General features: G+C 56.1%; 9 protein-coding genes and 1 long non-coding RNA gene across 13 annotated transcripts in view; 5 read left to right on the top strand and 5 right to left on the bottom strand.

Moving 5' to 3' along the window:
• The window catches only part of Samd11 (sterile alpha motif domain containing 11), a 15066-nt gene extending 2747 nt beyond the window's left edge, over positions 1-12319 (top strand). The window contains exons 3-14 of the mRNA XM_090336057.1: positions 1656-1837; positions 2353-2403; positions 5805-5929; positions 8333-8422; positions 8592-8726; positions 9944-10109; positions 10544-10662; positions 10766-10844; positions 10923-11398; positions 11545-11666; positions 11841-11951; positions 12073-12319. Coding sequence (XP_090192183.1) covers positions 1656-1837; positions 2353-2403; positions 5805-5929; positions 8333-8422; positions 8592-8726; positions 9944-10109; positions 10544-10662; positions 10766-10844; positions 10923-11398; positions 11545-11666; positions 11841-11951; positions 12073-12297 — 1881 coding nt within the window. The 3' untranslated portion in view covers positions 12298-12319. The remainder of the gene's footprint in view (positions 1-1655; positions 1838-2352; positions 2404-5804; positions 5930-8332; positions 8423-8591; positions 8727-9943; positions 10110-10543; positions 10663-10765; positions 10845-10922; positions 11399-11544; positions 11667-11840; positions 11952-12072) is intronic.
• Positions 12320-12392: 73 nt separating this feature from the next.
• Noc2l (NOC2 like nucleolar associated transcriptional repressor) lies at positions 12393-26772 on the bottom strand. The gene is made up of 19 exons (XM_090336056.1): positions 26722-26772; positions 26446-26619; positions 25089-25263; positions 24881-25003; positions 23032-23152; positions 22862-22952; positions 20645-20723; positions 20093-20203; positions 19599-19712; positions 19214-19402; positions 18888-19027; positions 18109-18220; positions 16360-16473; positions 15967-16068; positions 14740-14883; positions 14504-14617; positions 13734-13872; positions 13094-13183; positions 12393-12843 (listed from the first exon to the last, which is right to left on the bottom strand). Exons 1-19 carry the CDS (start codon positions 26745-26747, stop codon positions 12737-12739), a joined length of 2265 nt encoding a protein of 754 aa, XP_090192182.1. The 5' UTR covers positions 26748-26772; the 3' UTR covers positions 12393-12736.
• Positions 26773-27179: 407 nt separating this feature from the next.
• On the top strand, positions 27180-32948 carry Klhl17 (kelch like family member 17). Its single transcript, XM_090336055.1, has 13 exons — positions 27180-27612; positions 27926-28046; positions 28388-28647; positions 28734-28855; positions 28945-29166; positions 29441-29617; positions 29858-30071; positions 30348-30492; positions 30577-30744; positions 31138-31226; positions 31321-31394; positions 31560-31741; positions 32056-32948. The coding sequence occupies exons 2-13, from the start codon at positions 27943-27945 to the stop codon at positions 32282-32284; spliced, it is 1986 nt and encodes a 661-aa protein (XP_090192181.1). The 5' UTR covers positions 27180-27612; positions 27926-27942; the 3' UTR covers positions 32285-32948.
• A 600-nt stretch (positions 32949-33548) lies between these two features.
• Plekhn1 (pleckstrin homology domain containing N1) lies at positions 33549-42915 on the top strand. Its single transcript, XM_090334046.1, has 16 exons — positions 33549-33809; positions 33898-33997; positions 37050-37196; positions 37280-37360; positions 37440-37512; positions 37609-37736; positions 37896-38027; positions 38115-38195; positions 38772-38847; positions 39008-39156; positions 39357-39436; positions 39531-39735; positions 40141-40281; positions 40394-40609; positions 40839-40887; positions 40976-42915. Exons 1-16 carry the CDS (start codon positions 33727-33729, stop codon positions 41077-41079), a joined length of 1845 nt encoding a protein of 614 aa, XP_090190172.1. The 5' UTR covers positions 33549-33726; the 3' UTR covers positions 41080-42915.
• Positions 42916-42935: 20 nt separating this feature from the next.
• Positions 42936-47641, bottom strand: Perm1 (PPARGC1 and ESRR induced regulator, muscle 1). 2 transcript variants are annotated; one of them, XM_090336054.1, is made up of 4 exons: positions 47562-47641; positions 44320-46176; positions 43601-43726; positions 42936-43353 (listed from the first exon to the last, which is right to left on the bottom strand). In XM_090336054.1, exons 2-4 carry the CDS (start codon positions 46151-46153, stop codon positions 43229-43231), a joined length of 2085 nt encoding a protein of 694 aa, XP_090192180.1. In that variant the 5' UTR covers positions 46154-46176; positions 47562-47641; the 3' UTR covers positions 42936-43228. The 2 variants fall into 2 exon arrangements, with proteins under 2 accessions (XP_090192180.1, XP_090192179.1); XM_090336053.1 differs by lacking the exon at positions 47562-47641 and having other exon boundaries at positions 44320-46612.
• Positions 47642-71450: 23809 nt separating this feature from the next.
• On the top strand, positions 71451-72036 carry Isg15 (ISG15 ubiquitin like modifier). Its single transcript, XM_090333951.1, has one exon. It carries the CDS (start codon positions 71474-71476, stop codon positions 72005-72007), a length of 534 nt encoding a protein of 177 aa, XP_090190077.1. The 5' UTR covers positions 71451-71473; the 3' UTR covers positions 72008-72036.
• Positions 72037-73195: 1159 nt separating this feature from the next.
• Positions 73196-101912, top strand: Agrn (agrin). 3 transcript variants are annotated; one of them, XM_090336051.1, is made up of 39 exons: positions 73196-73411; positions 75041-75302; positions 86211-86258; positions 88329-88544; positions 88624-88848; positions 88928-89152; positions 89264-89470; positions 90393-90611; positions 90683-90877; positions 90961-91161; positions 91240-91388; positions 91461-91566; positions 92061-92177; positions 92258-92422; positions 92566-92709; positions 92794-92918; positions 92996-93101; positions 93190-93510; positions 93588-93725; positions 94141-94268; positions 94449-94563; positions 94644-94763; positions 94900-95247; positions 95348-95540; positions 95704-95919; positions 96199-96428; positions 96513-96647; positions 96841-96934; positions 97023-97187; positions 97359-97470; positions 97677-97688; positions 97901-98017; positions 98152-98344; positions 98425-98512; positions 98696-98719; positions 99448-99480; positions 99703-99927; positions 100212-100315; positions 100601-101912. In XM_090336051.1, the coding sequence occupies exons 1-39, from the start codon at positions 73196-73198 to the stop codon at positions 100756-100758; spliced, it is 6195 nt and encodes a 2064-aa protein (XP_090192177.1). In that variant the 3' UTR covers positions 100759-101912. The 3 variants fall into 3 exon arrangements, with proteins under 3 accessions (XP_090192177.1, XP_090192176.1, XP_090192178.1); XM_090336050.1 differs by lacking the exons at positions 97677-97688; positions 98696-98719; positions 99448-99480; XM_090336052.1 differs by lacking the exons at positions 73196-73411; positions 75041-75302; positions 98696-98719; positions 99448-99480 and adding an exon at positions 84960-85673.
• A 4329-nt stretch (positions 101913-106241) lies between these two features.
• Rnf223 (ring finger protein 223) lies at positions 106242-109003 on the bottom strand. Its single transcript, XM_090333950.1, has 2 exons — positions 108957-109003; positions 106242-107715 (listed from the first exon to the last, which is right to left on the bottom strand). Exon 2 carries the CDS (start codon positions 107704-107706, stop codon positions 106939-106941), a length of 768 nt encoding a protein of 255 aa, XP_090190076.1. The 5' UTR covers positions 107707-107715; positions 108957-109003; the 3' UTR covers positions 106242-106938.
• Positions 109004-112994: 3991 nt separating this feature from the next.
• C6H1orf159 (chromosome 6 C1orf159 homolog) lies at positions 112995-122295 on the bottom strand. Its single transcript, XM_090336048.1, has 9 exons — positions 122219-122295; positions 121880-121988; positions 119554-119620; positions 116608-116703; positions 116247-116312; positions 114838-114972; positions 114006-114031; positions 113883-113913; positions 112995-113466 (listed from the first exon to the last, which is right to left on the bottom strand). The coding sequence occupies exons 2-9, from the start codon at positions 121949-121951 to the stop codon at positions 113369-113371; spliced, it is 591 nt and encodes a 196-aa protein (XP_090192174.1). The 5' UTR covers positions 121952-121988; positions 122219-122295; the 3' UTR covers positions 112995-113368.
• A 4377-nt stretch (positions 122296-126672) lies between these two features.
• LOC150062657 (uncharacterized) lies at positions 126673-132570 on the bottom strand. Its single transcript, XR_016536028.1, has 3 exons — positions 132172-132570; positions 128542-128631; positions 126673-127332 (listed from the first exon to the last, which is right to left on the bottom strand). It is a non-coding gene; the product is annotated as an uncharacterized LOC150062657 (long non-coding RNA).
• Positions 132571-135135: the final 2565 nt, after the last annotated feature.

Below are 135135 nucleotides of genomic sequence, written 5' to 3'. Positions count from 1 at the left end.
ATCCCCTGCCCTGCCTGACCAGGGATCTCCACGCATCAGACAAGTCAGACTTAGGTCCACCTCTCCTGAACCTTGACCCTCCTTACAGAGACGTCTCCACACTTTCCTACCTCCCCAGACCCCATTGTGTGTGTTTACATAGCAGGCACCCTGAGAGAAGAATATGGGTCTGTCTCAGAGATTCTGGAAGAGGGCAACGGGGTATTTCCTGGGCAGGCAGGCAGGGGCTAATGTATTTCTGAGGGCCAGTAAGGTAGTAATCTTTGCTGCAGTGCACAGAATGACACACTGCCTCGCATCTGGAGGCAATGGCAGCTCTGTGTCTGAAGACACACTCTGGCCCCTGATGGTGTACGTCCTATTCTACCCTAGTAAGCTTAGGGGTCCTCCTCCCTCCACCCCAGTTCGTGGGTGGAGGACCATGGAGGACGTATGAGGAGACCCAGAGACCGGGCGAGAAGAAATTAGATATGCTCAAGACCCGAGTGTTCCAGCAGCCACATTCAAATAAGAAAAAGCCCTCTGCCCACCAGAACATAACCAATGACTTTCCCTCTTCCCCTTAGGGAGAAAAGGGACCCAAACACCCAGGAAGACCCAGGAAAGGAGCAGGGTCAGGACACATATTCATGATGCTCTGCAGCGCTAAGCATATGGCTCATGGTGTATGTGTATACACAGCCATGTAGAGTCCCCAGCTTGAGGCCCCCTGTAGCTCGACACACTTGCACTAATAGTGGAGAGTGCAGGTGGGCAGAAGAAAGAGCCTTGTAGGAAACGCTGTCTTATGTGACCTATGTACATCAGACTTGTGTTTTGCAAGGAGGAGAGGCTCACACTGCCACCAGTTTCAGGTAACCCCTGACTTAGACTCCCCTTGAACTGGGCTGTTCATGGTTCGAACAAAATAGAAAAGGATCCCTGAAGTCATAATTTGGTGGCATAGCACTTACCTAACGGGCTTGGGACCCTGGGTTTAACCCCCAACACTGGGAGGAGGGAAAAAAAAGGACTTTTCTCATTGATGTATCAGTTTTGTGTCCATTTTGACAACTGATAGAATGTGACAAGATTTCAGACAGACACAAATACATATTGTGTGCGTGTGCGTGTGTGCGCGCACGCCCATGTGTAGGGGGGCAGTCCTGGGGCTTGAACTCATGGACTTGGGCGCTGTCCCTGAGCTTTTTTTTTTTTTTAAATCAAAGTTAGTACTCTACCGCTTGAACCACAGCTCCATTTCCAGATTTTTTGGTGCTTAATTGGAGATAAGTGTCCCATAAGCTTCCCTGCCTGGCTTCGAACCATAATTCTCAGATCTCAGCCTCCTGAGTAACAAGGATAGCGGATGTGATCCACCAGTGCTCAGCACAACACAGGCTCTTGAAAGTTGACGGTGCGTTCACTAGGACAGGCCTCTGCACACAGACCCCAGCAGAGTCCAGGACCCAAGCAGGGAATGAGGGATGGCGAGATCCTTGGAGCCTGCCACTTGTTAGCCCCCCCTCAAGCTAAGCTTGCAGGGTAGAGCTGGGCAGGAGCCCTCATTACACTTTCTCCTAAGTTTGCCTGCAGCCATGTGGCCCTGTATCCTGGCCCAGACTGGGAAGCTGAGGGCCTGGCCCATCCTAACCCTCCTCTTCCCATCTACCTAGAACCGGGGTCGGCTGGCAGATAAGAGGACAGTTACCCTGCCTTTAGCAAGTACCCTGAAGAAAGAGCGGACCCTCAGCTTCTCCGCCAGTGATGGTGACAGTGACAGAAGTAGTCCAGCCAATGGAAAGCAGCCAGGCTTGAAGCAAAAGGATGACTCACACATCCATATCATGAAGAGAAGGTACTTGAGTTTTGTGGCCAAGTGGGACATCAACACCCACAGGGGGTCTTGTGGAGATGCTGCCGTGGGTCAGAAGGATGCACAGACAGAAGATGCCACCTCCCTGTCTGGTCCTAATGTCCTCCTCCTACAGGAATACCCCAGGGCACATCAGCCTGTACTTAGCTGGGATTATGCTCCACGTCTCCTATGAGTGGCTGTTGTGGAATTTGGTCCCACACCGCCTGAAGCAGCTCTAGCAATTAGGGATTTTGTTTCCTATGAATACTGTATGGAGGAAGCCTCCCAACCCCTAGTGCAGCATCGACTCTCAAAGTGTACCAAAAGAAGCAGGGTCCAGAGCTACTGTCCCTACGGGACCTAACCCTGGCCTGGAAGGTGGGAGGTTTAAAAGGCTGACCTGGCCATGAAGGGTTCAGCAGCCCATCAGGCTCAGCAGCTGGCATCAGTCATGCAACTATGCTGTCTGGGCACAGTAATGGAGACATACTAACCCTCTGCTTCTTTCTCTACAGAGTCCACACCCATTGGGATGTGAACATCTCCTTCCGAGAGACATCCTGCAGGTAGGAGTCCAAGTAAGTTGGGCTTCTGCCCATATGTATGGCAATAAGAAGCTTGTTGCTTTGCTCCCTTTGGACCTACTTCTAGACCCTCAGGCCACCTGTCTGTTCTCTTTCCTGTGACCATGGCCTCCTACCTGTCTACCTGCCGAAATGAGCTAATGTGGGCCAAATGTCTGCCAGGTTTGCTGTGTGCTTCTGACCTGGCCTGGGAAACAGGTGATGGGTATCCATCTTAGACAGGTGCACTTGTATTAGGGTTCAGCACCAACACAAGTAGAAGTTCTGAGCAGGACAACTCTGAAGGCAGAGTGGAACACACACACCACAGAGGACTGCTCATTTAGTCCCATCTGGTCAAAGATGAAACTTCTATAACTTTGGAGATGTAGACATCCACTAGCCAGAAGAGGAAGGTTTCTGAAGGAGAAGTAAGAGAACAGCATGTAAGAAAGATGGAGGCTGATGGTTCTGCAGGTCCAGTCCACTTGAAGGCCTTGTCCTCCAGGAAGGAGAACCAGAGAAGGTTATTGAGCAAGGAATTCAGTGAGTATGTGATTCAAAAGATCCTGCTGGAGGCCTACCTGCCTCACAGATTGGAAAACAATGGACTCAGTCTGCCAGAAGCAGAGTGGTGGTAAAACCACCCAGTACTTAAAAAAAAACCAGTAGTGACAGTGAAGATATATGACAAAGAGCCTGGGGGACCCAGGTTCCTGCCCTGAGGGGTTGGGGTGGTCAATCTGTTATCAGGGCCCAGATGTGGTAGTGGATGGGAATGCTGTAAGAAGGGTCCCATGGGGTGGGGACATGACCTTAGTTAGGGTAGGATTAGCCTCCTGTGGCTACAGCTGTGACCTGATCTTTAACTGCCCAAGATATGTTATTGTCTTTAAGAATGTCTGGATCCTATGGTCGAGTTACAATTAAAAAAAAAAAAACTTTAGATTTATTGCTACCTCATTTTGGAGTTGCTATCTCAACGGATCATTTTTATGAACCATCATGAACATTGATGACATTTTAAGAGCCTTTTACTTCAGATGCTACAGGACAGATTTGTCAGTGATCCAGTAGATGACCCAGTAGATAGCTGTGGCTCCCTGAGCGACCAGCTCTTCCCCACTCCTCATAACCACCCGGTCTTAGGGGAGCAGCCCTTTGCCCAGTTCAGCATCTGTCATACTGCTGACCACTGTAGCCTGATGCCCATAAGAGAGTCCAGGCCTGTGCCAGTGGCCTCTTAGAGGCTGGAGTGACTTTTCGGATTCTACAGCAGTGGAGATCACAGCTCAGGTGTGCCCAGCCTGCTGGGGAGCACTGGCACGTGCCGACACACCTGCTGCACAGGTTCAGTATCTGTCCAGACAGGGAGGCAGGCAGGCTTCCAGGGCCAGCTGCCGCGGGAGTCCCCACCAGGCTTTGTCCCATCCTGCTGGCTGGTTCACCTGGGCTGTCCGCGGACTCCTGTCTCTGCTCATCTCGGTCAGTTGGTCATGTTCCACGTGCGTGCTTTCCTGTCTCATCCACTCATCTTGCCCATCTCAGAATCTCTTACTAGGCTTACAGTGGACCTTCTGGCAGTGACCCTAAATTCTCTTGCTTCCTTCCAAATCTCCTGCTCCCTTAGCAGAATGGTGACTAAACACCCAGGAGCTTCTCTACCTGAGAGAGAGGAGTGAAGGTGACTACACGGTGTCCCTAAGGAGTGGCATAGGAGCCATGGTCTCTGGCCCCATCCCCTTGGCATCCTCAAGAGAAGGGGACAGAGCTGGCTGGCTCTATCCTGCCCCCCCCCCACCCCACCATATCCTCAGATTGTAGCCTTCTGAGTCCTTATGCACCTTTCGCCCTGGCATGGCTCCCACAACCTGTGTTGTGATGTCAAGGACAGAGGGTCCTGGGTTTTCAGTCTAGTGGGGTATGGATCTTAGGAGAAGACCAGTCTAATGTATTCAGTGAGAATTAGGTGACTAGAGTGGGCTTTTAGGCTGGGTCACTTTTTTAGTGCTTAACTGGGGAAAATCTCAGACACTGGATTTGGAGGCCAGTGCGGCAAGCTGTTCCCACCTGGTGTGACCCCTTTCACACAGTCTCATGGCTCCCTAGGGCCCGGAAGAACGGATGTCAGGTCCAGACAGCAGACACACACAGGCAGGGGGGCCTTGCCTTCCTCCTACAGGCTGGAATAGGTTCACAGAGAACAAACTTTTCACTCAACCTTCTAGTCTCTGGATGCCAACTCACCTGGTGTCAGGAGCTCCAGGAACCTAGGAGGGGTTCTTTGCAGGGAGCAACTCTGTGGCTGCTGCAGCCTTTGGACTTGCCAGACCACAGCCCTCTCATGCTGAGGATAGCAGTTCTCTGACACCCCGCATCTGTGAGGATGGTGGGGATGAGCTCTTGCCTATTAATCCCATCAAGTACTTACCCCCCCACCTGCCCTAGCCCCACACAGGGGTGAGGAGAAAGCCACATCTGAGACTCAGAGTCTTGGGGCTCAGGCCCCTTGAAATACCTGCTGCTGCTGCTGCAACTGATCTGCTTAGGGCCAGCCCTGGATTAGCCTAGCTCCAGGCAGCCTGTCTAGGGGCTGGGGGGCTATTTAATGACACTCAGGGCCCGTTCCTGGGTCACTGACTAGAGATGATGTGCTGCTGAAGAGACTACTTCATGACAGGTGGGCCAGGAAGGGTCAGGGTGGGGCTGGAAGCTGGGTACAGCTGCTTCTTCCATGACCTGCCTTTAGCTTCCTGTTGCTCTCTTCTCTGCTGACATGGGGTGCTCACAGAATACAAGGGAAGGGTATCTCACTTTCTTGCCCCCTGTCCATATCTGGGTGAAGGTAGAGCTGATTCAGCAGAAAGGACAGGAACTGAGGGTACAAAGTTAAGGTCCTGGGAATGGGCAGTGCATCAGCCAACCAACTGTTCTTGCTTTTATGTGTGAGCAGTGTGTGTGTGTGTTACCATTCATTACATCCGTATCGCGTGTGTGAGCATGTGCCTTCTGGGTTGCAGAATTTGGGCCAGAACTAGCTTTATTTGAAGAAAGTAGGTAGGGTCTGGAGGTGGTTGCAAGTTTTAACCAAACAGGCTTTGCTACATTCCTACTTCAGGATCTGACATGTGACAACTTGTGCTTCCTGCGCTTGTCCTGCAGCAGACAGGCCACACGACCACCTATGAGGCAGAAAGTAGGGCAGAGGGCGTGCTGGGAGGGATCACCTTGGTTCTGCAGGCAGCTGGGAGCTTCGCTTTGCTGTTTTGCTTGTGCACATGGCATTGGCACGCTCAGGCACTGTTCTTTGGCCATACACCCTGCACTCACACACCCATGCACTTGCTGGGCCAGATTCCTAGCACCTGTTGGTGCTCATGGTTACCTGGCCTGTCTTGCTACAGTCAGGACAACAGTCTTCCTGCCCTCCTATCCAGCGTACATCAAAGCCGTCACCTCGTTATGCCTGAGCATCCCAGCCGCTGTGACTTCCAGAGAGGCAGTGTGGAGATTGGCCTGGGACCCACAGGTGAGGAGCTGGGGTTCCCGAGGGTGAGGGTGAGGGTAAGGCTGCAGAGACATACATAGCAGCTCAGCCCTCCCTCCTTGAGTCTGCTCAGCAGGTCTGGATGCTTTGGCAGGCAGCCAGGAAGGCAGCAAAGGAGATGGGAGGTGTGAGGCCAGCTGTCCCCCTGGGCTCCATGTGATAGTAATTGTGTTAATCCCAGCCAGACTCAGACAGTTAGAGAGGAGGGAGCTTCCCCGTGGCTGTTGGAGAGGCCTTCAGAGTAGTCAAGGCCCACAGGCCCCTCCTCACAGGGACAGAGAGCTCAGAATGCCCAACTCAGAGCCAGAGCACCTTAGAAACAGGAAGGTCACCCCATGTCCAATCCAGGTCTTGCCTCTTTCTGGACCTGGACCTGTTTATAGGGCAGGTAGTGGCCACTGGCCGGGGACTTCCAACACCAAGAAAGCCAGCTCATAGGTGCAGGGAGTAGGGCAGTCCAGGGCCACAGCCGACTCTGAAGAACAGGCAACAGAACTGCATTAGAGGCACAGCGGAGTCTCAGGAGCCTTGGAGGATTTCTGTTGTGTGGAGATTTCCACACTGTGGCTGCAATACTCAGAAGGGCTGGTTGAACAAGCCCCATCAGAACCCCATAAACCTGAAAAGCTCTGAAGGCTGGGATAGGAGCTGCTTCTGCGGGATTGGAGGCACTAAACAGGCAGCTGATAAAATCGAATTGCCCTATTGATCACAGAATGAGGAAGTCCCACAATGATGGAGATCTTCTGAGATATAGAGATCTCTATGACACAAGCACTCCTGTGAGGGTGCAGGCAAAATGTTGCATACTGAGGCTCACAGCCACCCCACACGTGCACAGCCCCATCTGGTGCTCCCTTACCTGGCCAGACATTTGTTCCTCTTCACAATGTCTGCAGGGGTCACCCAGTAATGCAACGTGTGTGCTGTTATCTGGGCTTCAGACCTCAGCATCTTACCCCTGTGAGGGCTTCCTGGGGTGGGTGGGGCAGGGGGCGGGTCTTTATCTACCATGGACACTTTGGGCAAGGCATTCTACCACTGGGATCCTGGGCAAGAAGGGTCTAAAGAAGACAAAGCTTCAGACACAAGGGGCTCAGAGTCTATCCTGCGATCTGCGCATCTGGCCTTGGGTACACTTGACTGCTTCTTGTGGCATCTGAAGTGAATGGGGCTCAGCAAGGTGGACATGAGGCTGGGTTTCAGGAGGTGCCCTCACCCTAGGATGACCTTCCCAGACTGATTCAAACTTTCCAGGAGTACAGATGAGTCACAGAAGAGGAGCATGAAATTCCCACAGCTGAAGTGGGGACAGTCTGCTCTAGTAAGGGACGCTTGCCTAACCCTAAAGGGCATGTGGGGCCAGGGCAGCAGGTGTGCAGCGGGACCCATCTCCTTACCAGCTCAGTGCCACCTCTGGCACCTGCTAGGCTCAGACATGTTGCCTACTCCCCCAAGTGGCCCCTGAGGAGCACGGCCACGATCCATCCTTTGGGCGCATCCACTCTAATCCACCCGGAATGGGGATGAACCTGGCTTAGGACTGAGCCTGGGCTGGCTGCTCACACGAGTAGCAGCAAGGTGGCTTGGATCAATAAGTTATTAGCACCATTCTGTCAGTTGTAATGTGGAGATTGATCGCAGCTCTTGCCACACACTTCCCCCAGCCTGATAAAAATGACAGATTAAAGGAGTAAGAAAAGGGATTAGGCTCTGGAGCCAGCTTTGGGGACCATAGTTTTGGAAGCCCCGTTTGCCAGTGTCATGGAGAGTTTGGGTCATTCAGGGGGCAGCCTCGCACTGCCCTCTCAGTGAAAATGAAGCTGATTAAGGAGCAGGGGCAGCCACATTCAGCAGACCCTAGCCTTAGGGGCGGGAGCTCAGGAGAGGTGGACCTGGGCTAGAGATGGGTCAACACCTGTGTTGTGGGTAGTTTGGGATGTGAAAACATGGCCTGTGGGCGCTAGGGAGGACATGTGGGGAGCTGGGTCTGCTCTAGAGATAGGATGTTAAGGCTGTGTATAGCAGGAGGCCTGCTTAGGGAAGCCATCAGATTCTCAGAACCTGGCGGGGCAGGTGTGTCAGCCAAGGCTAAGTGTAGGAGAGTGAGGGACTCTGGTGCTGGGGCTAGGAGGACCCAAGAGTGGAGGGAGTTGGCATGAAATGTGCCTTGACCATGTGCCCTCCCATGTCCTTGGCCAGCTGGATTTACCAGCAAAAGGCCTGGAGCTCCAGGGTGGGGAAGGCCTTAACTACGTCAAGTAAGAGCACTACTGAGTGGTGATGCTGAGCTAACGCAGGAGGCTTTAGCTCTCTACCACCTTCCCCACATCCCACCCCTCTAAGACTCAAGCTGCCCAGGGACACTCGCGTCATCCTTTACAGGTCATCTGTTGGGCAAAAGGCTAGGTTGCTCCTCCCTTATCACCAGCGACAGCTCTTCAGAGAAGAAGGCCCGAAGTGAGTCCCCCCAAGGTGGGAGCCTGATCTAGGACAGGAGGCAGGGAACTGGAAGAGGGAGGGGGACACCATAGTTCCAGATGGCTCCTTAGAGCCTGGATAGGGGTTGGAGAAGGCCTTGCCTCCCCTCCTAGCAGTTCTGAAGGAGAATCTCCACACAGCTCACTGTGCTCCTCCAAAACAGAGACTCTACGGCTCTCGGACCTGGGGCCCAGCATGGCCCCCGAGGACCACTACCGCCGACTTGTGTCAGCCCTGAGTGAGGCTAGCACCTTCGAGGACCCTCAGCGTCTCTACCACCTGGGTCTCCCCAGTCATGGTATGTGTCCCCTCAGTCCCCTCTCTACCCCATGCCCTGGGCTATCCTCAGAGGCCCTGGTTGTTTGGGGGTGGAAACCAGGACCAGCACTGGATTTATCCATGGGCTCCCAGACCCTGTGGGCAGGTGATGAGGTTCTTTCAGAGCCCCCCTGCCCTCATCCACCAGGTAGGTGAAAGTGGGAGGTTGCAACTTGAACAGGACCCCCCCCCCCGCCCCTTGTCCTGGAACCATGCTCTGCAGTTCTATGGCCTGTGTCTAGCCCTCCTCACCACCACAGTAGTGCAGGACCTGAGTCCCTGGACACTGACTTGGTCAGGAGACTGGAGTGTGGGGGGTCAGGGTTAAGGCAGCTCAGAAAGGCAGGCTACATGGCAGCTGGAATGTGGCTACCAGAGCCACTGGTTGCTTGGGACATGGTGTTCCTTCCCTGGCTCCTTCCCCACTCTCTACCTAGTGAGCAGTTCTGTCCATCTGGTAGTTACCCCCCCCCCTCAACCCCACCCCTGGCAGAGCCACACTCTGGCCTCGGGCCCACCCAGCTCTGCTAGGGAAGCTTGGGTTTTCTGGCTTGAGGGTACCAGGAACAGAGTACGATTTCCTCTCCTTGCACAAGGCAAGGTCCCTAAGGGTAGCTCAGGCACCAAGAGCCTGAATAATTCACCAAATGTTAATAATTTAAAGATCTTCCTTTTTAATTGCTTTCCCTGCTCTGCCTGGGGCGGGCTCTGCTGGCCTGTCAGGGGAGGACCAGGCAAGGCAGAGGCAGCGAGCTGTCAATCACCGCTGCTCAGAGCCAGGGCTGCCAAGTCGGCAGGCCCGCTGGGATCAGCGAGGGCGGGCAGCTGTGCTGGCTGGGCTCTTCTGGCTGGCTCCTGGCCCCAGGCAGGCCCACCTCTGCTTTTCGAGTAATTAATTTATAAACAGGCTGCAGCAGAGCGGCAGAGCCTGAGTGAGGGGAGCTGCGGGGAGGCTGGGGGCAGAGGTCCCGCGCCACCCACCACTAGAGGCCGGCATCTGCTCACAGGACTAGGTGTTCTCCGCTGCACTCCCTACCACTTGGGCAGCCTCAGGCTCGAGACCCACCCCCAACTTCCGGACTCATTCCACCGACCTCCCGACCGGGGTGGCCAATCCCCTGTCCCAGCTCTCCCCCCCTCCTCCTTGGCCCCCGGCAGAGGCGGCCCCCGACTCACTCGGCTGCCTTTCTGCCCCAGACCTCCTGCGGGTCGGTCAGGAGGTGGCAGCTGCCGCCCTGAGGGGCCCCAGTGCCCTGGAGGTGCACCTGCCCCCATCCCTGGGTCAGCGCCGGAAGCAGGTCCCGTCCCAGCCCCGGGATTGCACCGCTCCCTCGGCTGCGCCGCCGGCCTTCTCCTCCGACAGGTACGGGGCGGCCGGCCCGGCCCTGCCTGCAACCCCCGCCCCGGGCACCTCCGAGGGCCGGGGCTGCAGCCGCCCCCCTTCCCCCCCTTCCTCCCCCCCCCCCCCCCCCCCGCGCCCAGGCAGCCGTCTGGCCGCCGCCGCCGCCGCCCCCGGGGCTCAGCTAATTGCGCCCCGCCCCCGGCGCGCGGCCCGCGGTAATTACGGCGGCGGCGGCCGCCAGCCGGGTCAGCGCCACCGCCAAGATTAATTGGCGCCGTCGGCTGGGGCGGGGGTGAGGGCAGCCGGCCGAGCCCGGCGGAGCCGCGCATCGACCGCCCGCGGCGCGCGGGGAGGCGGTTCCGGGAACGCGGGGGGGCGGGGGGGAGGGAGGGAGGCCGGGCCGCCCGCGCTCACCTCCCCTCCCCTCCCCTCCCCGCCCCGCCCGGCGCCTGCAGGGAGCTGTCGCAGCCGCCCCCCCTGCTGTCACCCCAGCATGGCCCCCACCTCGCCCTGGGCCCCCACCTCGGCAGGCCCCCCTTCTTGGGAGTGCCCCCGGGCCTCTGCCAGACCCCAGGTGAGGAGCGAGCCCAGGCTCGGGGGAGGGGGCCCAGCCCAGGCCAGGCCAGGCCGCTGAAATCTCCCAGCCTCCGTCCGGCCTTCCCCCCCCCCCCCCCCAGGCTACGGATTCCTGCCGCCCGCGCAGGCGGAGATGCTGGCCCGGCAGCAGGAGCTCCTGCGGAAGCAAAGCTTGGCTCGGTAGGTGCCCCTGGAAGGCCGGCGGGAAGGAGGCGCGGCTGGCGCGTCCCCGCTGACCTCGACCCCCCCCCCCCCCAGACTGGAGATATCGGCAGAGCTGCACCGGCAGAAGGAGCTGGATGGCCCGCCAGGGCCACCGCTGCTGGCGTCCGAGAGCAGCCTGCTCGCCCTCGACGGCGGCGCCGCCGAGGAGCTGCAGAGGCACAGGGCCATGCTGGTGCTGAAACACAGCGCAGCGCCCCTGCTGGCCAGGCCTCCCCAGGGCCCCCCGGGGCCAGGCCCTCCCGCTGCTCCCCGCGAGCCTGTCCTCCGCACATCCCGGAAGGGGGCAACTCAGTCCAGTGAGTCCAAAGAGACCAGAGAGACGGAGGGCTGGGCTCGAGATGGCTCTGAGGAGGAACACTCCAAGGACTCGGATGGAGAGGTCCAAGAGATGGCAGTTGCTGCAGAGGTGGGACCCGGTCCTGGCCAAGCCCCAGGTGGAAGCGCCAGCGCAGAGGGGAAGGGACTCCTCCCAGGGCCCACTTTGCCTCTGGGCTTCCCTTATTACACAGGTGTGTTTGCCACAAGCTGATGGAGAGGGAGAGCCCCCCCCCCCCCCCCCCCCCCCCCCCCCGTGTTTGACCTAAGGCGTATAAGCAGTAACAAGGTCACAGCAGGAACCTACTGACAACACTTTCTGGTCCTGACAAACCCCTAGGTGCTATGCGAGAGCTTTTCACTGAAGGAGAGGCTCCAGCTCCTGAGGATATCAGCAAGTGGAATGTGGAGGATGTCTGCAACTTTGTGGGGGGCCTACCTGGCTGTGGAGAATATGCTAGGGTGAGAAGAAATGCAGGTCTCTGGGGCTTGGAGGGGGGGGGCATTCAGTACCCAGGGCTGCCCTCACCCATATCCACCACAAGGATTTTTCCTTTCTTTGGGCATTGTTCCCTGCAAATGGTACAAACCAAGCCCTGTGGGCCCTGACTGGGTCGGATCCTACCCTGCCTCCAGGTATTCAGAGAACAAGGGATTGATGGAGAAACCTTACCGCTGCTGACAGAAGAGCATCTACTGACCACCATGGGGCTAAAGCTGGGGCCTGCCCTTAAGATCCGGGCCCAAGTGAGTATGGCTTTTGGTAATGAGGGGAAGAGACAAAAGCTCTTCATACTACAGACAAAACAGTCCCACCAGGATCTCTTCCCTGGCAGACACCCACCCATTCAAGCTCATCTCTTTGTAGGTGGCCAAACGTCTGGGCAGAATCTTCTACATGGCTAGTTTTCCAGTAGCCCTGCCACTCCAACCAAGCCTCCAGGGCACTGAGCAGCTCAGCCCAGGACAACCCCTGTCCCCAGCAACAACCACTACTTCTTATGTAGGCCATGCCTCCCCTAAACAGGAGAGTGGTACTGGAACAGTGGCTCTGCTCCCAGGGGCTTCAGACCCCTCCCAGTCTCTGTGCTGAGCTGGCAGGTGTCATCATACTATGGCACCCATGTGACAGACACATATCCCAGGGCTTTTTTTTTCTTCTTTCCATTTTGGCTTCAGACAAGGTGGTAAGGGAGAGAAGCACCAATAATTTTTTTTAAAGGAAAACATGTGACTTGAAACAAGTGTTAAAGTGCAGAGGTCTGCAGACAAACCAAAGACAAAGGAAGTAGTAGAAGAAGCCACTGGAGCCTCCCTCTTCCCTCGCAACAGGGACTGCTCTGTGCCCTGGCATCAGATGGCAGCCAACCTCCTCCACCTGCAACGGCAGACTCTATATGCTGGCTCACCTTCCCAGGTCAGCACAGCTCTTGGTACATTGGGCCGGTGGTGTTGTAACAATAAAGCCCTGTCCACTGTCTACTGGCCTCCAGCTGCATAGACGTCAGCTTCTGGGACACTGCAGGAGGCCCTCAGTCCTCCTCAGAAAGCTGCAGATCCTCCAGCTCATCCTGTGGCCCCTGAGTCAGCTGCCACAACTCCCCGGGGTCCAGCCCAGCCTCTGCATCTGGGCATTCATCTGCAGGTAGAGACCAGGCTACATAAATTCTTGTGTATCAGAAAGCCAGTCTTAGAGGTTACTCAATCATCATTAATTAATCACAACACTAATTAATTTATCAGTGCCTGGATGGCCGGCTGCCAGAACCCATGAGAACAGAGCAGCTGGCATGGCACAACCAGGGATGTAAAACCTGGCTCAAAGCCACCCTCCCGTGACCTCACTGGCAGATGGGACTCCCAGGCCAGGTTCCGCAGAAACCACTCACCTTCTGAGTCACAATCTTCCTTGTCCTCTTCATCTTCCTGGTCCTCGTCAGCTTCCACTCCTTTTGGAACTCTTAGGAACCCAGGCACCCCTGGGGATCAAGAAGGGCCAAGTGCATGATTACCACCAGGGGTCAGCAGCAAGGCAGTCAACCCCACAGGAGAGTGGGTCAGACCTACAGCCAAAAATCTAGGGGACGCCAGGTGCTTGCTGGTGGCTCACAACTGTCATCCTAGCTACTCAGAAGGCTGAGATCTGAGGACCACAGTTCAAAGGCAGCCCAGGCACCAATTATCTCCAATTAACCACCAGAAAACCAGAAGTAGTGTGGTGGTTCAAGTGGTAGAGTGCTAGCCTTGAGCTGAAGAGCTCAGAGACAGGGCCCAGGACCAGGATTCCAGCCCCATTACCGGCCAAAAAAAAAAAGTCTAGGGGATCACTTGCTTTTCCCTCACTTCTAAAGGAGGTCCAATCTAAAACTGGAGGAAGGAGAAACATGGGGGGGGGGGGGAACGGCGTTCAAAAGCACAGCTCTACCCACCAGCCAGACATGTATGAGGTATAAGAAAACACACCCTCCCCCATGTCCGTCTGTCCCCACCAACCAAATAATAGCTTTACCAAGGCGGCACATGCCTCACCTCTCTCTGCAAAGTCTGGGCTCTCCTCTTCCTCCTCAGCACTGTCCAGCTCAAAGAGGTCTTTAAATTCCTTCCTGTCTTCATCCTTCCTGTTTTCTACCTTTCTCCGTTTGATCTCTGGGAAGTTCAAGTCTTCCAGCTAATGGGACCAGAACCAGATTAAGTGGGGTGAACAGAACCAAGTTCTACCTCTTCACAAAAATCACACAGGAGCCAAGTCACTGCAGCAGATACCTTAGAAGGAGACAATGGTTGCCAAGCTTCATCCAACCTTGTGTCCTGTTCTTTCCTCTTCCCTCAGGTCACCCATCTAGTCCTACATCACAGCCCCTATAAACCACTGTTGGCCATTCTCAACACTTTTCTCCTTCTACTGTACCCTGCTCCTAAAGCTTCAAGCTTCTGTTACTAGATCTGTGTCATGATACACATCATAAACCTGTCCACAAGTCATCCAATACCAGGGACAGGCAGAAGTAAAAGACAAAACACATGGCTGCCCTTCTTGTACTCTCAGGCTGACCTGAATGATCTGCCACTCTAGCCAACCTGGCTGGATCTGCAGACAACCGACCCTTTCTGCTCACTGGTAACTCACTGTGCCCTGTCTAAACAGTCATACAGTCCAACGAGCATCATCCCCAAGTCGCAAACAGTAGGGTGCATGAGTATTCCCTGCTAGTCTTAGAAGTCATGCCAATGTGCAACATCTGAATTCAGCGATGAATTCAGTAATTTGCCCACACCCAGTTTACAGCCCAAAGCCATACCCGTTCTTTGCCACTAATCTCCAGCTGGATCTCACGGTCCCTCAGCTTCCGCCAGTGGCTGTAGTACCTGGTGAGTGGGGTACCCTCTTTCCGGGCCTGCTTCTCCCAAGTATCCTGGGGATTAGAGCAGTTCAGAGCCATATCTCATCTTGGGGTAATTCCCAAACCCTGACACACCTTGACTGGTGCCCTGAGTAAACATCAACCCAGAACCCAGATGCCAGTTCCTAACTGACCACTGCCAGCCGGTCAGACACACTGAAGGATATTCGCTGTCGGCAGCTACAAATGTGCTCTGCATTCTCTTGCACCTTCTCCAGCAGCTGTCGAACTTGCCGGCAGTAGTTGGCCACCTTGCATTCCCGGAGGAAGGATTTCAGCTGCAGAAGGGACTCGGTTCAGTGCAACTACATACACAACAGGCCTGTTCCACACCCCACAGGTGGCCCCAAGGGCCTGCTGTCATGTCAATCTATAAGTCTAGCGGGCACACAGTGTTGTTAAGACTGCTCATGCACTTCTATGGCTGCTTCTACAGAGATCAAGGGCAAGCAGCTGAACAACCAAGAGAACTCATATTCAACAGGTGCTATTTGACTCTTTACTGAAAAACACGGGAAAAACAAGAACCTGTGGAACCATACTCTAGGATCTTGCACCCAGCAGATAAGAGAGGTATTGTGACAACCACGTATTGACTACCAGACTATGGGATGAACAGAGGCCACTATTACACATTGTGCCCGAGTGACTGTACACTTATGCATAGCTGTGTATATAACTGTTGCCGTGAACACACACATATACCTGTTATCTGGGCCTGAGCCAGGTTACAGGTCAGGTATGAGCAGTGGCCTGTGATTAACAGAACTGATCCATGCTCCAGGATCAGAGGAAGACAGCACTGGGCCCCTACTATGACAAGTGCCTGGATAAAAACAGTCTAGTTAAGAGCAGACCCTCATGGAAACCAAAGAAGGAGCTTCTGAGTAAAGGGAGAAGCTCAACCCATAGAAAAAGCAGTGAGTCAGGGGACCAGCTCAACCCAAGCTTCTAGTTTCCATGGGTGGAGGTTCTAGTCCCAGGGTCATGGCTGGCTCTGTCCAGTCTAGAAAGGGGCCAACATGTTCCTGCAATCCCAAGTCAACCAACCAGGCCCACCTTTTCCCTGTGAATCTGTGGATGGCTGATAATCCCTAAGACCCAACTCCATAGCATCCAGAAAAAACACCTTCACGTTCCCACACCACAGTGATCCGATCTATTACAGCCCCCTCCCCCGACCAGTACCCACAGTACCAGCATGGAACCCAGACACAGTCCACTCTGCTACTAGTGGTATGTGGCAACACACACACCCTGCACTTCCTGTATAAGGGGAGGTGAGCCCATTAAGTGACATCCAAATTAGCCATAAAGCAGACTCCAAGGGACCTAGGTAGAGAGAGGAAGCAGATACATACCTGCAAGATGGCAGGAAGTGCCAGTTCAGGAAAGGCGATGCTGTGTGCTTGGCTGTGCAGGTACTCCAAAATGAGATCGTACAACTGCTCCACCAGGCCATCCTAAGGCAGACGGGAGAATGGGACAAGGCAGGGGATGGAAGAGAACACCGAAGGTCTTCCTGAGAATCTACTCAAACTCTATCCAGGGCGGGAGCCAGAAGGCAGCATTACCGATGGAGAGGTTAGGACAAAGGGATCCCTTGTTCCCAACCCAGGAGGCTTTGAGGTCCAAACCAGAAAACTTCAAAATGGCACACAGTCTTGTCCACCTCAAGCCCTCTAATTGCCTGACATGACCCCAGGAAAGCATTGTCCTGTACCTTCTCCACAAGGCCCACAGGCCAGACTCACCCGGTATGCCTTTTCCTGCAGATTGGCACTAGACAGCTTCAGGATCACAGAGAAGTTGATAGGCCTGGAGCTCATTCGACCTGGCCGCTTGTTGAAATCTACCTGCTGGAAAATCTGTCCACAAGATCTATCAGCCCAGACCTCAGGCTTGGGCAGAGAGATTCTTTAAGACCAGGAGCCAAACACAGCATCCTTTGGACCACGGATTCTTTGCCTTTCCAGATTTAATTCATCTTCCAGAGCTCTGATTCTGCTTGATAAAGCCATAAGGACCAAAACCGCCTGTGCAAAGAAGGCTACCATGTGGCCTCCTTTGTGACAGTGAGGCACGGAGGCCACTGTACAGCATCATCCCAGGCACTGGTGATATCAAACAACCAACAGGGCAACACAGGGCTTCCCACGTACTACAGACAACCCAGCCCCTGTACACAGGCCTTCTCAAGAAGACTGTCTTGACCTAGTGACTCCCCACACGGGGTAGGTGAACCAGGGAGATTGAAGCACAAAAGAGGCCTGTTAGAAAAAGAGATCTGACAGAGCAGGATACACTAACTGAGCCTGACTCCAGAAGGCAGAGTGATTAATGATAGGGTTCTCTCAACACCTCCTTCCTGCCCACAAACCAAAGGGTGGAAATGCCCTATGTGAGCCAGGTGCGGTGGCTCACGCCTGTAATCCTAGTTACTCAGGAGGCTGAGATCTGAGGATCATGGTTCAGAACCAGCCTGGGCACTAAAAAGACTGTGAAACTCCTCAAGTAACCACCAGAAAACCAGAAGTGGTGCTGTGGCTCAAGGGCTAGGGTGGTAGGCTTTAGCTGGAGCTCAGGGACAATGACCAGCCCCGAGTCCAAGTCCCATGATGGATGAATGGAAGGAAGGAATGAAGGAAGGAAGGAACGAAGGAACGAAGGAAGGAACGAAGGAAGGAAGGAATGAAGGAAGGAAGGGCGAGCCAGCACCGTGGCTCATGCCTGTAATCCTAGCTACCTAGCTACCTTGATCTGAGGACCAAGGTTCAAAGCCAACCTGGGCACAAAAGGACCTGAGACTCTTACCTCCAATTAACCTCTAGAAAACAGGAAGTGGGGCTTGGCTCGAGGGTAGGGTGGTAGCCTTGAACTGAAGAGCTCAGGGACAACGTCTAGGCCGAGTATAAGCCCCATGACCCACAAAGAAAAAAAGGAAGGAAGAAAGGAAGGAAAGAAGGAAGGAAGGAAGGAAGGCAGGCAGGCAGGCTGGCTGGCTCTATGTGCAGAAAGCTTTGCTTTAGCCCTTGTGGCTTGCCTTCTTTTTTGTTGAGAGGAGGGGGTGGGGAAGGGATCATGAGGCTTGAACTCTAGGGTCCCTGAGCTCTTCAGCTCAAGGCTACAGCCCTAACCTTGAACCCCACTTCCCATTTTTTTTTAGAGATTAATTGGAGACAAGAGTCTTCCAGCTTTGTAGTGCTCGGCTGGCTTTGAACTATGATCCTCAGATCTATCTAGGATTACAGGCATGAGCTACCACGCGCAGCTATGGCTTGCCTTCTTAAGGTCCTACAGGACTAGATGTAGCAAGCCAAGGCAAGTCAATAAGAAGTCCATACAGGGCAAAGAAAAAGAAAGATGCTCCAGAACAGTACAAAAGAACTGGCAAAACTGAGGACAGAAATGCCTCAGCAGAATGGCAAGACGCCTACCACAGAGAGACATAGTTTACACAGGGTGCTTACAAACCCCTCTCCCAGTTGTGAATAGCCACTCACCTCAAGAATGAAGGGCAGTATGGGAATAAAGACACCAGTGCTCTCAGAGAGCAATATCAGGGCACGCACACAATGCATTCTCAATGGGTAAAATCGAGCAGTGGGCACTAGCCTACAGGAAAGGTAAGAAATGGTTAGCACGGGGTCAGGGCCACATAGCCTAATCTCAACAGCTGCCTTTGTCCACCTACTGTCTGTGACTTCTCCCTACTACCAGGCTAGGGACTTGCTGCTCCTGCATGGTGAGCAGCCACAATGCCTACAAGGCGCTATCATATTTCCCCAAACATGAGATAAAAGAAAATGCCTATGTTGTGGTCCTGCCTTCTCGCTTAGATGTGGGATGCCCTTCGGCCATATTTCTAACAATTTCAGTGTAGAGGTGGGAGCTGTCCGTTCCTACTTCCCTTTCTTCTACACTTCCTGCTCTTAGGGCTTCCCTTACAACTGCTGCCTCCATGCACAGCTCAGGTTGGATAAAAATGCCCCCTCCTGGCCAGAGTGGCACACAACACCTTCATACAGATGCTGTTAGTTCTAGATACTAGCTCTAAATGGCCTTCAGACTGCACTGAGAGAAGCAGGCTCAGAACACAAATGATATACCCTGGGCAGTGCTAACTACATCATTCCTTCTACAACTTCTCAGAAGTCCACTCTATCTTCCCGTCTCCTTCTGCGAAGCCAAACCCAAAGGCTACTGGTCACATCCTGATGAACTTGCTGTCCCTGCCCTCCAGGACGACTTACTCTGTATACCCTGTCCTTTTAACACTTACTTGATGCAGCCGATGACAACCTGTGAGAGGGGGTAGAGCAGGGGCTGCAGGGCCTCACTGGAGCTGAGGGAACTCAGGACACGGCACCACAGGTAGAGGCAGTGCACATACTGCCAGTTGTACACGGACTGGTGTGCCTCCTGGTCAGAAGGGAGTCCACCTCTAAGTCCCTGCCAGACAACTGGCAGAGCAGTTATTCTGTGCCTGCCACCCACCACCCGCCCAAGGCTTCCACGAAGGTGCTGAGCTGTCTCCTTCAACAGACAAGGGTTTTAAAGAAGTCTGAACCCTCTGCTAGGCCTGGACAGACCTGACCGTGTACGTACCTTCTTGCCAGTGGTCATGGCACTGCGCAGGTGGATGGCAAGCTGGCGGATATAGAGGAAGGCATGCTGGTAGGACACGCTGGGATCCAAGGCAAGGAGCTCAGTCAGTGTCCTCTGCATGAAGCTGATGAGAGGCAGGGTGCTGGGGGAGGTGAACTTGCAGTTCTTCACATACGTGATGTACATTTGCTGTCAAAGAGGACCTCATCAGGGCAGAACAGAGGCCAAGAACAAAGGCGACGTGGGTTCCTGTCACTGGGTCACCACCCCAACTTCTTGAGGAGTATCACTTACAGACCTTGGTGCCAGAGCCCACCAAGAGACACTGACCATGCCCTCAGGCTGAGACTGACCCCGAGGGGACAGATTAAGGGGCCCATGCTACCTTCAGGATAGGGCTCAGGAGGGTATCCTTTTTGTGTCGGCAGACTTTGATAATGACCAGGAAGGCCAGCACCCGCAAGGACTCTTCACCTGTGCTCCACAGGACCACCATCCTCTGAGAAAAGGAGACATCACTCTCTGCCCCAGCCCCTCACCTGGGACCTTCTCCCTGTGCCAATCAAATACTTGACGGGGAAACCATTAAGTACTCAAGTTAGACACCAAAACACAAAACAGAGCATTTCATGACTAGTAAAGGTAGACTGATAATTTACCTCCACTGTTGTGTGCCTATCAAGAACCACCAAATCACATCATGGCTGTTGTCAAACAAGCCATGAGAGAGGCTGCCTGAGACAGAAAACCATGCAGGTGGAAGGTGTAGAGGAACTGGGAACATCGATAAGGACCCTTTCTGCCCTGGCCAGGGGTGGGACAAACAGGAGAGCCATATGCAGCCCTAGCAACACTGACATGGTAGAATGGGCTTCTCACCTTCAGTAACATGCGGCACTGCTTGGGAAAGGTCAAATAGTAGGGTACCAAGCTGCTAACATGGTGTAGGACAGCAGCTAACACTGTAGCTTCAGTCAGACAGGCCACCAGCTGGGAAAAAAGAGGGAACAGTGAGGCCCAAACTCATTCAACTCTGGGGTACAAAAAATAAAACAAGACGGGAGGAAGGTAGGAAGAGGAGCAGGGAGGGAAGGAGGCAGGGAGGGGGAGGCAGGCACTAAGGCTGGGTGCAGGTGGCTCAGGTCTGCAATCCTAGCTATTCAGGAGGCTAAGCTCTAAGGATCTGTTTGAAGCCAGCCAAGGCAGGAAAGTCCGTGAGACTATTACCATCAATTACCCACCCAAATAAAGCCAAACATGGAGCTGTGGCTCAAATGGCAGAACACTAGAACATTAACATTGAGTAAAAAAGCTCAAGGACAACACGCACTCTCCAAGTTTAAGCCCCAGGACCAGCACCAAATAAAAAAGTAGTTCTCAACCACCAGACATGGCCAGGGCCCATGATTATTCCCCCGACCAGAACAGTACCTGTATGACTGAGCTCAAGTAGGCCTTGATGTCCACACGGAGCTTTCCCCAGAACGGGCTGCTGGACAGCTGCAGCACCCTGCAGGGACCAAACCCACCAAATCCATACAGTTCAGATAAGTCTGCCCAGACACAGCATACACATCACCAGGGATATGACCTAGTGGTCCACGCTACAAAAAGTTGGGGCAGGATGGGGTGTTCCTTACATCTGGCATATACAGAGCACATATACATGTGCCCTTATCAGGACATGCTAAAGCATGGCCTGGACTGATACCTACTATAAAGTATCAGTACCTCCTCCTACAGGCTACCAGCTTGGCCAGAGCACAGACCAAGAGTTCTCTAAGATCCTGAATTCCTGTCCTCTTCAGGGCACCCAGTCCTAGTTGCCTTCCTCACACGACCCTTGTCTGAGATCCTGGGCTCCCGGCCCCATCATATCTCTGTAGCTGGCCTGAGGCCTAACCCAGCAGGGTGTCTTCGTCCTGGATATGCCAAGAAGCGCCCAAATCATGCACATGTTATACTCAAGTTTTACCTAAACTACAACCCTTAACCTAATAAATAACCAGGTGCCCAGAAATAGCTGTTGAAATACATGGGTTTCTCAAAGTTTATTCCTAAACACAGGACTTAAGTCAGGAGCAGTGGCTCATGCCTGTAATTATACCTACTTGGGAGGCTGAGATCTGAGGATCCCATTTCAAAGCCAGCCAAGACACTAAAGTCTGTGAGACTCTTATCTCTAATTTACCCCCAGGAAACCAGAAGTGGTGCTATGGCTCAAGGGGTAGGGCAGTAACCTTGAGCTGAAGAGCTCAGGGTCAACACCCAGGCCCAGAGTTCAAGTCCCACAACTGACAAAAAGATTAAAATTTTTTTTTAATTAAAACAACTAAAAAATACGGGGCTGGGAGTTTGGCCTAGTGGTAGAGTGCTTATCTAGCATCCACTAAGACCAAGGTTCGATTCCTCAGTACCACATACATAGAAAAAAGCTGGAAATGGTGCTGTGTCTCAAGTGGTGGAGCTCTAGCCTTCAGAAAGCCCAAGGACAGTGCTCAGGCCCTGAGTTCAAGCCCCAGGACTGGCAAAAAAAAAAAATCAAAACACAAATAAGTACTTAGTGCATATTAGGTGCTCAACAAAATCCACTGAGCTACACCTAAGGCAGGGCCCCATAAGCCTCCCCATTAGCCAACCCTCGTAAAATAAGCTGACATCCGCCACTGCCAGTATACCATTCTGCCCATCAGCTCATGGCTTGTCTTCTACCCAAACCAACCAGTGGATTCCCTACTCCCAGGTAGTAACACTTTCACAGGAAAAAGTGTCTTGCTAATTCACCCAGCCCAGTCCCTCTCTGAGTCTCTGCTTCCCTGGAAAGTTTCCTGAGCTGATGGCAAGCTGATAGCCTGGCCAATAGCTCATGCCTGCCCAGACAAAGAAGTCAGTGAGACTATATCTCCAAAATAACCAGCAACGACTAGGACCAGGCCAGGGACCCATGGCTGATGCCTACAATCCTAACTATTCAGGATGCTGAGATCTGAGGACTGCAGTTCTAAGCCAGCCTGGGCAGGAAAAGTCCATGAGACCACCAAAAAAGCCAGAAGTACAGCTAGCTAGTGGTGGCTTCAGTGGTAGAATGCTAGCCTTAAGCAAAAAAAGCTCAGTACCCAGGCCCCCAAAAAGAAAAAAGAAAAAAAAAGTAGGCTTAAGGAATGGCTCAAGTAGCAGATAAGAGCAAAGCAAGCTAAGCAGTGATAAGCCATGAGTTCAAACACTAATGCCACCACACACACTGTGTGTTGAATTTGACTCTCCATACCCTTAGTACTTCAAAAATAGGGGCTGCTCGCATTCCCTGTCCCATCACGACTATCTCCAAGACCTTCCCTTTCCCATTTCCTCCTCTATCCCATTATGAACAAGGCCCTTGCCTGCAGGAATACATTCCTCTTGCAACCACTCATGGATGGGACTCTTATATCCAGAGAGGAAAGAAAGAGAAGACCCAGGAAAACTCCAAGAGCAAAACCAAGCATATACACTCCATGTTCCCAAGAAATTCTGGGCAGAAAATTTCTTGCCAGGAAGGAAAAGTGGAGCTACCCCCACTGTCTAAATGCCTTTCCCAAGAATGCCTCATGCTTCAAAGTCTGTGCCCACTCCTACAAAGTAGAGCTCAGAACATACCCATTCTCTCACCTGCTACTGTCCTTCCGTGCCTTTCCAAACAATAGCTTCTGAAGGCAACCAATGAGATCTCTGATGCAAAAGGTAACCAGGGCATTGAACACTGAAAGGAAGGGACACCGATATCACTCACAAAGGACACAGCAACTGAGTCTAGACCATGTCCTCTGATCCCAGCTTACCAGTGCTGTCTGTGACCTGGAACCTGCAAGTCTCAGCATCTTCTTGATCTCCTTGAGTGGTGAGTACAGCTGCTCGAAATGCCTGCACAACTTCATGGAATAGCTTGGGAGTGAGGTGCTCCTGAAAGGGTAAGAGACCAAGACTGCTAAGGAAGCACTGAGCTTCATTTCATTTCATTTCTTTGTGAGAAAGAGGCACCCCTACCTCACAACCTCCTACATAAGGCAAAGGTGAGTGCCAGATCACCGACCCATCTGATGGAAACAAACATGGAGATGTGGACTAGAGGTATAGCTCAAGTGGTAGAGTGCCATGCTTGATCGAGCTAAGCCAGAAGCTGGGAGCCAGTGGCTCATCTAAACACTAAAGAGGCTGTGAGATCTGAGGATCATGGATTGAAGCAAGACAAGGCCAGTGGGGCAGACTCTTATCTCCAAAGAAAAGGCCGGAAGTGGTGCTGTGGTTCAAACGGTAGAGTGCTAGCCTGGAGCAAAATTAGCTCAGGGACAGTGTCCAGGTCTCTGCAGAGTTTAAGCCCAAGGACTGGCCAAAAAAAAGAAAAAAAAAAAATGGGAAGGGCAGGGGGGCAGGAGTTTGGCCTGGTGGTAGAATGCTTGCCTAGCACGCATGAAGACCTGGGTTTGATTCCTCAGTACCACATACATAGAAAAGAGTCAGAAGTGGTGCTGTAGGCTCAAGTGGTAGAGTTCTAGCCTTGAGAAATCCCAAACCCAAGAACAGTGCTCAGGCCCTGAGCACAAGGCTTAAGACTGGCTAAAAAAGAAAAGGAAAAAGAAAAATAAAAAGAAAGCTAAGCAAGAATAGAAGGCCATGAATTAAAGCCCCAGTGTTGAAATATACATACACACACAAAGACACAGGTCTAAAGGTCTCATGGATGGTCAGGAAATCTGGCTCAGGAGGTAAGAAAGGGACGAATAGCACTAAATCACAGACTATGAGCCACTACACATGATATATAATTCTCCCTTTCTACTCTTTTCCATGCATAAGTAAAAGGGAAGTACATAGAACATAGCTTCCACCACAAATCAATAAAAGTTGCTAAGGTTTAAATGTCACCAGAAGCTCTCATGCCAGAGACCTAATGCCCAATTTCTTCTGTTGAGATTTGGATGCTGAGATTCCCCCCCCCCCAGGCCTGGGCTTGGGCTCAGGGCTTGAACACTGTCCTTGGACTTTCTCAAGGCTAGCACTCTACCACTTGAGCCTCAGCACCACTTCTGGCTTTTTGCTATGTATGTGGTACCAAGGAATCTAACCCGGGTCTTCATGCATGCTAGGCAAGCACTCTACCACTAGGCCAAACTCCCGGCCTTCTGTTGAGATTTGGAAGAGGGGCCTGTGGGAAGTCATAGGATTAGATGAAGTCAGGATGAGGGGCCCCCATGATGGCATCAGCAACTTTATGAGACAGAATCAGGTATAGCTCAGTGATAAAGCATTGGCCTAGCAAGTGCACAGCATGTGGGTGAGAGACAGGGAGGGAGGGGTGAGATCTAAACTAACAGACTTTCTATATCTACATGTAAAAACACAACATGAGGCTCACTCTATGGCACCATAACATCTATTACCTTCCAGCCTCCAGAAACAGAACCCAAATAGATACCTTTTCTTCACAAATTACCTGGAGTATAGGAGCTGGAAATGCACTAAAACAGATATTATACCCCGTGAGATGGAGACAGAGGATTGAGTACAAAGAACCTGGACTTTGATTAGGATACAGAGAAGTCTCTTAATATTCGACGACAATCTCAAAGTAAGCAAAGGCAGTCTCCTGTCTGTGGGGAATACAGCTACCTAGCCCAAGCTGGCTCTCACCCTTGCTGCTTGCTTCCATTTCTCCACCATGGCAAGTGTCACTGGAGTAGGTTCATTCTCCTGTAGTCCTCTGGGGGCTCGGTCACCATCTTCCCCTCCATCTTCTTCTTCTTCACTTGCTTCCTGCAGTATTAGACACAAAAGGGCCATGTTGGAGCAGAGGCCATAGCTACAGTTACCCTACTGTCCAGGTCTGCTCAGGACTTACCTCCAGTGTGTCTGGCAGAGAGTGGAATTGCTCTTCTCCATCACTGGAGCTGTCTGAGTCACTGAAGTCCAGCAAGCTCTGGTCATTCTCTTGTAGAAATTTGTAGAACTCAGGGTCCCTGTCCTTCAGTCGAGAGAGCTGGTCTTTGTGCTCAGAAGCATGGCCTTTATGCCGGCTGAGAAAGGGAAAAGTGACATTAAGCTCTCAGGAAACTACCTGAGAACTGAGAAAGCTGTCTCCCCTCACTGTCCATTTGCTGTTCTTTGCACAGCTCTAACGATGACTGAACAGGAGGGCTCTCAGAAGGTTAAGTTTCTCCTCCAGACTATTATACCCAACAGCCTGTGACACTGTTTCAACTTAAGATATCTCAAATCCAATTATGCCCAGCCTGGGCACTTCTGGAATCTAAGGTGCCCCACTGAGCTCACTCCTGTTGGAACCTATCATTAGCTCTCAGAAACAGCACTTTCAAATCTATGTAAAATACCTCCTCTTTCACCCATAATCACAACCCCTCAGTACAGCAACCTTTACCTTTTCTCAAGTCACCTCAGGTCACTTCACTATCACTATTCAAGCACTGAAGTGTTTTTTTTTTTCTTTCCTTTTGGTGCTGGTCCTGGAGGTTTAACTCGGGACCTGGGCTCTGTCCCTGAGCTTTGTCCTCAAGGCTAATGTCCTATACTTGAACCACAGCTCCACTTCAGCGGCTTATTTATTCCTATTTGGAGGGGGGCTAATTGGGGATGAATCTCTTGGACTGCCCTCTGGGCTGGCATTCAACAGCAATCCTCAGATCACAGGTGTGAGCCAGCTGTGCTGGGCTGAAGCAACTTTTTTTGGGGGGGGTGGGGTGGAGGTGGTCACGGGGCTTGAACTCTGACCTGGGCACTGTCCCTGAACTCTTCAGCTCAAGGCTACCACCCTACCCTTGAGCCACAGCCCAACTTCCCGTTTTCTAGTGATCATTTGGAAAAGTCTCTCGGGTTTGTATTGTTGGGGCTGGCTTTGAACCTTGATCCTCAGATCTCAGCCCCCTGAGTAGCCAGGGCACCCGGCTTGAAGCAAGTTTTTAACGTTTTGAGCGGAGCTACAGCGCAGTCCCTCCCGGTCGCTCGGGTCTGATGTGCGGCAGTCACACTTCACCCTCCCTCAACGGCTCCACCTCCAGGGCCTCCGCAGGTCCTGCTGCCTTCCTCCGCTCCCCAGGACCGACGGCAGCGTGCCCTCCGGTGGGCTCTACGCACGCAGGTTCGCCCTAGACGGCCCTCTCGGTGCGGTGGTCAGGAAGACTTGGTGCCGGGCGAGCCGCGGCGAGCACCGCCCGGGCCTGAGGCGAGGAAACGCGGCTTACCTGGACGAAGGGCCCGCGCTCGGGGGGCCGGCGCTCGGGGCCGGCCTGCGCCCGCGCGCCTCCTCCCGCGCCTCCGGGGCCTCGCGCGCCTCCGCGGCGGCCTCCGGCTCCGACTCGGACCCCGAGTCAAAGCCCGAAGCCAGGAACTCGTCCACGGTCAGCTCCGCCAGGCGCCTGCGGGTCATGTCAGCCGGTCAGCGCCGCCCTCGGCCAGCCCCGCCCGCCGAGGAGTGCGGAGGGGCCCGGGGAACCCGACAGCCACCGGCCCCGACTCACCTCCGGCGACTCAGCGCCCCGGCCATGACGCCCAAGGCCCTCGTGAGCCGCACTTCCGGCCCCAGCAGGCCGCGCGCCGCCGCACTTCCGCCGGCCGGCCCCGCCCCGCCGCGCTCGCCCCGCCCCGCCCGCCCCTCCCGCCCCGCCCCGCCGGTGGCTGTAGGGTTCTTGGACTTCGGCGCCGCGGGGCTGGAGGCGGGAGGGCGCGTTCACATCCCGGGTAGGACTCAGTCCAGCGGGCGGTCGCCGACGACTGTCAGTGCGGCTCCGCGGTCCTCTCCATTAAATGCAGCAGTGAACACGAGCCCGGACCACAGCCATCGGCGGTCATGCCGAGCGCCGGCCGGGGTGTGCCCGAGCGGGACGCAAAGACAAAGACAGCACCACAAGCACGGGCTCCAGGAAGGAAATGGAGACGGGCGCACAGGCGGCTGAGCCTCAGGCCGAGCCTGGCGCGCCGAGCGCGCACCAGGACCCGGGCTCCGGTCCTCTGCGCCTCGAACATAGGAAAAGGAAAGCTGAAGGGGTGCCGAGGCGCGGCAGTGGCGCTCCGGCCTTGAGAACGCCAGGGACAGGGCTCGGGCCCTGAGCCCCAAACAAAGCAGACACCCGGGGGAAGAGCCGCGGTGCTCGAGTCAGGGACCAGACTTGTCTCCCTCCATAGCCAGCCAGCGTGTGGACGCGAAGGGTAAACGCCCCGCGGACCGGGCCGGCCCCACCCGGGAGGGTCAGGCGTGGGGGGCAGATATCCCATCCGTGCCCGAGGGAAGCGTGGAGGGCCCAAGCCAGGACGGCCAGGCCCACGGCGACCAGACGAGACTCCAGGACGGGAGCCTGGCCCGGGGCCGCTGGACGGCACGCGGGACAGCCATAGCCGTGACTGACAGCCATGTGAGGGCCCAGGCCGGGCACGCGGGGGCCCCAGGCTGGCACGCGGGGGCCAAGGGCTGGCCTGTGGGACCCAGAGGCTCCCCAGAGGAGCGGGAGGGCCTGGGGCCTCACGTGGGTACCCGGAGGAAGACAGAGGCTGGCCCGCCGGGCTCGGGGGCGGGGTGGACGGCGGGGGGGCGGGGGCGGCGTCTCCCGGCGAGGGGAAGGCGGGCGGGCGGCGCCGACACACAGCGGCCGCCGCGCAGGGCGCACGGGCAGCAGCAGGGCAGCGGCCGCCGGCGGACCTCGGCCCTCCGCGTCTCGTCCACGGCAGGTCGGGCAGCCGAGCTCATGCAGCCCCGAGGCGAGCGCCCGGCCGGGAGGACGCAGAGCCCCGAGCACGGCAGCCCGGGCCCCGGGCCGGAGGCGCCGCCACCGCCGCCACAGCCGCCGGCGTGAGTGGGGCGGGCGGGCGGCGGGCGGCGGGCGGGCGGCGGGCGTCCCTCCCTCCGCCCCCAGGGCTGGGCCGGCGGCCTCGGCGGGGCACCGGCGACCCGACCCCGTCCCACCGCCGGGGCGGAGGGGCGGGCAAGGTCGGCCTGCGGTGCGGGAGCGGAGTCCGCGCTGGCCGGTTCCCAGCCCGGGGGGCGGCCGGGAGGGCGGGAGCCCCTGCTCGTGGGGCCCAGCCCGTGCCCGCCGGCCAGGCGGGAGGAACGGCGGACACCGGAGGGCAGGGGTGAGTGGCAAGGTGGGCGGTGCAGGGCCGCGGGGCTGACCTGGCCCTGCCCGCCCGCAGCCCCGAGGCGGAGCGCGCGCGGCCCCGCCAGGCCAGGCCCGCAGCCCCCATGGACGGCGCCGTGCAGCTGCTGAGCCGCGAGGGCCACAGCGTGGCTCACAACGCCAAGCGGCATTACCACGACGCCTTCGTGGTCATGAGCCGGATGCGGCAGCGCGGCCTCCTGTGCGACATCGTCCTGCACGTGGCCGCCAAGGAGATCCGCGCGCACAAGGTGGTGCTGGCCTCCTGCAGCCCGTACTTCCACGCCATGTTCACGAGCAAGTACCACGATCTGGGGCCACACGGGGGGCTTTCTGCAGATCCCCCGGGGGGGCGCGCACGCCCTGACTTCCTGTCCCCGCAGATGAGATGAGTGAGAGCCGCCAGACCCACGTCACGCTGCATGACATCGACCCTCAGGCCCTGGACCAGCTGGTTCAGTTTGCATACACAGCGGAGATCGTGGTGGGCGAGGGCAATGTGCAGGTGAGGTACCCGCACTCCCGGGCCTGCCTTCCATTCCCGGTCACGCTGCCTCCCTGCCCGACCTGCATCTTCCCGTCTTCATGCCCCAGACTCTGCTTCCCGCCGCTAGCCTCCTGCAGCTGAACGGTGTTCGAGATGCCTGCTGCAAGTTCTTGCTGAGTCAGCTGGATCCCTCCAACTGCCTGGGCATCCGTGGTTTTGCAGACACACACTCATGCGGCGACCTGCTCAAGGCAGCACACAGGTATGTGCTGCAGCACTTCGTGGACGTGGCCAAGACAGAGGAGTTCATGCTGTTGCCACTGAAGCAGGTAACATGCCAACCGAGGCCCTGCCACACCCCCAACCCAGACCCCAGCAGCCAGTGCCCTGCAACCTTCAGCCCCCACTCTAACCCATGATCCCTGTCTCCTAACTCCACCCACGCTGTGACCTTTTGACTCCTGCCCTCACTGTGTCTTCTCTCATGATCCCCAGTCCCTAACATCACAGTCCTGTCACTGCCAACGCCAGCCAGATCCATGGATGCTGATTGTTTGGCCCAACTCCCTGCCCTCTCAGACTCTCCCACCTGGGTACCTTCAGATGCCCTGGTCCTTCAGAACCTCCACCCTCAGATCTCAGATCCGTGCCCTCAACCCCCAGGTGCTGGAACTGGTCTCTAGTGACAGCCTGAATGTGCCTTCTGAGGAAGACGTCTACCGTGCCGTTCTAAGCTGGGTCAAACATGATGTGGACACGCGCAGGCAGCATGTCCCAAGGGTGAGGCCCTGCCCTGGACCTCTCATTGTGTCTGGGAGGGGGGGAAACGAGGTGGCTAAGGCCTAGGCATGCCTTACGGAGGCCCTAGCTTACTTAGGGCCTACTCAGGCACCTCAAGGCAGCAGTGCAGGTACTTGCTTCAAGAACCCGTCAGACATCTGGTCTAGGGACCTGAGCAGACCCTCCGGCCTGGGGCAAATGTGCCAGAGTCTGGCCTGACCGGAGCATCCCCTGCCTCAGCTGATGAAGTGTGTTCGGCTGCCCCTGCTGAGCCGTGACTTCCTGCTGGGCCACGTGGATGCGGAGAGCCTGGTGAGGCACCACCCTGATTGCAAGGACCTGCTCATTGAAGCCCTCAAGTTCCACCTCCTGCCTGAGCAGAGAGGCGTCCTGGGCACCAACCGCACTCGGCCCCGGCGCTGTGAGGGTGCTGGCCCGGTGCTGTTTGCAGTCGGTACGCCAGATCCCTTCCCCTTCCAGTCCCTGCTCTGGACCTTTCTTCTACCCCTGGCCACAGCCTACCACGCCAGCCAGGTCTCACCCTGCTTCTCCCTTCCCCCTTCCATTCAGGGACTATTCAAGGGTCCTGTGGGTTGTGGATTCAGCAGTTTTGTCCCAATCCTGTCCCTTCCTGCCCCTGTAGCTCCCGTACCTTACTCTCAAGCTATACTAGGGCCTCTTCCTCACTACTTCCATGGGCCTCTCCTGCCCTACCACCCCTTCTCCCCAGGTGGTGGGAGCCTCTTCGCCATCCATGGGGACTGTGAGGCGTATGATACTCGCACTGACCGCTGGCATGTGGTGGCTTCCATGTCCACACGCCGGGCCCGTGTAGGAGTCGCTGCTGTTGGGAACCGGTTATATGCTGTGGGCGGGTAAGCAAGGAGCCTGGCCTTGGGTCAGGGTCTTGGTGTGTGCCTGCCGGGCCAGCCTTGACTAGTAGTGGACCCCTCTTGTAGCTATGATGGGACCTCGGATCTGGCTACTGTGGAGTCGTATGACCCTGTGACCAACACGTGGCAGCCGGAGGTGTCCATGGGCACAAGGCGAAGCTGCCTGGGTGTAGCCGCCCTGCACGGGCTTTTGTATGCGGCCGGCGGCTACGATGGGGCCTCTTGCCTCAACAGGTAGTAGCTGGGTTGAGGCCCCATTGGCCTTGCAGGGGTTGGCTCAGCAGTAGGAGGTGAGGTTACGTGGTGACCACTAAGTCATTCCCTAATGGAGAAATAGAGAGAGGCCCCACCTGACCCCGGCCACAGAACAGTGAGGCCTGGGCTCGGTACCACCCACTTTTCTCTCTCTCAGGTCCTCCCTTCAGTTCTAGGTCTGGGCCCAGGGGGACATTTGCCGAGGATACTCATCCAGGCAGCCGGTAGTCTGCCTACCTGGTAGGACTTGGGGGTCGTGGCCTTTGTGGTAACCAACCTGGGATTTCAGCCATTCTACTGGGAAGGGCAGGTCGAGGGGCAAGACCCCCTGACTGTCCTGGCCGATGGTCAGCAGCAGTCTGGTGCCCACAGTGCTGAACGCTATGACCCGTTGACGGGGACGTGGACGTCCATCGCTGCCATGAGCACCCGGAGACGATACGTGCGAGTGGCCACACTCGGTGGGTGACGGGGCCTGCTTTCGTGGTGCCTGCTCTCCCCACCCCCAGCCCTTATAGCCAGCAGGAGCATTATGGGTACATTACCTCTCTGCAGATGGGAACCTGTATGCCGTGGGTGGTTACGACAGCTCATCACACCTGGCTACCGTGGAGAAGTATGAGCCCCAGGTGCATAACGCACCCCGTCGTCATTACCCCTGCAGGGGTGTCACCCCACCCTGTGGTTCCCTGTAACCCCTAACACCTCACTCTGGCGTAGGGTCTGTATTGTGGCAGGGGCAGGAGGCCCGGCTATGTTGGGTCCATTTCCAGCCTCTGCCCTTGCCACCACAGATGAACTCGTGGACTCCCGTGGCCTCCATGCTGAGCCGTCGCAGCTCTGCGGGTGTGGCTGTGCTGGAGGGCGCCCTGTATGTGGCCGGGGGCAATGATGGCACCAGCTGCCTGAACTCGGTGGAGAGATATAGCACCAAGGCTGGTGCCTGGGAGAGCGTGGCACCCATGAACGTGCGCAGGTCTGCGGGCCTGGCGCGGGTGGCGGGTGGCGGGCAGGGGTGGCGGGCAGCGGGCGGCAGACAACCGGCAGCCCTCCCTCCGCCGCAGGGCGTCCCATAGACTGGCCTGGGAGTAGTGCATGGACCCTGGCAGCAGGCCTTTGGACTCCTTCTGCCCTGTGATCCTCGCCTGGCCCCCGTGGCTCCTCTGTGGACCCACCCCAGGAGCGTCCCCTGACTCCGACCCCACCCTAGGTCCTCTCGGCCCTCCTGCCTCCTGTCGCCCCCCCCTTAGCTCCTATTGGCACTCACCCCGCCTGCCCGCCCGTCTCCAGGAGCACACACGACCTGGTGGCCATGGATGGTTGGCTGTACGCTGTGGGGGGCAACGACGGCAGCTCCAGCCTGAACTCCATCGAGAAGTACAACCCCAGGACCAACAAGTGGGTGGCGGCGGCGTGCATGTTCACGAGGCGCAGTAGCGTGGGTGTGGCGGTGCTGGAGCTGCTCAACTTCCCACCCCCGTCCTCGCCGACGCTGTCCGTGTCCTCCACCAGCCTCTGACCGGGGTGGAGACCCCGCAGAGGCCCTCAGCCTCCCACATGCCTTAAGCCTTGTGAGGCGCCCCTGACACCTCACTGTCCGTGGCTGTATGTTGGGGGATATGTTGGCCCCCACCAGGGACTTTCTGTACCATCTGTCCACGTGTCTGCTTTCATTTTTCTGTGTTTGTTTGGGTTTGTGCCGTTTACTTGCTTATTTATTATTTATGGATTATGTACGACGGATGAGCAGTGCTGCAGCTCCGGTTTGAGGGCGGCCTCTCTGCAGGGGACCAGGCAGCCCTCTAGAATGTCTCTGCACAGCCGGCCGGGGAGCAGAGGGGACTGATGAGGTGGAGACCTCGGGAAAGGTCCTCGGCCCCCTTCGGGCTCTGCAGGCAGTGGGCGGAGGCAGAGTGGCAGTCAGGTCAGCGAAGCAGGAATGGGCACTGGGACTTCTTAAGAAGGTGCAAATCCCTCGCCAGCGCTTTGCCCGCCGTACTTACCTGACCCAGCCAGGCACTGCCCTAGGAACGGCAGAAAGCAGATTTTATGTGGATCTGGATAAAGCTTGACGTCTTTTCTGGATCTTGTCTGGAGCTGGGCACACACAATGCACTCAGACCCTACACAGCAATATGAGCCAACTTGAAAATAAACCTGTTTTCTGGGCTCCATGTCCTGAGGCTGAGTGCCATCTCTGGTCCTTTCAGTCCTTGCTGTGTGAGGGGACACAGCACAGCCTCGGGTACTATCTCAATCCCAGGGTCAGGGTAGGTATATAGGTGAATCATCAACCTGGTTCAGATGATGCATTAATTTGGGGGCTGCAGGGTAGATGGGACAGGGTCTGTGGAGTTGTGGACCAGCAAAGGTCCTGAGGGTCCTCATAATCCCGGGCTCTGATTATGACCTGAGTACCTGGAAGACATGCGGCTGCCTTCATTCAGTTAATCCCTGGGGGGTCCTGGCCTGGCCTGGGAGGTAGGGAAGGTTTTCGCTTCCCTTTCTGGATGTTACAAGCTCCTGCTCAAGTGGCTACAAGCGAGCACATGTCACTAATGACTCAAACTGTGTGTTCAGGTTGGGGGGGAGCTTTGGAAGGAGAGAGTCCCTGAGTTCACCAAACTGCAGGGCCAGGACCCCAGCCTGACGACCTCCGTCCTTAGTGTGTCCACACACCAGAGCCTATGGCCCCTTCTCTACCAATGCAAGTCTGAGGTAGGGCCTATCTCCAGGAAAGGAGGTGCCTTCCTTGTTGTGGCTGGTGTGTAAACCCAGGAGAACTCTGACCAGACCTCAGGTAGGAGTGGGGCCCCGCCCACACGAGCACCTCCTCTGGAGCCTCCTGGAGAGGAGCAGCCCCTCCCCCGCCACGCCCCCCACAGGAGGCTGGAGCAGGACGTTCTTGATTGAGGGTTCCAGAACTGCCAGCCGCCTGGCCCAGGCCAGCTACCTCTACCCATGGGGAACAGCCACTGCGTTCCCCAGGCCCCGAGGAGGCTGCGGGCCTCCTTCTCCAGGAAGCCCTCACTGAAAGGAAATAGGTGAGGAGGGCGGTCTGGCAAGGGCACAAGGCCTCCCTCAGCCTGCTGCCCAGAGCCAGGACGTGAGCCCTCTTTCCCTCGCCCCCAGAGAAGACAGCGCGAGGAAGCTGGCCAGCCTGTTTGGCACTGAAGCTTGTCCCGATGGGGACGCGGCAGCAGACAAGATCTTCCATTACATCCCCGGGACGGTGAGCAGAGGGTGTGTCCGCTGGAGTACAGAGGCCCCAGCGAGCGGTCTGTGCATCTGGGCCTTGTATGCGACATCCTCCATGGTGTCCTGGGGGACGGCCCGGGCCTGGGGTCTGAGTGGTGCCCCCGGCACCCTCCTGTAGGGAGTGTGTGTGTGTGAGAGACAGAGAGAGAGAGAGAGAGAGGAAGGGGGGGGGAGGGAGGGAGGGAGAGCACCGTCCTTACACAGCTCAGGGTCTCCCTACTCAACCCAGGGGCTCAGATCAAAGGCGAGGTGAGGAAGTGGACACTGCCCTACCCTGGCAGTTAGCTCATCTGCCGAAAGTCTGGGCCAAGAACGAAACCCAGACGAGCACTGAGTCAGTGGTGAGCTGCACGCCCGGGTGGGGCCTCCCCAGCCGGCTTTGCACCCACACCTGAGGGGGCCGCACCCACCCGCCCACCCCTACAGAGTATGTCTGGGTCACTGAAAGTAAGGAGTTTCTGGTGAGAGGTGAGCTAGAGCCTGCCATCTACTCCAGGCTCCAGTTTCTCCCCGGGTGTCTCACAGGAAGCTGCTCCTTTGTCGGCAGCACACACTACCTGGCCTTTCTGTTCTGACACCGCCCCCCCATGCACCTGTAGGTCAGTTCGCCCAGAGGGCACTGAGGAATACACCCCCATCCCCACCTCCATGGGACTGAGAGCTGGCTAAGGAAAGACCTTGCTGCCCCCTTTTCCCAACTGGGGAAGCCTCGGGTTGGCAGGAGTCTGGACTGCTGGTCTGACAGGCTCTTCCCACTGATTCTTCTGGAAACCACGCCCAGCAGAGTGGATAGAGCAGGGCACTGCTCTGCCAGGAGGCACCATGAGCCCTGGTGCTGGAATAGGGCCTCACTCTGCGGTCATGGGGCAGCTGGTATGCCTTTCCAGAAGTCTGCCTTTCCTGCATGCTGCCACCAGACTGGGAAGCACGTTGGGCTCTGAGGTCTCGGGGCTCCTTGGTGGCAGATGGCAGCTTCAGAAACCACACAACCGCAGAGAAGTGGGCAGGATGAGGGGGTCCAGCATGGCATAAGGTGAGGTCCCTCGATGTGGCCACATCTCAGACTCTTTCATCTAGGTCCAGAAAGACATGTAACCCTACTCTAGGGGTCCTCTCTGGCTAAGACACAGTAACTGGAGGGGAACAGGGGAGCCTCATAAGGTGGACAGGGCTGTGGTCCAGGAATGGAGCAAGCCTCTCTGAGTTCTAAGTGCATTCTGCATCTGTGGCCCTGCCTCAATTCCAAACTGCATCCTCCCCCACGTTCGGAGGCTGAACCCAGGGCCCTGGGGCCAGCTGCATGGCCTATTTTTCACAGGTGCTATGCAGCATCAGTGCCCACACAGGGTGTGGGTGCAGAAGGTCCCACCCAGCGGCAGGGAGGAAGTGAGTTCTGTGTTCCCATTCCTGGGCCTTCCCAAGGGGCAGCTAAGCTTGGAAAGAGATAGCAGTCCACACAGGTGGTCTGGGCAGCATCCCGAAGAGCATGACCTCTGGTCAGCTCACTCCCGAATGGATAGGGAGCTGTGTGTTGCAACTGGCTAAGTGTGCGTGCATGTGGGGCCTCCCTCCTTTTAGCAGATGTGGAGATCCCATCCTAGGTCCTAGCAGAATCTCTGGGACACAACAGTACACAAAATAGGTAATACAACACCCTGCCTTCACTGTCACCATTCCCTTTACAGAGATGATAATGTGAACAATAAAAGAATACAGAAAGGCAGACTAAGTATGCTGGGAAATTTTTGGGGTGGTAAAATAGTATTATTATCATCCCATTTTTATTGTTAAAAAGGTGATGTACTGAGGGCTAGAGTTATGTAAGTCTGGTAAAGAGTGCCCTTCTTTTTGAACATGTCACCCCTTCCCTCTGTCTTGCCCAGTTTTCCCCTCCTGCCCTCATCCAGTTGTGTAGTTCATGACCAACATAGTATGTAGTACCACTGAAGGTTGGAATTGTACCCAGGCAGGAAGAAGGTAAAAATCTGACCATAGCTCTAAAGTGGGTGAGGTGGGAAGTCGAGCTGAGTGGTCTCAGCAGAGGGACAGCAAAGTACAAAGGCTCTGAGACATGCAGGTCCCTAAGGTGAGGTCAAATGGGAGAGCGGACATGGGGCAAGTAACAGAGAATTCCTCAGACCATTTCCAGAAACTGGCGTCTACTGTGACTGAGCCAAGCGTGTGCTTGGTGAGCTGGAGCGGCCAGCAGAGGTTCGTGAGACCTGGCTGTAAGCCTCTTCCCAGGTCTGAGTTCACTCACGGGCATTGTGTTGGGAACTTGAAGTGAACGGTAGGAGGAATATTTATATCAGGGAAATGGTCAAATGTTACACATCAGAGTCTTGGGGCTTTCTTTGTTGTTTTTGTCTGCTTATTTGTTTATAGGATCTGGTATATAACCCTTGTTGGCTTTACAGTGCAGACATGGAAGGACTTTGAGTACTATCTCATCTAGATACCCCAAAATTCCTTGGCCAATTAGGAGAGGCCAGACTGTACAGCCAAGGAGATAATGGGGTTAAGGGTTGAACCCTAGACTAGAGAGGGAATCCCAGACTCCCACTCTACCATAGACCAGGTAGTCTGACTGGGGAACTCGTGTGTGTGTGTGTGTGTGTGTGTGTGTGTGTTCTTTTTTTTTTTTTTTTTTTGCCAGTCCTGGGCTTGAGCTCAGGGCCTGAGCACTGTCCTTGGACTTTCCTCAAGGCTAGAGCTCTACCACTTGAGCCTCAGCACCACTTCTGGCTTTTTCTAAGTATGTGGTACCAAGGAATCGAACCCGGGTCTTCGTGTATGCTAGGCAAGCACTCTACCACTAGGCCAAACTCCAGGCCCCTGTGTGTGTGTCTTCTATTCTCTTGTCACTGTTTCCATGTGAAGGTGTTTTGTAGGATCTATTCATTTGTGGGTTCTTAATATATGTATTCTGGTGCCTGTGCGTGGACAGACCAGGCCTTTGTGCAGTGGCCATATGCATATTGGCATTGCCGGGGGCTCTGGCCCTGCCCCCGATGCTGCTCCCCCAGGATGTCACAGGCTTGGAGAACCAGTCTGAAAACCTGGAGCAGCCGTTCCTGAGTGTGTTCAAGAAGGGGCGGCGGAGGACCCCTGTGAGGAGCCTGGGCCAGGTTGTACACTACGCCAAGGTTCAGCTGCGATTCCAGCACAGCCAGGTGGGGACCATGCCAGGCGGGGACGTGTTGCTCCGAGTCCAACCCCCTGCCAGACCCTGAGACTGGGGCCTGCCCTCTCCTAGGACGTCAGTGACTGCTACCTGGAACTGTTCCCCTCCCACCTCTACTTCCAAGCCCATGGTTCTGAAGGTCTCACGCTCCAGGTAAGGAGCATAGGCAGAAGGAGGAAGGGTCCACACCCCTTGGGAGTTCCTGGAGCCTCTCCTACCTGTGCTCGGACAGGGGCTGTTACCACTGACAGAGCTGACCATCTGCCCGGTGGAGGGGTCCAGAGAGCATGCCTTCCAGATCACAGGTGTGTGGATGCTGTCGCCTGGCGCAGCTCTGGGGTCTGTGGGAAGCCCTTGGAAAGGACTTTCCTCCAGCCCTCTCAGCTCCTCCCCCTCCCCAGGCCCGCTGCCTGCTCCCCTCCTCGTTCTCTGCCACAGTGAGGCTGAGCTCAACCACTGGCTCTACCACCTGGAGAAACAGATGGCCCTTGTTGGGGGGCTGCGACGCTGTCACTCTGCGCCCCCTCAGGTCAGTGCCAGGAACCTAATGGGAGACTGGGAGAGGCAGTGCCTCCCCCCCTCCCCCCTTCTAGCCTGTCCCTGATGACCTCCTCCCCCTCTTTCTCTTCCCCTGCCTCCTCCCCTTCTCCCTCCTCCTCCTCCCCCCCATCCTCCTCCTCATCCTCAGGGATCCCCTGGGGATGAGCTTCCTTGGAGTCTACAGCGCAGACTGACTCGGCTGCAGAGGACATCAGGGCAGGAACCAGTGCACGGTGCCATCTGTGCATCAAGGGTTAAGCTGCAGCACCTTCCCTCCCAGGTAGGTGGAGGAGACAGGGAGAGGCACAAAAGACAGGTGTGGGGGAGCCAGGTACTCAGCTCCACTCTGTTCCTTCACCTCTTGCAGGAGCAGTGGGATCGACTCCTGGTCCTTTACCCTGGATCTCTGGCCATTTTCTCTGAGGAGCTGGATGGACTACGCTTTAAGGTAAATCTCTCTCATGTGCACCCGCCCTAGGGTGGTGCCTGTGTGGAGGGGAGCTGGGCCTTGGAGGAACCTGTATTTCTGGGCCTGTTGGGACACAGCACAGGGCCGTGCCCATATGGGCCCACTATCCTGGTCAGTCTGGTCTCTGTCTGAAGCAGAGGAATCCCCGCCCTGTGCATCCGTCCTGTCCTGGAGGCTCACCAGCCACCATCCAGACCACCACGCTGGGGCATGTGGCATGGGGTGAGGCTGCACCTGGGACTCCCTCATATGTACTTGCCCCAGGGCCCTCTAAGTGCCATCTTCCCAGAGTCTTTACTGCACGTGCGTGTGAATGTGTCTTCTCAGGGGCCCGAGTATGGTGCAGGGTGTCACTGAAAAGTGCGAGTCTTGGATTGCCCTACTGGGGTCCAGTGCCCAAGAGCCTCTGTCTTATCTGCTGTGGGCAGGCAAGGGCCCAGCAGGAGGCAGGGGTGAGGAGGTCCAGTGTAGCTGTAGAGGGCAGGAAGGAGGGGAGACGGCCAGGCAGCGGCTAGGAGTGTCTGATGAAGGCCGACCCCCACTCCACGTCCACAGGGAGAGCTGCCGCTGAGTGCTGTCCACATCAACCTGGAGGAGAAGGAGAAACAGATCCGCTCCTTCCTGATTGAAGGTGGAATCTTGCAACAGACTCTGCCCTGGGCTCGATAGGCTTGGGGGACATGGATAGGATGGGGGGACACGAGCCTGGTGGGTGCCTCAGCTCGTTGCTGGGGGTTCTGTGGGGTTCCGCGTATACCATGCTCCAGGCCCCAATGCATGCACGTTTCCAGGCCACCTCATCAACACCATTCGTGTGGTGTGTGCCAGCTACGAGGACTATAGCCACTGGTTACTCTGCCTCCGCACAGTCTGCCCCAAGGATGGGCGTGCCCTGCTGCCCGGCCCTCCCAGCTCCCCAGGGCTTCGGGGGCCCACACAGGTGAAGTCTTGCTGGTGGTGCTGGCAGGTGGGGGAGGGGTGGGCACAGGCTTGGGCAGGGAGAAGAGACTCAGCCACCTGGCTCACTCCTGGCTGCCCAGGAGTGGTGGTGGTAGCCAAGGTTATCCCCCTCGGATGGACAGATCCACTCTTCCCACACCAGTGGCTCCCTACGTGAGTCCTTAACACCATCCTTTACAGGCTGCCCTGCCCAGCACCTGTGAGCACCTGGCGTGTGGCAGCGCCAGGGACGCACGAAACCATGGGGCTTCCATGCCTGCGTAGCCTAGAGCCCACTGCCCCATCTTGATCCTGGATCCCAGTTCCTCAATGAGGGGCCTCAGACTAACGAAACAAATCTCTGTGCCGCCTCAGAGAACTATGTGGGAGAGAGGTCAAAGGGAACTTTCTAGAAGGTTCACCATCCCGACAGGACCCAGCCAGCGCTGACTGCGCCAGCATTGGCCAACGGAGGCCAGATCTGAGGCGCAGCAGCAGCAGCCGATCACCCAGAAGCAAAGCCAGAGGGGAAGCGCCTGCCAGGGCCACTCCACGGCCCTTGCGCCTCGATCTGACCCAGGTGAGTCCAGCACCTGCCCCTCGTCCAGTCTGCTCCCCTCTTGCCTGCTCCATCTCCCGGCCTGTCTCAGCCCGGGCGGTCCTGAAGCACCCAGAGGTGAATGGCTTAGAAGGCACTGATGGCTCAGAGCTGTCACCTGCTCAGGACACTGACTCTGAAGATCAAGGCTTGAAGCCAGCCCAGGTAGAAAAGTCTTTGAGACCACCCACAAAACTAGAAATTGAACTTTGGCTTAAGTGATAGAGCACTAGTTTTAAGAAAAAGCAAAACCACCTCAGGTACAGTATCCAGGCCCCAAGTTCAAGCTCCAAGACTAGCTCGAAAGGAAAGCGATCTCTTGCTCAGAGGATAAAATACTCGGGCTGCTTTCTAGCCAGAGGGAACTGTGTCTCTCACCTTCCATAGGTCAAAGGGCCAGACCCGGAGAACAGCCTAGAAGCCCCAGATCATGCTTCCGACACTCCACACTCCCCGCTCTACGCCGACCCCTACACGCCACCTGCCACCTCCCACCGCAAGATCACCGATGTTCAAGGCCTGGACGAGGTCGGGGGGCTAGGAGAGGCTGAGGGGGCAGGGGGCAGGTCTCTGGGCTAAGGGGCCCTGAGCTCCACAGTGGTTCGAGCCCTGGGGCTTCTGTTTTCCCAATTTCTGGCAGTTCCTCAGTGCTATGCGAACTTCACCTGGACCAGAGCTCCCTAGCCTGTTCTCTTCAGTGCCTCTCTCTGAGTCTAGCTCCAGACTCCCCAGCACCCCTGGTCTCCTGGGTTCCTATTTGCTCTCCAACAAAAGAGCCCCACAGTTTCGTGCCTCTCAGAAGCAACGGGGCTCTGTCAAAAGCCAGCGGTCACATCCCCCAGACTCTCCACAGCTTGTGAATAACAGCCCCCACCTGGTAAGGAGAGCCCCATGCCCTGAGCTCACAGAAGGGGGAAGAGACTGGGGGCTCCTGAGACTGTAAGGGGGAAAGAGACCAAGGGCAGGGTTAAGGGGGTACAGCAAGATGGGGAGCCTCGGGGCTGGAAGGCAAAGGCAAGAGGAGCCTGGCAGCGTGGGTGGGCTGATCTGCCCAGGCTCTCAGACTTGGACTTCGGTATTCCCAGGTTATCCCTGCAAGGGAAGATTCACCCAGTCCCCCACAACTTCCTCCAGGTGAGTGAAGAAGCTCTGTCTTCAGGGTAAAGTGACAGGTGTTGCTTCTTGCAGGCAGTGCCTGATGCGTCTCTGTCCCGCCCATCAGATAGAGAGTCGCCAGTCTGGGAGAAGGCTTCATCTGCCTCCCATCACAAGTGGCCACAACTTAAGAGGCCGGAGGCAGAAGGGGGACTCATCCAGTGGATTTGATGGCCCCCAGGTAAGCTGCTCCTCAGAACTACTTATCAATGCCAACCTCGAGGGGTGTCTGCAGCCATCCTGCCCCTCTGACCGACCTCAGATCCAAGTTAGCTTGACGCCAAGCGATCAAGGGCTTCCTCAGAACCCTGACAGTGGAAGTACCCCTGCCCGGGTTCTGGGCCTCTCAGCCTCACCAGCAACTACAAAGGCCAGAAGAAGCACCTCATCCTAGCGCTATCATGGCCAGCATCAATGACCGCCCAGGAAGAGACACTGAGGAGGCATGGACACTGGCAAGAGCTGTCCAAAGCTCTGTCCTCAGGGAAGGGAAGAAGAGAGGACTGGCGGCAGGGGTCACTTGGAAGTGGAGTACCATGAATGTGAGTTGAAGAAAGTCAGGTTTTCAGGGCCAGGAGTGTGGCCTAGTGGTAGACTGCTTGCCTAGCCTGCACAAAGTACCACATACATAGAAAAAAGCCAGAAGTGACGCTGTGACTCAAGTGGTGGAGCTCTGGCCTTGAGAAAGCCCAAGGACAGTGCTCAGGCCCTGAGCTCAAGCCCCACGACTGGCAAAAAAGAAAGTCAGGTTTTCACAGTGTCTGAGATCCGAGGGCATGAGGGTAAAAGCTGCACAGGGATCAGAGGTTATCAAAAGCAGATGTGGGGCTGGGAGTTTGGCCTAGTGGTAGAGTGCTTGCCTAGAATGCACCAAGACTGGGGTTTGATTCCTCGGCACCACATACATAGAAAAAAGCTGGAAGTGGTGCTGTGGCTCAAGGGTAAAGCTCTAGCCTTGAGAAAGCCCAAGGACAGTGATCAAGCCCTGAGTTCCAGCCCCACAACTGGAAAAAAAAAAAAAAAAGCAGATGTGGAGCCAGGCACAGTAATCCTGGCTACTCAGGAGGCTGAGATCTGAGGATTGCAGTTCAAAGCCAGCCCAGGCACTAAAGACCGTAAGATTCTTTATCTCCAATTATCCACTAGAAAATGGGAAGTGGGACTGAGGCTCAAGAGGTAGGGTGGTAACCTTGAGCTGAAGAGCTCAGGGACAGTGCCCAGGCCCAGAGTTCAAGCCCCATGGCACATATGTGCACGCACACACATGCGCGCGTGCACGCCCAGACACACACACACACACACACACACACACACACACACACACACACAAAGCAGATATGGAAGAGTACCCAGGAAGCAGGGAGAGATGGTTACTCACTACTGGCAATGTGGGGTAGGGTTGATCAAAGGCATTGACACTGACACTATAAACAAGAAAAAAGAGATTTTATTGGTGGTGTGTCCCGTATTCCTCCTCAGAACAGCCAGGTTTTCATTACCCTATGGACTCTGAACAGGCTGCTTCAGGCAGAGCCTTACCCTGCCCTGCCATCACGCTGCTACCTTAGGCTGCGCTCTCACTTTCCCCTTCTGTGGCTACTTTCAATCTCAGTCCCGTTCAAGCTGCCTCAGAGTTCCATCTGCACCTCCTTCTGACTCCCAGAGAGGAGCCATGTCTGCTCTAGACCAACCCGGCGGAAGCTATAGGAACCTTCAGAGGTACCCTCCCAGGCACTGGCTTACCAACTCAGACCTGGCCCCAGCAAGCTATGGCCATGGTCCCTCTAGGTTCAGGAGTCAGGGGGCCTTAGAGCCCTATGGCCCATCACTCCTGCAAGCAGAGCAGAGCCCCTGCACTTTGCCCATTCCTCAGCTCTGAAGTCACCCAATGTCCTTATCCAGCTTTCGTCTCAGTGTCCTCTCCTGCTGTTCTTCTTACCATGTGAGCAGATGAAATTCAAGTGCACAGCAGTCAGAGTTCAGATAATCCATTTCTTAGTCAACTACATCTGAAATATTTCACATCTGAGAGTCAAATTGAATTGAGTGCCTTGTTTTTTCACTTGCTAATCCAATACCTTCCTTGACAGCTTTCTGCTCGGCAACTATCCGCACAGAATCTTCTTCCCACCAAGTATGGGGAGAGACTTTGGCCCCTGGCTGGACCCCTAGGTGGAGCCCAAGGGAGCTGACAGTGAGGGTGCTGGTTTCCCCAGACACCACAGAAGATAGGTGTCAAAGGGTGAGGAAGAGGGCAGCACCTCGCCCAAGGCCCCTTGGCTCGTCTCAGCGTCCTGCGCCTCCCAGGCCAGCCTGGCTCCTAGCAGCTGGCACTGGAACTTGGGCTGCCGCTGGGGCTGGAGTTTCGGCTAGGGCTACGTCCTCGCCTCACCTGCTGGCGAAAGTAGCGGATGGCAGAGATGGTGCCAATGTTGGCCAGCAAGACTGCAAAAGAAGCATAAGGTCTCCTGGGTGCCAGCCCCAGCTGGTCACCACCTGCCACCCACACGACCCCGTCCGCACAGGGCAAGGCAGGCCCTGTGGGTTGGAGGCATGTCAGCAATGGGAAAAAATAAGGTCAAGGAGGGCCTGAACCTCCTGTGCATCCCTCATCCCTGCTGGTCCAGCGGGTAAGATGGGCATCATAGCCCCTCTTACAGGCCCAGCTCCCTGTGCCCCAGGGCCCTCAAACCTGTTTTCCAAGCGTCTGGGGTATGTAGATCTGAGGTTCTCACAGCCCAGGTGGCAAAAGCTACAAACACCAGGCACATGTCATTCTGGCTAAAGGTAAAAGAGGTGAAAGGACCCCGGAGCTCATCTAGGAGAGAGAAGTACACGCTGAGTTGGTCCTTCTGAGATGTGGTGCACACACACTGTCGTCACCTGCTCCCAGGGGACACACTTGGGCTCAGACACACTTGCCGTGGAATGTGTTGGTAGGCTCTGCCTACCCTGGAACATGCCTGTCTGGGGACACCTGCCCTGGACACACTTGTTTGTGTCATGTCCTCCCTATGGTGTGTCTTCCTCAAGACACTGGGTGGCACGGATCATGATCAGATCAAGGCAGCTTGCGGGGGTTATCTTTGTGGTCTGTCAGATAGTTTCCCATCTTTCCCACAGGGCACGTGGTAGAGAAACCCTACTAGCACTTCAACCCTGACTCAAGGCAGTGGTCAGTGCAGAGACAAACCTGAATGGCTGTTGCCTCACTTGTTCTGCCCCAGTGGGACGGTGTCCTGGTCTGGCTGGAGCTTACCATTTCCTCCAGTCCTGAAGCCCTGTTCCACAGCGCCCCCCACCCTTGGCGAATGACCAAGGTCTTGCGCTGCCCCACGGCCCCCTGGCCTAGCTCCCTGGACAGTGTGTTCCCGGGACTGAGATAGGCCAGGGGGCCTAATTAGCACCTACCTGCTTGCCTGACTGCCAGGCTGAATTGTTCTGCTGTGGCCGGGTCAGGCTCCGGGGGCAACCCAAGCGCTCCTTCCTTCAGTGGCTCCGAGGTCCGCAGCTGGAGAAGGGTAGCTGACGTGTCCTCGAGCCTGTCCTCTCCAAAGAGGTGTTCATAGGCCTCAGGAATGGAGATGGGCACAAGGTCTCCAGGGGGACGTGTGGCTTCCTGCTCAGCTCTTGCGGGTGCTCTTGGTGCTGAGTGCCCTTGGCGCCTCGACCTCTGGGCCCTGAAGTCCCGGAAGAAGAACTCACAAGTGTCTGGCCACTGGATTTCATCCAGGGCCTGACTGTCCACTGCTTCATCCTCCACGGCTTCATCCTCTTCCTCGATGGTGTCACAGAAGAAGAATTCGTAAGCCTCGGGAAGGGTCACTTCAAAGCGGCTTCCAGGCTCAGGCCCCACTGAGGAGGCAGTGGCGGGTGGAGGTGGCAGATGCTTGAGGATTCGAGGCTGCGGGGCGCGGGGCCCGACAGCCACAGCATCCCAGGTTGATGACCTCCCACGGGTCTGGGGGGCTCTGGAATGGGGTGTAGCTGATGACGGTGAGCCCGTGGCCTCACCTAACCCTGGTTCCTCAGGGCTGGGCAGAGCCATAGAAAATCGAACTTTCTTCTTCTTGGTGGCTTGGACAGGGCCCTGGGGTCCCTCCCCAGTGGAGTGTCCAGGGGCCCCTGCTAAGGGCTCTCTTCCAGGCTTCTCTTGGGATCCCCCTTGAAGCACGGACACTTCAGTGTCTGCAGGAGCAGGCTCAGTCCAGGAAACAGGAATTGAGGAGGGGGCAGCAGGTATAGACACGCCTACTTCAGACACGGCCTTGGCAGATGAGTAAGGCAGGACGTCTTGCAGCTCCGCCACTGAATCAGGTGTAATCAGATCCCCCTCTGGCTTCACCCCTGGACCTGCTACGGGAGAGTCCCCGTGTAGTCTGTGAGGGGAGGCAGATACAGACATAGCCCTGTCACACTGAGGAGTGGAGGCCGGTGTGGATATCAAAATGTCAGCCTCAGAGGCAGATGTAGACAGACCGTTGTTGGGTTGAGGCTTATTGGCAGGAGTAGATGAAGCATTGTCAAGTTGAGGATTGGTGGCAGGTGTGGAAAAAGTCACATCAGGCTTACAGGCGGGTATACATAAAGCTAGGTTAGGTTGAAGCTTACACGTAGGTGAAGATAAAATGGTGTCAGGTGGAGGCTTACAGGTAGATACAGAAGCCATGTCAGGTTGAAGTTTGGTGGCAGGTGTAGACAAAGCTGTGTCTGGTTGAGGCTTGAAGACTGGTGTAGACAGAGCCACATCTGGCTTGGCTTTGGAGACATCTGGGCAAATCTCCTGGACAGAGGTGGATACTGTGTGTAGCTCAGCTCTGGGTGCCGGTGTGATCTGGTCTGTCCCTTGCGCAGTGGTGGGGACAGGCCTAGATAAATCCAAGCACAACCCTTGTCTGGCAACCTCTTCAGAAGGACGAGAACCTGGCTCCAGAGCACCTGCAGAGTCTGCAGGATCTGGCTTGTCCTTCAAGGCTTGTGCTGTCAGCTTTGCTGTCCCAGCCACGAGGGCCTCCTCAAGCCGGGCCTCACGAGTGAGGGACTGCGCAGCAGAAGGACCTGGGACTCCTGCGCGCTGGCCACCTTTGGCACCCACACCACGCCTCTTCTTGCGGCCAGGGCTCCGCCGGGAAACTTCAGGGCTGTCCGGGAGCTTCTGGGAAGGACCACCGCAGCCCGGGGAATCAGGACTTCCAGAGGCATCCCCAGCAGGGCTTGAGGCAGGGCCCTGGAGAAGCCTCTGCATCTCACCTCTAGAAGCTGCTGAGTCTGGGAGGAAGGAACATTGGCTGACAGGGGCAGCACCCAAGCTGGGGGACGGCAGAGCTTCTGGCTCTGTGGACGTGCCGGCTTCCTGCTGCCTAGCCCCTGGAGCCAGGACGGGCTCACACCGAAGCCTGCTGGCCAGCTGCTGGGCAGCCGTGTCCTCCTTGCGGCCCCAAGAGCCCCTCCCCCTGGAAGCCAGTTGCCCAGTGAGGAGTGGCGGGGGCCCAGGGGGGCTACTGCCACTGCTGTCCCCTTGGTCAATGTCACTGGACAAGAGCTCATCTCCAGAGGCCAGGTCAGCCTGCAAGAGGCCACATTCATCAGTGGTGGCTGAGAACTCGGCCCAGTCCTGCTCACTGAGCTGGACGCTGTACTGGAAGTTGTCCATCGCAGATCAGCAGAGGTGCTGGAGCAACGGCAGGACTTGGGGCCAGGTGAGGCCTTCACACATCCAGGCCCCACAGGCTGAGCAGAACACACTGGCACCCTGCCCACCCCAAGGGCCCTTGCCCCCGCCCTGGCATTTCATCTCCACCTGGGGGAGGGGTCTCAGAGGACAGGCTCTGCTGCTTTCCAATCTAGTCCATTCTTCTGAATTACAAGGTCCTAACTCCAACTTTCCCTATTTCCAACTCAACTCCAAAGGTAACTACCATAACACATTGTCACAGTCCTAAAATCAAATAGATTCCACATTAGCACAGTACAAACTCAGTGGCCGTGTTTGAATGGTGCTCCGACACAGCTCCGAGTGGCTCAATGGCTGACCTCCCTTTTGCACCTCCCTCCACAGCAGGTGCATCAAAGACCACCAGGGCTCCCGGTCCCTCCCCCAGCCTGTCCCAGTGCCACCTGGATGGCAGCAGGCCATAGAAGAGGGGCCTCAGTGCCCAGCAGGTGACCAGCCTTCAAGGTGATGACCTTCTACCAGCTTTGGCTGGGACAGGCTTCCTCCAAGTCCACCAAGGTCAACCGCTGGTGCTAGTCAGAGCTGGCTCCAAGATCAGCAGGAATCGGCTGATAATGGAGCAGTGATGAGCCCTGTGACCCCCAGGGCCCCTCAAGTTAGCCTCAAGGTCTGCACCTCCCCACTGAGTCTTACCCAACTACCCAAGGCCTCATTCTCCCCTACCTCCGTCAATCAAGCTGACCCAAGCTAGCTACTCTCCATCCTCTGACCCCTACAGGGGCTGCTCTAGGGCCCCCTCTCAGCTACTGCTAGACCTCGTCAGACAGAACAGTCTGAGGGGGAGATGCTGGGAGGCTAAGGCACTGTGGCTTTTTACCCATTGACCCTTGTCCCACTCTCTGGGCCCTGGAGAGCACTTGGTGGGAACTTCCTGCCACTGGGACCCCTAGACAGGAATGAGGGTCAGACTGTGGCCTACCTGGGTCTCGGCAGCCAGCCGGTGTCGTGGATCAGGGCATCTAGCAGCCGGCCCCCCAGCAGCATGGTTGTTGGCCTTGCCCTGCAAGCTCCACCCCCCATGGCCCAAAATACCACACTCCTGGCTCACATGTGACTTGTGCCAGTCTCAGGGCCAAGCCACAAATAGATGGCATTTGAGGAGCCTCCAGCTATGTGAGAGGCATCTTGGGGGTGTAGGTCAAGTGAGACTCGGGCCAGAGAATGTTACTCAGCAATCGGCACTGTACCTCCTTCCTCAAGCACAAGGACACCTGCACTCTGTCCCTCCGTGAAATCCATACCTGCCCCACTTGCCGCCCCAATGTCTCCAGCCGGCTTTGCAGATGCTCCTGATGACCTGACCCTACCTGGGTTGGCCTCCTGAGAACGCTGAGCCTGCTGATGCGGCTGGAGGAGAAGTGGGGACATGAAGCACTTTGGGTGGAAGGTTCCCAGCAGGTGAGCTGGGACATGGTGACAGAATGGTTTCACTCCTGACTTTGATCTCTGTGAACAGGCCCAGTACTGGGTGGCCACTCTGTCTGCAGGAGTGGGCAAGGTCATCAGCATCTGCTGGGCCCTTGCCAGGCAGCCCAGGCTTCTTTCAATACTCTCTACCCTGAGCCAGGCACCTAGAGCACCTGTCTTTCTGAAGAGTCTGAAGCACAGAGAAGGGGCATGACGTGCACAAAGCCACACAGCCAGCAAGTGAGGGAGGCTTTCTGTTCGCTGTACACAGGTGCAGAGTGAGAGGTTATTCTGCCCAGGGGGATCCCGGTAAGCATCCCAGCTGGATCTTCAGCGCAGGGACAAAAGGATGGGTGTAGCCAGGTACTGTGGGGCATACCTGTAATCCCAGCACTGTGTGTGAGAGAGAGAGAGAGGAAAAGAATTAGGAGTTTGAATCTAGCTGTGTTTTTTCTTTTGTTCCAGTACTGAGGTTTGAACTGAGGACCTGAGCGCTGTCTCTTTTCTTTTTTACCACAGTTCTACTTCCAACTTTTAGGTGAATAACTAGAGATAGGGGTCTCATGAACTTCTCTTTCTGGGCTGGCTTCAGACCCAAATCTTTAGATCTTCAGTCTCCTGAGTCAATAGAATTACAGGCTTGAGCCACTGGCACCAGGATAGATAGGAGTCTTGCTTTGTTTTGCTGGTCCTGGGTCTTGAACTCAGGACCTAGGCACTATCCCTGAACTTTTGTGCTCAAAGCTATCTCTTTACCACTCAAACCACAGCTCCACTTCCAGCTATTTCAGTACTTTATTGGAAATAAGAGTCTCACAGATTTTCATGCCCAGTTTTTCTTCAAACCCTATTTATCATAATCTCAGCTTTCTGAGTAGCTAGGGTTACAGGCATGAGCCACTGGTGCTTAGCTAAGAGTTTTTTTTTTAATTGAATATCTGTCCCTTTATAGTGAATTTTGATAAAGAAAAGTTCTAAATTATGACAGTTCAGGGTAACAATTTCTTGTTGTAGTTATAATTAGCATCCTTTCTGTCGTGTGTGTGTGTGTGTGTGTGTGTGTGTGTGTGCGCGCGCGCGCGTGCGCACGCCGTGATGAGTCTTGAACTAAGGGCCTAGGCACTATCCCTAAGCCTTTTACTTAAGGCTAGCGCTAACTAGTACTCTACCATTTTCATGCCACCTCCTCAATCCCCAGAGCAAGCTTGCTTGCTTTTCTCTTTTCTTTCTTTCTTTCCTTCTTTCTTTCTTTCCTTCTTTCTTTCTTTCTTCCGGTCTTATCGGTTGTAGGGGCTTGAACTTAGGGCTTTTTTTTGCCAGTTCTGGGGCTTGAACTCAGGGCCTCGGCACTGTCCTTCAACACTTTTTGTTCAAGGCTAGCACTCTGCCATTTGTGCCACGGTACCCTTCCAGCTTTTTCTGTGCATGTGGTATCAAGGAATCAAACCCAGGGGTTTGTGCATGCGAGGTGAGCACTCTACCACTAGGCTATGCTCCTGGCCCTTAATTTTTGAGTAATACTCCATAATAAGGTTTGATGGGGTTTTTTTAATCCGCTTATCAGTTGGTGGACAATTGAGAGAGAGAGGTTGCTTAAAGTCTAAGGTCCTTGGGTCCTCATCCCCTAGACATGTGACCATCTGAGAAAGGCCCCAGCTTTAAGATAATTGTGCTCTGAGTCCATCTCTGGCATGTCCCTTTTGGGCCAGTTCTCCAATGCCCCAGCTCTGCCCACCTGTGAAGAATCCTCTGTGCACCCAGCTAGAGATGCCTCCATGTGCGAATGTGGAAAATAACACCTTCTGCTGACCTGGGGGAGGCCCTCTGTGCTCCTCGGGAGAAAATCTCCGTGTGCATGGCAAGGGAAGGACCCCCTGCTGATAGCTTGGAAAAAACCTTGGTGTGGTCCTCTGGGGGATGTCTTGCTGTCTACCGGGAAGGTCACATGTGCCCATTTGGGGAAGGTCCCCTCGTCTTATACTGGAGAATGTCTCCTTGGGCCAAGCTAGGGAAAATCCCATTGTGCTTACATGAGAAATGTCTCTTTCTGCCATACTGGGAAATATCTTCTTATGCCTACCTGAGGAAAATCTCTTGTGTCGTGCTGACCAGGGTTTCCCTCACAGGGGGAGATCTGGAGAAGGTCCCTGAGCTCGTCAGGGAAATGGCCCCTTTGGCTTAGCTGGGGAAGGTCCCTCGTGCTCATCTGACAAAGATTCCCTGTGCCCACCAGGTCAGGCCTTTTATATACAGATGGGGAAATAACCTTTGTGCCATCTGTGGAAGATCCCCTTGTGCCACCTAGAATATAGAATACAGCCTGTGCAGAGTTGAGGGAAAACCCTCATATCCATCCAGGGATAAGCTGAGAAATACACAGTGTGCCCTGCTAAGCAAGTTCCTTTTGCGCTTCTCTGGGCCCTGTCCTCTCGTGCCCAGCTGTGCTCGACTGGAAAGCCACATGTGTATCCATCTGGGAAAGTTCAGCTAGTTGAAAAAATTCTGTGAGTGCCCACCTGGGCAATGTCTATCGTGTGCCCACCTGGGGAAAGTTTTCTCGTGCCCATCGGGGAAATGTCCCTGGGCACCAAATGAGGGGAAGGCTCCCTGTGCCCATCTGTGGAAAGTCACCGTGAAAAGAGCGGGGCAGTCACCGGAGAGCATCTGGGGAACAAGCCCTCGTGCTCCCTGAGGGGATATTCCTGGTGCACAGCTAGAAAAAGACCCTTTGGACCCCATGCACAGCTGGAGAAGATTCCTAATCACCTCGGGAAGGACCCCTGTCTTCAGCTGGGGGAGACATCTTGGCACTTACCTGGAGAAGGCCCCCTTGTAATCCCTCTGGGGAATGTCTCAGTGTCTTTTATGCCCGTCTTGGAAAGGGAAGATAATCTGTGCTTATTGGGGAAGCTTTCTTTGTGCCATGCTGGGAAAGACTGTTCTTCTACTCGTTTGGAAAATGGCTCCTGAACACGCAAAGGGAGGACTGACCCTGTGCTCAGCTGGGAATGGCCCCTTTAGGAAAGATCTCCTTGTACTTTCTAAAGAATATCCCAAAGTACTGGTCTAAGGAAGGTCTCTTGGTGCCTACCTGGGGAAAGGGCCGCGGTGTCTGCCCAGCGAGGGAAGGTCCCTGTGCCACAGGAAGAGAACCCTGTGTGAACACCTAGGCTAAGTGCTCTGCGTGCCGGTCTGTGCACAGTCTCCTTGCTCAAATCTGGGGCTGTCCCCTGTACTACTCCAGGGAAGGTCCCCTCCTGGACGTCTTGGAGAGATCCAGCTGTGCTCAGCTGGGGAAGGTTCCGTCGTGTCCATCTTGGGAAATCTCTTCCCGATCACTCTCGAAGGTCCCAGGAGTACCACTTGTGGAATGTCCCCTGTTCTCAGGTGAGATGGTCCCTTGTACGCTGAAGGAGGTCCTTTAATGCACATGTAGAAACTGCCTTCTGCATTCACCTGGGAAGATAGCTCATTTGTCAACATGGGGATTGTCCCTTCCTGCTCAGCCAGGGAAGGCTCCCTGTTCCCATCTAGAGCATGCCCAGTTTGAGGGAGATCCCCCTTGTCCATCTGGAGAAAGTTCCTGTGTCCACCTGGGAGAGCTCTCCTCACACCAGCTGAGGAAGCATTCCACCTGAGAATCCCCCGTACCTCTCTGGGGGAAGCTCCCCTTCTGCTGTTTTGGAAAATGTTTCTTTGTGTCCATATAGGCAGGCTGCTCTTGTGCACAGATAAGGCGTGAAGGTCACGTCGCACTCTCTGGGCAATGCCTCTGTGCTCAGTTGGGGAAGACAGTATGTGCCCATCTGGGAATGTCTCCCAGTGCTCAGCTGAAAGGCCCTTTTGTGTGCATCTATGGAATGTCTCCTTGTGCCTAATGAGGGAAAACCCCCTGCGCTGCTCAGGGGAGTTTCTTTGTGCACAGTTGGGAAAGGTCCTCTGGGTGCCCTTTGTGCCAATCCATGGACGGTTCCCTAGCCAGGGAAGGTCCTCTTGTGTTCAGCTAAGAAGGTTACACATGCATGCCCTCTAGGGGACGGGGGAAAATCCCTTTGGGCTGACTTTGTCCATCTGAGGAATGTCTCCCTGTGTTCAGCTGAGGAAGGCTCCCTGCCCATCTAGGGAAAATCCCTTTGTGCCTCTCTGGGGAAGATTCCCTGGTTCCTATCTGGGAAAGCTCCCTGTGTCCAACCAGGAAGGACCTTGTATGGCCTGGTGCTGAGCCTAGAAGATCACGTGTGTGCTTCTCTGGGAAATGCCTCTCTATGTCCAGTTGGAGACTGTCCCTTTGTGCCCAGCCCGGAAAGTCCTCTTGAGTCCATCAGGGGACTGTCCTCTTGTGTACTAGTGAAGTTCTCTGTCGGCTCCCCTGTTAATCCATGCAGTGAATGTCTTATGCTCTTCTGGGAAAGGTCTCCGTGTGCCTAGGTGGCCATTATTCTCTTGCACTCAGCTTAAGAAAGTCCTCTGAAATCTCATTTAGGGGATACGCCTTGTGTGTTCACCAGAGGAAGGACTGCTTTAGCTGTGGTGGGGAAGTCATTTGAATATCCTCTGGTTGGAAATCCCTGTAAATCTGTCTTGGGGAATGACCATTTGTGCCAAGTGGGGTTAAGTTTGCTGTATCCAACACTGTCAGGGAGTAAGTAGCCACAAAAAAGTGTTACCCCCTCTCCTAAATGTTTATCTGTGGTCAGCCAAGGAAAGACATTTGTGAAATGAGTTTAGAGCCGTGGACAGTCTCTTGCCTCTCCTTGTGTGGTAGCTCTGGCTTTTGTGAGAAAAGGTCTAGCCTAAGAATGATAGCTGCAGGAGGCAGCAGGTCAGCTTGCTCCCTGCGCTACGTCCTTCACCTAGCCTGGGGACACAGTTCCAGAACTCTTTCTCTCTCAAGTGACAGGGACAAAGACATGTGCTCACACACCACCGGTGGATATCCACTGACAGCCTGGCTCCTTCTGCTCTATCCCAAGGAAGAAACCTGGGTAGGATTGTCCTGGCACTCCCCTGGCCTTGGCTGGGGCCGAGAGAGGTCAGAGGATGGTGAGCAGGCCAGCCGGGTTTGCGAGTGTTTGGTGTAAGCTAATGTCAGTTCATGAGCCAGGTGGACCAGTGATCAGGACAGGAGGCAGCATGCCCTGGGTCCAGGGCTGCACTCTGGGTCTAGTTCAGTCACTGGGCGAGACAGAGCGTCGGGTGGTAGGGAGACCACCCAATGAGTGAGGGTCCGGCAGGGCTGGAAAAGCCCCCTCCATGCTGGTCTTAGGCTCTGAGGCAGGTTTCTACAGGATCCAACGCCCCAGTCTGCCCTGAACTGGTCTGCCCAGTCTCCTCAATGGAGACCATCTTCTTACTGGGTCATGTGTCCAGCTGCGTCTTGTGGGTGGCTGGCCAGACATTGATGAGAGGCAAACAGAGGACTCTGGACATCCAGTGCTGGTGTTCTCTTCCACCAGTCACCAGGCCCCCTGTGCACAGCTGGGACCCCAATAGATGAGCTGGAGTCAGGCAGGGTGCCAGAAACATCGCTGAGAAAACCACAGCCAGGGTCTGTGGGAAGTTTTCACACCCCCTTCTCGGTGGCCCACACACCAGATTGGGCAGTACGACAGGGTACCCAGTGTCTGAGCTAGGGTGACGAGCGTGATCATGAGTCACATGGCTTGTCCTGATCTGGGGTCTGTGAGTCCCAGCCTCATCCTCAGACCCAGGGTATCTCCCTTCTGTTACAGCAGCTGTGAGTGCCAGACTTGCTGCTGTGGCTATGAGAAAAAGCAGTCTTTTCTGTCAAACCAAAATGTTTCCATCTTGTAACAAGTCGTAATTCTGTCCTGTTATTCCCCGAATTATAACTATCAGCTGTGTTGTTTGGAACCCGCCCTTCCCAATACAATTATAAGAACAGCCACCTCCCCCGTTCTCCCCTCCCCTGCCTCCCACCCCATGGGAACATTTTTCCTCCTGTGGTACTGGTCCTGGGGCTTGAACTCAGGGCCTGGGTGCAGTCCCTGAGCTTTTACTCAAGGCTAAAACTCTAACACTTGAGCCACAGATCCACTTTTGGCTATTTAGTGGTTAATTGGAGTTAAGAGTCTCACAGACTTTCCTGTCAGGCTGGCTTTGAATTGTCCTCAAACCTCAGCCTCTGTAGTAGCTAGGTGTGTTACAGGTGTACGCACAGATGCCTGGTCTCCTCAGATCTGAGCCTCTAGCCCGAGCAGTGGCTCACGCCTGTCATCCTAGCTACTCAGGGAGCTGAGATCTGAGGATCAAGGTTCAAAGCCTGCCCGGGCACAAAAGGACCCGAGACTCTTATCTCCAATGAACCTGTAGAAAACGGGAAGTGAGACTTGGCTCAAGGGTAGGTGGTAGCCTTGAGCTGAAGAGCTCAGGGACAGCGTCCAGGCCAAGTACAAGCCCCATGACGCCCCCCCAAAAAACAAAATCTCAGCCTCTATAGTAGCTAGGTGTGTTACAGGCGTGCACCATGGATGCCTGGCTTGAATGGGAACTTTTTCATAGGTGGCTGGAATATTTTTCCTTGTATTTCCCCACCACCCTGTTGATCAGTTGTGAGGAGGGTGTGAGCTGACGCCTTAGTAACAAGGAGGGAATATTACCATTATCCTGGTAACCAACTGTGAATAGGGCTAAGCTGTCCATGTCCATGGGGACAAAGACAGAGCAGCTTCCACCACCCAGTGTACCTGCCTGTCTCTGTGGCGAGTGGCTCTGCACCCTTCTGCCTAGTAAAAGACCTTGAGAGATTTCTTGTGTCTACTGTGTGTCTATTCATTTTCTGACAACAGAAGGTCCTGTGCTTCCAACACTGCTGACTGGCTTAGCTTGGAGTGGATACTGGCAGGTCACTGGACCAATAAGGCCTTGACCAGTTCAGATGCACAGGAAAATGGCTTCAGTAGAAACGGGCATTCTCTCCATCTCTCTATCCATCTCTACTTCTCACCATGGCTGCAGGAGCTGTTTCTAGGTTTACTTGCCCTGACCTCTTCCTTGCCCCATGGCCTCTGAGTGACTTTGGGCATGTTACTTCACTTTTGGGGATCGTATTGGTTGTTTACTGCTATCGTCATTTATGTTTTCTTAATCTACAAATAACATTATTTATTGCTCACAAAAATTTAGCAGTTCCAAACAGCAATCATTTATGAACTCATTATAAACTCATATTGAATTTACTATTTGATGCTTGCTTTTTCACTGATTGCCAGACACTCTACCACCTGAGCCAGGCCTCTAGCATAAACTCTCGGTGGATTTTTTTGTTGTTGTCAGTCACACGGCTTTAACTCTGGACCTGGGCTCTGTCCCTGAGCTCTTTCTGCCCAAGGCAATCATTCTACCACTTTAAGCCACTGGGCCACTTCTGGTTTTCTGGTGGTTAATTGGAGGTAAGAGTCTCATAGACTTTCCTGCCCAGGCTGGCTTCGAACCATGATCCTCAGATCTCAGCCTCCTGAGTAGCTAGGATGACAGGGGTGAGCCAGCACGCCCCGGCATACTCTCAGTTTCGGAGAAGAGAGGTCCAGGAGTGGCTCAGCCAGTGGTTCTGGTTCAGGGTCTCCCATGAAGTGGAGATCTGACAGGGCAGGAAGATACGCTTCTCCTTGTTGCTGTTGGCAGGAGGCTTCAGGTCTGGTCTTTTGCCTTCTCTATAGGAAAGAGCTAATGGTGTGAGAGGCAGAGACCCAGAGAGACAGCCATCATCTCTCAGGACTGTCCTTGTCACACAGGCTGACACTAGCGCACTGCAGTGTGGCCCTGAGGAGAGAACAGGAGGCCATTTGGGAGGCTGCTTCTTCCATGTGGTCACAGGACTCTAGGGAACAGAGGAAGACAGCCAGGCACAGGCGTAGGGCCCAGGGCGGTGGGGCAGCTCTGTGAGGGAGGAGTTTGGGTCCATGAGTTTTCACCTATCTCACAAGCCAGGGCTCCGAGCAGCCCTTGCTCCACTCCCACCCAGTTCCCCAGTGAATGGAGCTTAAAGGGTCTGACCAGGAACTTGTGTCACCATGGTGTTCCCCTCTAGATTTCATGTACCCACGATCTCTGCCATTGTCCGGCCCCCCACAGCAGACAGAGGACCCAGACGCACAGGCACGAGGTACACAGGTGCACAGGAGTTCACTGCACATTTATTGAACTCTGATTTGCTCCAGGCACTGAGCTTGAAGGAGACTGCTGCTGGGGGCTGGGGAATTATGACTAGGGTGCCCTCTGGCCAGAAGGGATTTGACTTGTTATTCAGCAAGAAGCTTCTGGAAGGCAAAAACCAACACACAAACAGCTGGCGAATTACCTGAGCCTCTCCCTCGGGGCCTCCTCTGAGCAGAGAGGCAGGAACCCGTGGAAGGATGGAGAAGGCATAAAGAACCCCTTCTATGAAGGGGAGCACCCCCACCCCCAGTTGGGGTCAGCGGTCCTACTGTAAGCACAGCCTTGGAGAAAAGCATTTGAAGGTTCACACGGACTACACCTAAGCAGTAGGTGAGACTCTACAGGTCTGAGGGAAGCACGACAGGAGGCCTGGAAGGACACTTGCCCTGTTGCTCCCTGAGATGCGACCGTTCATCCTGGGGGCTCAGCCTTGCACTGGGCTTGGTAAGCTCCCTCCAGCAATCAGTCCGTTCACCCCTCCATCTCCCAATGTCTCCTTTCACATACACTATTAATTAGGTCAATGTGGCGTGAGCTTCCTTGCTCTGGACAGGTGCTGAGGACAAAGGAGAAGTGTACCTGTGTGACTCTGGGTTCCTGGAGCTCATCTCAGCGGGGTCTAGGTAACAGCAAAGCTGCAGCAGGTGGACAGCTCACAAGGTATATGGAAAGGGGGAGGAGACTTTGGGAAAGAAGGCTCAGTACGATGGGTCAGAGCTTGATAAGGGACTTCCTATCTGAGACATGTAGCTACTTCTGTGTGAAGGGGGGCCCCCACTGCAGACCCCCATGTCAGTCATGCATGGAAGAAACTAAAGAGGACAGGAAGACAGGGATGGGACAGAAGGTCAGCTGGGCAGACAAGAAGCAAGGTAAGAAGAGAGGAGAAGGAGAGTGCTGCGATCGGGGACACTGGACCACACCTCCCCGTACCCTGTCAGGGAGCCCTCCCCGCACTGGCCTCACAGGGAGGGGGCACTTCTCCACGTAGGTGGGAAGCTCAGCTCCGAGGAAGTCCTAGAGTCCCCTAATCACACATGTACCCTCCCTTCCCTGTTCCCTCTGCTGTTGGCAGATCCGGCACCGTCCTGCCCAGGAAGACCTCTGGCCTGGGCCTATGTTACACCAACCCTAACTATTGCTGCCACCCAGCTGTGTAGGGGTCAGGGAGGCTTTGAGAACCCGCAGGGGCTAGGACTCCTGGGTATCCATCTGTCCACGGGCACAGCACTGGACATGACTGACCACTGTGGATAAACCCTGCTCTAGCTTCCGGAGTTCAGGGAGAGGAGGAGGCAGGAATAACTGTTTGGATACGGATTTGCAGATTTCTGCAGGTGTGCAGAGTCCTATCCAGGAGGTTCAGATGGACACTGTCAAAGGAAAGGGAACACTGGTCTATGGGGGAGTGACTCACCCTCCTTGGTGGCCCTAGCCAGACAGGCACCAGGAAAATGTCTGAAGGACTCAGCCGCAGTTGGGAATGCAGCCTCGGGCAGGGCTCCTGCTAGAATCACTCCTCAGACACCTGCAGCAGAGCCCCGAGCCATTTCTCTTGGAGTCCACAGGCAACTGGATATGTATCAGGAATTCACTAGTGCAAGGGATAGCTGCCCAGGGTAGCCTGGCATTAACCTCTGGAGTCAATGGCTGTAGGAAGCCGGGACAAACGCCATTCTAAGATGGCACCCGTTTCCTGACTCCTTAGAGGTAAACAACTCCATATAAGGCAATGCTGTGCTCGACTACGTGTCCTAAGTTATGCGCATGCGCGAATCACATGATGATCCCTGGCCAATCCCGCGGCACCTCGTTGTGGCAGTAGGGCGGCAGCCAATGGTGGAGCGACCCGTGTTCCTGTTCCCTATATAAGCAGCTGCTTTTGATGCCTCCCCGCCCCTTTCGCTTCCTGCTCCCCCTTCAATCAAAAAGCTCTCCAATAAAGTATGATTTGAGAAGAATCCTCGAGTGGTGGTCGTTCTTCCTCGCTGGTCGAGGAGCTCGCCGCAACTGGTGCCGAAACCTGGGACCCTGGGAAGACAGGACGACAAGCGAGGGGCCGAGGAGGATTCAGAACTCGACATACGGAGAGGAGACGTCGGTAAGTATCAGCCTGATCAGCTGAGATCCCCAGGTATGCTGTTTTTTGGGGTACAATTCTGGGTGCTTGCTGTTGTCCTTCCTTTATGGGTGCTGCTGGTGTGTTTTTGTTGCATTTGTCTGCGTTGCGACAAAAGGGGAGGAGAGTGCCAGTGTTTTTCTAGCCAGTTTTATGACTGCAACTCAGAGATTGTTAAGGAAGCCAGTAGGACATTGATGAAGCACCAGGATAGTCTCTCCGAGGCAGAATCAAATGGGGAGGAAAAGGGTAGGCCAAAAAGAAAAGGGAAAGAAAATAAAGAAAAGAGACGTTATGTCAAAGAACAGAGGGTGGACACACCCTACCAAGATACCGTGCAGGAGGGTGATAAGGAGGACCAAATCATAAGAGCAATGGAGCCGCTCCCCGGGCAGCTTTACCCGGATCTAGACAGGTTTCAACATTTACAAATAAGGGAGTCTAGAGATGAGGAGCTAAACGATTCAAATGAGGAATTAAACAGCTCAGATGAGGAAGTGACTAACAATTCAGATGAGGAACAGGACCCGAAGGAGGGAGAAGGCTTGGAGGAGGCGGCTGCTAGCTATGAGGAGGGTAGGTATGGAGTTCGACGACCTCTTCTGGCCGGAGTGTCTAAAGGAAATAAGCAAGAGAGAACCACGCCCTCTGCGCCCCCGCCCTATCCTGTGGCGGCGGGAAAAAGTCATTTCATAAAACGAAGCACTTGGTCCCGCCTGGCAGCTGCGTCCCCAGTTTTTGAGAACCCAGTTACCCAGGAGAGGACCTTTGAACCAGTCTCCTATAAACAGTTAAAGGATTTGATGGAGGCAGTACGTAATTATGGAGTTACGGCCAGTTATACCACTGCCTTGCTTAGAAGACTGTTAATGCTATGACACCTAATGATTGGTATGAGGTCGCGCGGACATGCCTCAATCATGGACAGTTCCTTGACTTCAGGTCTATAGTTATGGACAGAGCTCAGGCTCAATATAGAGTAAATGTACAAGAAGGGCGGCCCGAGTGGACCGTGGACATGCTCCTAGGGCAAGGACAATGGGCTGCCGATCAGACAAATTTCCCCTGGGATGTTTATAAACAAATAAATGAGGTTTTTTACAAGTCCTGGAGGGCAATCCCAAACAAAGGCCAGGTCACTGGCAGCCTCACCAAAGTTACTCAAGCTGTCACGGAGCCATGCTCCGATTTTGTGGCCCGTGTGCTCGAAACGGCGGAGCGCGCTTTTGGAAATCTTGAAGTCTTTATGCCAGTTATCCAACAAATTATTTTTGAGCAAAGTACAAAGGAATGTCAGAGAGCTATTGTGCCGGTCAAGGAAAAGGGCCTGGAAGCATGGGTAAAAGCCTGCAGGGAAATAGGGGGGCCATTAACTAATGCAGGCCTGGCTGCAGCTGTACTGTCAGCCACCCGAGCGGCCAAGGACTCTAAAGGTAAAGGATGCTTCAAATGTAGCCAACTTGGACACTTTAAACGCCAGTGTCCCAGAACTGCTCCCCAGGGTCCTCAGGGAGTTCAAAAGATGCCAGGAACATGTCCTAGGTGCAAGAAGGGAAAACATTGGGCCAATGAATGCAGGTCAGTAAAAGATATTAATGGACAGCCCATTCCTCTTCTTAGTGCAGGCCAGGAGCCAAAAAACAGGACAAGGGGCCCCCGTCCCCAGGGCCCACAAATTTATGGGGTACTTCAGACTCCGGCACCTGTTCCCAGCCTACAGCAGCCAGTTCGGCCAGAAGGGCAACCCCAGGCTCCGCAGGGTTGGACCTCTGTGCCTCCTCCGGATTGGTCTTAACTCCAGCCATGGGAGTACAAATATTGGATACTAATGTAACTGGACCATTAGAAAGAGGCACGGTGGGATTGGTGTTAGGGCGCTCCTCCTCCACCTTAAAAGGACTAATAATTTTCCCGGGCGTTATAGATTCTGACTATTCAGGAGTAATCAAGGTTTTGTGCCACTCCCCTTACGGAGTAATCTCTATAGCCCCGGGAGATAGGATTGCCCAGCTTTTAATTTTACCTTCAAAACATGAAAACTTTCTTTCACTACAAAAGGAAAGGGGAGCCGCAGGCTTAGGCTCCACAGGGATTGATCTTGTGTGCCTGTCAATGGAATTGGACCAGAGACCCATGCTATCCCTACAAATAGAGGGAAAGTCCTTTCTTGGCCTGGTAGATACCGGAGCCGATCGGAGCATTATTCAATCAAAGGCCTGGCCCAAGCAGTGGCCATTACAAAAATCTTCTCAAACTTTACAAGGACTTGGATATGCTAATACTCCCTGTGTCAGTGCTAAAGAGTTAGTGTGGAGAACTGAAGAAGGCCAACAGGGGACAATCCAACCGTTTGTAATCGACGTCCCTGTCAATCTTTGGGGACGGGATGTGCAACAACAATTAAAACTCAAACTGACTAATAATTATTCAGAAGTTAGTCAAAACATCATGAAACAGCAGGGATATGTTCCAACTCAAGGGCTTGGCAGATGTCTTCAGGGACGCCCAGAACCCGTTGAGCCTGTTCCAAAATTTAATAGGAAAGGATTGGGTTTTTTCCTAGGGGCCACTGAAACAAAAGCTTCCAACAATAATGCGGTACCCATACCCTGGTTGACTCAGAAAATGGTGTGGGTCCCCCAGTGGCCCCTTTCACAAGAAAAATTGGAAGCTGCAAAAAATTTAGTTGAGGAACAGTTAAAATTGGGACACGTTGAGCCCTCTGTATCTCCCTGGAACACACCCATTTTTGTTATTAAAAAGGCTTCTGGCAAGTGGAGATTGTTACATGACTTAAGGGCAGTAAACGCGCAAATGCAGGTCATGGGACCAGTCCAGAGAGGACTTCCTCTACTTTCAGCGCTGCCCCGAGATTGGCCTGTGTTGACCTTAGACATTAAAGATTGCTTCTTCTCAATACCTCTTTGCCCTGAGGATAGAGAACGTTTTGCCTTTACATTGCCCTCTGTTAATTGGTGCGGACCGGATCCCGTAGTAAGGAGATCCAGGGGAGCTGTTTGTGTTTTTCCACAGGAGCAGGAAACACCGCTTTGGGTCCCATTGCGATTGACGCGAAAGGTGGAAGGAGAACCCGAGAAAGGCACTGACGATGAAGATCATTCTCATGTTGGTGGTAATACTAGCAGATCCAGTGATGGCCCAGGAGAGGATTTTGTGGGCGCTGATGAAGACCTTTCCAATTCCGATGCCTGTGAAGCATGACGCTTGTGTTTTCCCGTATCTTTTCACGACCAATTCATCATTGCAGTTACCTTTTCTTCCCATGGACAGACAGTTGGGCAATTATACGTTGCCGATGTCTTTATACCGCTAATCTGTCAAGGCAGTTGGGTCAGATGTTAACTGGACAATGGTCACATGATTTTGAAAACCTTACAAGCCAATTGAGATATGAAATTATGATTGTTAATTCAACCAGGGTAAATGTGGCCCCTTTTCGGGAAAATTACTGATTGGATATTACAGGCGTCCTCCTGGGTAAAAGAATGGGCTGGAAGTTTAGCCTTATTGGGATTAATGATGTGTGGGTTGGGGATTTTGTGTTGGATGCTATGTAAAATGAGTTATAAATGAAAAAGAGATAATGCTATTATAAAACAAGCTTTTGCAGCATTAGAAATGCATGACTCCCCCCAAGTTTGGTTAAGTATGCTTGAAAAGAAAAGGATGTGTGGTCTGCCTATGGTTGGTCTGTCGCCTGCAAGCCCAAACACAGAGGGATAAGGTAATGATTTTCACAAGCATTAGCCGCCTTGGAAGTTGGATCCTCACCCCAAATATGGCTTTCAGCCTTAAAGGGCAATTGAGCCTTATTTTTCTGCATAGCCTTTGCACCCCGGGGGACAAGATCCCATTGCACAGGGACAGGTATGCAGCTTAAGATCTGGAGCAAACAGGATGCGAGGCGTATGCACTGCACTTGGGAAAAGGGAGATGCCTTTTCTCAAGAACAGCACGTCTGTTTGCATGTGGGTAGATGCCAAAATTTCCCACCTCTGAAAAAAGGGCATCGGACTGGCGGGTCACCCTCTGGGAAAGAGCCTGGAGAGGAGGCCTTGCATTGTCCTTATTCTCTTCAGAGAACAGACCTCTACTCTTGCCTGATGCTCAAAACAAGAAGGGGGAGCTGTAGGGAGCCGGGACAAACGCCATTATAAGATGGCGCCCATTTCCTGACTCCTTAGAGGTAAACAACTCCATATAAGGCAATGCTGTGCTCGACTACGTGTCCTAAGTTATGCGCATGCGCGAATCACATGATGATCCCTGGCCAATCCCGCGGCACCTCGTTGTGGCAGTGGGGTGGCAGCCAATGGTGGAGCGACCCGTGTTCCTGTTCCCTATATAAGCTGCTGCTTTTGATGCCTCCCCGCCCCTTTCGCTTCCTGCTCCCCCTTCAATCAAAAGGCTCTCCAATAAAGTATGATTTGAGAAGAATCCTCGAGTGGTGGTCGTTCTTCCTCGCTGGTCGAGGAGCTCGCCGCAAATGGCACCCAACTGCAGGTGCTCAGGATTCAGGCAGGGAAGAACCCCATTCCCGCCCATTGTGTGTGCAGCGGGACCTGGACTCTCCCAAAGTACCTCCTTTTGAGGATAGGAACTAGTCTCCCTTGCCAGCCTCTCCCTGTAGGACCTTTCTCAGATGCAGGTAGCTTTTTGCTGAGCCTTGGGAATAAAGAAGCCGGCCGGCTAGTACTGAGTCTTTTGCACAGGAAGAGGTGACCTCTCACCTCAGTGCAGCATAATCTGCCAGGATAGCAGTGTGAATATGCAGGTCTTCCTCTCCCATGGTCCAAAGGTATTGGAAAGATACCTTAAAAAAAACAAACCTGGCTCACACCTGTCGTCCTAGCTACTCAGGAGGCTGAGATCTGAGAATCATGGTTCACAGCCAGCCTGGGCACTAAAAAGACTGTGAGACTCTCCAATTAACCACCAGAAGGGTTGGGCAGAAGCCTTGAGCTGAAGAGCTCAGGGACAGTACCCAGGCCCAGAGTTCAAGTCCCACGACCGACAAAAAAAAAAAAAAGGAGTGAGGAGTTTGGCCTACTGCATTCATGAAGACCCGGGTTCGATTCCTTGGTACCACATACACAGAAAAGCTGAAAATGGTGCTGTGGCTCAAGTGGTAGAGCTCTAGCCTTGAGGAAACCTAAGGACAGTGCTCAGTCCCCGAGTTCAATCCCCAGGACTGGCAAAAAGTAAATGAGGGCTGGGAGTGTGGCCTAGCAATAGAGTCCTTGTCAAACATGCACAAAGCCCTGGCTGGGTTCGATTCCTTGGTACCACACACACAGAAAAAGCCGGAAGTGGTGCTGTGGCTCAAGTGATAGAATGCTAGCTTTGAGAAGGCTCAAGGACGGTGCCTAGGCCCTGAGATCAAGCCCCAAGACTGGCAAAAAAAAAAAAAAAAAAAAAAGAATCCAGTGATTCTGCGCCACAGACATCACATTCGAAGTTTGGTGACTGCAACCCCACAGCCTATGCCTTCCTACCCCTCACCTCCCTTCCCAGAGGGGAATCGCAGGCTCCAGCACTGAACAAAACAAAGCTAACAGACATCAGCCTACATTTACATAGGCCAGACCTGGGCATGGGGTGAAATCTGAAGGAGTGGAGCCATGTCTGAAGGGCTTGGTGAAGGGGCCTGGCCTGGAGACCATGGCAGGGCCTCACCTGGGCGCAGCCTGACCCGAGGAGTAGCCTGGCTGGCGCGTACAGGACCAGTGTTCACAAAGACCACACAAAGTAGGCCACACTGGCCTCTAGAAATAGGTATTTTCTGGCCCCCTCTCCTGCCCAAGACCAAGATCCGACCTGCCACTGTCTCCCCGCTCAAGACCAGGGTCCTAAGACCTACCACCCTTTATGCCAGCCGACCTGACCTGGGGCTCCTCCCTGGGGGCGCTGGGGTGGTCCCAGAGTACAACGAGGAGGAGAGGAGTTGCCAGCTTCTGTGGTGGAGACCTGGGGACAACTCTGAACCTGAGGCCAACGGGATCGTGGGGATGGCTTCACAACCCCCCCCCCCCAGAAGGGGCTCAGCTGGGCCAGGCACTGCTCGAAGTGACTCTGACCATCACTGCAGGACTGCCGGGTGGGCGGTAGGTGCCCTGGACGGAGACCTGCGCGCCTGGCTGGTAACCCGTCCTCCCAACACCTCGTGTCCCCAGCACCAGGCTCCCGAGCCTGGCCCGTCACCGTCCTCCCCACACCCGGCCCCCGCCCTGGCCCGGCCCTGGCGCCCCAAGCAGGTTCTGCAGGTCCGTCTCCAGGCTGTCTGCCTGCTGGTTTAGAGGCCGGCAGTCCGTGCGGGGACAGCTGGGCCTGTCCCCACCCCGCCCGGCCTGGGTGCTGCTCCCTCAGCGCTGCAGGGCTCGCGGATGCCCGCTTGGCACCACCGACTGACTCGGCGGGCCCGTCCTGGGGTCCCGTCTCGCTGTCCTCCCCACCACGGGCTCTGCCGGCCGGGCACTGGCTGGGCTCCAGGGCGGGGCGCTCGACTGCCGGGCGCGGAGAAAGGGCGGAAGCCGCCGGGAGCCCCACTGGAAGCCGAAGGCGCTAGGCCCCGCCTCAGGCTATTTAAGGTGGGGGGCGGAGGGGGGGTGGGAATCCCACCCCGCGAAGGTTCCCACACTCCTGCCAGCCAATGGGAGGCCGGGCCGGCCGCCACGCCCCCAGCTCCGGCCGGCCCCGCCCCAGCCCGGGCCGCCCCGCCCCCAGCCCGGGCCGGCCACGCCCCCAGCTCTGGCCGTCACGCCCCCAGCCCGGACCGGCCACGCCCCCAGCTCTGGCCGCCCCGCCCCCAGCCCGGGCCGGCCTCTGCCGGCTGTCAGTCACGCCGGCTCTGGGCTGGAGGAAGGGGTTTGGGGGTGCGCGGTGCGGGGCTGTGGGGATGAGGGGTGGGCGTGGGCGGGACTGGGGAGGGGCTGTGGGGAAGGTGGGGTGACTCACGGACTTGCTTGCCCGGGCGGGCGTGGAGCCTCCGTCCTCAGCTCTCACTGTGGGCGGCGTGGAGTGGAGGAGCTGGCCTGGAGCACCCCAGCCCAGGGCCGGGCCCAGGCCCCGAGTTCAAGTCCCAGGATGGCGGTGGAAGAGAATAAGTCTCCTTTGCTACTGTACCGAACAGCTTTTGCGGGACGGCATCTTAGAGCGCTTCGTTTTTCTACCTTTTTACTTTCCTATTAGTGTAGTAGTATTTGGCCAGTCTGGGGACCTGGCACTCAGGGACGGGGCGCTGTCCTGAGCTGCTTTTCCTCGAGGTCAGGGCTCTACCCCTGGAGCCACAGCACCGCTTCCAGCCTTTTCCGTGTCGGTGGCACTGAGGAATGGAACCCGGGGCTTCATGCGAGCTAGGCAAGCCCTCCACTACAGAGCTGTAGTCCTGACTCCGTATTGTGTGTTTACTTGCTGAATGTAGTGATGCACACCATATTTCCAGCAACTGGCGTGCAGGAGTTTAAAGTTGGAGGCTAATCAGGTACTTAGCAAGACTCTTCACTCAAGATAAACTGAAAAATCAAACCAACTTCAGTGGTAGAGCACTTATGTGCCATACTCAGGACTCTGGATTCCATCCTCAGAACTACAATTTTATTTTAATCAAAGTTCTTAAAAGTTACTTACGAACTGGTTCCCCATGGCTCATGTTGTGATCCTAGCTACTCCAAGATCATCAAAAAATACAAAGTTACATATTTTATCAGCTATGTAGTTTTAGCTAACTTTGCTTACTAGGTACTATTTGCAACTAGGGAAAATCTAACATATTCAGTAATTTGTTAACTCAAGTATTGTATTTTCTCTCTTTTTTGTGCCAGTCCTGGGACTTTAACTTAGGGCCTGGACACTGTCTCTGAGCTTTTTTTTTTTTTTTTGCACAAAGCTAGCACCCTATCACTTAGGGCTTTTTCTGCTTATGTGGTATTAGGGCTTCATGCATATTGGGCAAGCATTCCACTGAGCCACATTCCCTACCCCTCTTTGTACTTTCATGGAAAATGTGAAAAAAATATGTGCAGCTGTTAGAACGACTTGCAGAGCTAGGCACTGGTGGCTCACACCTGTAAATCCTAGCTACTCAGGAGGCTATCAGAGGATTGCAGTCTGAAGCCAGCCCTACCAGGCAAGTTCCTAAGACTCTTACCTCTAAATACCAAAATGCCAGAAATGGAGGTGAAATTTATATAACATTACTTCTTTTAAAATATGTAATTATGCAGGGAACCTATAGCTCATGCCTGTAAACCTAGCAACTTAGGAGGCAGACAGCTGAGGACTATGTTTCAAAGCCAGCCATGGCAGTCCTGGGGAAATTCTTATCTCAAATTAATCACAGAAAAAGTGGGATGTGTCCCTGTGGTTCTAGTAGTAGAGTGCTAGCCTTGAGCAAAAAGAGCTCGGGGACAGTTTCCAGGCCTAGAGTTTAAGCCCCTGGACCATCAGAAAGAAAGAAAGCAAGCAAGAAAGAAAGAAAGAGAGAGAAAGCAAGCAAGCAAGCTGGGCGTGGTGGCTCACGCCTGTAATCTTAGCTACTCAGGAGGCTGACATCTGAGGATTGAGGTTCAAAGCCAGACTGGGCACTAAAGACCATGAGTCTCTTATCTCCAATTAACCACTAGAAAATGGGAAGTGGCGCGTGGCTCAAGGGGTAAGGTGGTAGCCCTCAGCTGAAGAACTCAGGGGCAGCACCCAGGCCCAGAGTCCAAGCCCCAGGACCGACAGAAATAAAATAAATTAAAAAAAAAAAACAATAAATGCTTTCATAGTACTTAAGCAAAGGAATGGGGAAAGAAATGTAATTAAGTAGCACTCAGTATATTTGCAGTGGCATTCACCATCATATTTGTCTACTTTCAAAACATTACCATTCCTAGCTGGGCACCCATGGCTCATGCCTATAATCCTAGCTACTCAGGAGGCTGAGATTTGGCGACTGCAGTTCAAAGCTGGCCTGGGCACAAAAGTCCATGAGACTCTTCAGTTAACCTCCAGAAAACCATAAGTGGTACTGTGGCTTAAGTGGTAGAGCACTAGTCTTGAGCTGAAGAGCTCAGGAACAGTGTCCAGGCCCAGAAATTCAAGCTCCACAACCAACAAAAAACAAGAACAGGGGCCAGGAGTTTGGCCTAGTGGTAGAGTGCTTACCTAGCATGCATGAAGCCCTGGGTTCAGTTCCTTGGTGCCACATACACAGAAAAAGTCAGAAGTGATGCTGTGGCTCAAGTGGTAGAGTATTAGCCTTGAGAAAGCCCAAGGACAGTGATCAGGCCCTGAGTTCTAGCCCCAGAACTGCCAAAAAAAAAAAAAGAACAATAAAGAAGTTTCCCTTCCAAAGAAGACACTAGATTATGATCCTTTTGAATCCCCCTGACCTTATTTCTATTGATCTCACATGTAGCCGTTAGCTTTGTATACAACTTAGAAGAAATGTGGCTTTGGCTTATGTTTTCAGTAGTTTTAGTTCATGGCTGCTTGACCTGCTGGCGTGGGCCTTGGTGAGGCCCATCATGGTGGAGGTGGAGGGGAACCATTCACCTCAGGGCAGCCAGTAGCCAATGCCTCTACGCCTAACTTGCTCCAGCAGTCCTACCTCCTAATGAATGGCTCTGCCACCTGCCCCTGGTTCCATCTGCTAGCCAATAAGCTTTTAGCCTGTGGGCCTCTTGGGGACACCTCAACGCCAATTCTGTATGTTTTGGGTAAGTACAGTCCTACAGTATATTGCTTTTAGAATCTGCCTTCTTTCCCTCAGGAAGTTTCCAAGGTTCATCTACTATGGTGGCTGAGTAATATTCTTTCATGTGGATGGACCACATTTCATTCATCTAGCTGGGCGCGATGGTTCACGCCTGTCACCCTTCCTACTCAAGAGGCTGAGATCTGTGGATTGTGGTTCAAAGCCAGCCTGGGCTCTGAAGTCCATGAGACTCTGATCTCCAATTAGCCACCAGAAAAACTGTAAGAGCCCAGGGACAACGCCCAGGCCCAGAGTCCAAGCCCCAGGACCGACAGAAATAAAGTAAATTAAAAAAAAAAAACAACCAATTGCAACCTGGTACTAGTGACACAGTTCTCTAATGCTTGATGCTGAGATCTGAGGAGCACAGGTTGAAGGCAGCCTGAGCAGAACATCTGAGACTCTTATCTCTAATAAACTACACCCCAAAAGCTGAAATTAGAGATGTGGCTCAAGGGGAAGAACATTAGCCTTGAGCAAAAAAGCCCCAGAACAGGCCACAGGATTGGCACAAAACAAAAACAAAACATTCTGAGCCTGGGGTCTCTAATCCTACGTATTCAGGAGGCTGAAATCCAGTTTAGGGAAAGCCAGGCAGAAAAGTCCTTGAGACTCCATCCCCAAAATAACTACTATACAGCAAGGCTACAGGCATGATGCCAATAGAACACCCGCAAAGCGAGCAAGCCGAGTAAGCACAAGGCCCTGAGTTCAAACCCTCGTACTGCCAAGGCAGGGGAAAAAAAGAGCAGAGGCACTTGGGAGCTGGAGATCAGGAGGCTATTGGTTTGAGGCCAGCTTGGGTTCAACAGTAAAGTTGAGTGTGGTAACAGGAGCCTCTCATCCCAGTTATGAGGTTTTAAGTAGGATAATGCAGGTAAAAAAAAACAAAACCCATGAAAACAAAAAAGGCTGAGGTTACGGCTCAAGTGGTAGGATGCTTGCCTAGAAGTGTGAGGTCCTGAGAGTTCAAATTTCTGTACTGACGCCCCCTCCCCCCAAAACAACAACAAAAACAAGGGCTTGGAGTGTGGCTCGGATGGTAGAGTACCACCCGATGAGTGAAAGCTGGAATATCCCAGCCGTTTGGGGGTCCCCGGGCCCCCCAGTAACAGAGTCACCAGCACTCAGTGCACGGAGCTAAGTGTCGGTTTAATCGCAGCGTGGCAGCCATGCTCCACCTTCCGTGGGGCTGAGCTTTGAAAGGAGAGCACCACACACTGGTGGTCCCGCTCACCAGGCCCTTTAGGTATTTAAAAAACAAAAACAGAATTACACAGCTGCTACAAAAGCAAGTCCCAGTCTCCACAGACTAAAGAAAAAACAAAACTGCAGACAACCCATCTGAATCCCGCCCTGGCATGACAGCAATGGCTGCACAGTGTCTTGAGCTTAATACCAGCCTGGCTACAAATAAGAACAAAACAGCAGGGTGTGCGGCTTGGTCTGCAGTCCTGGCTCCACTGGAGGCTGACATGTTGGGACTGTGGGTTAAAGCCATCTTGGGAAGGAAAGTCTGTTGTGCGACTCTTACCTCCGCCAAAAACAGAGCTGTGATTCAAGTGGTAGAGCACTAATCTTGAGCAAAAATGATCAGGAGAGTAGCACTCAAACTCTGAGTTCATGTCTAAGGACCAGCACCCCCCCCAAAAAAAAAAATCAGTAACATCAACACCACAAAGACAATCTGGCTTAATGGTTCTGTAACTGTGCAAACAATAAGGCCTTTTTGCCAGTCCTGAGCTTGAACTTTCTCAAGGCTAGAGCTCTACCACTTGAGCCACAGCGTCACTTCCAGCTTTTTTCTATGTATGTGGTACCGAGGAATCGAACCCAGGTCTTCGTGTATGCTAGGCAAGCACTCTTACCACTAGGCCAAACTCCCAGCCCTTTGCCACATCTTTAACATTTAGTAATCCAGAAAATCCAGGCTCTTTTTTGTTCCCAATCTTCCTCATTATTGAATTCTAATACAATTAAGCAACAGGGTCTTAATAAAGTGTTCTAGAGTATAGGTTGCCTCCTACAACAATTACAAAACCCAAAACAAACAAAAAAATCAGAACCAATATTGTCCTAAAAAATAATGATTGTCTCTGGGAAGTTTAAGTGGTCAGTTTTATGATGTTTCTGAATTAATTAATCATGGTGTTTTCCAAGTTAACTAGCTTGCAAACTGGTAAATGGAAAATGAAAGCTTCCAATTAATGTGTTGTAATGAAGTGTTTATCTTGCTAGAGACCTGAGGGGCTGTTTGGTGGTTTCCGGGTGCACAGTCGCGGTGGAGCACTGAGGGGTGACTTGCTGTCCTGACCCTGCATTTCCTAGACATCTCGGGTGCCGCGTTGTGTGTGTGTGGGGGGGTATTTCCACATCATGTCACTTTTGTTTCGGTTCTCATTTAGGGAATGCTCTGGGAAAAGGAAACTGAAACGGAGGGCAGTTGTTTCCCTGCCGTGCAGGCTGCTGCAGACTCCACCCCCTGACGTGGACAGCTGGGGTTCTTAAACGGACCGGGCTGGCACTGGCAGTAGCAGCTGAGAGCTGAATCGCAGTGAACTTTGCAGCGCCTGCAGCTGAGGCAGAGCCACAGCCTGAAAGCCATGGTAAGGGCAAAATGCCGGCAGGGCAGGTGGGCTCCTTTCTGGGTTATTCCTCCGTCCCTAGGTGGGGTCTTCAGAGGGAGAACACTCACAGGGTGGCTCAGAGCTTGGCCGACGGGCACTGTTAGGGGAGGGATTGGGCTCTACCTCTACATCTGCTTAGCCATCGGACCTAGGACCCTTGGGGTTAAGACCAATGTTGAAGGGAGCAGGGGCCAGGAGTTTGGCCTAGTGGTCGAGTGCTTGCCTAGCATGTATGAAGTCCCAGGTTCGGTTCCTCAGTACCATATACATACAAAAAGCTGGAAGTGGTGCTGAGGCTCAAGTGGTAGAGCTCTAGCCTTGAGAAAGTCCAAGGACAGTGCTCAGGACGTGAGTTCAAGCCCAGGACTGGCAAAAAAAAAAAAAAAAAAAAAAAGGAGCAATGTGATGGCTGGTCCTTCTAGAAATCACCCCTCCAGTGCCTCCGTGCACTGTGTTAGCAAGTCTGTACCTGGGGCTCAGGAGCTGACCAGGTAGCCAATACTTTGTGGGGCACTGGCTAGGCCTGGTGCCAGATGCACTTTTCTTTTTTTTCAGTCCTGGGCTTGAGCTCAGGGCCTGAGCACTGTCCTTGGACTTTCTCAAGGCTAGAGCTCTACCACTTGAGCCTCAGCACCACTTCCCGCTTTTTTCTATGTATGTGGAATCGAGGAATCGAACCCGGGTCTTCATGCATGCTAGGCAAGCACTTTAACCACTAGGCCAGACTCCCAGTCCCGCAGATGCAGTTTTCTAAGCCCATGTGGTGCCTGCAGGGCCGGGACCTGATAGTGAAGATGCTGGGGGAAGAGTTCTCCGTGCCCCTGAGTGACCACATGACCCTGTCAGAACTGAAGCAGCAGATCACACAGAAGATCCGCGTGCCTGCCTTCCAGCAGCAGCTGGCTCACCCCGACGGCACTGTGCTGCAGGACAGAGTGGCTCTCACCCGCCAGGGCCTGGGGCCGGGCAGCACGGTCCTGTTGATGGTGAAGAACTGCAGCGAGCCCTTGAGCATCCTGGTGAGGAATGACAAGGGCCAGAGCAGGATCTACGAGGTCCGGCTGACCCAGAGCGTGGCACAACTCAAGCAGCAAGTGTGCGGGCAGGAAGGGGTACAGGCGGATCTGTGCTGGCTGAGCTTCGAGGGGAAGCCCATGGAGGACCAGGGCCTGCTGGGAGACTATGGCCTCACTCCTCGGTGCACCGTGTACATGAATTTGCGTCTGCGGGGAGGTGCAGAAGGGCCTGGGGGGCTGTGCTGGGGACCCTTGTAGGGACCCAGCACCGGTAATAAACGACAGCGCAGAACCTCTGACTCCTGCCCGCTCTGTCCTCCTTCCCGGGCCAGGGTCCCGGGCCAGGCCGGCCGGGGGAGGGCCCAGGCTCCGCGGAGCCAGGCGGGGTCTGCGGAGCGGCTCTCCTCTTCCCAGACTCCCGGATTCCGCTCTGGAGACGCGAGGTGAAGTCACAGGTGGCGCTGGGTCAGCAGACCTGGAGGGACAGGTCAGCCCTGGTCCTGCAGCCTTAGAGCTGCTGGGCGCCGGGAGGCTGGGGCGAGCCAGAGAGGTGGGTGCCCCAAGTCCACCCGCGACACCCTCAGGGCTCGGCCTAAGGGGCCGTCGAGCGGGGGGCGCCCTGCTCCATCCAGGGGGCCCCTCGGGCGCCCGGCCTCACCCCCTCCCCGCATCCACTTACCCCGAGCCTCCCCCGGCAGCGTGGGGCGCGGGTGAACAGGCAGGGTGCGCCCGTGTCCGGGAGGGCGCGCCCGTGGGAGGCCCGGGCCGGGGAGACCTCGACGGTCCCGTCGGCGTCACGGCGGCCCGGAGGTCCTGGCCGGAGCAGGGGCGGCAGAGCCGCGGCCTTCCGGGCCTCCGCTGGCCTCCCCCGCGGCGGGACGAGGCCGGTCGGGGGCGGAGGGCCGCGGGGGCCGGGTGGCCGGCGGGGGCTCCCGGGTCTCGCAACCCCTTCCGCGCCCAGGGCGCCTCGCCGCGGTTCCGGCCCCGGCGCGGCCCTCGGCCCCTTGGAAGTCCCGTCACGTCCCCTCCAGGTTAGGCATTAACCCGGTCTCAGCCGCATTTCCGGGAGGGGGGGCGTCGGCGCGGGCCGCCGCGGGCGGGGCATCCGCAGGAGGGCGCCGCAGTCCCGGCACCGGGCCCGGCCCGCCCTCCCCGCGGTGCCCGCCCCGCCCCCTCCGGGCCGCCCGCCCCGCCCCCCCGCGGCGGGGCCCCCAGCCGCCCCCGCCCACCCCCGCCCGGCGGGGCGCCGCAGTCCCGGCGCTTTGTTCGCGGCCGGCCGGCGCGGGTCGCGGGCCGGGGTCGGGAGGGGCCCCGGGGGAGGCGGCGCCGCCGAGCCCCGCCCCGCCCCGCCCCCGCGCCGCCCCCTCCCACCGTCTCCCCGGGCCGCGTCCCGTCTGGTCCAGTCCGGTCCCCGCACGGCCGCCTCCCGCCGCCCTCGGCCGCGCCATGGCCCGCCCGCGCTCGTCCAGCCCGGCCCCGCCGCGCCCGCCGCCGCCGCTGCTGCTGCTCGCGGCGCTGGCCGCGCTCGCCCTGCCCGGCGCCGGCGGGACGTGCCCGGAGCGCGCGCTGGAGCGGCGCGAGGAGGAGGCGAACGTGGTGCTCACCGGCACGGTGGAGGAGATCCTCAACGTGGACCCGGTGCAGCACACGTACTCGTGCAAGGTGGGCCCCGGCGCCCGCGCCCCCCGCCCGCCCGGCCGTGGGAACGACCTCCCGACGGCTCCCGGGCCACCGCCTGGCCGCCGGGCGGGGCGCCGGGTTCCGGAAAACTCCGGAGCTCCGCAGGAACTTTCCCGCGGAGCCGCCCGCGGTGCCCGGGCGAGGCCGGCGATGGCCGCCCGGCCCCGGAGCCCGCGAGGACTCAGGGAGGCGACGCGCCCCGGGGTGGTCGCGCGGCCTCGGCGGGGCGCGGGGGCCGTGGCGGGCGCCCGGGGCCGCGCGGAGGTGGGCGGGGCGCGGGGACGCAGAGGCAGGTGCTGCCCGGACGCCCGGGGGAGCGGGGCGGGGGGGGGGGGGCGGCTCCTCCACTCCGGCTCCTGCGCGATTCGGGCCCAGGTGGAACAGGTAGGAGGGGAGCCCCACAGCGCGTGACCAGAGCTGGCCACCCTCCCCACCCGGAGCCGGCGCGGCCCTTCGCTCTGGGATGGAGAAGGTGCCCCTTCTTCTTAAAGGGGCCCGTGTGGGCTACCGCTGGGATCCCCAGCCCGCCCCCTCCCCTCACTTCCAGGGCACTTGGCCAAGTCCCTGCAGGATTTTCCCGACTTCCTCCCCGCTGCTTCTGGGTGTGGCCAGGGTGGGGGAGGTGATGAAAGAAAGCTGCAGGGCCTAGGTCTGTCCGGCCGGGGCTATCTTCTAATGGAGTCTTCTGTGTGGAGGGGAGGGGGAAGGGGCCGGGGGCTGGCCACCAGAGGAGGCTCTCCAACCTCCCAGGGCAGAGGTCCCTACAGATGCTTCAGCCCTGAGGCTCCTGATAGGGGCCGTGCAGGTGGACAGGTTACTCTTTGTCTCTCAGTCCTCCGCACCCCCCCTCCCCACCTTTCCAGAAGCCCCAGTCCTCCACTCCAAGCACCTGAGGAAGGGGCCTCTTCCCAGGGCTCTCTTGTAGGGAGTGCCTGGGTGGTAGATTACGGTGAGAGCTGCCTTGAGTGGAGGATGTAGGCTTCTTCTGCTTGTCTGTCAAAGCCTGTGTCCTCAGGGCCTCTAGAAGAGAAGGGAGAGGGGTGGGGCTGCCCGTTCTGCCCGAACTTGACTTTGTGGTTCAGGCCTTGACTGCACAGACTCAAAGCATTGGCGCAGAGAAAGCTTTCACTTCCCAGGGAATGTGTTAGCCCATCCTCAGGGCTGCAAGGGTCTAAGGAGTACCCTTGCCCCAAAGCCCCTTCACTCAAGATGGCTGGTCCCAGCTTTGCCGGAGTAGTGGTGGGCTGAGTGGAATAAAGGGGATGTTAGAAGGCAGGCTTTCAGGCCTAGGCCAGGTGGCTCCTTTCTGCACTGAGAGTTGAGGTGGCTGTGGTTGGTTAGACATGGAGTGATCGCTGCTTTTGGGGTGACAAGGTGGTTGTAGATGGCATACCTCACGTGTGATACAGGACGGCGGCATCCAGTACCTGTGTGCTTCCTAGAAACCTCTGCTGAATCAACACAACTGCACCTCTCTGCCCACGGCTGGGTTCTGCTGCGGACATTTGAGCAACGGAGGCCAGAAGAGAGGGAAGGGCCCAGGCCTCTAGTCCGGCACTCTTCCTCAAGTAGGAGGAGAACTCATGACGTCTGCCCATTGTCCACCTCTAGGTTCGTGTGTGGCGGTACCTGAAGGGTAAAGACGTAGTGGTCCAGGAGAACCTGCTGGATGGCGGCAACAAGGTGGTGATCAGTGGTTTTGGAGACCCGCTCATCTGTGACAACCAAGTGTCCACTGGAGACACCAGGATCTTCTTCGTGAACCCCGCCCCTCCTTACCTGTGGCCAGCTCACAAGAACGAGCTCATGCTCAACTCCAGCCTCATGCGGATCACGCTGCGGAACTTGGAGGAAGTGGAATTCTGTGTAGAAGGTGCGTGGGGGGGGCACCTGCAGGGCCTGTGGCAGTGAAGGCAGGGGGAGGGGGCAGCAGGTAGAGGCAGAGGAGCAAGCTTGGAAACGGTGGATGAAAACTCTGGTGGGGACTGGGGAGAGGTACAGAAAAGAATTTGCCGTGAGATGGGGCGTACATTGTCTTGATGCCTGCCTATGGCCCACCCTTATTCTGGCCTCCCCGCTACTTATCTAGCCATGCAGAAGTCAGAAGTCTCAAATCCTGCCATGAACTATCTTTAAAACCAAAGCAAGCTTACAACCCTGCCGAGGAGGGACAGGCTTCCTCTGCCCCTCCCTCTCCCCTACACACACTTTCTTCCCAGCTCACCACACTCCGCCTTGGAGGAGGGCAATGAGCTGGGCCAGGTGAATGGATACCAGCTGTCCTGGTTTTGCAGATGTCCAAAGACTTGCCTAGATGAAGCCCACATGTTTAAGCAATCTTCTGCAGCCAAGCATGGGGACTGGATGGTAGGGGCTGGGCTGCGTGCTCCACAGCCTGGTGGTTTCTCGGGTGATTGTTCTAGCCTCTGGAAGGTGACAGGAACCAAATTCGCTCTCTCTTGGGACAGCTCCGTTTGGAAGTTGAGACCCAAGAGTCTCTGGTGACTGGTGGCAGAGAGGCAGCTCCCCATATCCTGTCCTCTCACGGATGCCTGGAAAGAAAGCTTCCTTCCTAAGACAGTGTCAAAAGTTGTGACTTGAGGTCCTCCCAGGGGCTGTCTCAACTTCTGTCTGCCTTTGTGCTTTGACATTAGCTGGGCCCCTGTAGGATGTCTCTGGATTTTTGCTGCCGTGGGGTTACTGCAAGGGAGACAGGACCAGAGTGGGCTGCCCTGTGGTCTCCCGCTTAGCTGTGGTCAGGTGCTCTTCTGAATCAGATCTGCTCAGCACTGGTTCATATCAGGAGCCCAGTCTGGTGCTCCTACAGGACTTAGGAAGCTTCTGGTTGGGCAAAGTTCTGGCAAGAGCATGGGGGCAAAGGAGGCCCTGGAGGCAGGATGTTGGCTTTAGGGTAAGTAGGAAGCTGAGGAAGGACTGACCGTCCTGTGCCCTTATAACATCAAAAGTGAGAGTCATTAACTCCAATGATCCTGGCCTGCCCCAATGGGTTGGTCCAACCAGAAGGTCCATGATTCAATAACAGAGGACTTACTGGGCAGAACAAGGTCCAGCATCTTGTCAAAGCCCGCTGGGCTGGAAATGGGAGCAAGGCTATGTGGTAGCATGGCAGTCTGTTTTGAGCAAGAAAGCTAAGGGAGAGTGTGAAGCTGTGAGTCCAAGCCCCAGCGCGCACGTGCGTGCACACACACACACACACACACACACTCTGACTCTAGTTATGGGAAGGCTCAGATGGAGCGAGGGGGAAGGAGGGTCCCCTGGGAGGACCCTTTCCTGCAGGGGTTGTGCCTTATCTGTTATGTAGGTCCTGCTGTGGGTGTCTGGTCCCACAGACCAATGTGTGGCCCGGGGAGAGCACAGTTCTGTCCGCTGTGCAGGACTGGGGCATGAGAACCTCTGAGAAACAACTTAGACGTGTTTTTGAAGCAGACCGGGGTGCTCTGGGCAGTGTGAGGAAAGGCTGAGCCTCCCGGAGCCCTGAGGGGTCGGGCTGGTGGAGTGACACTCTGTCCACGTGCTGTTCCTCGCATGCTACCCCAGGCCCTCACTAGAGGCAGGCCAGTCATGGGACCTGGAAGCAGCAGTCCTTCCTCTCTGACTGCCTTGGTCCCTACTTTCCCTTCATGGGCCCACCACCAGCTCAACCCTCGGTGGTACAGATTGGGGGCTTTCGGGTGTGGGGATCTGGCTCCCCATGCAGCCCTTCCTCCAGTCTGCGGGAAGGCTCCTTCCTCCTCCTCTGCCTGGGGAACTGCATTCCTGGCATAACTGAGACAGGTATGTGCCCCTCCCTCTGCGCCACCTTTGGGCAGGGGAAGCTATTGCTCCTTCCAGAAGGAACACACACTAACACTCACACACACACACACAGGCACCCAGCTACTGCTTTGTCAGAGAAGTGGCACAGCCGCTCCCAGCCTGGGCACCTCATGTGCTAGGTGGGTGTTGCTGGAACTCTCTCCCACCCTTCTCACCTCACCTCTGGGCTGGTCCTGGAATCTCCATGAGACCCCCAAGAGGGATGTAGGCCTAGCCACGGCCTGTCCGTCCTCCTAAGAGCCAGCAACAGAAAGGAAGTGTTGTCTGCCTCGTTGGGGCCTGGCCCAGAAACAGGGCAGGGGGCCAGCGTTGAGTGAGCCTGGCACCTGCCCAGCCTGGCCTTGCCCCGCCCTAACGCTGGGGGTCCTGGCAGCTATGCTCCCCCATTTGGCCTGGCCAGTCAGGTTTTGTCTGCGCCCTTCCTCTCTGCCGTGCCAGCTGACCAGAGTCTTTAGCAGAGCAGTCTTAGGACACACTGGAGAAGTATCAAGTCCCAGAGCAGTGGATGAGGATAAGCCTGAAACCTTCAGACTTGGCTTTTCTGGATTGGGGCCACCTAGGTTATGGGTCCCAGTGGAATTGTAAAGATGACCCTGTAGGCATGCTTCCTTTATGGTCCCCTGTCTCCTCAGCTCTCCCTCGTTCCTCCTGCCAAGGGGGGAAGATGGCTTCTCTCTGAAGACCCTAGGTTCTCTACTACCTTCTGCTCTACCCACAGCCCTTGAGGGCTCCTCCCCAGGCAGGTCCAGGCGAGGCTGCTGGCCCTGGAGGCTTGCCACCCAGAATCTGCCTCCCCCACTGGAGGAGGGGCCCTTTGTACCTACCAGGAGATTCTGGTAAGAAAGGCAGCGTTTGCATGAAGGAGGTTGGCCTTGCCCTGGGGTCCCTGAGGCAGCCCTCAGCCCCACAGTGGGTTTTGCTGGACAGAACTGGAGGACCGGTGATGGTAGGTGGAGGGGAGATTCTACAGGGATAACCTCACTTTATGTAGGGAGAGGGGCAGGACCAAGCTGCTGGAAATGGCTCCTGGCTTTTTCCAGACCCACCCCAGTCCCCCATGACTACCCAGATAAAAGCCCCACCTTACTTCATTGCAGTTGGAAGTGGAAAGAAAGTTATTTTGAACCTCCCACCTCCACTGTCTACTGAGCCCTCCCAGTCAGTGCTGGAGGGAACAAACTCTGTCGGGGCCTGCCTGAACCCACCAGGTCAGGGTGCTTCCCACATCTGGAGTGTCTGCTCATCCCCTGCAGGCTGAAGGGTAGGCGGCACAAGGGCCGGAGACTGGAAGGAAGCAGTTGAGAAAGGGCTGAGAGGCACACCGCGGGGCTGGAGGTGAGAAGAGCCACGTAGAAGATGTGGCTCCACCCTTGCCTCCACCCAAGCAAAGTAGAAAACAACTGTAGAAACAGCATTGTCTCCATCTCTAGGACAGAGGTGTCCTGTGCTCATCTTGGAGCTGGGAGCAGGCCCTGGGTGGCGTGGCGGCCGGGCCCTCCTGGACTGCGGTCTGAGGCTGGTTGCCTCTTCCTCACTGATCCTCTCTGGGCTGGACAGGGAGCTGGGGCAGTCACCACAGCTGTGACTCCCACCTGGTACACAGCTCTTTCCTAGGGCCAGATGCCAGTGGAGGAGGGTTTTGTGTCCTCTGCACGCCTGCCTTCTCTCATGATCTTAGGCAGGGGTGTGGGGGAGCTCTGAATTGGCTGGGTTGAGGCTGGGACCTGGGGAGCTAGGGAGGGGTCTCTAGTGAAACCTCCAGTGGAAAAGGACTTCCCCTCCACCCCTCTTCTCCTGTGACCTCTCCTCCCCTCCTTTCCCTGAAGTCTCTCCTCCCCAGCCTAGGTCCTGAGAATTTCCTCTGAGGAAATTCAGCCCTGCAGGGGTTCTTACAGCTGGACCTGGGAAAGGAGCTGGCGCCTCCCAGGCTCTCCCTCAGGATGCAGAGGCGTGGGAGTGGAAGCTGCTCTGTCCTCACAGGGCAGAACCCTTTCCAGCTGTATGGATCGAACTCGCTCTCTCTCTCCCCCTTTCCCCTCTCCTCTCTCCCCTTCTCTCCCTTTCCCCTCTCTTCTCCCCATTCCCTCCTTCCCTCTATCTTCTGCTTGCTGTCCCAACTGAAAGCCAGTGTTCCTGCTGTCCGTGTGTGTGTGTGTGTGTTTGCTTGCTCATACTGGGGCTTGAACTCAGGGCCAGGGTGCTCCCTTTTTTTTTGTTGTTCCATGCTGGCATACTACCACTTAAGCCACATGTACACTTCCATGGGCTCAGCCTGGGTGGGGCACTCAGGTGTTGGGCCAGTGGGGTGGGCCGGGACAGCCTCTGCCTGTGTGGAATGGATCAGTGAGCAGGGTCTGGGCGGCCCGTCTGTTTTCTGATGGGTCGGTGGGCTGACCTGGGAAACCTCTGTCTGTGTCCAGTGGGTCAGGTTCTGGCTTCTGGCTTGCCTTGGTCATTAGTCTGTCCCCATCTACCGTGCCTGGCTCTGTAGTGTGTCCACCGAGGGCCTGGAACCTCCCGTGGACTCTGATAGAGCCTGTGAGTGAATAGTGGAGATGGAGGACATGCTTGCTGAGCTGCACTGCCGCGGAGCTGGCACAGAGCCCTCTCGCCCTACCTTGGAGCCAGCGCTGGGGCCCGTGGGATGCTTGTCATTGCCTGAGGTGGGCAGCCTCCACTGTGGGCCTCAGGAGAAGCAGGTGGCTGTGTGGCTGCACAGACTCGAGAGTGTCCCAGCGTGAGGGTCGAGGCGAACTCAGCAACAGCAGGCGGGTGGAGGGGCAGATGTGTTTCTCCTGTCCTAATGAGGAGACAGCAGTGAGGTTCAGCGCGAGCAGGAACTCACTGTGTGGCTCAGTCACTCGAGACTTCCTTCACCACTCTGTAGTAGGGCCTCACAGGGCATCTGTTGCCGTCTCCTCCACGGGGCCATGCTGGGATTCTGGCCCGGCTTTCCCAAGGAGACCAGGCATGCGCAGTGAGTTGAAGTGAAGGTAAGCTCAGGAAACAGGGTCCCTGCCACCTGCATGAGGTGGAAAAAGGTACGGTGGGCCTCGGGCGGAAGAAAAGCTGGGAAGGCAAGCTGAGCCACACTGCGTGGCTCTCCTGCATGACCCGCTGTCCTGACATACCTCATCTGCTGGTCACATGGACAGGAAGAATGTTTCTCTTTCTGACTCACAGGCCTTTTCCCCACCTCTGCTCTCCCTGTATGTCTCTGTCCCTCCTTCCTTAGCCTTGGGACCTGTCTCCCTGGCTTCCTGTTCATTATGATGCCTAGCTGACCCTCCAGGGTCCCCTGACTTCACTGGAAGTTGACCACATCTGATAGTCCCTGAGTTCCCTTCCTCCTGGAGATGGGCAGGACCTGGTTGAGTTGTGTTGAAAGGGGCAGATGGCATAAATAGCTCAGTTTCACCATTGCCCTTTTTCCATGCTCACTCAGTACCCAGTCAGTCTCGCGGTTGATGCTCAGGCTCAGAAGTTTGAGGGTCAGCTTCATTAGCAGCCTCCCGTGTCGAGGGGCTGTCCCTTGGAATTTGTGAAAGCCTGCCCCTGCCCCGTACTGGGTCATTTGAAACCAAGTCACACTACCCATCCAGACACTGAAGTATCCATGCTGACTAGATAGTTGTGGGGAGGGGTCCTGGGTTGTGGGGCTCAGCCAGATGATTGAGGGATGGGGCCAGGGCAGTCTAGCAGTGACCTTTCCGGTGTGATGGCTGGCTTAACCTAGCCTGGCGGTGCCTCTTCACAAAGTGTTCACGTAGTCCACCTCCTGCAGATAGACTAATAGTCAGAGGTGGGGGCCAGGTGGGTTAGATGGGCACCAAGCACCTCCTGTCACCTGAAGGTGGCCACCGGGCACCTCCTGTCACCTGAAGGCGGCTACAGGGCTCCTGGCCTCAGCTGGTAAGAGGAACCATAGAGGCTGCCTTCTTCCCGGGGCCCAGCAGTGAGTCCTGCTGTAAGACACTCATTGTCTGCAAAGGTTGAGGGGGAAGGAAAGGCAAGGCAAGGCAAAGGCTGAGACCAGACACCAGGTCAGCCAGGCTTTGAACCTCCACACTGAAGCAGATGTTTCCTTTCCTAGCGGTGTGTTCTCAGAGATGCCGGTAGGCCGTAGGTACCCGACAGACGACCTCATCTGCATGTAGTGGCTGGGTGAGGCGCAACATGGAGACAGCTGGGAAGAGCAGCTCACTGTCTGGCTCTAGCTGACCCCTCATAGTCCTTTCCCAGGGAGCCAAGCCCCCGCCCGTCAGGGGAAGGGAGGGACCACTTGCAGCTGTGTGGACCCATGGGCTGCCCGGACCCTACCCTCTGGAGGTTCCCTGCCGGAAGTTTTCCGTGCCCAGAATGCACAGATGAGCTCCTGCCCAGTGTGCCCTGGGCGGGGGTGAGGGACAAGCTTTGTGACGTGGACAGGTGGGTGTGCATGGCACCCAGTGAGGACAGTTGTGGGCCAGAGGGCTGTGACATGCAGTGTCTACAAACCTGGTGCCTGCCTGCTTGCTGGAGAGCAGGGATGCCTAGTTTACGGGCGCGCGTGTGTGCTTGCATGTTGGGAGGTTTTAGCCCAGGGACCGGGGGACTAACTCCTGGCTCTGCATCCCGTTCATTCCAAAGCAGGAGCCTGGTGGACTGGTCAAGGCTGAATGGGTTCATCTGAAGATCCCAAAATAGCTCCAAGAGCCTGAACCCCACTCCCTCCCCCCGCCAGCCTAGGGCCTCAATGGCTCTTTGTCTCTTGAAGGCATTCCACTCCTCCAAGGGACTGGGACACTGACTGGAGCTTGCTGGGGCCAGGCTACTTATTCTCTCTGGCTGGGCTCACTGCAGCCCTCATGTGAGCTCTCAAAGCTCAGCCTGTTGGGACCTCTTAAGCAGCAGATCCCAGGGGCTCTGCTTGGGGGAGGCAAACTTCCCAAAGCACTGACGCCTCCACTGCCGGCTTTGTCCAGGGCTCAGGACTCTCACCACCTCCTGGACCAACCCTGCTCATGCCCTGGACCCTACATTTCCTGCAGAGCACACAGGAAGACCTCAAGGAAAGCACCATCAGGGACAGAATCTTGTGGCTCTCGAAATTAGCCAGTGAGACAGATGTAAAAACCTGGGTGAGCCACGCTGGCTTCCCATCTCAAGTCCCCAGTTGGCTTTCTCAGCTCTGGGCTGAGCCTTGCTCTAGAAGATAAAAGCTCACACCCTACCCTGGGCGCTGAAGCAACCAGTATCACAGGGGCACTATCAGCTGTAGACAGTTCCAAGGTTCAGAGGGGAGTGGACCCATAGGGCTCTGAGGATAGGGTGAGGCCAGCCAGGGGGTTGAGTCTCCAGGTGATTGATGGATTACTACCCAGGACCCTGAAGGTAGAGGACAGGAGACCCCACTTTATTTTGGATTATTCTGCAAGGTTTCACCGAATGGTGGACCCAAAACATGGGTGACGGGAGATGGAGCAGGAAGGTCTCCGGCATAGCACGTGGCAGTGATGCACCTGGCTGTGTGGGATGGGCAAGAATGAGAGCAGACTCCACAGGGTGGGTGTGGTGGACGCAGAGGCCAGGACTGTGGGTCTGCATTCCCAGGTGCTTTTTCTCTTCCATTCCAGGTACTTCTTTGTTGTTGTTGGTTGTGGGGCTTGAACTCTGGACCTGGGCACTGTGCCTGAGCCTCTTTGTGCTTAAGGCTAGCACTCTACCACTTGAGCCATAGCGCCACTTCCAGTTTTTGAGTAGTTAATTGGAGATAAGAGTCTCACTGGGACTTTTTTGCCCAGGCTGGCTTTGAATTGCAAACCTCAGATCTCAGCCTCCTGAGTAGCTTTCCAAGTACTTCTTGAGGTGTTGGTGCCACCAAGCCCCACCACGTTTCTTTAGAATCTTTTTACTAAATGGGTCTAGATCTTTAGGCTGTTTGGTCTGGGGTATTTTTGTTGGTTTGTTTGCTCTGTTAGCACCGTTGTGGTTCTGGAAGTTTTTTAGCATGGGGCATATGACCAGTTTGGAATTGGTCCTTTCTATAAAATGAATATTTAGCTTTTCAAAAATGAGTGAGAGCAGAGGAGCTGGGCGAGAACTGAGGGCCAGGTGGCTGCCCCCACTGAGGTGGGATAGAGAGATTTTAGGAAGAGCCTGCTTAACAAAGAGGGAGTGGGCCCAGTGGGAGCTCCAACTGGGTACCTGTGGATTGAGTGCCCGTGGGGAGAGCCCAGCTGAGACCACGGTGAGATACGGCTGTTTCTGGCCAGTGTCAGTGAAATCAGGGTCCTGGGACCCCAGGAAGGGCTCTCCAGGGCCGAAAAACCCTCCTAATCTAGGCCAGGTACTCTAGGGAGGTGGGTGTGGTCGATGCTGCTTTCTCAAGATGACTGAGATGAGGCCTGAGAGTGACCACTGGGTGGCACTGGTGGCCAGCACAATAACGGCTTGGTTTGGTTGCTCATCCATGCAGAGGCCTGAAGGTAGGGTGTGGGAGCATGCCTGGTTGGCGTAGCCCTGTATAGGGCCTGGTGGGGATCTGGTCAGGTTGGGAGTGTGTGCTGTTCGTGTAATTTCAGGTGGGTGCACACTTGAGAGTGTCCAAGAGAAAACCTCTGTGCAGGACTTGCTGTTCCTTTGGAGAAGGGGCATGTCGTAGGTTGTGCAGAGTCAGTGGAGGGATGGTGGTATCTTGGTGCCAGTGGATAGATATGATAGGGAGGAATAGTGGATATGGTGTAGAATCCTGTATGGGGCTTTGTCAACCCACAGTCCACCCAAATTTCCTGGGAGCTAGAGACTCTGGACTTGTGGTAAAAGCTGGGGAAAAGGCTGTTCTCGGGTACATTGTGCTTCGGCCCTCTCTGCTCCCTCCCCCTGCTCCTGCTGGATACGCTGGTCTTGAGTTCTCCGGATGGCATCTGGAGAGCACACCAGTCTTGAGACTGCTCAGAGTGTGGATGACTTATTTGAATGCTTTATCATAATACAGGCGTTGGAAACAAGGGTGATTTGGTGTGTTACTGTCAATTACTAAAGAGAGGGGTGTTCAAAGCAGTTTCTGGGCCCCCAAACCTCACCCTCGCCTCAGGACCTAAAGTCCCCATCCACACCTGCAGATGTGCCCTGATGACGAGCGCAGGCACACTCACTGCGCCCTCCAAACATGCCCAAATCTCCAGTGGTGACTGAAAAATCTCAGCCAGCTTGCAAACCGGGAAGGACCTGCACGGTCTTTGACAGCCAAGCTCCTGCCTCTCCCACCTGGCCAGGCTCCCTGGTCCCTGCCCCTAGCATGGGTTTTTCCTAAGCCCCAACCCTTCCTTCCTTTACCTCAGACCCTACCCACTATCTCTGTCCTGTAATTCTGTCACCTCCCCAACCCCTGTCCCTGGCCAATCATTTCCCTAGCCCCTGCCCACTCTCACACCATCACCCCTTCCCCTCCACTCTGCCTCCTGCTGTCTTGCCCCTCCTTAACCCCTCCCCCTCCCTTGGCCTCTGCTCTCTTCCCTGCACTATCTCCCCCCCCCCCCCCCGTGTCTCCCCCTCCCCAGCTGTGCTCCTTGGTCGCTTTTGTACTGTTTTCAGGCTGCTTATGGCTTTACCCTCACCCACTCCCTTCCTCTGCTCTGAGCTGCGACTCCCCCACGGACGCCAGGGTCCCCTGAGGCGTCTTCCTTTGTCTCTGCTCCCCGCCCTCCCTCCACAGCGCCCCTGCCCCTCACTCACCGCTGTCTCCTGACTTGGGTGAGGAAAGCTGTGCTGCTGCTAGGGGAAATCCCGGTGGCCTACTCCTTTATTCTTTCCAAAGTGGCTGCTCCTCCTGCTGCCGCCGCCATTCGGCTCCTGCCTCTGCCAGGCGCAAAGCAGGCCCCGTGCCTGCCGCGCCGCGGGCCGACGCCTGCGCCTGGATCTCCCTGCCTCTTCCGCGGCGGCACCCGCTCCAGGGGTTCCCGGAGGACAGCGCCGGCTGGTGGACAGAGAGAAGGGTTTCGGGCAGCTGGAGTGGCTGTGGTCCTCTGTCCTCTTGCCTGCCTCAGAGCCACGCCTGGGATTTCTACTCCAGGAGAATCCTGCTTACCTTTCGTTATGAGCCTGGAGGAGTGGAGAGGGCCTGACACCTCCCAGGCCGTGTCTGGCTGAACTTCCAGGGCATAGCGGCTGTCTGCTCTCCCAGAGGACCCAGCATGGGGGGAGTGGCTCTGAAGAGGCCCAAGGGTGCTCCTTGAGGACCCTCAAGCCCTGAGGGTGGGGGCTGGATCCTGGGCCATGCCTCGGCTGCCGCTGGAGCATCGCCCTGGGCAACAGCCCAGGGCCTCCCTGCTGGTTCGCTACTTCATGATTCCCTGCAACATCTGCCTGATTCTGCTGGCTACAACCACGCTAGGCTTCGCAGTGCTGCTCTTCCTCAACAACTGTAGGTGGCCACTGGGTGTGGCCAGGTGGCCCTGCCTCTGCCGGCTAGGCCTTGCATCTTCGCTGCCACGGGTTACAGAGCAGTGCCAGGGGTCATGGCATTGCTCAGATGGGCATGCTCTGTCTTCCGGGGACTGGGTGGTTTCTCTGAACGCTGCGTCCCTTGAGACCTGTTCCTGGGCCCTCCTGCTACACAAACAACTTTGAGAGATGGGAAGGGGATGTCTGCACTGGGGATGGGGAGTTGGGAGCAGAGACAAGGCCTGGATTCATAGGGAAGCTTGATTCTGCCCCCCCACTCCGGCCAGCAGGGTTCTGATAGGTTACCTGGCAGCTGTAGGGTCAAAAGAGCACTGACCTGTCCTCCTTTCCCTGGAGGCTTTCCCCGGTCCTTAGGTATCAAGGGTGGATTCTTGAATTTTCCAGTCTCTCCAGCCTAGCTCTCTGTGACCGGTGGGGGGGGGATGGACAGAGGGATGAGATATGAAAGGCTGTGCTCAGAAGAGCCTAACTTGGAGGTTTTTGTTCTGTTTTTCAGACAAACCCGGAAGCCACTTCACACCAGTGCCTCCAACGCCTGCTGATGGTGAGTGGGGTGCAGCGGTGACCTGCTGAGTGTGAGGTGCCTGTGGGTGGGGCAGCTGTGGTTGGAGTTTTTCTGAGGTGTGCTCATGGGTGCATTTGTAAAGGGAGGAGGCTCAGCGAAGGGACCTGAGGCCTTCCTGAGGGCTCCACAGGGGTCTTGGGTGCTAGCACCCAAGCAGGACTTTAAATTTACTGCTCCAGCCTCAAAAGCAGGAGCTAGACTGTAACCTACAAGTGGTGAGACGATGTCAAGAGGCGCGTGTGAGTGGGACTCTGGCATCTGAGTTTGTGAGGGATTGCCTCCTCTTTGTCCTCCCTTTTCCTCCTCTGGAAAGCACGGGGCTGGCTGTGGAAGCACTTAGGGGACACTGGGCTGGAAGGGAGGCAGGCTTCTGCACGGCCAGTCACAGCTGTCTGAGGGAGAGGTCTGGAAAGTCCTTAGAACTGAGCGGGCTGGCGTGGGAAAAATGCAAAAGATGACTTCTTTTGACGCCTTTGTGGGATGGTGCAAGATCAGCTGTGCTGCTGGGTATATGGGCCTCTTCCCCCCCCCCGGCCCCCCACCCCCAAGTCCTGGGGCTTAAACTCTAGGCCTGGGCTCAATCCCTGAGCCTGGGTTCAAGGCTAGCGCTCTACCACTTAAGCCACAGGGCCGTTTCCGGTTTTTTCTGTGTATGTGGTACTGAGGAATGGAGCCCAGGGCTTCATGCATGTTAGGCAAGCACTCTACCACTAGGCCACACTCCCAGTCCCTGGAGCCCTGCAATTAAGCTTATGTTAGAGGCAAGAGGTAACAGTAGCGTTGCAACTTTGCTCTCAGTATCTGTCCCACTGCAGGCTCCTCTACTGGGTAGGAACAGAAGCCACCTAGGGGCAGAGGCAGGACATAGCTGGGGAAGTATCAGAACCCTGGGAGCTGGAGCCTCCAGCCCTGGGTTCCCCCAAGAAGCAACTCTGGGTTATGTGGTTGATCTGAGTCACTTCCTGGGTCTTGAGTAGTGGACAGTGGCTGAAGGAGGTGGCTTAGCACTGGTGGCATCACCTCCCTTCCTCTGTCTACTTCCCTGTGCTAGGAGGTTGAAACAGGGGTAGTGGCATCCTGGAAGCCTCAGCAGTCTGAGAGACTAGGAGTTTTCCTTGGGAGTGGGGAGCTGAATTCAGGGGTGTAGGATGGGTTTCTCCTTCCCTTTGGCAGCAGCCGTCCGGGTGCCATCTGGCAAGAGTCTTCTGTAGGCAACCATCTTTCATTCCTTGGGGTTGTAGTACTAGCAAGCTGGCAGTGTGCTCCATCATATTTGCCTTAAACTTCTGTGGTCTCCTAGCCCAGCCAGGAGAGGTTCATAAACACATCAACAGGCTGTGGTGACGTATCAGTAGAGTGTAGTTGAGCAGTTGTGGGTGCTGGGTTCATTAAGAGGAAGAGGCCATGCTTCCTGGAGATGGTGATTGTGTGTGTGTGTGTGTGTGTGTGTGTGTGAAGGTGTAAAGAAGACAGGACCTTGGGTGGGTTCAGGAAGGGCAGACAGAGGCCCCTGTACTCAGCCTTTATCAAAAGATGGGGCCAGTGACACTCAGACGCTGGGAGAAACAGATGAGGGAGGCTAGTGTGGGCTGTTGCTATGGCCCCAGCCTTCTGACGTACCCTTCACTCATAGAAGATGGGAAGAAGGGTTCTTCTGCTTTAGTTCTAAGCGTTCTAGGTGAGAAGGACCTCACCGCTCCCCATGACTTATTAATGATAATTGGTTCCAATAAAACATTTACTAGAGCCAGATAGCAGCAGCCCTTAAGAAGCCTGGTTCACTCAGGGTGACCTCAGGGACAGGCCGTAGCAACACTCTTCATTCCTATCCTTGGTAGATAATAGCAGGCTCCTCCCTGAGCTGGTGTGATTTGCTGTAGAGGCTGGTGACAAGGGTGTGTGTGTGTGTGTGTGTGAGTGAAGGCGCTGTGGGCTTCAGTGACTGCTGCCTTCCAGGGGCTCATGACAAGCTTCAGCCTGGCTGCCTGTGTCCTAGCCCTCTAAAAGGTGCCCTCGGGCTCCATGTGCCCTCCTCACGTTCAACTCCAGTGTGCAGGGGAATGCTGTGTGGCTTTGGAGCCGTTTGCGAGCCCAGTGTAGAAGATCCAGGACAGGCCTCCTGCGTGTGCAAGAAGAGTCCCTGCCCGCTGGTCGTGGCCCCGGTGTGTGGCTCAGATGCCTCGACTTACAGCAATGAGTGTGAGCTGCAGCGCGCGCAGTGCAGGCAGCAGCGGCGCATCCGCCTGCTCCGCCTTGGGCCCTGTGGTGAGTGCGGGCGGTGGGAGGCCGGCCTGGCACGCAGGCGGAGTGGGCAGCCCGCCGACTCCACCCTGCCCGCCCACAGGCTCCCCAGACCCCTGTGCCAACGTGACCTGCAGCTTCGGCAGCACCTGCGCGCGCTCCCCTGACGGGCAGACGGCCTCCTGCTTGTGTCCCGCCGGCTGCCGTGGGGCGGCCGAGGGCCCTGTGTGTGGGAGTGATGGCGTGGACTACCCCAGTGAGTGCCAGCTGCTGCACCACGCCTGCACTCGCCAGGAACACGTCTTCAGGAAGTTCAGCGGCCCCTGTGGTAAGTGCCACCTTCAACACTCACTCCTCCGAGGGCAACTCCCCCGGAGAGCCTGCTGACCCCCGACTCTTCCCTGCAGACCCCTGCCGGGGCGCCCAGGCCGACCCGAGCCACCTCTGCCGGGTGGACCCTCTCACTCGGCGCCCTGAGCTGCTCCTGCGGCCGGAGCGCTGCCCTCCCCAGCAGGCCCCTGTGTGTGGGGATGACGGGGTCACCTATGAAAACCACTGCGTCTTGGAGCGCACCGTGGCTGCCCGTGGACTGCGCGTCCAGAAAGCGCACTCCGGCCAGTGCCAACCTCGAGGTGTGTGGCTCCCAGAGAGGGCGGTAAATTCCGCCATGATACAACCCCCGGGCACAGGGTGGGCGGCTGGAATGGTGCTTTGGCCTCTCTGACCTCCTTGCCTCCCCCTAGACCAGTGTGTGGAGGCCTGCCAGTTCAACGCTGTGTGCCTCTCCCACCGCGGCCACCCCCACTGCTCCTGCGACCGGGTCACCTGTGACGGAGCCTACAGACCTGTGTGTGCCCAGGACGGGCACACCTATGACAACGACTGTGGGCGCCAGCAGGCCGAGTGCCGGCAGCAGCGTGCCATCCCCATTAAGCACCAGGGCCCATGTGGTGAGCACGCCGAGGCCCGTGCCGGGAGTCCCGCGTCAGCCCTCGCCCCCCGTCATGCACCATCTTCATTCCTCATGAGCTGCCTCCTGGGTTCTCCCCTGGGGTGGCGGAGCGGGGGCAGAGGCAGGCCTGTGCTCAGCCACTCTTCCTCAAGTCCTCTGGTCTTCCCTGGTGTGTATGGTGTGGCGCACAGTCCATCAGGATGGGCAGAAATATGCCGGGCTTTGGGGGTCCTTGCTCTTGGGACACACACACACACACACACACAGAGCCCCCTTAGGGGCAGAGTTTCAGCGGAGAGCTGAAGGGCCAGTGGAAGCTGGGCAGTGCCGGTGGGGCCTGTCGAGGCTGCGGCTGCCGTGGTCCTGCCTGCCTCTCTGTCCGTCTTGATCGGTTCTCTGTCCATCTTTCTGCTCCTCCTTTCTGTGTCTTTCCTTCCCTCTTGGCCCCGCCTCTTGTGTCTTCCAGCCTGACCTGCTGGCAGGATGAGGTGCTGCGCCTGTCTGCCAGGAGCCCAGAGCCCGAGGTCTGCCCCTGGCGTGGCTGGGGGGGGGTGGCTCGCCGCTACCTGGCCTTGTGGTCCTCAGAGCAAGTGGACAGACACCCCCTCCCCACTGCAGCCTTGTGTGTCACTCTGGGAAGCAGTGACCCCACCCATGGAGAGAGCTCCCTATCTGTGTTGGGGTATCCTGGGGCTGCCGGCCATCAGGGATCCGAGGCCCCCTGTGGGCGGTCGGAAGACTCCTGTGTCTCCCATCCACCTCTGTCATGTGTCTGTCCCTTTCTCTGCTGTGTCCTATGCATCTGGCTCTTCCTTTGTCATCCCCACCCGGAGAGGGGCTGCTGCGGGGGAAGGGGGAGCTGGGGCTTTGTCCACAGCGGGGGGGGGATCTGGGCTGAGGGCCATCTATGTCTTCCTCAGCCCAGGCCCCGTCCCCATGCCGTGGGGTGCAGTGTGCGTTTGGGGCAACGTGCACTGTGAAAAACGGGGAAGCCGTGTGCGAGTGCCAGCAGGTGTGCGCGGGCGTCTACGATCCCGTGTGTGGCAGTGATGATGTCACGTATGGCAGCATGTGCGAGCTGGAGGCCATGGCCTGTGCCCTCGGGCGGGAGATCCGGGTGGCCCACAAAGGACCCTGCGGTCAGTAGTGGACGAGCGCGGGCCTGGGGTGGGAGCTTCTGGGCAGCGTGGTGATGGAGCCCTCTCCCCAGACCGGTGTGGGCAGTGCCGCTTTGGAGCCCTCTGTGAGGTGGAGACTGGGCGCTGCGTGTGCCCCTCAGAGTGTGTGGCCTCGGCCCAGCCCGTGTGTGGTTCAGATGGGCACACGTACGCCAGCGAGTGCAGGCTGCACGTCCACGCCTGTACACACCAGATTAGCCTGCACGTGGCCTCTCGTGGGCACTGCCGTAAGTGGGATCCTGGGGCGGGCGGGGTCCCGTGACTTCCTCGCCAGGGTCTGCTGAGCCTGGCCGCCACCCCTCTCCTCCAGAGACCTGTGGAGACACGGTGTGTGCCTTTGGAGCGGTATGCTCTTCGGGGCGGTGTGTGTGTCCGCGGTGTGAGCACGCCCCACCCGGCCCTGTGTGCGGCAGCGACGGCGTCACCTACGGCAGCGCGTGTGAGCTGCAGGAAGCTGCCTGCCGGCAGCAGACACCCATCCAGGAGGCCCGGCCGGGGCCATGTGAGCAGCGTAGGTGCAGGCAGTTCGGGGAGCCGCGGGCACCGGCCTCGGGCGCTGGCCCGTGGGTGACTCGGCTCTCCTCTGCAGCCGAGTGCGGCTCGGGAGGCTCGGGCTCTGGAGAGGACGGTGAATGTGAGCGGGAGCTCTGCCGGCAGCGTGGGGGCGTCTGGGATGAGGACTCGGAGGATGGGCCGTGCGTCTGTGACTTCAGCTGCCAGGGCGTCCCGAGGAGCCCGGTGAGCCTGGCTTCCGGGTGTGCCGTGAGGGGAGGGGCTGCGGCTGCCCTCACTGACACTGGGCCCCTCTAGGTGTGTGGCTCGGATGGGGTGACCTACGGCACAGAGTGTGACCTGAAGAAAGCCAGGTGTGAGTCACAGCGGGAGCTGTACGTGGCTGCTCAAGGGGCCTGCCGTGGTACGTGACCTCCCTCCGCCCTGCGCCCCACCGCACGGCTCAGCGTCTGTCTAGAGGGGCGCTGGTGACGATCCAGTAAACGCATCACGTGTATCGCAGCGGTGTACATGCATGTTCGTACGTGTGTTTAAGCGTGTTCCCAAGTTTTTTCGCGTGCGTACATACGTGCTCTTGTAGAGAAATGTGAAAGGATACGTGCGCCTATCTTCACGTGTATTACACGTGCATGCTCAACTGGTTAGGTGCAGATCTGGCCGGGTGTCCGTGGGATTTGAGTGTTCTGTGTGTGCAATCTGTGCTCTGCGGTCCTGCATTTACAGACATGTTCTTTCATGGGATGTGTCAGCCTCTCCTGTAGCCTCAACCACAGCTCTTCAGAACTTAGTGGGAGTTGGTAGCAAGAGGACTGAGTAGTGAGGGAGAGGCAGAGTAACTGGGCTCAGAGTGGGAGTTTTGCACTGCCTCAATTCTGAACCCTCGGCCCCTCCTCGTAGGTACCCCCTTGGCCCCCCTGCTGCCTGAGGCCCTGACAAACTGTACCCAGACGCCATATGGCTGCTGCCAGGATAACGTCACCGCTGCCCGGGGTGTGGGTCTGGCTGGCTGCCCTGGTGAGTGTTCAAGCCCAGTTCTGACCTTGACCCAGTGGAGTTGTGCAGCTGCACTGGACTGATGCTCCTTCCCTTTACAGGGACTTGTCATTGCAATCCACATGGCTCCTATGGGGACACCTGTGACCCCGTCACGGGCCAGTGCTCCTGCCGACCAGGTGTGGGCGGCCTCAGATGCGACCGATGTGAGCCTGGCTTCTGGCACTTCCGCGGCATTGTCACCAATGGCCAGAGTGGCTGTACTCGTGAGTGACCGAGCGCTAAGCACGCCCTCCTGCCCGTTTCCATTGCCGTGCCCAGGCCTTGGCCTGCCTGTTGCCTGACAGGGGTCCCTGGCAGCTTGGGACGCCTGTCTGGGGGCAGACCTCAGAGTCCTCCCTCCTTCCAGCCTGCAGCTGTGACCCCCGGGGTGCCGTGCGGGATGACTGTGAGCAGATGACTGGACTGTGCTCCTGTAGGCCTGGTGTGGCTGGCCCCAAATGCGGGCACTGTCCAGACGGTCAAGTCCTGGGCCCTTCTGGCTGTGAGGCAGGTGAGGTCAGGGCCAGTGCCGACCCAGGACTCTGTGTTGGGGGTGTGAACTGAGCAGGTCAGGGCTCCCATGTGTCTACCCCAGATTCCTTGGCACCCGAGACCTGCGCGGAGGTGCGCTGTGAGTTTGGTGCCTCCTGTGTGGAGGAGGGTGGCTCTGCTCGCTGTGTCTGCCCAGTCTTCACTTGTTTGGAGGCCAGTGCGCCCAAGGTGAGAGGTGGGGCATGTGGAGGGTGGTGGGGTAGGAGAGGGTGGTGTTCCCTGAGCCTCTTTGCGCCGTGCCCCAGGTCTGTGGGTCAGACGGTGTGACATACGGCAATGAGTGCCAGCTGAAGACCATCGCCTGCCGCCAGAGGCTGAACGTCTCCACCCAGAGCCTCGGCCCCTGTCAGGGTGAGGCCAGGAGCCCCTGCCCAGAACCGGGGGAGAGGCCCCACCTTGACCCCAACCCACTGCCCACCCCCCGCCCCTTTTCCTGCAGAGGCTGCTGTTCCTGCTGCTCATCCGACATCTGCGACCGGAACCAGCCCAGGAACCAGCCCGGGGCGGACCTTGAGCAAGGCGTTGCCGCCGTCTCCCCGCGCCCTCCCGCTGGTGCCCACCCCCCCACCAGCGTCACCACCCCAGACCACAGCCAGCTTCCCCAGGACCACCGGGCACCCCGTGCTGACCCTGCCGCCCACAGCACCCTCCACTGTGCCCAGCCTCGCCGTGTCTGCCTTTGGTGAATCCGGCAGTGCCGATGGAAGTGGTGATGAGGAGCTGAGCGGGGACCAGGAGGCCAGTGGGGGAGGCTCCGGGGGTGAGTAGGGGTCTCAGACCCAGGGGAGGTTCACGGAGGCTCTCGCATGCGCGAGGCTCAGACGCTGTCCCCCGCAGGCCTTGAGCCTCTGGATGGCAGCAGTGTGGAGACCCGTGGGCCGCCCCTTGAAAGGGCTTCCTGCTACAACTCACCTTTGGGCTGCTGCTCCGACGGCAAGACGCCCTCCCTGGACGCAGAGGGCTCCAACTGCCCCGGTAAGTGCGTGACATGGGCAGGGGGAGCTTGAGAAGCAGCCTGGACACTCCAGGGTGCTGTTCTCACCCTGGGCAGCAGGTTGGTACCACGTGTAGGCCTTAGGCTTTGGCATGTGCATGTGAAGGCGTGGGGTGGGCACCTGCGTGCATTCTGTGGTGAAGGTTCATGTGTGCCTAGGACCCTGGACCTAATCCTTCTTTCTCCTTGCAAGCCAACCTGGGGCAACTGCTCCTAGGAGCCGCCTGGTAACTGATGCCAGTCCCCCACCCCCCCGGGGTCCCCGCTGACTAACCACATGACCATCTGACTAACCATTCCCTGCCCCGTGCCTCGTGTGGCTTGCTGCAGGGCCTGAGCCCATGGCCACCAAGGAGGCTGAGCTGTGAGCGAGTCCTCACTGCCCCTTCTCCACAGCCACCAAGGCGTTCCAGGGAGTGCTGGAGCTTGAGGGGGTCGAGGGGCAGGAGCTGTTCTACACGCCCGAGATGGCGGACCCCAAGTCAGAACTGTTTGGAGAGACTGCTAGGAGCATTGAGAGCACGGTATGGGTCAGGGTGGTGGGGGAGTCCTCTGGGAGGACCTGGGGGAGTGACCACGGGGACCCACGTGTCTGGACACGCTCAGTGTGCTCGTCCACTGGGGCAGGGTGGTGGGGGAGTCCTCTGGGAGGACCTGGGGGAGTGACTGGACACGCTCAGTGTGCTCGTCCACTCCATCTGCAGCTGGACGACTTATTCCGGAACTCAGATGTGAAGAAGGACTACCGAAGTGTCCGCCTGAGGGACCTGGGGCCCGGCAGATCAGTGCGCGCCATTGTGGATGTGCACTTTGACCCCAGTGAGACCCCTTCCCAGGAGTGGGGGGGTGGGAGCTGCATGGCACCAGATCGTGATCTGCTCAGCTCTGCCTTCCCTCAGCCACAGCCTACCAGGCTCCAGATGTGGGCCGGGCCTTGCTCCGGCAGATCCAGGCATCCAGACGCCGGGCCCTGGCAGTGAGGAGGCCTCTTCAGGAGCATGTACGATTCATGGACTTTGGTGAGTGCCAGGCTGGGCTATGACTTGCCTGTCCCTTCCCTAACCCACCTTCCGAGCTCCTCCCTGCCCCCTCTACCCTGCCAGCCCTCTGTGTACCCTGGTCCTTGGGGGACCTGACAGCTCCCTCACCCCACAGACTGGTTCCCAGCATTCTTCACGGGAGCTGCAACAGGAGCCACGGCTGCCGTGGCCACTGCCAGAGCAACCACTGTGGGCCGGCTACTCTCCTCTGCGGTGACCCCTCGCGTCTACCCCACTCACACCAGCCGGCCCGTCGGCAGGACCACGGCTCCCCCTACCACGCGCAGGCCACCCACCACTGTCCCCAGCCGTGACCGTCCTCTGCCCCCGGGTCCCCATCAGCTGTCCCTTCCCTGTGATTCCCAGCCCTGCCTCCATGGGGGAACCTGCCAGAACCAAGACTCGGGCAGGGGCTTTACCTGCACCTGCCTTGCAGGCAGAGGAGGCCCCGTCTGTGAAGAGAGTAAGGGTCGTCTTCTGAGCGGGCAGGGAGGCAGTGCGGGGAGGGCCTGGGGTGAGTGGGCCCACGGGGCGCTCCCTAGCCGGTTCTCCTGCCCCCACAGTGCTCCGCTCCTCCGTGCCAGCCTTTGGGGGCCACTCCTTTCTTGCCTTCCCCACTCTGCGCGCTTACCACACTCTGCGCCTGGCTCTGGAGTTCCGGGCTCTGGAGCCCCAGGGGCTGCTGCTGTACAACGGCAATGCACGTGGAAAGGACTTCCTGGCCCTGGCACTGCTGGGTGGGCGCGTGCAGCTCAGGTGGGCAGCCCCGGCTGGGCAGGTGGGCGAGGCTCTCAACGCGTGTGAGCAGGCCAGGCCCTGGGCCTTGCGAGAGTGGAGGGCAGACCGGTGTGGGGCGTAGGGGGCTGGGGGGCGGCCATGGGTCCAGACCAGCCCTCGGAGGCCCTGCTCTCATCCCTAGGTTTGACACCGGTTCCGGGCCGGCAGTGCTCACCAGCTCGGTGCTGGTGGAACCTGGACAGTGGCACCGGCTGGAGCTGTCACGACACTGGCGCCAGGGCACACTCTCCGTGGACGGTGAGGCCCCTGTTGTGGGCGAGAGCCCCAGCGGCACCGACGGCCTCAACTTGGACACAGACCTCTTCGTGGGCGGCGTCCCAGAGGACCAGGCTGCCGTGTGAGCAGGAGTTGGCCAGTGCGCCACGAAGCTGGCTTGGGCTCAGCTCCCACTGTGGGATGAGGGGAGGGATGGCCGTGGTGGTAACCTTGGCCTCCACCCGTCCCTGAACCTCTGTGTGCAGCAGGCTTTTGGTGGCGTCTCTGGCACGGACCTTCCTTCCCTGCCCTTGGCTCCGGCCCTGTCTGTGCCGCCGGCAGCCTGGGAACGTGAGAAGCGGGTGGTGAGGCTACCGCGGGTCGTGAGAGCGCGCTGCTGACCCGTTCCCTCCCGGCACAGGGTGCTTGAGAGGACCGCTGTTGCTGGCGGCCTGAGGGGCTGCATCCGCCTGCTGGACATCAACAACCAGCAGCTGGAGCTCAGCGGCTGGCAGTGGACGGCAGCCCGCAGCTCGGATGTGGGCGAGTGTGGGGACAACCCTTGTGTGCCCAGCCCCTGCCATGGTGGGGCTCTGTGCCAGGCACTGGAAGCCGGCTTGTTCCACTGCCAGTGCCCACCGGGCCGCTTTGGTGAGGGCCAGGCAGATGCTGAGGGGAAACCAGGTGTGGTGGGTGGGGCCCCATGCCTCGAGACCTCATCCCATCTCCCTTCAGGTCCAACCTGCGCCGACGAGAAGAGCCCCTGCCAGCCGAACCCCTGCCATGGGGGAGCCCCGTGCCGTGTGCTGCCCAGGGGGGGGGCCAAGTGCGAGTGCCCCCAGGGACGGGGGGGTCCCCTCTGCCAGACAGGTGTGGGCCTGGGCTGTTGTGGAGAGTAGAGGGGTCAGAGTCAGGTTCTCGGGCCGACTTGTCTGGTTTGGGATGGCGTTCGAGCTGGTGTGGGGGTTGGATCGGGTTGGACGCAGGACTAGAGTGGTGCAGGAGAGCCGGGGTGTAGGGCCTGTCGTCTTGTGTGACCTTTGTCCTGCCCTCCCCATCTCAGAGAAGGATTCCAGCTCTCGGGCCTTCCTGGCTGACTTCAGTGGCTTCTCCTACCTGGAACTGAAAGGCATGCACACCTTCGAGAGAGACCTGGGGTCAGTAGGGTGCGAGGGCTGTGGGCACGGAGCTGCTCTATTGCGTATGGGGACAGTGGCACGCGGCTACAACCTCACACGGCTGCAGGGAGAAGATGGAACTGGAGGTGGTGTTCTTGGCCCGGGACCCCAATGGCTTGCTCCTCTACAACGGACAGAAGACGGATGGCAAGGGGGACTTCGTATCCCTGGCCCTGCGCGACGGCTGCCTGGAGTTCCGCTACGATCTGGGCAAGGGGGCTGCGGTCATCAGGTGGGCAAGCAGGAGTGGGCTGTGGGTTAGGGTGGACGCTGGCCTGAGGCGCCCAGGAGATGGTTGTGGACCACAGGGAGGGTCTGGGACCCGTCCTGGGTGGGGACGAGGTTGTGGCGCGTGGGCCCTGGGTGCGTAGAGTCCAGAGCCTGCTCATGGTGCCTCTTGCAGGAGCAAGGAGCCCATAGCCCTAGGTTCCTGGACCAGGGTCTCAGTGGAGCGAAATGGCCGCAAGGGTGCCCTTCGTGTGGGCGACGGGCCCCGTGTGCTGGGGGAATCTCCAGTGAGTACCCACGCGTGCGGACCACCCCCCCTCCCGCCTGCTCCTGTTGCCGCCCTCCTCCTTCCCCAGGGACCTGGCCGCCCCGTGGCCACCTCTCACAAAACTGTTTTCTCTCGTCTGTCCTGTGCCTGGGTCTGTCTCCTCTCTGCCCCCCACTGCTCTCTGGCTCTTGCTCTGCAACCCCCCACCCGCTCTCCGGATGTCAGAAATCCCGCAAGGTACTGTCTGCCTCACCCAGCTCGTCTCCTGTGCCCGCCCCTAGAGTAGTTCCATCCCACTAAGGCCCACATCTTCCATTTCTGTCTGGTTAACTCTGTGTGTGCCTCCTAGATAGTGGGGGCTGGGTAGGGGGGGCGTCAAGTTGGTCACTCTGGCCTCAGATCCCGCCAGTTTCTGTGGCTGGCTGCCACTCACCCCTCCCCTCCGACAGGTGCCACACACCATGCTTAACCTGAAGGAGCCGCTCTATGTGGGGGGGGCTCCTGATTTCAGCAAGCTGGCTCGGGCCGCCTCAGTGTCATCTGGCTTCAATGGCGCCATCCAGCTGGTATGAGGGGTTCAGCCGGGCCTGGCAGAGCTCTCTGAGGTGGAGGAAGGGCTGTCTGGATGGGGGCTCCGTTCCCGGGGAAGGCTGTTTGAACAGAGGGGTTAAAGGCACGTCTCCTTCCCTCCCCCCCACAGATCTCCCTCAAAGGCCACCAGCTGCTGACCCAGGAGCACGTGTTGCAGATGGTGGACGTCTCATCCTTTGCGGATCACCCCTGTACCCAAGCCCCAGGACACCCTTGCCTCAACGGGGCCTCGTGCCTCCCGAAGGAGGCGGGCTATGAATGCCTGTGTCCTGCAGGCTTCTCAGGGCAGCACTGTGAGAAGGGTGAGCAGTGGTGGTCCAGGCTGAGGCCAGATGCAGCCTGGAGACTGCACAGGGCCCATCTTACTCCGCCTGTCTCCTAGGACTGGTCGAGAAATCTGCAGGGGACCTGGAGACCCTGGCCTTCGACGGGCAGACCTACGTCGAGTACCTCAATGCAGTGACTGAGAGGTAACGTCCTGCCAGGTGGCAGGCACCTGTTCCACTGTCTGGTCTAATCTGTACACGCCATGCAGGGGTGGATGCCTGACCCGCCATGCCCCCGACCCCTCCAACTCTATGGCCAGGAAGAAAGGCCCGTGTCCTTTTCGGTTCTACATCCTATTCTCACATTTCTGTCTCTTTGTTCCCAAGTGAGCTGGCCAATGAGATCCCTGCGTAAGTATCCTCTTGGCCCCACTCGTACCTCGGCACGCACTCCGCCCATCTCTGCCCCCACCCACGCTGCGTACAGCCCTTGCGCTCCACGGCAGGTTCCGCCCCAGGCAGGAGGGGATAAGGCCAGGGTCTGCTTGTGCTGTGCCAGGGCAGCTTCCTCCCTCGAAAGGGGAATTTCCCTCCCCAGGATACTGGCTGTCCCCTCGTCCACCCCCAGCAGCCATTCCCAAACCACTGAGGCCCCGGTACAGTTGGGTACATGTGCCTTGTGCGCACGCTCAAGTGTGTCTGTGTGTACACACGCGTCCGTTAGAGCTGTGTGGGGAACGCGTGTTTGTAGGCACCGAGCAGATAGGTGGGGATGTGAGTTTGTGTGAGGGTCTGTACGTATCTGTGCGAGCGTGTGTGTCCAAGTGTATGTGTCTGCAGCCGTGCACACCTAGTACCCCGTGTGCACTGCTCCTCGAGCACCCAGGGCTGTGCCCAGTAGGTGAGCCTTCCCCTCCATTCCATCCTCTCGCGCCTCACTCCTTGAACTCTAGCCAGCCCAGCTCATGCCCCGCCTGCGTCTTCACCTGGTGTTGCATGTGTGTCGCGTCAGTGGAAGGGGCACTGATGCCCTGGGGTCGTGCTTGCCTCTCCTACCACCCGTGTTGACAAGGGAACGTAAGCCTACTTCTCAGCCTTCGTTCCGCTACTCATTGCTTCCCTTTCTTCCCGCTTCTAAGCCCCGGAACTCTGGACTCTGGGGTCCCTCCCAGGTGAGCATATGGCAGGGCCTGAGAGCCCGCAGGCCGGCCGTCTCCCCTCTGTGTGCCTGCCTGTCTTGATGTGCTGCCATCTCTCCGATCCTCTGCGCTCTCCCTCTGTCAGTCCTGTCCCTGGTAGTCCACCTGCCCCCAGGCCCCACCACCACACCATTTTCTGTGGCCTCTGTGGTCCCCTTCCCCTCAGAGGCCCTGACCCATCCCTTTGCCCTGCAGCGAGAAGGCTCTGCAGAGCAACCACTTTGAGCTGAGCCTGCGCACCGAGGCCACTCAGGGGCTGGTCCTGTGGAGCGGCCAGGTCACGGGGCGCTCGGACTATGTGGCGCTGGCCATCGTGGACGGACACCTGCAGCTGAGCTATGACCTGGGGTCCCAGCCTGTGGTGCTGCGCTCCACTGTGAGGGTCAACACCAATCGCTGGCTGCGGGTCAGGGCTCACAGGTCAGTGGGGCCTGAAGACAGTAGCAGAATACCAGTGGCTTCACCTAAGGGCTGCCGGCGGGGCGAGCAGGAGAGAGGAGAGACAGTTGCCCCGGGAGTCTCCTTCCGCATCCTTACCCGAGGAGTGATTCCTGGGGTGGTCCCAGGGGTGCAGCACCTACTGAGGCCATGAGTGGAAGGGAGTGGCAGCGGGGGTCTGGAGGAGGCCAGCAGGTGCCTGGTGGCAGGGCTTGGGGATTGGAGGAGGGGCCTGACTGACCGTCCTGCCTCACCCCTGCCCTCAGGGAACAGAGGGAAGGTTCACTTCAAGTGGGCAATGAGGCCCCTGTGACGGGCTCCTCCCCCCTGGGAGCCACACAGCTGGACACAGATGGAACCCTGTGGCTTGGTGAGTGCTGGGGAGGGGGGTGCGGGGAGAGGAGCCCTAAGGGTCTCAGGACCTCTAGGAACAGACCCCATCCCCTGCGGCAGTCCTGTTAGACAGCAGACGGGTTTTCCAGGGCATAGCTCTGTCCATCCAAGCTTCCCCCGGCAGTGGTCAGGCTGTGTGGGGCCAGGAGACGCCTGGAGCACAAGTATGAGAAACACGCCTGCTGGTTGGTGCCCAGGTGCCAGGGCTCCTCGCCTGCCATATCCGTGCATTGCTCTGGGTGACCTCCTGTCTGTCCTGCAGGAGGCTTGCAGAAGCTGCCTGTGGGCCAGGCCCTGCCCAAGGCTTACAGCACAGGCTTCGTGGGCTGCCTGCGGGACGTGGTGGTCGGCCTGCGCCCGCTTCATCTGCTGGAAGACGCTGTCACCAAGCCACGACTTCGGCCCTGTCCCGCCCCCTGACCTGGCACTGGAGCTCGGCCCACCCTGCTGTGATTATCTTCTATTTTTGTAAACTTGGTTGCTTTTTGATATGATTTTCTTGCCTGTGTTGGCCAGAGAGACTGTTGGGCCAGCCTCCTTCCGTCCAAGCGGCCATGCTGTGGAGACAAATCAGTGCCAAGGCCCAGCGGCGGCCCAGCGGCAGCCCAGCGCACTGAGCTTCGAAGGCAGCCTCAGGAAAACGTCCTGCCTTGCACTGTGCCTCTGAGCCTGTCCATGCGTGTGGTCCCTTCTGCCCCTGCTCCCCCATGTCACCCACCCTGCATTGGATGAGAGCTGTGCCCCGAGCAGGAGGAGACTCCTAGGCTTCGATACGGCCCGTCGCCGTTCCAGCGTGAGCTGCTGCGTGCTTCCTGTGTGTGCTTTGGGTCAGCCTTATCCACGACCAGCCTGGACTCCATGCCTTGTGCCGGTACCGTGACTTAGAAACAACGCTAGCTTTGGGGCAACCCTCCACCTCCACAGAAGGTCCACCAATTCTAGGGTACCGAAGGTAGAAATCAGGCCCCAGCTTATCTGAGGCGCCCTAACTAGCCCTCAACTGGCCTCGCCCGTTAACCCCAGCACCCTGGAAGGGACAGTCTCCCCCACATATTCCCAGGCCCCAGGAGGAAGTGCACCACCACATGTGATGGGGTTCTCCCTCCACTTCCTGCCGAATGGCAGCCAGCAGCATCCCCCTCGAGAATGGCTCTCCAGGACTGAGCACCACACGTATTCTTCATATTGGTATTTTATTTGCCTGGAATGGCAAAGTCATCGTCTTCCTTGCCCTGGCCTCAGGGCAGCCGAGGGCCTCACAGCAACCCTCGCTAGCTCCATTTGGAGTAGGGCCTGTTCTTCTCAGAGGACGACGGGGATGAGCCGAAGCGTGACTAAGGTCAAAGGGCAGAAATGTTAGAAATGCCTTAAATCCTAACCTCGGAGCCCCCACTGCCTGCCTGAACCCCTAGCCTCGTCATCTTGGGAGCGAAACCAGATGGAGTTGGTGGGCGTAGCCTTCCGCCCCCGCTGCGGGGAGGAGAAAGGCTGCAGGGAGTTGCATGGTGTTTCTCTACTAACTCCAGTATGTCTGTATCAAACACCATGAAATAAACGTAAAAACTTGACAAGAATGCTTGTCCTTGCCAGCTACCAGTCCCCCAGACTTCATGGGACCTTATTCTTGGTGGGGTGGAGGGCCGGAATCCCGGGTAGTGACTGTGGGGGTAGTTGTGTGTCAGGGCAGGCGCTGTGTCTGGGCCTCTGTTGCTCAAGGCTGGAGTTCTACCACTTGAGCCACAGCACCACATCTGACTCTTTCTGTGGGTGTGGTAGTGAGGAATTGAACCTGGGCGAGAACGACTGCTAAGCCACATTTCCAGCTCCCAGAACACCTCTCTTCCCGACCAGAGAGAGAAGCATCTGCAAGCTCAGACCAAGTGGTCTCGTGACCCACCAACTTTTTTTCTGGTACCATTACTGGGGGCTTGAACTAAGGGACTGGATACTGTGCCTTCACTTTTTCTTTTTCTGCTCTCCTGCCTGAGCCACAGCTCCACTTCTGCTTTTTGGTGGTTACTTGTGTGGGAGAGTCTCAGTCTTTCCTGCTTGGCTGGCTTGGACTGAGGTCCTCGAGCTCGACCCTCGGAGTCGCTACGATTGCAGGGCGAGCTGGAGCCTGACTTGAGTCTGTGGACATTTGTTTCCCTGCTCCTCTCAGTCAACTCGCTGCTTTGGCACCAGGGAGTGGCTGCTACGTACCAGGCAGACGCCAGGTGCCGGGTGGGAGGGAGAGAGGCCATAGCACACCGTGGTGCAGGTGCGGGGGGGCCAGCAGGGGCCAGCGCAGCTGCGGGTGGGGTGCAGGCCACCTCAGCCTCCAGGACAAGATGGAAGAGTGCCGGGCAGCGGAAGCCGGAGCCCAGGGCGGCATGAGGGCTCCTCCCGCAGGAGCAGTGGCCATCTCCGCACGAACCTACGTGGGTTGTCAGAGGAGACCTGGAAGGCTTTTCACGGGAGGCAGTCAGACTCAGGAGGAGGATCGCCATGAGGGACAAGGCATGTAGAGGAGCCCAGAAGTCTGGCCAGGTAGCACAAATCACCCAGAGTCAAATAGACCTCAGAAAAAGGCACAGGCAGCGAGGAGCATGGCCAAGTGGTGGAGCATTTGCCTAGCGAGTATGAAGCCCTGGGTTTGATTCCTTGGTACCACATACGCAGAAAAAACCATAATTGGTGCTCTGGCTCAAATGGTAGAGCTCTAGCCTTGAGAAAGCTCAAGGACAGTGCCCAGGCCCTGAGCTCAAACCCCAGAACAAGAAAGAAAGAAAGGAAGAAAGGAAGAGAGAGAGAAAAAGAGAAAGGAAGAGAGAGAAAAAGAGAAAGAAAGAAGGGGAGAGAGAGAAAGAAAGAAAGAAGGAAAGAAAGAAAAGAAAAGAAAGCCGGCTCAGTGGCTCTTGCCTGTAAGCTACTCAGGAGAGTGCGATCTGAGGATCAAGGTTCAAAGCCAGCCTGGGCACAAAGGAATCTGAAACTCTTATCTCCAGTTAATCTCCAGAAAATGGAAAGTGGGGTTTGGCTCAAGGGTAGGGCAGTAACCTTGAGCTCAGACACTGTGCCCAGGCCCAGAGTTCAAGCCCCATGACACCCCCTACCCCCCCCAAAAAAAGAAAAGAGAAAGTAAAAAGCACAGTCATCTAGGCAGGGCCTCTGGGGCCTCAGATCTCCACGTCTGGAGTTCAGGAGTGAACCCCAGAGTGTAGTATGCTGAGAATCACAGAGGAAGCCAGAAGGTGGAGCAGCCAGCCTGGAAGACCTGGAAAGGGAGTCCCCCAAAAATAACACCCAAGTCTGTTACTCAAAAGTGGCCTGGAAGAGGGGGGGGTGACTTGACTCGAGTTAAATAGAAGATACAGTGCCTGCCCTCTGAGGTGGTGGTAGAGTTGGGAGGTCGGAGGGTGGAAAGGGGTCTGAGAACTTGTTGGCCCTGGAGGGGATTCCAGGAAGGAGGGCAAGGAGGATGGCAACAGCAGCAGGCCCAGGCAGCAGCAGGCCTGGGGCCACTTGGGCTGTACTGCACCTGCACCCTCATCTGGGAGCCCAGGTCTACCCCTTTGCTTTGGAATTGGGACACCCTTGGAAACGGCCTCTCTTTCCAGTCCCATCCACCACCACCAGACTGTTGCCGGCAGACCTGAGGTCCTCACAGCTGCCTCCCCCACCCTCCACCCCCCACTCCCACCAAGATGTCTCAGGGCCCTAACTCCTCCCTACCCATAGCGTCAGCAGGTACAGGAGATTTGGAGCCATCATCTATCTGCCTTTTCCTACTAACCATACCTCACTGGCCAGACTGGTGACCCGGCCTAGCTCACTGGAGTCCTCAACGTCCTGGATTACATAACTCACGTACTCCTGGAGCCACGCCTTCATTTCTTGCGAGGCCCATGAGGAGCCATGAAGGCCTTGGTCCGGTGTCTGGAACTCACAGTCCTGGCCACCTGGAGCTCTTCCTCAGTTTGGCTTCCCTAGTGGATGTGGTCTGAAGGCGTGGCCAGTTGTCCCGCTGCCTGGTGACCCCTGCCCTTGTCCCGCTGCCTGGCAACCCCTCTCCTGCAGCCCCTTAGGCTCTCTTGGCCCTGCCCATCCAACCTCACCCTTTCCTTTAGCCTCTCACGGAAGCTGACATTGCTTGCCAGCCAGGCTCCAGGGTCATCCTCCCCTGCCTGTCCCACCCTCCTCACTGGCTCCACCCGTCAGAAGCAGCCCCCTGCTCCTGCTTCGCCCCCCCCCCAGCGCCAACACTGTCATTTAGCCCCACTCGCTGGCCTTGCCCTGCCAGCCTGACTGCTTCATCCAGAAACAATCCAGCTGGTTGGACCACAAGGGCTCTGAAAGGGAATGGGCAGAGCAGGGTGCACGTGCGTGTACCCAGCTCTGCAGGGGCATGCGTGAGGAACAGCGGTGCCTGTGAGAGCAGGTGGGTGAGGCCAGGACTAGGTGAGCCTGCATGGGCCTTACCTGCTGACCAGAGGCCCCACCCTCCTGGCGGCTGGTGCCAAGGTCCGTCCACATGGGTGCAGGGTGGAATCTTGCAGGAACTTTCTGATACACCACTCTGACCCCAGGGGCCGGAGGTTCCCAGCACCCGGTACCAGGAGCCCCAAGTGGGCCTCGGTGCCCTGGCTGCCCTGCTTGGCCCCCCTGACCTGCCGGCACCTCCTCAGGTCTTCGGACGGTGTGTCTCGAGGGCTGCAGTTCTAAAGCCCGGCTCTCCTCCTCCAGCTCTGACCAGGGCCCCTGTAAAGGCAGAGCAACCTGAAGCGGCTGGGTTCTAGGCGTCCAGCTGTGCTCAGGAAGAGGGCTGCAGGGCTGAGGCCGGTGACCAAATGAAGCCGGGTCTGCCACAGATCTGCCCGTGTATGTGGCCGGAGTGTCGGGAACAGCTTTCCCTGCCTTGACTGTAGCCCCCGGTGTTCGAGCACAGCTTGCCTACCTCCAAAGACCTGGCCAGCCCAGAGCTCCGGGGTGGGGCTCCCATGAGGGTTTGACCCTGTCTTGCTCATACACCATGGATAAGGCTTGTGGAATGAGACTCCTTGAGAAATGTCCGTGTGACATGTGAAGCCTCACATGGCGGCCTTGCAGGAAATGAAGGCGTGTCTCCATGAGTGCATGACTATATGTGACAAGGGGTGACGTCACCAGCCAGCGGTGTATGGCAGCCCTGTCCCCATCCCAGTGGGGTAGGGAGGACCTGTTCCCATGCCAGCTGCGTGTGGGGGTCCTGACCCCATCCCCATCACAATGGCGTGAGGAGGTCTTCCCCTATCACAGGTAACCTGGGATTTTGTGGAACCTTCCGTAAACTGCTTCGTCCTGCAGCTTGTGCCTTCACTGGGGCTTGAGCCAGGGGTTTGTGCAGTTCCTTACAGCTGGGCCTGCCTCTTCAGCACCTCCAGGCCCCTTCCCTGCTTCTGCCAGAGACCTGCCGAGTTGGATCCAGAAACAGTAATTGGGAGTTGGGAAAATGGTGAAACCTGCCCAGTTACCCCGTCCCCACGGTGGTGACCTCCGGCCCGGGACCATGTCCCCATGTCTGTGGAGAGCCTCTAGACTCTCAGAAGGATAGTGTGTCAGGTGATGGGAGAAGAGAAAGACCCATCAAGCCTCTGGACCAGGCAATGCCTCAGCCTGGGCGAACCCACTCTGCTCTGGAGTCTCCCATCTTCTCCTAGCAGAGCATTTTAGCCAAGCCCAGACTGCCTCCACCTGTCTGAAGTTGGAAGGGGACAGGACTAGGGCTCCCAAATCTTGTTCCCACTGTGGTCCATAACCTGGACGAAGGCTGGGTCACGAGTCTTGGGCCTTCTAGGTTGGAATGGAGGCCCAAAGGGTAGGAAAATGGATACCAAAGGTAAGATAGATACAAAATACTTTATTTTCAATTCAATACTGTCAAAATAGAATAGCCTCAACTAAGTAAACGGAACCAGGAAGTCTGTTGGGGATACAGCCTGGTAGAGGGAAAAGTGCGAAGAAGGAGGAACAGTGATTAGAATACAACATTAACATAGATGGGAATGTAACAATATCAACCCCTCCCCTGTAACTGTTACAAACCAATAAAAAAGAATACTTTACAATGTACCATTTGCCAAAGCAGGACGGCTGGGAAATCTCTGCAGTGGCCTAGAAACAGGGTGGGCTCTGCCTCTGCACCCTGATCTGGTCAGAGAGCAAGTTTAGCAACCTCAGCCAGCTAAAGGGGCCAGCCCTTCCTGGGAAGGGGCCTCAGAGGGGCCCTGAGGACACGTCACATGGGAGGGGCCATGGCCAGAGCCCCTCCCTTCTTGGCAATTCAGCGTGGGCGGGAGAGGGGGGCGTCAGCGCTCCCGGTCCCTTTCTCCATCTGCGTGATGGGGGCCCAGGGGTGCCCTCTGAGTCCTGCAGAAGCCACAGATGCGGCTCTTGGGGACACAGGGCACCATTTTGGCCACATCATTGGTACCCTGCCCCAGAGTGAGGGGCCCAAATGGGCGCCCATTGAGTTCCAGAGGACCAACTTCCAGGAATGCTGTGTCCTTGACAGCGTTGGTCAGGGACCGGCCACGGACCTGCAGTTGGGTGGCTGACCTGGTCTGGCCCAGGGCAATGACCCTAGTTGCTGGTCTGGGGCCCAGGGGAGAAGGTGTCGGCGATGGCAGCCTCTGTGGCGGTGGCTGTGGATGGCCGGGGGAGGCAGTGCAAGTTCCCAGTCTTGAGTGCACACTGCACGGGCCAGAGCACCACACAGAAGAGCAACAGCAGCAGAGCCGAGACCAGGGCCACCCGACGCCAGTCCCCACAGCGTGCCCAGCAGCGTGCCCAGCGGCCCTGCTGGGGAGCTGGCTCGGGGGCAGGCAGGGGGAGGGTGGTCTCGGGGGGCTTGCTCAGGCCCACATCCACGCACACCAAGCCGCCATGTTGGGAGCTGGGTGTGGCGGGCAGGGGGCAGCAGCACAGCTTGGTGCCCTCAAGCCACACCGGCTCCTCCCGCCGCAGGTGTGCGGGCATCTTGGCTTGCAGCTGACGGCTGGTGCGCAGAGCAGGAGCCCCGGCATCTGGGATGGCTGTGGGCTGCCGGCAAAATGGGCAGGGCACAGCCTCGCTGCCAGGACGGCCCGCAGGCTGAGCAGCTGCCAGCCGGGCCAGACATTCCAGACAGAAGACATGGGTGCAGGAGAGCTCCTTGGGCGTCTTGAAGACGTTGTCGTAGCCTGAGAAGCAGATGGAGCACTCCAGCGGGGAGGCCACCCTCTCCGAGCCTGGCGTGCTAGGAGACCTAGGGCTGCAGGCAGGCGCAGGGGACCGGGGTGCTGTGGCTGTGGAACTGCTCCGGCGGGGGGGTGGCACAGCTGTGTGCCACACCTGCTGGCCTGATGACATGGCTCTGAGCTGTGGAATAGACACTGGGAGTGACTCGAGCCACGTCAGCCCATCCCTCTCCTCTTCTACCCAGTATCAGCTGCACAGATCCCAAGGGAAGGGTGCTGCCCACGCTGCCAGCTGGCCCCCCTCTCCTGTGACAGGCCAAAGGTCCTGTGAGGCTGGAGGAACGGATGGCCGAGTTCCATCCTGAGGGTGGACGCCTACTTCTGGCTCTGCCGCCCTCCTCAAGCCCATGCTGATGTCCACAGCGGGCCTTCACGGGCCCCTCTCACCGCCAGGCCCCGCACACCTGGGCTCCTGCCATGGAGCGCTCAGGGCAGCGGTGGGGCCTCCGCGCCAGCCTCACTCAGTCCACAGTCAGGGAAACCAGGGTTCTGACGGCTCCCATGTTGCCTGTGGCTCTGCCTGGAGGCTGAACTCAGATCCCAGCAGGTAGTCCTTGAAATGCAGGCAACTGCATGAGGACCAGGTTTAGGGTTCGTGAGTCTGGGAACAACTGAGCGCATCCAGCGCCTCCAGTAGACAGGCACCTAGGACCTGAGCAAGGCCTTTTCCCCCGACAGCCTGGGGGGCCGGCTTGTCTGGGATGGTAAGAGTCTGCTGTGAGTGGCCAGAAACTGGAAAAGCAATCAGCCCGTGGCCAGAGGGGTGTGGCAACACCAACCATCCCGTTTCCCACAAATGCCAGAGTTCCGGGGCTCCTGTGATATGATAGTGGGATGTTAGAGAACCCGGGATCTTTCTCATCCGTAGCCCACCCCACTTCATCAGACCCTGCTAACGGCAGCCCATCCGGCCCTACCCGCTGCCCCTTCCCTGGGCCAGAGCTTAACTCGGGGGGCCACAGAGATCCTGCCGAGAGACCGGCAGGTGAGTTGATTCTATTCTACACTGAAGGCCTTGGGCCCTGTGACCCCATGGAGGTCAGGAGCTTTCCAGAGGCAACCCCTCCCCCACCTGGCCAGCCCTGCTCCGCTCAATCCTAGGCAGGTGAGTGGAAGGCTCAGGTGTTGCTGAATCGTCACTGGGGCATGTGAGTCATCTGACATCACTGTGACATCATGAGAGCCTCAGGCTTCTGGCAGGTGATGTCGCCATTCCCTAGGGACAGCAGAGTCTGAAGGACCCTGGCATTATCTTCCCATGGTATTCCTCACAGACTGGTTCCTTGGTACCGACCTCAACCTCTACAGAAGCCCCCACCCTGGGGCTTCATAAAAGTCAAGGACAGGCTGAGCTGACCTTACCTGGCAGCCAGGTGTCAGCAGATCCCGGGCATGATCCTGTCCGCCCCTGTGGGAGTCCGCCCCAGCTCCGGAGTCTTCTCTTCCTCTTCTCTGTCCGCCCCAGCTCTGGAGTGTTCTCTTCCTATGCTCCACCTGGCAAGTGTTCCAGTGGGGCCACCAGCTGTCCTGTAGCGCTGGTCTGTCTGCCACGCTCTGTTCACTGTAGGGTGGGTGTGTTCTTCCAGGCCCAGAGCTTGCCGTCTGAGACAGGTGTGAGCTCTCTGGGCGTGCACTCCCAGGCAGGTGTATTTATACCCTCCAGGTCATGGCAGCCAGGGGTGTGACTCTGGGCCTCAGTGATTGGCTGGCCTCATCCTCTCCCTGGCATGCCAGGCATAGAAGGGCAGGGAGCCAGGGTGAGGGGCAGAGCCCTCTTGGTTTGGAATCTGCACAGGCTTTTGTGGCCGTGGAGGTCCAGGTTTGGTGCTCAGAACAAGTCCCTTTCCCCTTGGCCCTGCCCCAGGTTCCCACCGCCCTGGCTCCTGCCCAACAGGGAGCCTCCACTGAGTCCTCTGTTCACTGTCAACCTGCATCGCATCGACTGCAGCTCCACTGGCAGCCCCCACCCTCCTTCCTCTGCTGCCTTCCCCACATGCTCTCACAGAGCCCCAGCTCCCTCCTCCGGGGTCCAGCAGCAGGTGTGAGGGATCGGAGTTGGGCAGCAGCCTCAAGGACAGGGTCGGGCTGAGGTTGCCAGGGTCGTAGACTTGCCTGTGGTGAGTCCTTCTAGGACAAGGTCCATTATACAATGTGGGCCAGGGACCAGGCTCTGAGGAATCTCCCAACCTTGTCGGGGGACCTGGAGGGCTTCTGGGGCCCTGGTAGATCACAGGGCAGTAAGTGACTGGAGCTGGAGTAGAGGGCGATGGACTGAGCAGAGGAGCCTGTGGCGCCGCTGGCCCTCCGTGTGTAGGCTGTGCTCCTGCTGACCGCCCCAGCCTCGTCCAGTGGGCTCTTGCCTTTCCTACCCTCTCCAGTCAAGCCAAGCCTGGCCCCCAACTTGAGCCTTCCTTGCCTACTGGGTAAGCACAAAGCATACTGAGGTCCTGATAAGAGCCCACACTCAGGCCTGTGAGAAAAGAATGTGGTAGAGAGGTGGCCAGGCCCAAGTCTGGGTACCCCAGAAAACCTCTTATAAGGTAAGAGTGAGTGTGTGAGCCTGCCACTCCCAGCCCTATAAGGCATTGTCAGGGGACCTGAGCCAAGTCCATCCACAGGAGGGATCCTGGGGTGTGTGGGATGAGGGAAGGGGGGGTGGAGGGCCAGAAACGGGCCTGTGCCCCACAAGCAGACTCAGACACCTGCTCATCTGAAGTCATCCTGTGTCCAGGATCAAGATCCAAGGGGCTGTGAGAAGCTGAAGGAGCCTTGAGGTGATGCCTTCTCGGGGAGAACGCCTGGGCTTGGGGTGGGGGGGTGTTGAGAGCTCTTCTGATTGTTCCAGAAGGGAGTGAGGGTTCCAAAGGGGTCCAGAAAGGGCAGGTGGAGACAAGCCAGAGAAGAGGTGAGGTTCTGAGAGGCTGAGGAGACCCTGAGGGCCTAGCCCAGAGAGTGCTCTGAGGAACGTGACTCTAAGTCACATGCTGCCTCCAGGAAAGACCATGGATCCTGGCTACTCTAGAAACATCCTGGAATACATGTGTGCTGAGGTCACTGAGGCAACCAGGTGCACAGTCAGTGCCCAAAGGCTAGTATGTCATGGGGCCTTGGAAATGCGCCAGACCTCCCTGCAGGTGCTGGGGTGGGGCCTGGCTTCTCCCAGCCCAGACCTCTGCTCTGGGAGTGGCTAGGACTTAAGGAGGCTCAGGACAGAAGCAAAGGAACCAGGGCCACCAATGCCCATCCAAACTGGCCAACAGCAGGCAGAGTCCAAGTGAGTGACTACGTGGGTTAACAGCATGGGTACAGGGGCCCAGCCTCACTCACTGTCTCCTCGCCCTTGACTCCAGAGCACTGGGGAGGCTTCCTGGAGGAGACTCTCAGATGCCCTGAGGTAGGCTGGTCACAGTTGATGCCTGTGGCCAGGTGAGCATGGCCTCCCAGAAAAACATCACTTGCAGAGCTGTGTGTGAACTTTGGCCACAATCCCCTGACTGGCTCATGAGGCCCTCAGGCTTAAGGGGTGGTCTGCAGGGGTCCCCAGACGAGCCTGGCCCTCTACTTCCACCTGCCTGGTCCTGGGTCTTCTGCTGTTCCAGGCTGTTCATGTGGAAGCAGGGTGGCTGCAGCTACCCTCTGCCGGCCCCAGGGCTGGAATTCTTTCCTGCAAGCATAGGTCTATGTTGCAGCTAGCTGGACAAAAACTGCTTTCCCTGGGCTGGGAGTTTGGCCTGGTGGTAGAGTGCTTGCCTAGCATGCATGAAGACCCAGGTTCGATTCTTCAGTACCCCACATACATAGCAAAAAGCCGGAAGTGGTGCTGAGGCTCAGGTGGTAGAGCTCAAGCCTTGAGAAAGTCCAAGGACAGTGCTCAGGCCCTGAGCTCAAGCCCAGGACTGGCAAAAAAACAAACAAACAAACAAAAAACCCCTGCTTTCCCTGTGGGCATGTGAGGCAAAAACTGGGCTGGAACAAGTGGTCTCTGGGGTGGGAGAGGCCCTTGGTGGCCTTGGCCCATCTTGGGGCCAGCTCTGGGCCTGGCCTCCCACCTACCAGAATGAGGCTCCCAGAGACCCATCTGATGGCTCAGAGCCCACCTGCCCGTGCCAGCTCCTCTGCAATCTGAGGACAGGGCTCCTGCCGTGGTCCCAGTAGGCTGGGAAAGGGAATGGTAGGACGGGATTGTGAGGAAGGGCATGGAGCTGACTGGAAGGATTCTGGGTTCGGGCTGCAGGATGGAGATGACATGATGGGGCCTCTGTCCCGCCCCTGTGAGAACCTCACTGGAAGTGCCTGTGCTCCCCCTCTGGCCGGTGCCTCCCACAGGCATCCGGCTGGAGGCCCCCATTCAGCCTGGGCCCACGGTCAGAGTCTCTCCTTACATGTTGCCTCCAGGGCATGCTACTTGCTCCAAGAACAAAGAGGCTGGTGAAGAAGTACAAAACTGCCAGGTTGAGGCTCCTTCTGGGGGGGTCTCAGGAGGTTAGTAGCCAAGCAACGCATGGCGAGGGGAGTTAGGTCCGCAGGCTCTCACCTGGGCTCGCCAGTCACTACAGCGAAGTCTCCAATGCACCTAGGTCCTTCCATGTTAGTTCCTACGAGGCCCGGTTGTCCCTTGCACAAGGCGGCTGGGGCTGCCACCAAGGGAACGTTCTAGGGGAGGGAGGGGACTGTATCTGGGGAATGTGTCTATGGCAGAGGGTACGTTCAGAGGTGGGCTGTCACCTATGGTGAAGCCCTCACCAGGTAGCAGGTGATGTGAATCTCTCCCATCCTGCTGGAGGGATCCCTACATACACACACATATCCCTTTCCTGGGTGTCGGCCAGGGTAGGGAGGCTCTCCACGTCCTCAGTCTCATAGGCCACTGGTGTCTTAAGCCACACCAGGACAAACAGATGACTCGAGGGTGAGAAGCCTGAAGAGAAGCTCCAATCAGTTTACTTTGCCCAACTTTAGATTGGCCTGAACCCTTGATGCCACACAACTGGCTGACTCAAGTCTGGGAGAGCAAGCTTTATCAGTACCAACAATGGTATAAACAGCAAATGCTAAACACTAACAGGCATCACAAAGCTAAGGATATGGGGCCTCTCCTGGCAGCCTGGGGCCACAGTTAACAGGACCATAAGGGCAAACACAGCCTCCCAGACCCAGCAAGCCCAGCAACATGAAGGGTCCAGACACGGAAGTCTGACTGTGGGCATCTGGTTGGGTGTCGCCTGGCTGGGCTGTGTCCATGAGGCTCAGAAGACTGTGTCATGGGGTCAGAAGACTGAAGGTTTCTGGACTTTTCCTGCACAATGAATTTCTGCTTAAGACAAACAAGCAAACAACGCAGCTCCTCAAAACACCCCAGCCTGGGGGTCTGAGGGTTCTGTGGCTGATCTGGGGGCCTCTGGTGCTGGTTCCTAAACTGTGACTTCTTCACTGGCTAGGCTTTGGCCTCCCCCCCTCTTAGAGGGGTCTGTTGGTGGCATGGACTCCAGAAGGTGAACCCCAGCCTCTCTCCAGAGGCTGTGTGGGGCTCAGCCATTTGGCTCAGGTCTGTGTTTCAGCTGTAGCTGCTAAGACCTCTTGTGTTTCCAATCAGGGGCCTAGCTCCCCACAAACCTTTCCCCCAAGCCCCACAGCGTGAGGAGGATGGCGGGACCTCAGGGGTCTGGGGACAGGTTCCCTCCGTCTCTGGAAGCCTATTCTGGCCTGTTCCAAAAGCCATAGGCAACATTGGCCGAACCCACTGCTCCAGGATGGAGTCTTGGCTGCCCTCCAGGTTAGACGTTGCTGATGCGGGCCTCTACTGCAGAGAAGGCAGAGGGGTCACTGGATCTTTCTGGGGGCCGCTCGCGTCTGACGTATCGTGGCTTCCTCACTGAAACGGTCAGAAACAGGCTGGGTCAGAGCTGGGGACAGCTCAGGTCCTGGCCAGCACCAGAGGACCTTATGGGTCTGTTTACTTGACCAAGAAGAAGGAAAATGCCCCTTCCCCTGTACCCCTATTTCTGCGGAGGCCTGGGAAGCCCAGCTGTTTTCTGTCAGATCCCCTGGGCCCAGTGCCTTCCCTTGGATTGGGATCTGGCTATCCGTAAAGACAAAGGCACAGGTCATGCCCACATTTTGCACTGTACCACCACAAAAGACAGGACTACACATATACTCTGGAACCCATGAACTGAAAGGCCTGTGCAGATATGATGAAGATGTCCTGGATTAACCAGGTAGGCATAAATCGGAGGTCCTCTTAGACACTGACAAACAACCCCACAGGATGCGTGACACTGCTTTTACCTGAAGATTGTGGCGGGGGAATCATTGCAGCCTTAAAGAGAGAAAAGCAGAATGAGAACACGGGTGAGCCTGGCACAGACACATGCAGGCTTGCAGCTCACCCAGCCAGCCAGGGTTACTTACGGCTTCACCAGGCTGCAGGACAGGGGCTGGGGAGGAAGAAAACGGCTATTACCCTGAAGTTCTGCAGTCATAGCTGCCCTGGGTGGGGTCTAGAGGGTGGGCAGAGGCTGTACCCAGGTCCAGACTAGCCGTACAACCCCACCTCCGCCTAGTGGTACCCTCAGCTTGGCTAGCTGCTCTGCTCTATCTCCCACATGCAGGCCCCAAGTAATGGGCCCAGCCATAGCCACTCACGACAGCAGCACTGGAAGGTACCCAGCACTGGCTGAGGGTGAACAGAGCACTCCATTGGGGTGGGGGGGGTAGGAGAGACACTGCACAGAATTGAGAACCACCCCTCTCTATCTTCCAAAAGGGCTGCTTTCCTCCAAGGCCTTTAGTCCAGCCTCATCTGCCAGGAGAGCAGGGTGGGGGAAGGGATTCCCTACACGCGTTAGCCTCAGGAACACCCAGAGCTGTAGAAAAGGGCCCAGCTGGCTTCTCTGTCCTCAGTCTCCTGGGCTTTAGAAGCCCACAGACCACCAGGTTGAAGAGGGAGCAGGCGTGGGATCTAGTTAGTGGACAGCTGGAAGCATCCCATGCCAGGCAGGTACCAGCGAGGTGACCCTGGAGAGTCATCCTGCTGTTGGCTGGGACCCCAAGCTGCAGGGGCCCCGCCTCAGACACTTAGCTATAGTAGTCTTTGGAGGTACCACGTATTGGCTTAGGGGTTGTGTGTCCGGGGGGAGGGGGAGAGGGCTCACTGTGCCTAATCTGTGACTTCTAGATTCAACCCCCCTAGGTAGGGATGAACTCTGACCAGAGCTGGAGTCTTGGCCAAGGGTGGAAATACCTCTGTCTTTTCTGTAGAAGACCCTGGGGAGCTTGCTGGAACGCTTGAGGTAGAAGAAACCAGCCACAGAGAGAATGAGGCCTGCGCTGATGAGAAATGTCCCCAGGAAAAGGGAGGCTGCCACGTAAGTTCCTCCTGTAAGCAAACCAGTGGCTGCTAGGAGCAAACCTAGGTCATGGAGAACAGGGTACCTAGAGAGTCTCGCTGACCCCCAAGGCCCACAACTCCCCAAACAGGGTTGGCCACAGGCTGGGATGGGGGCTTAGCAGTAGGGTTAGTAAGCCTAACCATGGGGCAGGAGACAGTTCACACCCACTTCCGGCCTGGACGAACCCAGGATTCAGAAGCACGAGGTCATGATTCCTGTGTGACAACCCACAGACTTCTCGGCACTTCTGTGGGGTTGGAACCTCCTCCTGGCAGCAGGGGAACAAGAGGTCTTCCCACACCTCACCTTTGCAACACCTGAAGTTGCCCCTGCCCATTTCTACTTGCGGAGGTCAGGGCAGGCTGGTGGACAGTGACGACTGACTGGGGAGATGCCTTTCTCACTGAGACATACCACACTTGTGAACACATGCTGTCAGGAGACCAGGGACCTCTACACACTGACATAAGCTTGAACTTCAATGCTCTGTGCAATGCTTCTCAGGACTGGGCCAGAGGCCTCCCTGGAATCAAGTGCACTTTCTGGGGAGAGGAAGGCAGGCCTTTTCAGAATAGCACTCTGGGCCCAAGACCTGGGTCCAGCACTGTGTGGAAGGACAAGGGTCTGGGTAAGGTGGCCCCCACTGTGACTGGGTGACCTCAGTAGAGGCAGCCAAGGCCTGGAGCTGGGTTCCACCCCCCCAACTCTGTGTCTCCTTGGCCTGTACTCCATCTCTTTTCACCGAGCCATTCTCCCTTACCCCAGCCATACCACTCGGAGGGTCACACCCATCTCCAGGGCCCACATTCCACTCTAGGTACACCCCAAGCTCCTCATTCTGGGCTTGCTGGTCAGGGAGACATGTCCATCTAGTAATGGGGCTGTGAACTCCACTGAGGCCAGGCCCTACAAACCACCGGGGATGGCTCAGGGTGACCTCTAATCCCCAGAGATCCTGAAGGGGCTCAAATCACCGAAGCTAGTGTCCACAGGACGCAGAGGCCAACCTGCAGCCCTTCTGAGACCAGAAACTAGCCAGCCCCATGACATGGCAACATACACTCCAATCAAGCCAAATGATCCCAGGCATAGGGGCCACTAGACTCTGCCTGCCATCCCATGACCGTGGCCCCTGTCATATATAAGTCCCTGCGGAATCTTCCCTGGATATACCCTACTGTGGTCAACACTGGCACCAGCTGTAACTCACGAACCCCAGACCCAGGCAGAAGCCCAGCCCTGACCCGGCGAGCTGACTTACCCAGATGTGGCCGCCCAGATGTCCCTGTGCTCCTGTTCATGGGGAGATGTGCTCCCTGGCCAGTGACTGTGGGAGAGCAGAATGGAGTGGGGGCCTGGGCTGTGCCAGGAACCTCAAAGAGGAGCCCCACACACTGCCTAAAGGGACATCTCACACGGGAGATGAGAGCAAGTGACTGACCACCTGGTGAGCAGCCTTCACCCACAGCCGTCCCTAGGAGAGCACTCAGGAAGAGCTCTTGGGCAGGGTGGGCTCCTACTATGCAGGGACAAGGACAGAAACCCTTAGTTTCACCCAGGCTGAGATGAGGACCCCTGTGAGGCACAGGGCAGTTGGGAGAGGCAGCTGGATGGAGACATACAGCTTCTGCACTCGGAGCTGTTGTAGGCTACGAGGGTCCCATTCTGGCATCGGACACAGCTGGCACTCCCGTCTGCATTCCAGTGCCTGTAGCAGCCTGCACCAAGAGGAGATGGTATTTCTCAGCCAGCACAAGTCCAGGCCATCCCATCATCTCCCGGGAGTTTCTCTGTATCACTTAGTAAGGTAACCCCACTTAAGACCATCAACATGCTCTGCAAGTTTGGATGGAACAGACTCAAATTCCAGAAAAAGAAACTCAAGAGGAAGCAGATCAAGCCCTCACCTGGGTTCTTGCGGCTAACACTAAGGTGGTGATGTCTTAGAAGGCTATTCAAAGTCTTATGACAGAAATTAAAATGAACAGGTGCCATGTGGGGCCTGGCTTCTGCCTCCTCCCACCATGGCCTCGTCCACCACAGCCTTGTCCAGGACCAATGTCTCCAGGGCACAATGAAGCTACCCTGGCTCAGCCCAGCAGGAGAGGTATGAACATCCATCCATCCATTACCTCTTCACTCTCCTCTGGGGTTTGTCTTCCCAGGAGCAAGCTGTATTCCAGGCTGGCATTACCTCCTGAGCTCACCCTCACTCTGCCTAGACACTGGCAGCAGCCAGCTCTGCTGGCCATACTTGAAGACAGCTGTCTTCTAACTGGGTAGGGCATCCTGAAGACCAGGAAATTACCTTTACTTTTGTTTTTAATGTTTAAATGCATGACTCCAAGCTTGCTAGGCAGGGAGTCCACTACGTGAGTTATAACTCCAGTCCTCTGTGTCCTGGTAATTATTTATTTATTTAGCCAGTCCCAGGACTTGAACTCAGGGCCTGAGTGCTGTCCTCGGGCTTTCATCACGACAAGAGCTCTACCACGTGAGCCACCGCACCACTTTCAGCTTCTTTTCCTCAGTAGAGGAATTGAACCCAGGGCTTCATGCATTCTACCACTAGGCCAAGCTCCCGGCCCCTGTCCTAGTTATATTTTAGATAGAGTCTTACTTTTGGCTTGAGCTTTATCCCCCCATTCTCAACCATGTCCAGCTTTTGGTTGAAATGGGTCTTGACAACTTTTTGTCTGAGCTTGGTTGGACTCAAACTGTGATCCTCCCGTCTGTTTCCTAAGTTGCTGAGCCACAATCTCCTAGCTAACATCTATACTTCTTTCCAGCATCCTCAACATTTTCCCAGCACACAATGGCTGGCAGATTCCAGCAACATACGTGTTGACTGCAGGTGCCGAAAGCCTGTGCTGAACATTGGGCAGCAACGGGGGTTGAACCACAGGCCTGCTTCGTAATGAATGTTATATTTAATCCAAGCAAGCAGGCTACAGGAAGCTGAAGGCCTTTTTTTTTTTTTCTTTTTTTTTTTTTTTTTTTGCCAGTCCTGGGCTTGAGCTCAGGGCCTGAGCACTGTCCTTGGACTTTCTCAAGGCTAGAGCTCTAGCCCTTGAGCCTCAGCACCACTTCTGGCTTTTTTCTATGTATGTGGTACCGAGGAATCGAACCCGGGTCTTCATGCATGCTAGGCAAGCATTTTAACCACTAGGCCAAACTCCCGGCCCCAGCTGAAGGCCTTTCTTTAGTGACATAAGCAGCCCACTGACATGAATGCTGTCGGTGTATGGCACTGGCCCACAGTTCTCACATGCTGTGGGCAAACACGTGACGCAGGCAGCAAGTCTAACCCCTTAGTTCTATTAGATGGAGGTTGCCTGCTCCAATAGTCATAAGGCAAGCCCCAGGCCTCATACTCCGGCTTAGTTCTTCTCTGCAGGGCATTATGAGGCATCAAGGAACTCATGAAGGTGTGCATTATCTAAGTCTCTGCCCAGTAGGTAGGTCTAGATATGGGGTTCATGGCACAAAACAGTACCAGCCTTCCCACTGGCTCCCTGTGCCAGGAAGCAACTGGACTATGGCAGCACCGCTGTAGTGCTGTGGCTGCATGCAGACAGGCAGTGGCTCTGTAGGTCTGTGGGGCTCTTATGGAGGGGGCAGGGGGCGGCTCCGTAGGTCTACTGGGCTCCTGGACCTCTTCACAAAGCCATTGCTACCCGGCATCTGTTGTGAACCTCCGCTGTTCACAGGCTCTTGCCCTTTGCTGGCAGCATGTCAGCAAAGGTGCCTGCACCCTTGATCGTGTCTGTGGCTGGTTTGCACCCCATCAGGCACTGGCTATTCCTGCTACCACAGAGGAATCCAGAGGAACGAGCTCTGGAAGCCTGTTCTGACGTTAGGTCAGAGGGCTGTGGTTCAAGATCCTTGGCATCCTTTCACTTCCTCTGCCCTTTCTCAGAAGCCAAGCCTTCCTGCACATACCACACCCGCTTTCACATCTTGGCCACCCACAGAGGCACCTAGCCAGTGTTCTGGGTACCTGCTCCTTTCTGAGTGGAGAACAGTGCGGAATATCAGTCCCATCCTGATGAAACCCGCCAGCCTCAGAACAGGGGGAAGTGGGTAGTCCTGGGAGTTTGTTTGGGTCCTCCTCCCTTTAGCTGTCTCCAAAAGCTTCTCCCACCAGCCCTGACCTCCAATTTCTAGTTGTCTCCAGGCAGTCCAGTCTGCATGACTTCCTAAAATCTTCCATAGTCTTACCCCTGGCACAGTGACATTGGGGCAACAACACTTTTGGCCTCTACCTTTAAATGCCAGTAACATACAACTACTTCCCCCCACCCCAGCTATAAAGACCTAAACCACCTCCAGTGGTTCAGGACATCCTGGGGTCAGGGTCAGGATGCCCAGAAGAGAAGCCTCTCCTGTTACACCCCAAGCCAGACCTCCTCTGAACTTCAACTCCTCCTAGTACCCCTGCCTGTGCTGCCTCCCAGTCCTTCTGGCCCAGGTTGTCCTTATCATTTGCAAATGAGCAGGGGGGGGGCACGCTGTGGACTGGTGGCTTGATAACTAGTCTGGAGTCTGCTCTTCACACTGTGGCTTACCTGGGCCACACAAGCTTGCGCCTGAGCAGGTGGTATTGACCTCCATGCAACACTCCAGCTGCTGGACCTGGAGGGAAGATGGTGATGAGATGGAAGCTTGTGCCAAGGAAGCACTGATTACTGTGGTGGTGTACCCTCAGCTCTGCTTCCTTCCTTCCTGTGTCATATGACACGGTCCCAACTGGGCCAGGAGCTGGTGAAGACTCCTGCCTCGCCCTGCTGGAACCCTTGGTGTGGACAGACCCCAAGAAAATCTCAACCTTGAAAAGATCACAGTGCAAGGGAGGCTGACGAGGGATGTTGACATGGGTAGGGCTGTTTCTTCTTGGGGCTATTCCTGTAAGCCCTGGACCCTGGACTACAGTCCTATCACAGCACATGAGTCACTGTCCCCATTCTCCTCCCATGGACAACTGGGGCTGTGCCATGTAGGGCATGTGTCCATGAGTATTTGATAACTGAATAAACCACCAAGCATGGAGCCAAGCTGTGTGTGGGTGTATACCACACCAGACATCCACGCCTCATCCCGTGTGTGTGTGTGCACATGTGTGTGTGAGAATTGGCCTGAAAGTCCGAGCCTTAGGCAGCCTAGGCTGTTGACACTGGGAATACATCGCCCCATAATACAGCACTGTGGCACAAGACACAGAAGGGGGTCTCCAACCTTCCCACACCATGTGCCTCCAGGAAGGCCAAGGCCCAGGTACACAGGTACCTTGCCTGAGCCCAGGAAAGGAGGGCCTTTGTGTCTGAAGACACAGGGCATTAAGAATATGAACTGGCTGGCCCTTCAAGGTCCCACGTTCATGACCATGCAATCACACCTCCTGTCTGCTCTTACTTTTTCAGAAAGGGCCTTCTTCTCCAAATTGAGCACAAACACACAGGTGTACATTTCTTTGGAACTCCATTTCCTATGAAGGCTTCTAGGTCACACAAAACTTAAACTTGCTATTTTTCATGTTAATAAGTTCCTTAGTCATGAATTTATGATGGCTGCAAAAAAGTATGTCCTTGCTTACACAGGACAGGTAAGGTGTCCTGCTCCATCCACAGCGGTTCTGCATTTGTGGGGTCTTTTCCATCTGTCCCTCAAAGCCTTGCTGTGGGGGTATCTAGAGACCTTTCTCCATGTAGCCTCCAGCCTCCAACTCTCACCTTGTAGGTCACAGGCAGATAGGGTGGGGCATTCCAACCAGTGAAACTATTCGTATTAGTCACCTACTAAAAGGTCCCCCTGTTAACCCTATTGCTGTACATACTGGAATCTCCTTCATGGGGAAAGGTCACGTCTTTCTAATCCATGACAAAACCCAAGTGCACTGGAAGGCCCACACCAACTGTCCAGTCTGTAATCCTAACTAGGGGTTCATTATCCCCCAAAGTACTTCCCAATGTCCTGAGGATCTTCTGACATTCCAAAGGCATCACCAGTTGAGGTCTGCAGCTTATTCCCAAAGAAAGGAGCTGGCCAGACCAGTGACTCACACCCTTGACCACATGCTACATGCAGCGTCCATGTATGAAGTGCTGCACTGACCTTAGGGCAGGCTGGATAAGCCTCAAATGGGAGGGAGGTGCTTCCAGAATGACCTCAGTGCATATGTTCATCACAGCTAGGCTTCTGCTTCTGTTTGGTTTTGTTCTGATTGGTTTGTCTGTTTGAGAAAAGGTCTTATACTGGAACTCAGGCTAGCCTCAACTTTCCCGCAGCCTCCTGCTTGCTGCTGCGACTACAGGCATGCAATTTGCTTGGTATTTCTATTCTGACCTGAGTTTGGTGAACAGTGAGGGGTAACTAAGGAATACAAGAATGAACATCCTACCGTGGGAAGGTTGAAGGACTGCACGGCCCAGCCCTTGCACTAGACTTGGCCAGGAAGATAAAGGTTACTCTCCTGCCACCTCATTTCTGCAGGGCCCTCACCCCAACCTGGCTCAGTGTTCAGAGGTTTTGGCATCATTCCTGCCAGACACAAAGCTCAGGGCACTGCAGTGTCATTGGATTGGCAGAACCACTTCTGGGGAGAGCAAGGGTGATCCACTATAGACATTACAGCTTGTCTGCACAAGCAGCAGGTAGGCAGGCCAGCTCCAGGCTTCAGGCAGTACCAGAGCATGGCTTTCAGAGATCCTCCATCTGCCCCACACCATTTGGCAGAACAGAACAGGCACAGACATCTCTGACCTGGGCTGGGCATGAGTGACTCACAAGGCTAGAGGGAGGGCACCACTGGGGGAAGGGCCTGCTGCCTCTGTGAGGGTTCCAGCTAAACTTCCTGCTGCTGGCCAGACAAGTATGCAACAGACACGATCCACTAACCTTGCTTTCTGTAGACTTGTTGGTGACTCCTACTAGGAGGCCAGCCAGAAGCATGATGTGTCTCAGTGCCATGCGTGAGACTCTGCTGATGAGCTGAGACTAGCAGGGTCTGTGTGAGAGAGGAAGTGCCATGCCAAGAGCTGGGGGTGGTGGAGGTGGAAAAGAACATGGTGGTGAGGGGGAGCTAGGCCCTAGAAGGTAGGGCCTTGACTGAGAAGAGGGTAGGGCCAGGCCCAGTGGGGTGGGGCAAAACCATGTGGGAGGAAAGGACATGGCCCAAACAGAAGGATTTGGGCAGAGGCTAGCCTTCCAGATAGCAGACTGTCAAAGCACCCTTACCTGCACCTCCTGGAGGAGAGCTCCCCAGGTGGTCAGTGATCCACACACCCAGGTCTGCTGAGCCATACAGAGCTCATAAGCCAGTCAGCCACACCCTGTAGGCACATGGTCCCAGGAAGAAGAATCAAGCAGGTTGAGTGAGGTTCATTGCTGGTCACCAAGCAGACAACTTCCAGTAAAGGGCACCCAGAACTGCTGAGGGATGAGTGGTATCTCCTCCAACAGCTGCACATGCAGGGTCCTGGAAGCAAAGCCATTTGTGCCTCTGATATCCAGGGGACAGGTACACATGTCCTAGTAAGGCTCTAATCACATCTTGACACTCACTTGTTCCCTATAGGTCAAGGGGCCACCAGAGACCCTCAGTGGTACAGCGTCTTTACCTGTCAAAACCATGCAAGACCATGGTCTAGAAAAAGGAGAGCTTGCCGGGCACAGTGGCTCACATCTGTAATCCTAGCTACTCAGGAGGCTGAGATCTGAGGATCAAGGTTCAAAGCCAGCCCAGGCACTAAAGAACGTGAGACTCATTTCCTATTAACCACTAGAAAATGGAAAGTGGCGGGGACGGGAGTTTGGCCTAGTGGTTAAGGTGCTTGCCTAGCATGCATGAGGACCTGGGTTCGATTCCTCGGTACCACATACATAGAAAAAAGCCGGAAGTGGTGCTGAGGCTCAAGTGGTAGAGCTCTAGCCTTGAGAAAGTCCAAGGACAGTGCTCAGGCCCTGAGCTCAAGCCCAGGACTGGCAAAAAAAAATAAAAGAAAAAGCTAGAAGCGGCCAGGTCGGTGCCTCATGCCTTGTAACCCTAACTACTCAGGAGGCTGAGATCTGAGGATTACAGTCCAAAGCCAGCCCAGGCACTAAACTCCGTGAGACTCTTAACTCTAATAAACCACTGGAAAACCCGAAGTGGAGCTATGGCTCAAGGGGCAGGGCGGTAGCCTTGAGCTGAAAAACTCAGGGACACCCAGGCCCAGAGTTCAAGCCCCACGACTGACAAAAAAAAAAAAAAAAAAAAAAAAAGCTCAGAGGTACTACTCAGGCCCTGAGTTCAAGCCTTATAACCAAGAAAAAACAATAAAAATAAAAGTCTTATGGGCTTTCCTTCCTGGGCTGGCTTTGAACTGCTATCCTCAGATCTCGGCCTCCCAAAGCTTTCACTTTTTTATTTTTCTGGTCCTTAGGCTTGAACTCTGGGCCTGGACACTGTCCCCGAGCTTATCTCATCAGCTCAAGACAAGCACTCAATCACTTTGGGCCACAGTGCTACTTCTAGTATTCTGGTGCTTAATTGGAGATAAGAGTCTCATGGACTTTTGTGCCTGGGTTTTGAACCACAATCCTCAGTTCTCAGTTCCCTGAGTAGCAGGGATTGCAGGCATGAGCCACCAGCATCAGGCCACTATTTTATTTTTGAACTGGCATACATTTGTAAAAGGAGATTATTTAATTGTGGTATTTCCATACACAATTCACCCTCTTCTAGTTTTTCTGAGAGAGGTTCTTACCATATGTCCAAGCTAGCCTTGAACTCACAATCCTGCTTCCATCTCCTAAGTGCTAGGGTTATAAGTAACACAATCTGGTTATTTGTACAGTTTTTAAACAAATTTCTGTTAACTTACAAGGTCGTAATCACCAATCAGTACCAAATATTCTGACCATGAAATTTACCTCTCAGGAGAGCTGGGAATTTGACCTAGTGGTAGAGTGCTTGCCTAACATGCACAAAGCTCTGGGTTCAATTCCTTGGTACCATATGTACAGAAAAAGCTGGAATGGTGTGGTTCAAGTGGTAGAGCACTAACCTTGAGCTGAAGAACTCAGGCACACTGCCTCAGCCCAGAGTTCAAGCCACCCTACTGACAAAAAAAAAAAAAAAGAAGTGGGGTGGCTCATGCCTGTAATCCTAGCTACTCAGGAGGCTGAGATCTGAGGATCAAGGTTCAAAGCCAGCCCGGGCATAAAAGAACCTGAGACTCTATCTCCAATTAATCTCTAGAAAACAGGAGGTAGGTTTAACTCAAGGGTAGGGCAGCAGCCTTGAGCTGAAGTACTCAGGGACAGAACCCAGGCCCAGGGGTAAGGTGGTAGCCTTGAGCTGAAGAGCTCAGAAACAGTGCCAGGCCAAGTTCAAGCCCCATGACCTACCTACACACACACACACACACACACACACACACACACACACACACACACACAAAGAAAGAAAAGAAATAAGAAATGTACTTCTCAGAAGACCTTTTACTTGACAAAGTAGTGATGGCATGAAGCAGCAGACCCTGGGGTGACCTGGTACAGAGGACACCTTTCACAGCACAGGTCCCTAGTTCACCTCCAGGTGGAGTCACAGAAGAACAGAGATATTTCAGGTTCAGGCTGGAGAAGAGGAACTGAACTCCTGGTCTAGGGCAGGAGGACAACTGCCCCTTGGGGAGAGGACTACGTGGCCCATGAGGATGAGAGTCCAGGAGAACATAGTCTGTCTTACCAATCACTTCATGTTACATTCAGGCCAGTGCTTTCAGCAAAGTGACCATATTGCATGAATGGGAGGTGGTTAGCCCTGTAGGATGTTTTTTTTTCTTTGGGAGTGGGGTGAAGTTCTCAGGCTTGAACTTGGGACCTGAGCACTGTCCCTAAGCTTCTTTTTGCTCAATGCTAGCACTCTAACACTTGAGCCACAGTGCCACTTCTGGCCTTTTCTGTGTATGTGGTATTGAGGACCTGAACCCAGGACTTTATGCAAGCTAGGTGGGCACTCTACCACTAAGCCACATTCCCAGCACTGTAGGACAATCTCCCTCCCCACATCCACCACAAATCATAGGGCTTGAACTCTGGGCCTAGGCCCTGTCCTTAGACAGATTTTGCTCAAGGCTAGTGCTCTGCCAGTTGAGCCATAGTTCCACTTCTAGATTTTTCTGTGTATGTGGTACTGAGAACTGAACCCAGGGCTTTGTGCATGTTGGCAAGCACTCTACCACGAGACCATACTCCTGGCCGTGGTATACGTACTCTGTTTTGTTTGCCAGTCCTGAGGCTTGAACTCAGAGCATTTTCCTTGAGCCTTCCTTCGCAAAGCCAGTGCTTTACCACTTGAGCCACAACACCACTTCCAGCATTGTCTGTGTATGTGGTGTCAAGGAATCGAACCTAGGGTTTCATGAATGCCAAGCAAGCACTCTACCCCTAGGCCATACTCCTGGCCCCGTGCATGTGTTTTCCTGAAAGAGTTTCACACATCCATTCATAAAAATGAATGCTGCCACATTTTAAAAACAAAAAATCATCAAAGGAATCATCTGATGTGTACGTGTGTGTGTGTGTACACATCTCAGTCCTAAGGCTTGAACTTGGGGTGCTGTCTCTGCGCTTTTCTGCTTAAGGCTAGTACTCTATGCCACAGCTCTACTTCTGGCTTTTTTTTGGTGATTAATTGGAGATAATAGTCTCACAGACATTCCTGCCTGGGTGAGCTTCCAACCAAGATCCTCAGATGTCAGCCTCCCGAATAGCTAGGATTACAGAAGTGAGCCACTAGTGCCTGCATCATTTAACGTGTGTTTTTTGTTTGTTTTGTTTTGTTTTGTTTTTGGTTAGTAGTGGGACTTGAACTCTGGGCCTGGGTGCTGGTGCTGTCCCTGAGCTCTTGAGCTCAAGGCTACTGCCCTACTCCTTGAGCCACAGCACTACTTCCGGTTTTGTAGTGATTAACTGGAGATAAGTCTCATAGACTTCAGTGCCCACGCTGGCTTTGAACCTGGAGCCTCAGATCTCAGCCTCCTGAGTAGCTAGGATTACAGGTGTGAGCCACTATGCCTGTCTTCATTTGATTTTTTAAGAGACTAAGTCTACAGCAAACTAAAAGACAAAAAAATTAAGACAATTTACATTTTTTAACTTATCAAGTGGATCCTAAATTAAATAAATCTGCTATTACTCTAAGACATCATTTTTGTAAAACAGAAATGTTGATTTCCAAGCCATACTCTGCTCACTATATTGTAGCCCAAAGGAGAATTAATCCTTGCCTCTGAAACTTAATAAAGATATTTTTCTACCAGGCTAGATGCAGATTCCCAGACCAAAGCAGTCTGTGATCTGTAATATGTGAAATAACTCAGTGTCCAACTGAGATAGCTACTCAAAAGGCTAAAGCAGGAGGGCTGCTTGAACCCAGGATTTGATGCCAGCCTGGGCCACACAGGGACTCCAACCACTAAAAAAAGAGACCTTTGTGTTGAGACCATGTGTGAAGCTACATTTCCTGGTATGCCCTGACCTCTGACTCAGAAAGTTTGACTAGCACAAGCACGTTGGGACTGTGATTAAGTACCATTTATTAGCTAAACATTTTGGAGCTGCTGGGTCCTGACACAAGGCTTTCCATTGGATACTTAACACTATGAACACAAGATCTGAAGTTTCAATGAACATTAAATCCATGGACTAGTCTTTCTCCCCAATTCTAGCTTCTATAGTACCGAGCTGGCAGAGCTGTGTACTGGTCCACTCCCTGTTTTCTCCTGCCACTTGGTCTTCCCACAGCTTCAGGAAATTCTGGACGAGGTGCTGTTTTCACTCCAGCCAACTTTGGCAGCTCCACCGTAGCCCGGACATCCGCGAAGGACTGTCCACCCTCCCCGGCCTGATGTTTCCATTCCAGTAGCTTCTTAGGGAGACACTTGAGACACAGGGGCATTCTCTGGTACTGGCTTTCCAGTTAAGGAGAGAGGGTGTTTATGAAGTATCCTGGGTAAAGGATTTGGAGTGAAAGCACTGCAGGACTTCGAAATCGTTGTGAAGTTCATAATCTACCACTATCTTCAAGCAATCATAGGCTTCCAGTAGATGTAACTGTCTGGTCCTGCAGCACACAGTGTGGCAGAGGACAGGGTATATTGATATAAAGCACATCTCTACTGTTAGCTGACAGTGCTGCCCTAAGCCAAGGAACTTGTGTCTACCATCTTACAGTCATATGCCACCACTGCACCTGGCAAGCTCTGGAGTGCTCCAGAGCTCTTATTCTCCAAATGAGTTGAGGTTGTTCTGTGTGACATTCTTCTGCAGGGATTCTTCTGGGAATTGGCTAGATGGTTCTTAATCTTTGGATAAGCAAAATCTATTTTAGCCACACAATAGAATCAGTCTTCCATGAAAGAGAAGAATTTACCCAGACACTGCTGCTGTCTGGTCCCAGACTGCTCAGATCCCAGAGGTGGCTGTCTTCTTTTTGTAGACAGATCGGGAGGTGCCATCCACCCTCACAGCTTCCCCTTTCTTTAGTTAACTTCTCCTTGGTAAAGTGTGAAATCCTCTTAGCAACACACTCATGTCACAGCTGAGCCAACTTTTTAGCTACAAGATGTAATCAAACCTCATCTTTCTTTTTGTCTATTTAAACTGCTCATCAGATACCATTTTCCTGTGTGCCTTGGGGAAACTCCCTTTCTCAAAGCTAGGGACCCTTCCACTGATTCTCTGCCATTTAGGCACTATTTGCATACAACAAATCACCCTCATTTAAAACTTACCGAGTCAGGGATGGGAATGTGACCGTGCCTATTGTACATGAAGACCTGGGTTTGAGTCCTCAGCACCATATAAACAGAAAAAGTTAGATGTGGTGCTCTGGCTCAAGTGGTTGAGTGATAACCTTGAGCAAAAGAAGCTCAGAGACAGTGCTTGGACCCTGAGGTTAAGCCCCAGGATTGGCCAAAAAAAAAAAAAAAAAAAAAGTACCTGAGTCAGGACACACCATGAAGGATGTGGCAGCCCTCTGAGAGCAATTTTTCCTCAACCTTTGGTCTCAGGTATCCACTGAGCTGGTCTTGTCACTATAAAGCAATCTCTGTGTTTTCTAGAATTTCATATAAATGGAATTCACAATATGAACACCTTGATGCCTGATTCCTTTCATTCAGCCTAATGATGTTTTAGATGCACTGTTCCTGGTATGCTGTGTGGCTATACCTCATTACCATCACCCATTACCTGCTGATGGGTCCCTGAGCTGATTCCAGGTTTTAGTTATTGTGGGAAAAGCTGCTATAGGTATGCAGCCTTGAACATATATGTATGTGGGTATGTACTTTCATTTCTCTTGTGTAGATTAGATTACAATGGTTCAATCACAAGGAGACATATGCTTAATTTTCTGTGAAGCTGCCATATTTTTGTTTGTTTGAAGTGGTAGTAGTGGGTTTGAAATCAGGGCCTCCTTGAGCCATGCCTCCAGTCCTGTTTTTCACTGGAATGTTTAGGATGGGGTCTCACTTCCCTCCCTGAGTGCACCTGAAACACAATTTACCTACTTTAGGCTTCTTGCTGGATAGTAGATGCTTGCCACCAGGTCCAGCTTCCCTTTGTGGAGGTGGGAGTCTCACAGGCTTTTCTGCTTAGGCCTAGAAACAAGAAACCCACTCAGCAATAGGTTGAGAAGGAGGTCTCACAAAGTTCTCTGCCCAGGCTGTCCTTGAACCACAATCCTCTGGATCTCAGTCTCCCAAATAGCAATGTAAGAGACAAATTAAATGATGCTTTTCTTGGTCCTGTGAATTAACTAAATGCTAGGCACTCTAAACTCCTCCAACTATGCATCTGTGTCCTTTGATCTGAGCTATTCTCTGTTGTAGTCCCTTCACCATTACATCAGTGTCCAGAATACAGGATTCACCAACAAGTATCTTATAACATCTTCTTATCTTGAAGAGAACAGCCAAAAGCTACAGACTGCCACCAGGCTTGCCAGGCCTGCAGAGTCGAATACTAAGCTAATGGCTAGGCAACCAGGCCATACCTGTTTTAACTATACATACCTTTCTCGCCCCCCTTCTCCCAATCTAACATAAGACCAATGTCTACACCCCTGAAGTTGCCTGATGATGTACTGCCCATTGTGGCTACCATGTAATACATCTTTTTTCTGCCTACATTGTGTCTTTTTATTTGGCATTTGGAGCAAATGGTCAGATCTAACATAGGACTCCTGGATTTTAGGCCTGGAGTCTGAAAACCCAGTTACTGGCATGAAGCACCACTGCCTGACAGAAGCTGCTGTTTTCCACAGTAGTGATACCTTTAGCTTTTCTACCAGCAGAGCAGGAAAACTCGGCTGTTTTACACCGTTGCCAACACTTGGGAATTGACTAGTGGGTGTGCTGCAGTATCTCCTTATAATGTGCATGAATGATAGTCATCATCTCTTCACGTCTTTGTCAACATTTCTAAGTCTCCTTCAGTGAGATGTTTGTCCGTATCTTTTGTCTGTCTTAATAGGATTGTCTTCCTATTGAATTGTGGTACTTTATATATTCTTCATTTTCTCCCATCCTACCACTTTTCTTTTCATTTTAGTTTTCTCTTTCCTTTTGCTTTTTGAGACAAGGCCCTGCTATGTACCCAGGCTGGGCTTGAATGTGCAATTTTCCTGCTTCAGCTTCCCCGTGGTAGAATTACAGAATGTGCCACCACATGGGTATCTTTAGGACAGCAAATGTTTCAATGTTTACTTTTTCCTTTATAGTTCTTACTTCTTGTGACCTAAGAACTAATTGCCTTGATCTCAGGTGGCTCATAGTTTTATTTCTTCTTCCTCCTCCTCCTCCTTTTTTGGGGGGTCATGGGCTTGAACTCGGCCTGGGTGCTATCCCTGAGCTCTTCAACTCAAGGCTACCGTCCTACCCTTGAGCCAAGCCCCACTTCCCATTTTCTAGAGGTTAACTGGAGAATAGAGTCTCAGGTTCTTTTGTGCCCGGGCTGGCTTTGAACCTTGATTCTCAGATGTCAATCTCCTGAGTAGCTAGGATTTCAGGCGTGAGCCACCAGCACCCAGCTATAGTATTCTTTTTTTTTTCCTAAGTATGTGGTACTGAGGAATTGAACCCAGGTCTTCGTGCGTGCTAGGCAAGCACTCTACCACTAGGCCAAACTCCCTGCCCTATAGTATTCTTTTAAAAAGTAACTTAGTTAACTTTTTTCAGTTACTTTTGTACATAGTACAAAGGTAAACTTTCATTTTCTCCATCTTCAGTTTTTACTTTTTTTTCCATGTTGAATTATCTAGATACCTTTGTTAAAAATCAGTTAGCTAGGGCTGCGAGTTTGGCCTAGTGGTAGAGTGCTTGCCTAGCATGCACGAAGACGGGGTTTGATTCATTGGTACCACATACGTGGAAAAAAAGCCAGAAATGGTGCTGAGGCTCAAGTAGTAGAGCTCTAGCCTTGAGAAGGTCCAAGGACAGTGCTCAGGCCCTGAGCTCAAGCCCAGGACTGGGAAAAAAAAAACAAAAAAACAGCTGTAGAATGGGAGGGGTCTGCTTATGGACTTTCATTCTGTTCCATTCATCTACATCAGGGCCTTTGTCAAGCTCTCACTGTTTGAAGTTGTAAGTGGTGCTTAACAGAAGTCTTAGATCCTGCTTTCCGTAGTAGCTTTGGCAGTTCTAAGTCATATATATTCATATTTGAGAGACACCTTCCAACGTCTACAAAAATGTCTTGCTGGAATTGACTCAGACAACTCAGCAATGTTGAGTTTAACATGCTATAAACATGCTATTTCGTTTCTTTACATCATCCTTCATACTTTACATCATCTTCCATTTCTCATGGCAAAGTTCTGAATTTTCACCAAAGAGGTCTTACACATCTTTTGTTAAACATATTACAATGTTTTGAAATTACTGTAAATACAAAAGAATTTCTGTATAAATACCTATGACTGCTACTTCTGAATAGTCTGCTGCTAATGTATAACAGAAGAGTTAATTAATGCAGGACAGAAGTGATGAAAGGTGTCATACAATATCTGGAGTTAGATGTCTATTGTCCGATAGCATTTCCTACTTTGCTGAGATTTTGTTTTTTTTTTCCCTTTTTTCTCAAGATTATTTTTTTTTTCTAGTCCTGGGGCTTGAACTCATGGCCTAGACACTGTCCTTGGGCTTTTTCAAGGTAGTACTCTACCACCTGAGCCACAAGCACCACTTCCAGCTTTTGTGTGTGTGTATATGGTATTGAGGAATCAAACCCAAGGCTTTATGCGTGCTAGGCAAGCACCCTACCACTCGGCCATGCTCCCAGGTCTCAGGAAAGGATTCTAAAAGCTCTGAATGCTTTCTCTGATATCTTCTGGAGTGGTCTACTGGTCAGGAGCCAGCACTTTTTTTTTTTTTTCCTAGTCCTGGGGCCTGGGCACTGTCCCTCAAGGCTAGCACTCTGCCACTGGAGCCACAGCACCACGTCCAGCTTTTTCTGCCTATGAGCTCAGGGCTTCGTGCTTGCTAGGCGAGCACTCTACTGCTAGGCCACACTCCCAGCCCCTCTGTCCTCCTTGTACCCTTGCTGCTTATGAATGTCTTATGACGTCTCTGGCTGTCGTGTCAAACTCTTAAGACAGGACCTTGTCCATAGCCCACACTGGCCTAAGCCTGGATGCTTCTGCCTCCACCTCTCTAGAGTGCCACTTACTTGTCACTTATTTACTGCCAGTGCTGGGGCTTGGTCTCAAAGCCCGTCCTCTACCCTGAGCCACAGCACCCCGTCCAGGGACGGAGCCCAGGGCTTCCCGCCGGCCAGGCGAGCACCCCGCCCCCCGGCCGGCGCCCGCGCACGCGCAGCCGAGCCCACCTCGTCCCGTGGCCCGGGACCGAGCGGTGCGGCTCCCTCCGGATCTGCGGGGGGAGGCGGCCCTCGGGGAAGCCCGGCGGGAAGCACATCCACGCCGCGCGAGCTTCACGGCGAGCGGCTCTCCGCCGGGAAACCCGCCCGTGGGCCGGGCCACGGGGAAGCGTCCCGGCGGCGCGGCCGCTCCCCGCCCGCCCGTCCATCCCGCCGCGCCTCCCGCGGAACGCGGCCAAAGCGCCCACGAGGGCGCCGTCCCGCCGGGCATCCCGTGCCGGCGGCCTCGGCGCCCGGCCCCTCCGGCCCCAGCCTCCACTCACCCCGCGCGCCGTGAATTCTTCTTTCGTAACCCCCGCTCTGCGGGCGGCCGCACTCGCTCTCTGGGACTTGTAGTCTCGTGAGCACTCCGGTCCGGGCGCCGTGCCCAGGCATAAACTACAACTCCCGGCGGCCCCACCAGGGGGCTCCCCGTCCTCCCCCGCAGGAGGCACTCGGGACTCTCGCGAGGCCGAAGAAGCGCGAAGGCGATGCATTCTGGGAAATGTAGTCCGCCTCGGCCTGTCTTCTGACGATGGAAAGTGGAAGAGGACTCCGTTCTCCAGGATCCCTCGTGGCGGCCGTCGTGGGTGTGGCCGGGGTAGGGACGCGGGCGCTGGGAGACAAAGGTGTGGGGTCGGGGCCGGGCCACACGCGCTCCCTCCGGCCCAGAGCCGAGTGATTTCCGGGGCGGAGCCCTGGGCGGAGCCTTTCCCCTCACCGAACCGCGTCCGGGGCCCGAAAGGGGCCCTGCAGGCCAGGGGAGCCGGCGCCCGCCTCCCAGAGCCCGCCCGGCCCCCCACGCCCCTGCCCGGCCCCCCCACGCCCCCGCCCGGCCTCGCCAGGCCCGGCCCTCCCTCCCGCCCCTCCCAGCACCGAGGGCCCATGGCGGGACGCAGTGTTGTGAGAAAACCTGTGGAGTTGTGGGAGCCCTGGAGCAAAGGCGCCTCGCACGCCATAAGATTTCCAGCCCCGGATGGGGAGGCGCGGGAGACTCAGACGTCCTCCCCCCCCGGTGGAGAGGAGCGGTCCAGACGGAGGGGGCCAAGGCGCGCACCCCCAGAGCCAGGCCTCGGGGTTCGGGTGTGCCCGGGGCACGGACGAGGCACCCCCAGAGCCAGGCCTCGGGGTTCGGGTGTGCCCGGGGCACGGACGAGGCACCCCCAGAGCCAGGCCTCGGGGTTCGGGTGTGCCCGGGGCACGGACGAGGCACCCCCAGAGCCAGGCCTCGGGGTTCGGGTGTGCCCGGGGCACGGACGAGGCACCCCCAGAGCCAGGCCTCGGGGTTCGGGTGTGCCCGGGGGTACGGACGAGGCACCCCCAGAGCCAGGCCTCGGCCTCAGGGTTCGGGTGTGCTCGGGGCACGGACGAGGCACCCCCAGAGCCAGGCCTCGGGGTTCGGGTGTGCCCGGGGGTACGGACGAGGCACCCCCAGAGCCAGGCCTCAGCCTCAGGGTTTGGGTGTGCCCGGGGGTACGGACGAGGCACCCCCAGAGCCAGGCCTCGGGGTTCGGGTGTGCCCGGGGCACGGACGAGGCACCCCCAGAGCCAGGCCTCGGCCTCGGGGTTCGGGTGTGCCCGGGGCACGGACGAGGCACCCCCAGAGCCAGGCCTCGGGGTTCGGGTGTGCCCGGGGGTACGGACGAGGCACCCCCAGAGCCAGGCCTCGGCCTCAGGGTTCGGGTGTGCTCGGGGCACGGACGAGGCACCCCCAGAGCCAGGCCTCGGGGTTCGGGTGTGCCCGGGGGTACGGACGAGGCACCCCCAGAGCCAGGCCTCAGCCTCAGGGTTTGGGTGTGCCCGGGGGTACGGACGAGGCACCCCCAGAGCCAGGCCTCAGCCTCGGGGTTCGGGTGTGCCCGGGGGTACGGACGAGGCACCCCCAGAGCCAGGCCTCGGCCTCGGGGTTCAGGTGTGCCCGGGGTACGGACGAGGCACCCCCAGAGCCAGGCCTCGGCCTCGGGGTTCGGGTGTGCCCGGGGGTACGGACGAGGCACCCCCAGAGCCAGGCCTCGGGGTTCGGGTGTGTCCGGGGCACGGATGAGGCACCCCCAGAGCCAGGCCTCGGGGTTCGGGTGTGCCCGGGGCACGGACGAGGCACCCCCAGAGCCAGGCCTCGGCCTCGGGGTTCGGGTATGCCCGGGGCACGGACGAGGCACCCCCAGAGCCAGGCCTCGGGGTTCGGGTGTGCCCGGGGGTACGGACGAGGCACCCCCAGAGCCAGGCCTCGGCCTCAGGGTTCGGGTGTGCTCGGGGCACGGACGAGGCACCCCCAGAGCCAGGCCTCGGGGTTCGGGTGTGCCCGGGGGTACGGACGAGGCACCCCCAGAGCCAGGCCTCAGCCTCAGGGTTCGGGTGTGCCCGGGGGTACGGACGAGGCACCCCCAGAGCCAGGCCTCGGCCTCGGGGTTCGGGTGTGCCCGGGGGTACGGACGAGGCACCCCCAGAGCCAGGCCTCAGCCTCGGGGTTCGGGTGTGCCCGGGGGTACGGACGAGGCACCCCCAGAGCCAGGCCTCGGCCTCGGGGTTCGGGTGTGCCCGGGGGTACGGACGAGGCACCCCCAGAGCCAGGCCTCGGCCTCGGGGTTCGGGTGTGCCCGGGGGTACGGACGAGGCACCCCCAGAGCCAGGCCTCGGCCTCGGGGTTCGGGTGTGCCCGGGGCACGGACGAGGCACCCCCAGAGCCAGGCCTCGGGGTTCGGGTGTGCCCGGGGCACGGACGAGGCACCCCCAGAGCCAGGCCTCGGCCTCGGGGTTCGGGTGTGCCCGGGGCACGGACGAGGCACCCCCAGAGCCAGGCCTCGGGGTTCGGGTGTGCCCGGGGCACGGACGAGACACCCCCAGAGCCAGGCCTCGGCCTCGGGGTTCGGGTGTGCCCGGGGCACGGACGAGGTACCCCCAGAGCCAGGCCTCGGCCTCGGGGTTCAGGTGTGACCGGGGTACGGAAGAGGCACTGGAAACGCAGACACAGCTACCTAGACACAAAAGTGTGCACCTCTAGAGACAAACCCCGCCTCGGTTCAGTTATGTTGTAAAATCTAAGTGCCAGCGACTGTGCGTGGAGATTCCCTTCTTGATGCTTGTTGGTTAAATCTGAAACATTTGAAATATGATGTAAAAATCTATTAATAAATTCTAAAAGAAAAGGAAATGATCCAGTGGGTGCTAGGCTTGTGGTCAGTGTAGACTGCTCGCCAAGCACTTACAAGACCCTGGTTTGACGCCCCGACACATGCAGAAATCCTAAA

The sequence above is a fragment of the Megascapheus bottae genome, chromosome 6, assembly GCF_031878675.1.
Source record: "Megascapheus bottae isolate mThoBot1 chromosome 6, mThoBot2.hap1, whole genome shotgun sequence".
Classification (NCBI taxonomy): domain Eukaryota; kingdom Metazoa; phylum Chordata; class Mammalia; order Rodentia; family Geomyidae; genus Megascapheus; species Megascapheus bottae.
Note: the sequence above shows the minus strand (reverse complement) of the source record. Positions and strands in the feature narration are given on the sequence as shown.

Excerpts from the sequence above, each read along its gene's own strand:
- Noc2l (XM_090336056.1), bottom strand. The coding sequence starts at position 26,747 with ATGGCCGGGGCGCTGAGTCGCCGGAG. Across the intron at positions 25,004-25,088 it reads CTCTGCCAGACACACTGGAG|GAAGCAAGTGAAGAAGAAGA; the intron begins GTAAGTCCTGAG and ends CTAATACTGCAG. Across the intron at positions 13,873-14,503 it reads AGATTAGTGGCAAAGAACGG|CTGGAAGACTTGAACTTCCC; the intron begins GTATGGCTTTGG and ends TGGTCCCATTAG.
- Klhl17 (XM_090336055.1), top strand. The coding sequence starts at position 27,943 with ATGCAGCCCCGAGGCGAGCGCCCGGCCGGGAGGACGCAGAGCCCCGAG. Across the intron at positions 30,745-31,137 it reads GGGGCCTCTTGCCTCAACAG|TGCTGAACGCTATGACCCGT; the intron begins GTAGTAGCTGGG and ends TGGTGCCCACAG. Across the intron at positions 31,227-31,320 it reads CGTGCGAGTGGCCACACTCG|ATGGGAACCTGTATGCCGTG; the intron begins GTGGGTGACGGG and ends ACCTCTCTGCAG.
- Plekhn1 (XM_090334046.1), top strand. The coding sequence starts at position 33,727 with ATGGGGAACAGCCACTGCGTTCCCCAGGCCCCGAGGAGGCTGCGGGCC. Across the intron at positions 39,736-40,140 it reads TGCGCCTCGATCTGACCCAG|GTCAAAGGGCCAGACCCGGA; the intron begins GTGAGTCCAGCA and ends CACCTTCCATAG. Across the intron at positions 40,888-40,975 it reads TCCCCCACAACTTCCTCCAG|ATAGAGAGTCGCCAGTCTGG; the intron begins GTGAGTGAAGAA and ends CCCGCCCATCAG.
- Perm1 (XM_090336053.1), bottom strand. The coding sequence starts at position 46,561 with ATGGACAACTTCCAGTACAGCGTCCAGCTCAGTGAGCAGGACTGGGCC. Across the intron at positions 43,727-44,319 it reads CCTGGCAGTCAGGCAAGCAG|ATGAGCTCCGGGGTCCTTTC; the intron begins GTAGGTGCTAAT and ends TCTCTCTCCTAG. Across the intron at positions 43,354-43,600 it reads CCCAGACGCTTGGAAAACAG|TCTTGCTGGCCAACATTGGC; the intron begins GTTTGAGGGCCC and ends CTTCTTTTGCAG.
- Isg15 (XM_090333951.1), top strand. The coding sequence starts at position 71,474 with ATGCAGTTTTCTAAGCCCATGTGGTGCCTGCAGGGCCGGGACCTGATA.
- Agrn (XM_090336051.1), top strand. The coding sequence starts at position 73,196 with ATGGCCCGCCCGCGCTCGTCCAGCCCGGCCCCGCCGCGCCCGCCGCCG. Across the intron at positions 98,018-98,151 it reads TCAATGGCGCCATCCAGCTG|ATCTCCCTCAAAGGCCACCA; the intron begins GTATGAGGGGTT and ends TCCCCCCCACAG. Across the intron at positions 98,345-98,424 it reads AGGGCAGCACTGTGAGAAGG|GACTGGTCGAGAAATCTGCA; the intron begins GTGAGCAGTGGT and ends CCTGTCTCCTAG.
- Rnf223 (XM_090333950.1), bottom strand. The coding sequence starts at position 107,706 with ATGTCATCAGGCCAGCAGGTGTGGCACACAGCTGTGCCACCCCCCCGC.
- C6H1orf159 (XM_090336048.1), bottom strand. The coding sequence starts at position 121,951 with ATGGCACTGAGACACATCATGCTTCTGGCTGGCCTCCTAGTAGGAGTC. Across the intron at positions 119,621-121,879 it reads ACAAGTCTACAGAAAGCAAG|GTCCAGCAGCTGGAGTGTTG; the intron begins GTTAGTGGATCG and ends TCTTCCCTCCAG. Across the intron at positions 116,313-116,607 it reads CAGCTCCGAGTGCAGAAGCT|TCACTGGCCAGGGAGCACAT; the intron begins GTATGTCTCCAT and ends GCTCTCCCACAG.